This window comes from Canis lupus, chromosome 34 (genome assembly GCF_003254725.2).
Source record: "Canis lupus dingo isolate Sandy chromosome 34, ASM325472v2, whole genome shotgun sequence".
NCBI classification, from domain to species: domain Eukaryota; kingdom Metazoa; phylum Chordata; class Mammalia; order Carnivora; family Canidae; genus Canis; species Canis lupus.
This window is the reverse complement of record NC_064276.1, coordinates 12,591,083-12,735,261: the sequence shown is the minus strand read 5'-3', so window position 1 is coordinate 12,735,261 and position 144,179 is coordinate 12,591,083. Positions and strand designations below refer to the sequence as shown.

The 144,179-nt window shown below is 36.9% G+C and overlaps 2 protein-coding genes and 1 long non-coding RNA gene across 5 annotated transcripts; 1 reads left to right on the top strand and 2 right to left on the bottom strand.

Moving 5' to 3' along the window:
• Nucleotides 1-24,289: 24,289 nt before the first annotated feature.
• On the bottom strand, nt 24,290-27,948 carry LOC112662810 (uncharacterized). Its single transcript, XR_004811861.2, has 5 exons — nt 27,384-27,948; nt 26,635-26,690; nt 26,177-26,252; nt 25,141-25,199; nt 24,290-24,395 (listed from the first exon to the last, which is right to left on the bottom strand). It is a non-coding gene; the product is annotated as an uncharacterized LOC112662810 (long non-coding RNA).
• On the top strand, nt 27,416-50,545 carry KCNMB3 (potassium calcium-activated channel subfamily M regulatory beta subunit 3). 3 transcript variants are annotated; one of them, XM_025451163.3, is made up of 4 exons: nt 27,416-27,834; nt 44,439-44,630; nt 48,672-48,870; nt 50,004-50,545. In XM_025451163.3, the coding sequence occupies exons 1-4, from the start codon at nt 27,773-27,775 to the stop codon at nt 50,400-50,402; spliced, it is 852 nt and encodes a 283-aa protein (XP_025306948.1). In that variant the 5' UTR covers nt 27,416-27,772; the 3' UTR covers nt 50,403-50,545. The 3 variants fall into 3 exon arrangements, with proteins under 3 accessions (XP_025306948.1, XP_025306950.1, XP_025306949.1); XM_025451165.3 differs by lacking the exon at nt 27,416-27,834 and adding an exon at nt 42,256-42,668; XM_025451164.3 differs by lacking the exon at nt 27,416-27,834 and adding an exon at nt 42,838-42,957.
• A 5,045-nt stretch (nt 50,546-55,590) lies between these two features.
• Nucleotides 55,591-135,776, bottom strand: PIK3CA (phosphatidylinositol-4,5-bisphosphate 3-kinase catalytic subunit alpha). Its single transcript, XM_025451160.3, has 21 exons — nt 135,640-135,776; nt 87,312-87,739; nt 86,567-86,776; nt 84,944-85,194; nt 84,303-84,548; nt 83,502-83,587; nt 75,409-75,514; nt 74,588-74,740; nt 74,361-74,495; nt 72,456-72,580; nt 71,474-71,555; nt 71,018-71,182; nt 70,455-70,558; nt 69,066-69,237; nt 66,542-66,648; nt 65,896-66,017; nt 64,798-64,876; nt 61,745-61,915; nt 61,064-61,181; nt 60,800-60,951; nt 55,591-59,990 (listed from the first exon to the last, which is right to left on the bottom strand). Exons 2-21 carry the CDS (start codon nt 87,661-87,663, stop codon nt 59,720-59,722), a joined length of 3,207 nt encoding a protein of 1,068 aa, XP_025306945.1. The 5' UTR covers nt 87,664-87,739; nt 135,640-135,776; the 3' UTR covers nt 55,591-59,719.
• Nucleotides 135,777-144,179: the final 8,403 nt, after the last annotated feature.

Genomic DNA, 144,179 nt, shown 5'->3' with positions numbered 1-144,179 from the left:
TAAAATCTTTTAAAAATAAATTAAATGTGGTTCAAGAGAGAAAATTTCCAAGAGAGATTTTCTTTTAACTCAAGGAAGTATTTTAGGATAAGACTTTGAAGAACCTTACAGGGAAAAAAAGTTCCACAAGTCATAGATTATAGAGAAAAAAAGAAGTATTTGTCTTTATTTTTTTAAAAAAGATTTATTTATTTTAGGGAGATAGAGTGAGAGAGCACCAGCGGGGAAGGGGGCAGAGGGAAAATAGGAGAGAGAATCTCAAGTAGACTCTGGTGAGGCTGGAGCCTGAGGCGGAGCTTGATCCCAGGATCCTGAGATCATGACCTGAGCCTGAGATCACGAGTTGGGTACTTAACTGATTGAGCCACCCAGGTGTCCCAAGAAGAATTTGTCTTTTTTTTTTTCTTTAGGATTTTATTTATTTATTCATGAGAGAGAGAGAGAGAGGCACAGGCAGAGGGAGAAGCAGGCTCCACGCAGGGAGCCCGATGTGGGACTCGATCCCGGGTCTCCAGGATCACGCCCTGGGCTGAAGGCAGTGCTAAACCACTGAGCCACCCGGGCTGCCCAAGAATTTGTCTTTAAAACAATATCTTATGCAACTTGAAGCCAAGTAAACATAATTTCCATGTGAATGATTCAGAGAGGCAAATTAATTGTAATAAGATAAATTTTGCTCTATATCTGATCTTTGGTTCTCTGTATCCATGCAACTCAAAAGACGTGTAAAAAAAGGGCAATGATTTCTATCTGGGAACTGGCCCATTCATTGACCAAGCTACCTCACTAAAGTACGTGGACCAGATGGAAGTGAGGGAGATAGACTCACAAATTTCTTTGAGGAGTGCCTGGGAGTTGCCAAAACAACCAACTCTTTCTTGATTTTGGTTCAGGTCGTGGTTTCAGGGTAGTGAGACTGAGCCAGGCAATGGGCTCTGTGATTAGCAGCGAGTCCGCTTAAGACTCTTTCTACCTCTGCCTCTGCTCCTCCTCTCCCCTCTCCCCTCTCTCTATCTCAAATAAATAAATAAATCTTAGGAAAAAAAGAGAAATGTTTTTGAGTAGAATTTTTGAGAAGACTGTTCTAGTGCTTGACAGTACCAAATACCAGAGATACCACATGCCAGCATGCAATGTCCATTAAATAATTCGATTATTGGCCCATTGTCAGATGGCCTGGGAGAGAAAAACAGAGAAAAATGATGGCTTCAACATGTACCTGTGAACTTCAAAGTTTGAGTATGCCAGATATTCCCTTCCTGACCACCTATCTTGCAGATTTTGGATTTGCTTAGCGCCTCATAATCAAATAAGCTAATTCCTTATGATAAATCATACACACACACACAGAGTGGGTGGGTGGGGGAGGAGGGAAAGAGAGAAAAAGTGTTGGGCAGGAAACATAAAATTTGGGAGTTGTGATTATAGAGATGCTTATTTTAAACCATAGATTTCATGAAATTGGTTGGGATCACCAAAGGAGTGAATGTATAGAGAAAAAATGAGAGGAACAGTGATTGAGCCCTAAGTGGCCCAACATTTAGAGCTCCTACAGAGCAAGTGAAACCAGAAAAGAACATGGATGAGGAGTGGTCCCAAGGGTAAGAGGGAATGAGGGAGGTGTCATGTCAGAAGCCACTAGAAGACAGTGTTTCAGGAAGGGAGAAGCCAAAGGAGTCTAATGCTGATAAACTGTTGAGTAAAGATGGCCATTGAATTTGATAATAACAATGACTCAGTGTTTATGCAATACATTTTGAAGCACTTTTATGAAAACTGGAATGTCAGTTTTTTCTCACATGAGTCATTGGGAGGTCATTATGGTCATTATTATCTTTCTTTTCTTAATGAGGAAACTAGGCTCAGATTTCAGGGAATTGCTCAAGCTTAAAAATAGCTGGTTATAGCAGACCTCGGTGAGAACCAGATTTCTTCATTTAAGCTCAGTTCACTGATTCTATATCCTGGTTGGCATAGGAATCATCTGTAGAACTTTCTAAAAATGCAAATACTCCAAACCTATCACAAAAACGTCTCAACAAGGAACTGTGGGATAAGGGCTGGGGAATGAACATTAAAAAGAAAAGAAATAACTAGTAGTACAACTGCTGGGCTAAGTGGATGATGGGTGTAAAGGAGGGCACTTCTGGTGAGCACTGGGTGTTAGATGCACGCGATGAATCACTAAAGTCTACACCTGAAATCAATTTTTTTTTACCATATGTGTCAACTAATTAGAATTTAAATAAAAAGTTGAAATAAAAAGATGAGCAGTCTACAAAAAAAAAAAAAAAAAAGAGAGAGAGAGAGAAGGAAATGCAATTCAATGAGAAGTTCTAATGAGAGGACTGGGTTGAGGATGTTCTGTGTTCCGAACAACCTTTTAGTTAGACTTCCTAGGGTTAAAGTCTATGCAGGATTTGCTTAACCTAGTGCACAAAGATCAGGTGAACAGTCTTTGAGCTTTCTCAGGGTGGAAATGCTAATTAACTCAACATGTTAACGCCTGAGTTCAATCTGTTAAGGTGTTTTCTTCTAATTAGTCTCCTGCTTCTGAGTGGAGAAAGCATTTCCCAAAAGACAATTCTTTCCTATGCAATTGAACTTCCAAATTAAACTGAGTTGTCTCATCAGGTGAATTTCCGTGACCAGGTTCCCCAAGTCAAAAATCATTTGGTATAAAAAATACAACTGATGAAAGGGAATAAGGGGAAAGGAGAAAAAATAAGTGGGAAATATCAGAAAGGGAGACAGAACATGGAAGACTCCTAACTTTGGGAAACGAACTAGGGGTGGTGGAAGGGGAGGAGGGCGGGGGGTGGGGGTGACTGGGTGGCGGGCACTGAGGGGGCACTTGACGGGATGAGCACTGGGTGTTATTCTATATGTTGGCAAATTGAACACCAATAAAAAATAAATTTATTATTAAAAAATTTTTTTAAAATGCAACTGATGGGAATGGGTGGAGACAATTATCTATTATAAGTTTATGAAACAAGAATGGTATCCAAAACAGGAGTATTCTTATCTATTACAAAAGGGAAAAGTGTGCTTTATAGGTAATTCATTTTATTTTTTACAGGTAATTTAAAATAAGAACTCAAATTGATTAAATTCTGAGGTACTTTTTCTAAAATTCTAGCAAACTTCTGGTCACTGGGATTTCCAGTCCTTCTGTAAGAGGTACTGCTGTACCTCTTATTTTTCCTGGGAGTAGTCAGTCCACTGTAGAGCAACCTCTGACCTAATCCTGCTTAGACCTGGCTCCTTCGAAGGACCCTATTGCATTTGCCTTTCACTCATTATTCTGCAATGTCTTTCCCCATTTTTTATTCTAAGGGTTTATTGCACATTAGAATCACCTGGGAATTTTTTAAAAAATTGATGACTATGCCCCTACCTTCACGAGTTTCATTTCCTCAACTACTGCTTCTATTACCATGTTTGGACTTGTACAGTAGCTTCCCCGCTTTTAGTCTCTTAGCAAGTTAATCCACCTCCCATATTCCTGACAGGTTAATCTTTCTAAAACTCAACTTGGTGCATTTAAAAGATTAGGGATAAAAAATGACCTTCTGCCTCTCCTTACCATCCAAAAACTTAACTCAAAATGGATCAAAGACTGAAATGTAGGCGCCAGAGCTATAAATTTCTTAGAGGAAAAACCTAAATATAAACTTGTGACCTTGGATTAGGCAATGATTTCTTAGATATGACACTAAAAGCACGAGGAGTAAAAGAAAAAAAGTAGATAAATTAGGCATCATTAAAATTAAAAACTCCTGTGCCCCTAGTGATTGGACACTAGAGATTGGAAGGAAAATTTTGCAAATACATGTCTGATAAGAGACTTGTATCTAGATATTTAAAGAGTTATCACAACTTAATAAAAAGATAACTCAATTTAAAATAGGCAAAGGAAGAGGCATTTCCCCAAAGAAGATAGACCATGGCCAAATAAGCACATGAAAAGATGCTCAACATCATTAGTCATCAGGAAAATACAAATCAAAACCACAATGAAATATCACTTACACACACTAGGATGGTTATAATAATAAAAGACAGATGATGACAAGTGGTGATAATATGGAGAAATTGGAACCCCCTACATTGTTGGTTGGAATATACAATAGTGCCATGGCTTTGGAAAATGGCCTGGCAGTTCTTCAACAAGTTAAACATGAAACCATATGACCCAGCAATTCCACTCCTAGGTATTTATACCCAAGAGAATTGAAGACTTGCATCCACACAAAAACTTGTACCCAAAGGTTCAGAGCAGAATTAAAGCATTTTCAGAAAGAAAATTTGAAGTATGTCAATTGTGCAATTTTAAGATCCCTGATTTTTACAAAAACTTGAGAATTCAAGAATTGTTTTGGTTGAATTTATCTTTCCATTCTAAGTGTTCCTAAATTAAGAATTTGGAAAGTTAGGGACACCTGGGTGGCTCAGCAGTTGAGCGTCTGTCTTCAGTTCAGGGCATGATCCTGGAGTTCTGGGATGGAGTCCCACATCAGCCTCCCTGCATGGAGCCTGCTTCTCCCTCTGCCTATGTCTCTGCCTCTCTCTCTCTGTGTTTCTCATGAGTAAATAAATAAAAATCTTAAAAAAAAAAAGAATTTGGAAAGTTATATAAGTCTCAGGTTAAGGTAATCTAAACTGAAATTTCCCCTACATTCCAAAGCATTATACTTCTTTCTCATTAAACATTATTCAGGTAATACATGGTATAGTAAGAAATTCCACCAGTAAGGAAGCAAACATCCTTCAATATCTGGTTTCTACATATAGCATTTAGCTTATCCTGTCTTGTGTTCTGTAAATGGAGACGCACTATACCATGTGTAAAAAGCATGGGCTATGGGGTCAGACAAGTCTAAGCTCTAGCCTACTGGGTGTTTTCCCTGGGGTAAATTGCCTAATCTCTCTGAGTCTGTTTCTATATCTGCCAGCCTCCTGAAAGGATTGTTTATGAAGATTAAATGAGATAATGATAATTAATGATTTAGCAAACAGTGTTTGGCACTTGGTTAAGTCTCAACAATTGGGAGTTAACTAGAGAAGGGCATACACATGTTCTTTTTTACTCAATTATAAGCCCTTTCAGGACAGCAGCCAGGTTTTATTCCCACAATGCCTATTGAGTTGAGACTCTAATAAAGTTTGTTGAATGGATGAGTGGGTGAGCAGAGTGATCTTTATAGGGGTCCCTAATATAAATAAGCAATACAACTTTCAGTAGTGATATTTTATCTTGCAATTTTTTTCCCTGAATGGTTTTCTTTTTTCTGAAGTCAGTCTGCTTTTTAAAAAAGTTTAAAAAAGTAATCGTTAGGGACACCTGGGTGGCTCAGTGGTTGAGCATCTGCCTTCGGCTCAGGTCCTGATCCCGGAGTCCTGGGATCCAGTCCCACATCAGCTCCCTGCATGGAGCCTGCTTCTCCCTCTGCCTGTGATTCTGCCCCTCTCTCTCTCTCTGAATAAATAAATAAAATCTTAAAAAAAAAGAAAAATAAATAGAATCTTTAAAAAAGAGTAATCTCTACATCCAATGTAGGGCTTGAACTCAGAGGCCGAGATTAAGAGTTGCAAGCTCTTCGAATTGAACAAGCCAGGTGTCTCTGCTTGTTTGAATGGTTTCTTTTTTCTTTTTTAAGATTTTTATTTATTCGTGAGAGACACAGAGAGGGGGGTGCAGAGACACAGGCAGAGTGAGAAGCAGGTTCCATGCAGGAAGCCTATGTGGAACTCGGTCCCAGGTCTCCAGGATCAGGGCCTGGGCTGAAGGCGGCGCTAAACTGCTGAGCCACCCGGGCTGCCCTTTTTTTTTTTCTTGAATGAAATTTTATATGTTCTGAATATTTCACTTGGAAGTGTTCTTTCCTCACTATATTCCCTTACTGTGGAGTGATGGAGATTTAGAGAACATAGGGATTTATGTCACAGACTTCACAGTGAAATTAGCACTAAAATATTTAGGCTTCACAGTCATGGAATTAATTATTTTTTTATTCTGCTAAATTCTCTTTTCTTCTGCTTTTCTATTATGTATAGGTGATCTATTAGACAATAGAAATCTGTTTTCTATTATGTATAGGTAATCTATAGAACAACTCTACAGTTCTGATTTCTTCTCAGAGAAAGCACTTCCCAGGTGAGAAATTGTATTCCGGATAAGAAACAGTATAAATAAATAAACCATCCAGGTGAAAGGTGAGGGAGATGATTGATGGTGCTATTTAGCTTGGCACCCCCTCTCTCCTTTTAAAACACTTTTATGACAAAATATTGCACATTTTTTCCAGAAACATGTAGCAATTTATTTGTACAGCTTAACAAGTATTTATAAAGCAAACACCCATGTAAGTGGTAGTCAGGTTAAGAAACTGAACGTTACGAGCACTTCCTCCCATTCCATGTATCCATTTCTGACCTGAACCCCTATTCTCTCCCCAGAGGTTACTGTTATCCTCCTTTTATGTCAGTCATTTCTTGCTCTTCTTTATAGTCATACTGCATAGGTGGGCAATATCCTTCAACAATACTGTGCTGTTTTTGCCTGTTTTAATACTGTATATATTATTTTGTATCTTGCTTTTTGTTCAACATTATGTTGTGAGTTACCCATATCGTTGCATGTAGTTGAAATTCATTAATTTTGTTGCTGATTGATATTCCTGCATGAATATACTATATTATACATATATATATTTATCCATTCCTTTGAAAATAGATTGCTTCCTATGTACATTTTCAAGTATGTGTACATTTCATAGGTATTCTGGTTTATATGTAAATGTTTTCTCTAGAATATATATCTTGGAACATAATTGCTACATCACTGGGGATGTAGCATCTACCTCCCATCACTATATAGATCTTCAACTTTACTAGATACTACCAAGTTGTTTTCCAAAGTGATTGTACCAATGTACAACCTCCCTAGCAATGTATGAATAGAGTTCCATTGCCTCTGCCTCTTTATCAGCATTTGGTATTTCTTGTCCCTTTTCTTTTTTTCTTTTTCTTTTGTAGTAATTCTAGTGCCACTACAGTTTGTGTTATTGTGGTTGGAATTTGCATTTCCATGATGACGAATGAAATTGAGTACCTTTTCTTTAGCAATTTGGACTTCCTGTTTTGTGAAGCATCTGTTTAAGTCTTACTCATTTTATTTATTGGATCACATGCTTTTTTTCCTCAGTAGATTTGGCCTGTCCTTCCTTTCATGAGTAATATAGGTGGATGTTGACAGAGTGGAATATTGTGGTCATAGCCAACCTTTTTAAGTTATTGGGGAAGAGGTTGTAATCGGTCAGTTCTCCTTTTCAGATGTTACTTCCAGGTGGTACATGAGTTTTCTGCCCTTGAGCCTAAGCAAGTGACTCTTGGTAAGATTTGATTAAATGCCATCAAGGGAAGGCACAGGAAGGAAACTTTGCTACTGTTGCCATCAGGGGATCATTTAATGGCATACATCAAAGGATGTCCATTGCTTGGGGAAGGCCTCCAGTTAAATATTACCCTGAAACTGAAAGCAGAGCATGGTCTGATCAATCCCTAAACTGGTGAGTCCCCTTTAATCAGTGTTTTGAAAATATTTAAATTCCCATCAGACTAATTAGTTCATCTGGAAACTAATGTTTACTCGGAAATGAGCCAAATGAGAAGGGGATTCTCTGAAACAATTTCCTGGAGGAATGTCTTCCCTCGCCTTAAATAAAGATAAAGTGGAGGTTAGAGAGGAAAGTAGGAGAGACTTAACTGCAGTTTCTAACCAATAAGCTGCTGGAGCATTTCTGCATATTTCTCAATATTGTTTTAACAGCACTGATGCACTGAATCCACATTATAATGATTGGTAGTTTCTACATGTGAACATTTTTTTTTTCTATCCAGAGGGTTAATCTTATTAACAGTTGTTTGTTTGTTAATGATGCTTGAGCTGGTTGGAATTTTGCAAATCGTTATTTCTCAGACAAAAATGGAGTTACAGCTTTTGATAAGCTCCACAAGGGCAGGGATTTAGTTCTCTTGTATTCACCGCTGTTTTTCCAGAGCCCAGAGGAGTGCCTGTATATGACAGACACTCAAATATTCATTGAATAAATGAATAAACAAATGATTTTTCTGGCACTAGAGGTGTATTAAAAGCTAATAGTCCTAGTAACAGAAGGAAATAAAAATGATGCTTATCAGTATGTGAACATATGCAGGTATACACGCTCCCTGCTTTGATTTGACCATGTTTATGACTTGGCAGGGAAAGAGATGCAAAATTTCTGCCCTTCTGAGGATAGGGTATATACATAATGAACATGAAAATAGTTTTATAGTCATAAAATACAAGCAATAAACTTGAAGATAAGGTCTTAGTTCTTGAGGGCAAAAGCTAAGGATCCTCTGACTTAGAAAGGCTCTGTTCATAAGAGATGCTCAAAAAAAGTGTGCATAGAATAAACATTATTTCAACACAGTTTACCAGGAATTGCAGTTTAATTTATTGCAAATCAACACATTCTTTGCAGCATTTTTTTTTTGGCTGTTAGAAACAAGCCCTGAGGCAGAAAGTATATGAGTGGGGCAGCATCATACTCATCTTTGTGTCCTTACTGTATATTATTGTCACCAGGTATAGAATAGGACTCAGACACATTGGTTGAATGTAGGAATCAGTCCCATAAAGAAGAGTTGAGGAATGGAGGATGAATCACTTGGAGAAGGAGAAGTCTTGGGGAGGAGACAAGATCCCTATCTTTGGATATCTGAAAGCCCAATCTATGGCAGAAGGAGAGCCAAATGAGGACACTATGTGGATGCTTCTAATAGGCAGATTTTTATTTGTCACATGTCAGTAGAGGGTTAGCTTGACCTTCAAAACCTGGAAGAGAAAGTGGTACCTCGGTGGCTCGGTGGGTTAAGAGTCTGCCTTCAGCTCAGGTCCTGATCCCAGGGTCCTGGGATTGAGCCCTGTATCGGGTTCCCTGCTTAGCAGGAGCCTGCTTCTGCCTCTGCCTGCCAGTCCCCCTACTTGTGCTCTCTCTCTCTCTCAATCTGTCAAAACAAATAAAATCTTAAGAAAAAAAAAACTGGAACAGAAAAAAAATTATTTTTTGGTCTTAATTTTTTCCCAGGCATTTTTATGAGGCATCTCATTTCCCCCTATTATTCATTCCCTTATTTTTTCTAGGTTCACTGTATGGGTTTCTTGACTCAGCATATCTATAGCTTCCTGGGGAATGATGATTCTCTCAGGGTTATTACACACAAATTTCAAGGCTTAGGATTCCATGACTACAATCAGCTGAGAACAATGCAGTTTTACCCTTGTCTATAAAAATGAGATCTAAGATATGTGGTGAGACATAAATCAATTTCAGGACTAACTAGACTTCCATATTGCTCCCAATGAGTATCATATTGCTAAGGACTCCTCTCAAATCAATATAAAAAATTAATCTCTGTAGACAGTGTTGTGTCTGTTGCTCTTGGTATTATTTGTGCATTACTTTATACTTTACTTTATAATTAATATGCATGGCATCTCGAATTCAATATACTAGTTTTACCTTGATTTTGTCTGGGTGATAAAAGTCTCAACTTTGAGCTATTCCACATCAGTCTCTTATGCCTGAAATTCAAACCTCATTCCCTGTTTGAAAAGTACACATTGTTTAAGAGAAACGCTATGACTTAGAATGATAGACCCAGAGAAGAAATAGAAAGTGTTGCACCCTGAAATCTGCTTCTGAGTCCTTGTATAATCTTAGGTAAATTTCCCAACTTCTTAGCATCACATTCTTCTGTTCACAAAGTAATGTTAATAAGAGAAATTTACTAATTTAGTGTTGAAAGATGGAAGTATGCTTGAAAATTTTTGACAGGTAATATTAAATTGTCCTTTAAGATAGTATTAAAATTACTAACTTTGAAGGCATTAAGTCATATATTAAAAAAAAACTTTATTCATACTTCTACTTTTCTTTACCAACAGGGGTTCATGAGACCTGACTTTGGGGCACTCTGGCTGAGGTTTACAGAGTGAATCATGGTGAGGAAGCAGAATCACCTTGGTGAACTTACCAAGGAAGGAGAGGGCTGGGATAGGAATGTGGTTAATTTGAGGAATCACCCAAAAAATGCATGCTAATCAACCACAGCAAACCATCAATTCAATAGTGCCTCATGACCCATGGTGTGGTAAAAAGATCAGTTTTAGGAAGCTTGGGTTAGTTCTGGCTCAGCTACCAACTGGCAACAATCCTAAGCAAGTCATTTAACCTCTTTGGGCTTCAGTCTTTTGGGCTAGATCTACACTGTCCAATACAGTAGCCACCAGCCATGTGTGTGGCTATTGGACACTTGATATGTGGTTGATGGGATTGAGAACAACTGAATTTTTAATTTAATTTTAATGAATTTGAATTTAAATTAAACAACTAAAGCATTGTAGCAATTTTTTCTTTTAAATGCAACTTTATAACATTGGTAGGACATTTCACATTAACTGTTGAAAATTTAGCATCCTTATTAAAGTGCATCACAAATGTAAAATATACACTGTATTTCAAAATATGCAGGGGATAGTAAAATATCTCATTAATAGTTTTTCTTTTTTGTATTGGTTACATGTTTAAATGATAATATTTTGGATATATTGGGTTAAATGCAATATATTATTAAGATTATTTTCACCCTATCTCTTTTCTACTTTTTAAAATGTGGCTACTAGAAAAAATCTGAACTACCTATATGGCTCACATTAGATAGTGATGGGTTAGATAATTTCAATCATATCTCCCAAAAATATAGCCTCTTGTTCTAGGTAGCTACTGTAAAGGTTTAGCTCTAAGTGGCTTTGAGCATGAATTTCAAAGACCTTGATTAGAGAGTGTGAGTTCTAAGCCCCGCTTGCTAGCTGTGTGATTTGCGGTAGCTATTAACCTCACTGGGCCTCTGTGTCCTCATTTGAGGAATAAACACACCTACCTCCTATAGAGTCGTAAGGGTTAAATGAAATAGTATATGTGAGGTGACAAACCAAGGGCCCGTGGCCATGTTGAAATAAATTTCCCCCATCTTCTCATCTCTCTGATTATGACTTTTAATACCCATGTGGACCAAAAGAGAAAACCAGGACACGAGGGTTTCAGCACAAGCTCCAAACCTTTTATTTATTTTAAAAAAGATTTTATTTATTTACTCACAAGAGATGCAGAGAGAGAGAGAGAGAGAGGCAGAGACACAGGCAGAGGGAGAAGCAGGCTCCATGCAGGGAGCCCGATGTGGGAATCCATCCCGGGTCTCCAGGATCACGCCCTGGGCTGAAGGCGGCGCTAAACCACTGAGCCACCCGGGCTGCCCTCCAGCCCTTTTAAAGAGCCAATATGTGAGAGGTTTAGGTAGTCATGGGAAATGGGTGGTTTTGGGAATGGGAATCTGCTATCCTCAGGTTTGAACCTTGACATGACCCACGTGCTCAGTTTCTAATTGTGCATACTCATGTCTCTCTCTCTCTTTACTCTTACCCTGATGGTCTTTCTAGTTAGTTATAGTCCAAGCTTTTGAAGCGTCCTGACCTCAAGATGTAGGAATATTGAAAGACATAATAAGGCAGTTTGGGAAAGAAGCCATGCCCCCTCCTTTCCTGGGTATCACCGTGAGTCATGGAAGTTTCCTAAGAAGCAGTTGAGAGAAAGCACTGTAGCAGGTGCAGGGTCATTTTACTTTGTATGGGTCCTCATGTCCTCCCCACAACCCTAATTGCCAACAGTTCCCCAAGCAGAATGAAGAAAAATATAAAAGTCAAGGAATCTACACATTTACTTTATGAAATGGGCCAATCTGAAGTGTTCAGAATAATAGATTTATGCCATACTCTAGTTTTATTTTATCAATATTTATTCATCACAGGTTTTTATTTTATCAATATGAATTATTCATAGTGATGAGGAAAATAAACCCTGGGGTCATAAAAACCTGGATTTGGTTGTTAGTCACAATACTTCTTACTGCATATTCTTGGAAAGTGACCTACTTACTCTGAGTCTCAATTTCCTTATGTAATGGTGAGGGCTTCCACTTATGGTGAACACTCAAGAAATTGTGGTTATTATTTTTCATTCTGTAATATTTACTTAAGATAATTATTCAGTTATTATTTAGTAAACATGAAACTAGTCTTTTTTGGAGCAGGTTTTCATCTCTTGCCTGATTTCTGTTAGGGTTGCTTTATTTGTTTTCTGTGTAATCTATTTACTTTGATGTGTAGAGCAAAGAATTATAATATAAATCAGGAAAGAAAATATTCTCACTTGTGATTTGTAACTCTGATTATTACCTTGTCTCAGAGGGTGCTTGTTTCAGTTACAGCTTCCCCTGGAGGTGGTTGAAGGGGGATTCTTCTGTGTGTCCCTGAGTCAACTAAGGCAACTGACATTATTTCATGTTCCCAGTCTGCTCCCCACAGCCCCCCAGCAGTAGAGATGCTCCAAAGGCTCTGATAAACTTGGCACTAAAGTTTCCCTTCTAGAAAATGGGGAGAAGTCACCAAAGGCATTAAATAAAAAAATGTTTAATCACCTGTTGGTTTTACTCTTTGACACCAGCCTATGCATAGCAGAATCTTGGGAAGAAAAGACAAAAGGAGTAATCAGCATTTTGAATTCTTGAGTCATCTGCTCTGTGGGCTCTGGAGCATCTAAGGTCAGCCCCACGCCTCATTACTGCCCAGGATAGCTGCTTTGGGATTGGGTCTGGAAGCTAAGAAATCTTCCTTTCATCTGGTATGAGTTATTTTCTAGAAGCTCTTCCTGGATGCTCAAGAATGGACCATGTAAGGATGCCTAGAGGCATCCAAACCCTGGGCCTGCTGCTCCTTAACTTGGGGAAGGCTGTGGATGTCAAGCAGGATGGATACAGCCACTTCATTACATGAGCAGGTTCCCATGACCCCTCACACATACCTCTACTTTAACACTTGTCACATATAATTTTTTTTATAGCGTTGTCCTCAGCAGGAATATGAATACCTCTGGAAATGATGTAAACTCCCAGGGTACCATTCACATGGTGGCTAGTGTGAATGGTGTCCCCTGAAGGTGCACAGCCTGGGCAGTCCTGCAGCGGCTCTGTCTGGGGATGGGTTGGAGTGGATAGTTAGTAGATTGGCCTTGTACGTACATCCTTTATGCTGTGTTCTGGTACATGGCACATATTTGCACAACAAATACTTTTTGAATGAATGACACTGGCCCTACCTTTTATTTTAAGTTGATTTGACCCATTTTCCTATTCCTATTATCCTATTATGAGCTCCCCTTCACCCCATCCCAAAAGATTGATGTTATTGTTTTTTGTTTTTTTGTTTTTGTTTTTTTGTTTTTTTTGTGCACAGAGAGGTGAGCCCACACCTGGAGGAAGCTGGGGGTATTCAGGCTGCTTGATGTCTTTGGGCTCTCGCCTGCTGAGGTAAATGAATCTGGAGGGCTAGTTTGGTTGATTCTTGACCCATTTTTGATGCTGAGAAACAACTCAGTGACCTTCTGGCCTTATTTTCAATGTCACAGATGTGGCCCTGGAAGAGGACCAAGTTTATATCTTCAGAATATAATAGCACAGAGTTTGGGTCACAGCTGCAGGAAAATCAGCCTGAAACAGACACACAGGATGTAAACAAAGTGGGAATGAATTCCGACCATTTTCCAAATTTGGAGTTTCAAGCTGAGGAGTGAGATTGTGGGTGGATGATCTGTTTTGGATTTTTCTGACTTCCTGAATTCATACTTCAATGAGGAGAAATTTAGCCCAGAATGCTAGAAATTTAGCCCAGAATGCCCAGAGTCACCAGGATGGGAAAGCCCTCCGACTGTGCTCTCACCGGGATTGTCTGCAGGTCAGGTGGGTAAGAAGTTACCAAGCACTCACCAGGGCCCCAGGCTTGGGGTGGCCTGTGGGATTTTCACTTCCTCCGCTCCTCTCACCTCACACAGCCAGCCTCGTGTTCTCAGGGAAAAGAAGTCACATCTTCCTACAGTTTTGAAGAAATTCAGCTCCTGAGTTCACCTGACCTGCTTCATTTTTGTTGAAAAGGAACATAAAGGCATTTAGGAAATCCTTTTGTCCTCACAAAACCTGGCTTTCAAAATCTATTGTGCTGCTGTTGATCCCAAATCATGTAATTGGATGTCAGAGACTGAATACTGACTCTTTCCTCTTGACGTTCCTGTTGGAAAAACCTTGTCTCTCCTCCTCTCTGCTGAGATGCCCCGGATGCCTGGAGAGAGCGCACAGGTGAAGATGCAAAGAGGAGCTTCCCTTACTGTGTGTTCAAAACGTTTCCCGTAAGAACACAATCCACGTCAAGACAAGGGGCTCAAGAAATCCTCAGCTTCTTAGAGGACAGAAAACGTTTCATGAAGGAAATGGAAAGAGATCCAGTGTCATGTGTCAGGATATGAGAATCTGGTTTTCCTTCAAATTTCTCAGGCAATCTGTGCTGTTGTTCTACACCTGACCCCTTATCCGATGCATCTCAGTTACCTCACCGGAAATGGAAGCAGAGCCACATACAGGTTTGTGAAATTCAGCTTCTATAGTTCTCTTCCTGAGGAGCAAATGGAAATTCATTTGGTTTGTTAATAAAGTGTTAGTAAGAATTGACAGGCCAGTCTACAAAACACAGTTTGGAGGGACGCCTGGGTGACTCAGCGGTTGAGCATCTGCCTTCGGCTCAGGTCATGATTCTGGGGTCTTGGGATCGAGTCCTGCATCAGGCTGCCTGCAGGGAGCCTGCTTCTCCCTCTGCTTGTATCTCTGTGTCTCTCATGAATAAATAAATTATATCTTTAAAACACACACACACACACACACACACACACACACACATACAGAGTTTGGAAAAGGGCAAATAGATCTTTGCATTTGGTGCTTGGGACCCTGTCCAGGATTACGACTTACGGAGTTTCCTTTGCAGGTCCTTCCACTTTGTTTTTAACTTGGCGGAGAAATATGACCTAGATTTGTCAGCTTGGGTGAATCAGATAGGGCAATCCGTGAAGTTACTGATTGTTTTTGCCTCTGTGGCTACAAAGCCAGGCACCCAGTTGTGCACTCTGGGAAATAACCATGGTGTAATATGTCCTTAAAGGGGAGGCCTGTTTCCTTATTGCCAAAATCACAAATGTCTGATAATTTAACTTTGTCAATATTGGTAGGTAGTTATGGGCTTCAATTTATAATTAATAATTGGCACAAAGAGCCAACTCCTTTGTCTAGTCTATTTGCTCCTTTGTAGATCATTATGCATTTAAAGTGGGTAAGCTGACTTGCTCTCTTCATCATCTTAACAAGTTTGTGAATGAGTCAGGTCTTCTGTAAAGGAAAGCAGAAAATAGGAACACTTACTTCAATATGGCTTTCTAAGTGGCTTTGAAATTGGCAGAAACTCAACTCTATCTAGCTTCAGCAGAAAGTGAATTCATTGACTCATATACCAGGGAAATGGATAGCCAGGAGTGGATAGCTTCAGGCACAGCTGGATCTGGGGGTTCAAACCCTATCATCCAGCCAACCTTCCTCTATTGTTTTACCCTGTTTTACAGACAGGTTAGATGGGTGACAATAGCTCAAGATCCACATTCTCTGGCTTAGCAACCCTGAGTGAGTATAGAAGGTTTCTCTTCCACTGTCCTGACATTATTCTCAGAGAAAACACTCATTTGCTCTGGTTTGGGCATTGTGTTCATCTTTGAATTAGCCCTGTGATCGCAGAGATGGTACATGTGAACTGGACAGTCTGGGCCAAACACCCATCCCTGTGGTGGAAATGGCAGGTACTAACCCCAGAAAAAGTTCCTTGATATCTAATTGGCTCTAACTTAGACACATGCCCACTCCTAATTACACACATGACCAAAGAGTGTGATATTCTGTTCGGCCAAGCCTGAGTCACCTGTGTCACCTCTGGAGGCAGAGATAGAGGATAAGAACTAAGAGTGAAGGAGGGGTGGTACCACAAGAAAACTGGAGCACTGGCCGGAGGGAGAAGAGGAGTTGGCTGGCTAAAACCAGAAATATTAAGAGACTTCAATAAAAGGTTGCATTTTTACCCCCCCCCCAAAAAAAATTAAAATTAAGCTCTACACCCAGTGTGGGGCTTGAACTCATGACCCTGGTATCAAGAGTCCCATGCTCTACCGACTGAGCTGACAGGGTGCTCCAGAAGCCTTTTATTGTTTAAAACTTTTGAGGTTGGATTTATTTTCTTTTCTTTGTGACACTATATTGAGGTCTAAGGAAGCATGTTTACCCTGATTACAAATATCTATATTAGTAGTGTTCTTTTTTTTTATTTTACACAGTTCTTCCACTAACCCTTATAACAACCTCATGAAGTTTGTAACTGTTTTCATTCTACAGGTGTGAAAATGAAGATACAAACATTAAACAACTAACCCCACTGCACTACTCTAACCAGAGGGGCCAGTGCTCAAACCCAGGCTGTCTGACTCTACCTCTGCCTTTTCCACTTTCTCCCTGCGAGAGAGAAAGAAGACTCGACGAAAGCAGGTCCACTGTGAATGGGAGCAGGGCACAGCTTCAAGAGCTCATTCAGAGGAGTTAGCAGCAGACTGTAGTGAGTCACTGATGGTGGGTGGAGGTGGAGGTGGAGGTGGTGGTGAGGAGAAGAGATGACTCAGCCTTCCAGCTTGGATGACTGATGGGGTGGATGCTGCTGCCATTAATTCAGATAGAACCCCCAGGTGGAGATGATCCTCAGCCTCTCAGGTACATCCCTCTCTCACGTCAGTTCTTGAGCCACTACCGATGAGACCTGGGCAATAACTATCCCCCTTTTTCCTATGTCCGCTCTTGTCTGGTGGGGCTCCTTCTACTGGCCCTGCGATCCAGTGATCTGGCTGGATCTAGCTTTTATGGTGGTCTAGTGGTCTAGCCTTTATGTCTTCTCTCAGAGTGCCTCCGGGACTCAGGTTCCTTTGCTGCCAGTTTGGACCTAGGGCCTGATGACCCTGGCAGTGAGTCCTGGGGCTTGAGTGGCCCGAGTTTCAGAACATAGTAAGCTGCCTCAACTTCTCCTCTTTAGTCCTAATACTCTAGTGCTGCTTCAAGAACTGGTCTAATGGCTGGGCCCTAGTGTCCTGCTCAACTTTTGCAATCCCCTTCTGTCTGTCATGCTGATTAGAACCATACTCACATGATGAGCTATCCCTCTATGATGAGCTATCATCTTGATTCCTGATTATTGGCCACAGCTGGGATGTCCCAGAGAGTTGCTTTGCTTGACTATTGGCATGGCCAGGAACCAGTAGGTTTGCCTTTTACAAAATTCTTGGATCCTGCTTCCCCAACTTGGGTGTCCTGACCATAGTCATCAGGTTTATTCTTGTTCCTGTGGCTGACCAAACTTTCTCCCACCTCAGAGCCTTTGCACTGACTGTGCCTCTGCCTTGGTGCTCTCCTCCCCGGCTTCAGGTCCCAGTTTAAATGCCATTTTCCCATTCAGTGTTGCCTGCCCTCTTCTCATATTTTTCTACATCATCATCTCATTTCTCTTTCCTCATCACATTGATATATTTGGAATTCTTTCATTTGAGTCCTTGTTTCTTATCTGTTTCTGCAGAAAATGAATGAACGAATGAAAAGCTCCTGGAAGTCAGGGACCTCCCCTCTTATGCTCACTGTTATATTGGAAGGCCTAGAGCGGTGCCTGCTACACAGTAGATGTTCAATAAACTATTTATGGAATGTAATTGAATGATTCTTAATTGTTGAGACCACATAATGTCTGGTCTACACCAGGGAAGAAGATGCAATGGATTGTGCTGAACTGTGCTGGCTGAATTGGAGGGCTGTCTACTTGGAGCAGTCCAACTCCTTCTGCCAAAACTGCCTACCTGGTCTGTCAAGCAGACTCCTAGATTCAGCTCAGAACTGTCCTCTCAAGAACCTTCCCTTGCCCTGACCTCCAAAGTGGTGCTAGTCATTCCTCTTCCTTGTTCTGGGAGCACTTCTTTCCAATCTTTAATTATGCACCTAGCATTGTGTACTTCTTTGCTTACCTGTCTTTCTCCCCAGTTAGACTGTGAGCCTTTTGTCAGTAGGAACTCTGCAGGGATTGTTTCTGGATCCCTGTACGTCTTACACAGACGTACAATTCAATCCCACAATAATTTGTGTGGAATATATGAGTTGATAAGTGCATTAGTAAACTGGTTGTGCGAATCTGATATGCAGGAGATAAGTCAGGTTAGGAGATAAAGTCAGGGCTAGTGATGCAATAATTAAATTAACTAATAGCCATTTATCCAAAAACCATGTTGCTAAAGATAAAAGACTTTGAAACTTGGGCCAGTCAGTTGCAAAAGAGCTCATGTCATCATTATTGTGTAAGTTATCTGAGCCATCCTCTCATTCACATCCTATTCACATGCTCCTATTCACATGCCTGGGATAGAAGTGGCCCTCCTGGGATAACTCCAGAGTCATGGTTCTGACGTTCTTAGCTCTTCAATGACTCTATTTTCATCTAACCTGAGTTACAGTCACTAGCTTTTGTGAGACCAGCCTCATTAATCATAGTGGTTTCTGTGCAGGGGAGGATGCCTACCTCATCCCGCCCACATGGAGATTTAATGACGCATAACTTGAGGGTTAGCTCAGGCTCATTCTATTCACTTTTGGTTCATTCACCCTTTGGTCTACCGTGTTATTCCAGATTTGAGATCCAAAACCATAATTCAGTTGGTAATTTTATGTAATGCCATCCTGAGATGGAATTTTCATTGTGAGAGAAAATTAGTTGTTTATTCACTAATCATTTACAATTTGTGGATTACACGGCAGACCTTGTGCAAGGGGCTGAGGACAAGGATGGGTAAGATCAAGTCCTCATCTATGAGGAGCTGACAGGCTAAAAGGCAATTCAGAACTAGAGGGCAGATACTTTCAGTCTGATCAGTGAGGGCCATGGTAGGGTGAAGTCTTGGGGGATGAACACAAACTGGTCAGACAAAGGATAGGGGCAGGGAGACAACAGCAAAAACAAAAACCAGGAAAGCGTGGATGGGGAGTGGCATGAGACCAAAGCAGAGCAGTCTCTAGGCCAGGTAAGGCTCTTAAATTTTAATCAAAATTTTCCAAAATACATTTTAAAGATACTTGTTTTGTGTGATAATAATTGCTTTTGCATGGTAAAAGGGTTTTATGAAGAGCTGTTTTTCCTGAGTGCTGTGCAATCATCCTGTGATAGGCAGAGAGGGACACAGCAGGGAACAATACACACTGTCCCATGCTCATGGGGCTTGCAGGCCAACAAGGAAAGTAGATATTAAGCAAATAGCTACAAATGATGTGTTAAGTATTTACATGTGACGGAAGTCCCAGAAAGGGGACTGTGTTATAGAATATAGGAGAAAGTGGTTAATAAGAACAAGAAGTGACTTTTTCAAAGATTTTATTTATTCATTCATGAGAGACAGAGAGAGAGGCAGAGACATAGGCAGAGGGAGAAGTAGGCTCCCTGTGGTGAGCCTGAATGCGGGACTCGATCCCAGGACCCTGGGATCACACCCTGAGCCGAAGGCAGACTCAACCGCTGAGCTACCCAGGTGCCCTGACATTCTTTTAGCCCACGCCATGAACCAGACATTGGGTTAAGGGCTTCACAAGCATTAATATGTTTAAACAAAGCCAAGTGGGACAATACGCTAATGTGCTTTTTGCACAGATGCTAGATGTAGTTAATAGGCATTTCCCAAGTGGAGTTGACCATGGGATGTTTTTTTTTTTTTTTTTCCCCAGAACAGCCATTCAATTGTATGGCAGTTTTGGCATAGGGAGCCACTGAGGGGTTCTCAACCAGGGAGAGAGATGATCAGGTTTAATTTTCCAAATGGTAGAAAACCTGTACTTTGTGGTCTTGGTGACTTAGAAGTGGCCAGAAATTTTAGAAAAAGTTTAGGAATTATCAACCTTGCCAGTAAAATAGAATTACCTCCACTTTTCAAACTACTGACCTATTAAATCTGAGTTTCCTATAGCAATCTGTATTTTGTAAAAGCTCCTGAGTACACAGGGAACTGGTAACATTGCTTGCTTCTGGGGAAAGGTCCTGGGTGGCTGGATGGCAAGGACAGGAGAAGACTCTTTATTGTAAAGTAGTGAGCCACGGTTACATATTACCTATTAAAGAATACATGTGTGCATTAAAGCAATCTTTATGGGTGATCTAGATGTAGATGGGATGGAGAACCAACCACCGGCGGGTGGAATTAATTAGTGAGTTAAAAACAAAATAATGTGAAACAAGTGATTAAAATTTCCTATTACAAGTAAGATGTACTAGATAGATTTGATCATTAATCGTTAATGACACAAGAAAGCAACTTTCTAGAAATGGGGAAGGGAAGTAAGACCATGAGAGGTTAAAGAGACAGAAAAAGTGTGGGGAGAGGCCAAAATCTAAAATTCTCTGGTGGGCAGCAACAGGTGGGCTGTTGGAATCCTTACCCCTCTACTCACTAACTGGCGGGCCATGGGACTTGGGGGTGTTTCTCAGTCCCTCTCCCCCTCATTCCTCACTGTAACATAGGAATAATATTAGCCACCTTAGAGGCTGCTTGGAAAATCAAGGAAACGATGAGCAAAGGTTTTTACACACACACACACACACACACACACACACACACACACACCACTTAGCATAGTGCCTAGTGCAAAGTGAGAAGATAGGGTAGACCTGGACATTTTTGTAGAGAGAGCAGAAGATGGAAGTTATAAAAGTGGAGACAGATCCAGATCCTGCAGGGGGTAGAAAAAGGGATGGGGGGCGAACAAGAGCGCAGACTGGGAGGGTTTCTTAGAAACGGGTAGAACCCTTTTCCTCTGGGAGAAAAAGGAAGGAGAGGGTGGGCAGGGAAAGAGGTGACAACAGACATTTCAAGGAGGGAGGAGGGCAGATGAAAGAGATGAGATAAAAAACACCTTATTCTTCATCTCTGCAAAGAAAGAGGCAAGGTGGAAATTCCATAAAATCTTTCAAATATAATATTTGATGCACAAAAGCCAGGTTTTTTGTTTAAAATAAATTGGTGCCATTGTGAGTAGCTAATGAAAATATAGGCAGCCTCTGTACTGTGTCACCTCCCTGCTGCTTATTTTAATTAATTAATTAAATTTTGCTTCTTCTTTTTCAATGCATTACCTCTGGTACAAATACCTTCAAGAGGCCATTAATGCAAACCTTTTATTTTGAGCCTACTGCATGGCAGGTCCTAGAAGACCAGGGAAATCAACACACTGAGAATGGTGCCGGGGGGTGGGGTGGGGGGTTAGGGGTGAGGAGGGGTGGGAAAGAAAAGCGCAGCTTAGCTCTTCTTATGTATGGTGTGTGAGCTAGAAACTCAGAGAAGGCTGCATGTTTTCAGTGCAGGAATTGTGTGGGGTTCTCTTTGTATAGCACACTGAAACTAACTTATTTCCCCAAAACGAACCGATTAATATGGGATATGAATCCACTTGAGTAGATGTATTCCATGTTCTATGGCCCAAGAAAGATGCTGGCACACTGTATTGAAAAGCATGGAAAAGAATATGTTGAGTCAAACTTAAAGGAAAATTTCTGCAACATAATTGTCCACCTTCTTAAGAAGAACAACAGTAGGGTTCAGTCCCTTCAGACCCAATGCCTCCTTCATAGCAGATAACTTTGCTATTCTGAGATGAGATTCACAGATGGCATAACCTACCAATACATTTTAAAAATAACATAATGGGGATCCCTGGGTGGCGCAGGGGTTTGGCGCCTGCCTTTGGCCCAGGGCGCGATCCTGGAGACCCGGGATCGAATCCCACATCGGGCTTCCGGTGCATGGAGCCTGCTTCTCCCTCTGCCTGTGTCTCTGCCCCTCTCTCTTTCTCTCTCTGTGACTATCATAAATAAATAAACATTTAAAAAAAAATAACATAATGTACAAAATTGGTTATATAGGAAAATTAAAGTTAAATAAGTTACCATCAAGTATGTAATTCTCCATGCAAATACTTGAGCATGGCTACATCACTAGTACAATGAAGGACACAGATAGTGACAATCTACATGGACAATCACCGTGGATGTCACAGCTGAAAATAGAGGCCAGTTTAGGTGTCTTATTGCCTTGGTAACTCGAACACCAACTCAGACAGCTTTGCTAATGGTGATACGATTTTCTAAAATGTGAAGAACTTTTTTTTAAAAAAAGATTTATTTATTTACTTTACAGAGAAAGAGAGAGTATGTGAGCAGGGGGAAGGGCAGAGGGAGAGGTAGAGAGAGAATCTTGAGCAGACTCCCTGCTGATTCCAGAGCCTGGCGTGGGGCTCAATCTCACAACCCTGAGATTGAGACCCTGAGATCATGACCTGACCTGACCTGAATCAAGAGTTGGACACTCAACCAACTGAGCCACTCAGGCACCCCTAAGATGTGAAGAACTTGTAATGAAATTCTGAACAAAGCAAGTACATATTTCTCTTAATTTTTACAAAAGATGCTTTGTTGGAAAATTCAGTGGGTATTGAAAAAAAAGCAAAATATACTCAAACACAGATATTTTGTGTTTATATGTAAAACGAAATATGTTTTAGTTCAGACCAGGCTTTTCATCTACATGAACGTCCAGTGGAACATGGAAAGTTCTATGGCACTCAGGGCAATTCCTTGTTGTGTGGGACTGTCCTGCAGAGTACAGAACATCTGCCACATCTGGCTGTCCACTCCAATCATGAGGACAACCAAGAAACCCTCCACAGACTTCCAAAATGCCCACCAGAAAGTGGCACTATCCCCTTTGTGAACCGCTGCTGTAGCGTACGTGACCTTAATTGAACTCTGCACTTGGAGAAGCTAAGTGCTTGTTGAATAGAATGAACCTTGCAGATCTTCACAACCATCATTTCGAACTCTAATTCACGCTGTGGAGGGCTATATATATAAATGGAAGATCTAAAAATAAATAAATAAATAAATAAATAAATAAACAAACAAACAAATAAATAAATAAATGGAAGATCTAGACAGGGATAGCCAAATGTTCTCATCTTTCAAGCCTATCCCAATTGGTTGAAAGTAGTTGCCCTTAATATCATATACAGAATAATTTTGGGGGTGGTGTTCAGCTTATTCAATAATTCCAGCACTATTTACTGAGCATCTATACCAGGCACTGTTTGAGTAGCTGGAGATACAATAATAAATAAAACAGACACAGATTTGGGCCCTCATGGAGCTAACATTTTGAGCTCAGGAGGAACTGACATTAAAGGTGTCTGCCACGAGATCAGGAACCCACTAGCCACAAATGTGTCTTACCTGAAACAGAAGAGTTTCCTGAATCACCACTAAACCAGGAACTGTCCTGGAGTTTTATTTTTAAAAAATCAATTTCTTTTTTTTAAAAATTTATTTATTTATTTTTTTTTTTATTTATGATAGTCACACAGAGAGAGAGAGAGGCAGAGACACAGGCAGAGGGAGAAGCAGGCTCCATGCACCGGGAGCCTGACGTGGGATTCGATCCCGGGTCTCCAGGATCGTGCCCTGGGCCAAAGGCAGGCGCCAAACCGCTGCGCCACCCAGGGATCCCTAAAAAATCAATTTCTGATATTGGTTCATTTTCCTATCATTTGTCTTTTTCTCCTCAGAAATAAAAATAGCAAAAAACAAAACAAACAACTTCTAGTTAATTGATAATTCTAATTGAGTTCTTGTGAACAAAGTTATTCTATGATTTGTAAGGTTGTATTAGAATTAATGAAGAGATATCGCTTGCCAAGAAATGGAGACTTGGTCAAGTCAGGAACGAGAATTTAACTGAAAGTCATTAGGACACTCCCAATACCTAGCAAAAGCAATGAACATCCTATCTGTGTGAATATCTGGCCACCAACATTCCTGGGCAAACATTAGAAACAAGACACATATCCCTAGCCACTAACTGGGGACCTTTTCCCTTATTGTTGTGGTTTTGTGATTTGGGGCAAGTTACGTGGCCTCTCTAGGCCTGTGGCCTCACCTGCAGGGATATGTGAAGGTGCTCTTCAGGTCATGTGACTGAGCAAATGATGTTTCCAAAGTCCTGAGCACAATGCCTAGTGCAGGGTTACTCAGGGGCCTGTTATTATTATTTCCAGGATATGTGGGGGTAAGGGTGGGTGGTTGGTTCTCTTCTTTCTAGGTGAATGGGGCCACTCAGGAGTTCATGTGGAGTATTCTTACCTTATTGTAACTCCAGGAGAGGAGATCACATTTTCTTGCAAACAAAGTTACGGTTTCATAGATTTTATTGGATCTCAAAAATGGAAAGTACATTGAATCATCTGCTCCAATCCTGTATTGAAGAATAAGCTGTGATTTGGGACTAGAAACAGTGTTTAATTTTCTAAAGTAGGCCTCCAAGACCTATTTAACCCATCATTTGACCTGGGGTTTTCCAAAGCATGAAAGTAGGACCACTTGTATTAGAATCTTACAAGGAGCTTTTTAAAATGCAGGTTCCTGGGTCCTACACCTAAACTGTTTTATCAGAATCTCTAGAGATTGGGCCTGGGAACCTGCATTTCACAGCAGGCCACACTTGAAATCAAGTACCACTCATGTAATGATCAGTACCTTGATTGACAATATTATAAAGTATGCCCAAACCCAGTATCACCCGAAGACTTGGTCATGGTAGATCTGAAATAGGACCATACATCCAGGGCTATTGAACTATCTGACAGTTTTGGCTACTGTTTCTGTTAATTTCTGCTTCAATTATCCAATGAGTTGTCTCTATGCCAGGATAAGCTCAGTCCTGTGGCTCTTGTGAAATTGCATAAGTCAGTGTGGCTCTCTGCTCTTGCAAAAGACCAAGAAATGAATGAATACATGTAAAACTTTAGAACAGAACTGAGCTCATACTAAGTGTTCAAAAAAATGTTAGTCATTAGTATTATCTCTCATTAGAGCAGCAAGAGCATCTGCAGAGAAGTGATGCTGGTTTCTTAGACATGAACTTAAATCTTAGGATCAGTGTCCATTTGATAGCAAAAATAGTTGGAGACAGTCATTAAGATAAAGGAAATGGAACATACCATTAAGACTCCCTAAGTGCATGGCACAGATCGTACTCCCTTGTTTTTGTTGTTTTTACCTGTGAAGAGAACGTAAGATCAGATATGGTTTTACTTTACAGTTTAAATTGTTCTTTGCATCAGCAGAAACGACTCATTTTGGGATGATAGTTCAGTTGGGGATTTATTTATTCTCCTACTCACAAATACACAAGAACACACAAGTACATAGGTTATTGTGAATACTTTTTAGGTTATGGTAAATTATTTGTGCCATATCTGAATTTGAAAAGAGAGATACAGTGTTCATGAACATGGAGAATTTCAGCCACAAAAGAATTCTTAGCTGAAATAGGTAGTGTGTAATTGAGAGAATGTGAAAAAGAATGAGGAAGTAGTTTCTCCAGCATGATGAAAGGGGAAGGTGGTTCTTTTTCCCTTGAGCAAAGCATTCATTAAATGCAAAAGAAAATTACTATGGACTTTTGAGCCAGGAATCCATGATGCCAGCATTTTGCAACAACATCCCCTTTCATCTACAGATCTCACAACAGTTATGGACACTAATTAAGTCTCACCATACTCATACAATTCACTCTGAGTTTTCTTTACTTCCTTTTTACTGAGGAATACCAGGGCAGCAAATGCTTAAAGGGTTTTTAAAAGTTACAAAGCTGGGATTTGAATCCAGTACCCAAAGCTTTTGACCCAGAGAGGAAGGGGACCCATGTGGTGGGTTTGACAGTTGACTCATAGTTGATTTTTTTGGGAGCAGGAAGTGATCTCCAGCAACTCTGAGAGGAAGGAGTAAGCCAGGAGCTCAGGGAGGGCCTAGAGGATCAAGAGTGGGGACCAGAGATCCTGATGTACAGCGAAGGCACATGTACCTGGTGTCTCTGACCATCACACCCCTTCTGCCTCACTTGCCATGTTCCTGAACAGACACATTGGGATTGCAATTCATACTGACTAGTCTAGATTTTTGAGACTGTGAGTGAAGCATGTGTGTGCCAGAGGGGAGTGGTCTGGTATTGGTGGGCAGAGGTGAGTCACTTACCAAGGGAAGCAGCAGTAGGAGGGAAATCAAAGGGCAACAGGTTATGTTACTCCCTCTCACTTGTCATCTTGGCCCTCTTTAAAAAGGAAGAGAAAACAAAGCACAGACTAAGTCTGAGATCAATCTCACATGGCCAATTATGACATATTCAGGTCCTGACTTGTCCAGGACCCAAAATAAATATCTGGGTCTATCAGAACTGTTGAATGGAGGCCAAGAGTAATTTGAAATAACTTACCTTCTCTCTCTCTCTCCTTCCCCTCTCAATATGAGTGTTTAAAGTTCAGGAATGAGTAGTTTCACTTAAGTGGAATAAGAATCAGAAAGGGAGGATGACCAGAAAGCCCCAGGAAAGGCAGATGCAAGTCCTAGGAGCCAAGTAGGAATCTCACAGGCTCAAACAGTATTATATTTCTGAGACTGAATCAAATGTGTAAAAATAGTAGCAAATTACTTACCTCTTCAAAGAAAGCTACACACGAAATTGTAGGGGAATTTATTAGCACATCTAAATCTGAAACAGAAAGGTTATATATTTACAAGGCTAAGTTGCAAATAGGCAGAAGAGAGAAAAAAAGTTTAGTTGCTTTAGTTTTTATTCCAAATCATATCAGTTCATTAGAAACAAATAGTTTATAAAAGGCTTAGTCTATAACTCTAAGAGAAAAATAATACAAGTCAGGAGTATATCCATGTAGATATATATATCTTTCTTCAAGTAATATTAAAATAGTTACAAGTAGCAGTTAACCTGGCTATATTACAGACAAGCTCATGCTTGCATTCTTTCTCACACTGATCTTTTGGAAAAGGGTAAGATAATATTACCTTCACCAAGAACATATGGCAAAAGTGGTCTCTTTGACATTCTCTAATCCACATTATGACAGAAACTGATATTCGTGTTTTGAGAGTACTGAAAGATCTCCAAATGTCTTTTGGGTTATCAAAGAAAGATAAAATGATACTTGATACAGTCCTTTAAAACTGTGATCTAGTTTTAATGGCGAGTTATTTAATGGCCCTTGAAATTTTGGGAAATCCCATATGGTATAAAAACGAATTCTCTTGATCGGAACATGCAATTAACTGGAAAATCCATTCTCTTAAGCTTGCACTGCAACAGACGATTTGCAAAAAAAAGGAAACATGGTCAGGGCAAAACATTTCCTCTTTTTAGAAACGTTGAACTGAGAATGTCCCTCACCAATTACATAGGGTCCCCTGGGCCTCCGCGTTGCACCAGCGGTGAGGTCTCTATGGCAATGCCCCCGGCTGCTGAAGCGGAACACAGGTGACGAGGCGAAGGCGGACGCAGGTGCGAGGACTCCGAGGGGAGAAGGCCCCGCAGGCTCTTCTTGAGCGTCCGGGACCCACGGCCTGCGGGGCCCGCCGGCCTCGCCCTCCCGCCTGTCCCGGGTCCCGGGTCCCGGGTCCCGCCCTGCACCTCCCGAGGCTGCCCCGGCGCCAGGGTGCTGCGCCGGGACTGGGGCTCCTCTGGGGCCCCGCTTCCGTCGCTGCGTCAGCTCCCCTCTCGCGCCCTCAGAGGCGAGGACTCAGGTGAAAGGAGCCCGTTTTGTCCAGCCCCCTGGTCTCATGCAGCCGTTCAGCGTCCCCGTTCAGATTACACTCCAGGGTGGCCGGCGGCGCCAGGGGAGGTAAGTCCCCGGCACACTCTGCCGTGCGCAGGCAGGGGCTGGAAGAGCGGCCTCGCAGGGTGCCCACCTGCCGCGCCCCGGGGGACCCTGCGCGGCCTCCCCGGGGGCGCGGACGTCGGGGGTTGGAGCCTTCCTTGCTGGCTTCCTCCTCCATTTGGCTTGCAAATTCTCGAAAGCAGGAACCGCTTTTTTTTTTTTTAAGACTCACCGGTGGTTCCAGGCACTAGAACACGGCCCAGAACGTGTTCGGTGCTCAGTCGCTCTCTCTTGGTTGAACGAAGGGTCGAGGAAATTACCACCGGCATTTGACACACACCCCCCCCCCCCCCCCCCCCCCGGTGAAGCACGCTTGGGTCTTGGAGTCACAGGCCTGGATTCGAGTCTCAGTTCCACCCCGAAACTAGCTGCGTGACTCTGGGCAAGTCAGATAACCTGTCTGCCTCCTCCCCCCCCCCCTTTTTTTTATTTTAAAGATTTTATTTATTCATCATGGGGGGGGGGCAGAGACACAGGAGGAGGGAGAAGCAGGCTCCATGCAGGGAGCCCGACGCGGGACTCGATCCTGGGTCTCCAGGACCACGCCCTGGGCCAAAGGCAGGCGCCAACCCGCTGAGCCACCCAGGGATCTCCTGCCTCCTCCCTTTGTCCATAAAGAGGGAATAGGAAACGGTATCTATGTGCCTTAGCGGACTTTCTACGTACTACTGTCCATGCTATGCCATCCTCCCCCCCCCCCCCCCCCATTTTAACCATTGTTATTAACCATCCACTGTACTCCTTAAGGGAGGAAGTGAGACAGGCTATCTTTTTTTTTTTATTTTTTTTTTTTTAGAGTTCAATTTGCCAACATATCACATAACACCCAGTGCTCATCCCGCCAAGTGCCCCCCTCAGTGCCCATCACCCAGTCACCCCCGCCCACCTCCCCTTCCACTACCCCTTGTTCATTTCCCAGAGTTAGGTGAGACAGGCTACATTAAGGACCCTTTTTTCTCTCTAGAGGAATAAAACACAGTGGGGCTGAGAGCCTTAAGTGAAGCCCCAGTCCTTCTGTCTGCTTCTGGGTTTGGGTTGGCGGGGTGCTCAGAACTGGGCAGCAAAACTGAGAAAAGAGAAATGCCTAAGGGTGTTTGAGGAATAGAATATTAAAAGCTGGCCAGGGGTACATTTCTCAGCCAAGTTCACACACTCTATCTGGAAATGTGGGTGGTTTGTTAGTGGCTTCCGTGGAGTTGGGAGCTAAGTGAAGGCAGTAAAGACCGCCGTGGTCACCGCGTTATCCACCTCCATCATCCTGTACCGACACACCTGGCACCTGAGAGAGAAGGAAGGAATGTGAGACAGAGGGGTTCGGCGGGGGTGAGGGTCAGAGGAGGAAGACGCAGACCGAGGGGGAAGAGAGGCAAAAACACTTCTCTCCTAGAAATGCACTGATGCTTTTGTGAAAAGACAATTAAAGCAGAATTACTCTCTGGCAGAAGGTCAAATGACGAACATGCGAGGGAACACGTTTAATTAACTAGATAGGAGAGCAGTTGTTCCCCCCAAAGCCACACAGTCTCCCATTTTCATTGCTGAGACGCACAGTTGGATTATTGCTCTTGCCTCTTGCTGAACTCGATGAACCATGCTGACTTTACTCAACCTCATTTGCTGTTTCAAAAGAAGTTGTTAAATAATTTTGTAATTAAAAAATAGAAGGCTGGAAATAATTACCCAAATCTCCTTCTGTAACACAAACAAATTACAGGGAAATACTAATTCAACATGCCAGTGAGACGAGTGTCAGGTGAATCGCCAAGCTTTGATGAACAGCAGCATCTTTCTAAGGAGCGCTTCTTGACGAGTTGCAGTGTTGGCGGGAGAGGCTGCCGGCATCTGCAGGGATCACAGCCAGATGAGCTCGTTCAAGCTCTTTGAAATCAAGTTTGCCTGAGGCTAAGCCAGAAGGTGTCTGTAGCAATGTGTGCGAGAAGGCTGGTGGGAAAGTCAATTCTATCTGCAGGGAAGCAACAGAAGGGGGTGGGTACTGCCTCCACTATGAATAAAACATCTCCAGGTAACACACTGGTCGGAAGTGAAAATATATTGCTGGCAAAAAGGAATAAAAATGCTGTTCACTCATCTCACTGGCTAGAGAGCAAAATTAGATCATTCGGAAATGCTTTGAGGTCCCGGGATAAAAGGCGCTTATAAATACCACAAAGTTAATTACAGGGACCTTTATGGTCTCAGAAAACTGGAAAAAACCCAATATTCAACAATAAGGAAATAGGTAAGGATTTTATGGCATATCCAATGGATGGAATATTATTATGTGGCCAAAAGAAGGGTTACTCACGACCTAAGAATTGCTCACGACATAAGAAAGGGCTTATTACGTTAGGTGAAAAGAAGATTAAAAAAAAAAACCCTCTATATCCAGAATGAGCTCATCCTATTTAAAATAATACAGAGGAGGGGAATAACTCAGCAAGTGAACAGAAATGATCTCTTAAGTGTTAGAATTGTGGGTGATTTTTGTTCTCTTCTGTAGACTTTTCCACATTTTTTGAGTTTCATAATCTGAGCATTAAAAAAGTACATTACTTTAACAAATCCCTTGGACATTTGTTGAGGCCTTCTTTATGGCTTGGTTTGTGGGTAGGTCTCACAACTGTTCCTTATATGTTTGAGAAGAATATACACTCTGTAGGGGACAATATTCTACATTATCATTTAGATAAAAAGCCTGTTACTGTGCTCAAATCTATTTCAAATCAAATTATCTGGTTGAGCTAATCAGTTACTGAGGGAGGATGCAAAAATATCTCCTCAGTTTTTGATGGATTTTGTCTATTTCTTCCTATAGTTCTGTCAGTGAGGCAATGCTATTAGGTATGTATATTGCTAGCTCTTCTAGATGATTCTTTAATCAATATTAGCACCTTCTTTATTTCTAAAATACTTTTTTAAAAATTTTTATTTATTTATGATAGTCACACACACACACACACACACACACACACACACACACACACAGAGGCAGAGACATAGGCAGAGGGAGAAGCAGGCTCCATGCACCGGGAACCCGACGTGGGATTCGATCCCGGGTCTCCAGGATCACGCCCTGGGCCAAAGGCAGGCGCCAAACCGCTGCGCCACCCAGGGATCCCCTAAAATACTTTTTGACCTGAAGGTGCATATCAGCTTGCTTTTCATTAGACTTTCCTGACAAACTTCAGCCTTTTACATCTGCATGTTTCATGTGATTTCTCTCAGCACATAGACAACTCTAATTTCTTACTATTGTGGTCGGAAAAGATACTTAATATGATCTCAATCTTTTTGAATTTATTGACACTTGTTTTGTGGCCTAATGTATGATTCATCCTGGAGAATGTTCCACGTGCACTTGAGAAGAATGTGTATTCTACTGCTTTTGGATGTATGTTCTAAATATATCTATTAAGTCCATTTGGTCTAATGTGTTATTTAAGGCCAATGTTCCCCTACTGATTTTCTGTCTGAATGATCTAGCCATTGATGTAAGTGGGGTGTCAAAGTCTTCTACTACTATTTTATTGCTGCCATTTTTTTTCCTTTTTAGGTCTATTAATATTCACCTTATTTTAGTGCTCCTATGTTGGATGCATATATATATTTATAAATGTTCTATCTTCTTACTGCATTGACCCCTTTATCATTATGTAGTGCTCCTTTTTGTCTGTCATTACAATCTTTGTTTTAAAGTTTACTTTGTCTGATATGAATATAGCTACAACAGCTTTCTTTTTATTCCTATTTGCATAGAATGTCTTTTTCTGCCCCCTACTTTCAGTCTGTGTGTCCTTACTTTTGAAGTGAGTCTCTTGGAGGCAGTATATAGATGGATCTTGCTTTTTTTTCCTTCCCCATACAGGCACTCAGTATTGATTAGAGAATTTAGTATGTTTCCACTTAAATTAATTATTGATAAGTGTGTACTTATTGCCATGCTATTTTTTGTCTTGTTTTATTTTTAAATATGATGATTCATTCTCTGAGCACTTCGTGGGCACCTTAATGATACAAGTAAAATGATCACATGATCCAACAATTCCCCCATTAGTGCAAATCCAAGAAAAATTCTCATGTGGACAATGTTACCTCTCATCCTCTAGGGGTTCCTTCCCCAAACTGGGGAGGTTTCGCACGTGTATATACTGAATCCTTGGAAGCGATATGGGGCACATCTGCAGGGTTTTCTCTCTGCAAAACTCTCCCATCGGATATTCTGTCCTGTGAGCTCCAGCCATCGTGATTTTCCTGGACTCTCAGGTCTGTCTTCTCAACTCAGGGAGTCACTAGGCTCTGCTGGGTTGCCCCTCACCACCCCATACCATAGCCTGGAAACTCTCTCAAGGCAAGAAGATGGGCAGGTACTGATTTACTATCTCACAGGATCACTATCCTTTCACTGACTGATGTCCAGTGTCTTGAAAAATCATCATTCCACATCATTCCACAAACATCCACTACATCATTCCACACATGGTGTACTTTTTGGTTGTTTCAGATAGAAAGGCAAATCCAATCCCTATTATGCCATCTTCACAGAGCAAGCTCATTTGATGAAATGCAATGTTGCCATTTTAATAAATGAACTAGATTAATAATTACATTTTACAGATTGCCTTCCATCTTGAAACAATCTTGATTGAGACTTTTAAATTTGGAGAATAATATATTCTGTCTGGAACTTTTAGCATAGTTGGGAAATACACTTATTATATATATATATATATATATATATACTGAAATATATACTATATATATACTATATATATTATATATATACTAAAAAAAAAATATATATATATATTTTTTTTTGAGAGAGAGTGAGGAGGGAAGAGGACAGGGAGAGAGAGAATCATGGGCAGGCTCCATACTTAGTGCAGAGCTGACTGTGGCGATCAGTCTCATGACCCAAGATTATGACTTGAGCTGAAATCAAGAGTCAGACAATTAACTGACTGAACCACACAGGTGTTCCTCCTGTATATTGATGTTACATACTGAAGACATGAAAGTATGGCTAGGAAAAGCCCAAATCAGTGTGAGGTTGGTGGTGTCTGAATGGGAAGAGACTTAGGGTTCAGGACCAGGAGGAAGTAAAATAAGGGCTTGAACTTTATCTACAATGTCTTATTTTTTTAAATAGAAAATATAAAACAAATATGTAAAAATGCCAGTGTACTAGCATTACTTAAATTCTTTTTTTACATTTGTTTTTATTGAAGTTCGATTTGCCAACACATAACACCCAGTGGTCATTCCATCAAGTGCCCTCCTCTGTGCCTGTCACCTAGTTACCCCAGCCCCCCGCCCACCTCCCCTTCCACAACCCTTTGTTCATTTCCCAGAGTTAGGAGTCTCCCATGGTTTGTCTCCCTCTCTAATTTTTCCCACTCAGTTCCCATCCTTTCCCTTATAATCCCTTTCAGTACATCTGTATCTTTGGGGTAAATACCCAGTAGTGCAATTGCTGGGTCATATGGTAGCTCTCTTTTTTAGCTCTTTTATTTTTTATTTATTTTTATTTTTATTTTTTTCTTTTTTAGCTCTTTGAGGAACCTCCACACAGTTTTCCAGAGTGGCTGCACCAGTTTGCATTCCTATCAACAGTGCAATAGGGTTACCCCGTCTCTACATCCTCACCAACATTTGTTGTTTCCTGTCTTGCTAATTTTCAACATTCTCTTTGGTGGGAGGTGGTATCTCATTATGGTTTCGATTTGTATGTCCCTGATGGTAAATGGTGTGGAGCATTTTCTCACGTGCTTATTGGCCATGTGTGGGTCTTCTTTGGAAATTTTGTGTTCATGTCCTTTGCCCATTTCATGATTGGATTGTTTGTTTCTTGGGTGTTGAGCTTGATAAGTTCTTTATAGATCTTGGATACTAGCTCTTTATCTGATATGTCATTTGCAAATATCTTCTCCCATTCTGCAGTCTGTCTTTTAGTTTTGTTGACTGTTTCTTTTGCTGTGAAGAAGCTTTTTATCCTGATTAAGTCCTAATAGTTCATTTTTGCTTTTGTTTCCTTTGCCTTCATAGATATTTCTTGCAAGAAGTTACTGTGGCCAAGTTCAAAAAGGTTGTTGCTTGTGTTCTCTAGGATTTTGAAGGATATTGTCTCACATTTAGATCTTTCAACCGTTTTGAGTGTAAGAGTCTGGTGTAAGGGAATGGCCTAGTTTTATTCTTCTGCACGTGGCTGTCTAATTTTCCCAACACCAATGATTGAAGAGACTGTCCTTTGCCCAGTGGATATTCTTTCCTGCTTTGTTGAATATTAGTTGACAGAGATGCAAGAGTGGTTCATTGAGGGGCCATTTCTGTGTTCTCTATTCTGTTCCCTTGATCTGTGTGTCTGTGTTTGTGCCAGAACGACACTGTCTTGATGATCACAGCTTTGTAGTACAGCTTGAAATCTGGCATTGTGATGCCCCCGGCATTGGTTTTCTTTTTCAATATTTCTCTGGCTATTCGAGGTCTTTTCTGATTCCACACAAATCTTAAGATTATTTGTAACAATTCTGTGAAGAAAGTCCATCATATTTTGATAGGGATTGCACTGAATGTGTAAATTGTCCTGGTTAACAGACATTTTCGCAATATTAATTCTTCCAATCCATGAGGATGGAATGTTTTTCCATCTCGTTAAGTCTTCCTCAATTACTTTCAGAAGTGTTCTGTAATTTTTAGGGTATAGATTCTTTCTTCTTTGGTTAGGTTTATTCATAGGTATATTAAGGTTTTGGGTGCAATTGTAAATGGGATTGACTCCTTAATTTCTCTTTCTTCAGTCTCATTGTTAGTGTATAGAAATGCCACTGATTTCTGTGCATTGATTTTGTATCCTGCCACATTGCTGAATTGCTGTATGAGTTCTAGGAATCTTGGGGTGGAGTCTTTTGGGTTTTCTATATATAGTATCATGTCATCTGCGAAGAGGGAGAGTTTGACTTCTTCTTTGCCAATTTGAATGCGTTTTGTTCCCTTTTGTTGTCTGATTGCTGAGGCTAGGACTTCTAGTACTATGTTGAATAGCAGTGGTGAGAGTGGACATCCCTGTCCTGTTCCTGATCTTAGGGGAAGGGCTCTCAGCTTTTCCCCATTGAGAATGATATTTGCTGTGGGCTTTTAATAAATGGCTTTAAAGATGCTGAGGAATGTTCCCTCTATTCCTAACTCCGAAGAGTTTTGATCAGGAATGGATGCTGTATTTTCTCAAATGCTTTCTCTGTATTTATTGAGAAGATCATATGGTTTTTCTCTTGTTTTTTCTCTTGTTGATATAATCTATCATGTTGATTGTTTTATGAGTGTTGAACCACCCTTGCATCCTGGGGATAAATCCCACTTGGTCATGGTGAATTCTCTTCTTAATGTACTATTGGATCCTATTGGCTAGATCTTGGTGAGAATTTTTGCATTTGTGTTCATCAGGGATATTGGTCTATGATTTTCCTTTTTGGTGGGGTCTATGTCTGGTTTTGGGATCAAGGTAATGCTGGCCTCATAAAATGAGTTTGGAAGTATTCTGTCCATTTCTATCCTTCGGAACAGCTTTAGTAGAATAGGAATTGTTTCTTCTCCTTTTTTTTTAAAGATTTTATTTATTTATTTATTCATGAGAGACAGAGAGAGAGAGAGAGAGAGAGAGAGGCAGAGACAAAGGCAGAGGGAGAAGTAGGCTCCATGCAGGGAGCCCGATGTGGGTCTTGATCCCGGGTCTCCAGGATCATGCCCTGGGCTGAAGGCGACGCTAAACTGCTGAGCCAACCGGGCTGCCCAAATTGTTTCTTCTTTAAACATTTGATAGAATTCCTCTAGGAAGCCATCTGGCCCTGGACTTTTGTGTCTTGGGAGGTGTTGGATGACTGCCTTAATTTCCTTGCTGGTTATTGGCCTGTTCAGGTTTTCTATTTCTTCCTGTTCCAGTTTTGGTAATTTGTGGTTTTCCAGAAATGCATCTATTTCTTTTAGATTGCTTAATTTATTGGCATATAGCTGCTCATAATACGTTTTTTAAATGGTTTGTATTTCCTTGGTATTGGTTGTGATCTCTCCTCTTTCATTCATAATTTTATTAACTTGAGTCTTTTTTCTTTTTAATAAGGCTGGCTAGGGGTTTATCTATCTTATTAGTTTTTTCAAAGAAGCAACTCCTGGTTTTGTTGATCTGTTCTACAGTTCTCCTGATCTCTATCTATATCATTAAGTTCTGCTTGAGTCTAGTATCTCTCTTCTGCTTTGTTTAGCCTTTACTTGCTGTTCTTTCTCCAATTCCTTTAGGTGTGAGCTTAGCTTGTGTATTTAAGTTTTTCCAATTTTTTGAGGGAGACTTGTATTGTGATGTATTTCCCTCCTAGGACCCCTTTTGCTGTATCTCAAAGATTTTGAATGGTTGTATCTTCATTTTCATTAGTTTCCATGAATCTTTTTAATTTTTCTCTAATTTCCTGGTTGACCCATTCATCTTTTAGTAGGATGCTCTTTAACTGCCATGTGTTTGAGTTTCTTCCAAATGTTTTCTTGTGATTGAGTTCTAGTTTCAAACCATTGTAGTCTGAAAATATGCAGGGGACAATCTCAATCTTTTGGGATCAGTTGAGACCTGATTTGTGACCCAGTATGTGGTCTATTCTGGAGTAAGTTCCATGTGCACTTAAGAAGAATGTGTATTCAGTTGCATTCGGATGGAAAGTTGGGTATATATTTGTGAAATTTATTTGACCCAGTGTATAATTTAAGGCCCTTGTTTCTTTGGTGATGTTCTGCTTAGAAAATCTGTCATTTGCTGAAAGGGCCGTGTTGAAGTCTCCTGCTATTAGTGTATGATTATCCAAGTATGTCTTTACTTTGGTTATTAATTGATTGATATACTTGGTAGCTCCCACATTATGGACATCAATATTCATGATTGTTAGGCCTTCTTGTTGGATAGACCCTTTAAGTATGATATACTGCCCCTCTTCATTTCTTACTACAGTCTTTGGTATAAACTTTAATTTACATGATATGATGATTGCTACCCCAGCTTTCTTTTGAGGACCATTTGAATGGTAAATGAGTCTCGACCTCTTCATTTTCAGGCTGGAGGTGTCCTTAGGTCTAAAATGAGTCTTGTAGACAGCAAATGGATGGGTCTTGCTTTTTTACCCAGTCTGATACCCTGTATCTTTTGATGGGATCATTTAGCCCATTCACATTCAGAGTAACTGTTGAAAGATATAAATTTAGTGTCATCGTATTACCTAATCAGTCTCTGGTTTTGTGGATTGTTTCTTTGGGCTCCCTTTTTCTTTTACAGGGTCCCCCTTAATATTTCTTGTAGAGCCAGTTTGGTGGTCACATATTCTTTCCGTTTCTGCCTATCCTGGAAGGTCTTTATCTCTCCTTCTATTCTGAATGACAGCCTTGCTGGATAAAATATTCTTGGCTGCATGTTCTTCTCATTTATGACCCTGTATATATCATGCCAGCCCTTTCTGGCCTGCCAGGTCTCTGTGGAGAGGCCTGCTGTTAATCTGAGATTTCTCCCTATATAAGTTAAGAATCACTTGTCTCATGCTACTTTAAGAATTTTCTCTTTATCTTTGAAATTTGCTTGTTTCACTATTAAATGTCGAGGTATGAAACAGATTTTATTGATTTTCAGGGGTGGTCCTGTCTATCTCTTGGTTTGAATGCCTGTTTCCTTCCCCAGATTTGGGAAGTTCTCAGCTATGATTTGTTCAAATATACTTTGGAGTCCTTTCTCCCTCTCAGCCTTTTCTGGAATCCCAATTAGATGTATATTCTTCCTTCTCAGGCTATCATTTATTTCCCTAGGCCTTTCCTCATGGGCTCTTAATTGTTTTCCTCTTTTTCCTCACCTTCCTTCCTACCATCAGCTTGTCTTCTATGTCACCCACTCTCTCCTCCCCCTCATTAACCCTAGCAGTTAGGACATCCAGTTTGGATTGCATCTCATTTAATATATTTTTAATTTTGGCCTGATTAGATCTCAATTCTGCAGTAATAATGTCTCTGGCATCATTTACACTTTTTTTCAGAGCCACCAGTAGCTGTGTAATTGTCCTTCTGAATTGAATTTCTGACATTGTATTTAAATCCAAATTCTGTAACTCTGTGGCAGAGAGTATTGCTTCTGGTTCTTTCTTTTGTGGCGAATTCTTCCTCCTAGCCATTTTGTCCAGTGCAGAGTAGCTGTATGAGTGGGCTGAGTCAAAAATATCAACCATGACCTAAGTAAAATACACCCTAGAGGATTCTGAAGAGGTCAGAGACCAGAAAATAAAAGAAAAAGAGAAACAGAAGAAAATAAAACAAAAGGACCAGTAAAGTGAAAAACAAATTTTAAAACAAAATAGTAAAAAGAAGAAGCCAAAAACCAAAAACAAAGAAGAAGAAAAAAGAAAAGAAAGTAAAGAAAAGAGAAAGAAAAATAAAGGGGAGATGGTGGTGGTGAGGAAGTGGTAGTGGAGAAAGAATATAGTCTACCTGAGGGGTTCTAGAGGGTGATCCTCTTGGTTCTGAGTGTATTTTGTCCTGTATGTTAGAAGATGCTCAATCCCAAATTTATACAAACCAGCAATACTTATATAAAGCCCCAACATTGACCACAAAAAAGATGGGGGTGGAATGGGAAGGAAGAGAGAATATAATCTCACAAAATGAACCGGTAGGGTATTCCACTTGGTTCTGATTGTATGTTGGTCATGTTTTAGAAGGTACCAGCTCCACCATTGTAAAACAAAATGAGGCAGAAGAAACAAAAAACAAATACCTGTATCTCATATATCTACCAAAATTAAATTGAATACGTTGAAGGGAATCCAGAAGTAAAAAAATAAATCTAAGACATGTAATTGTAGAAGTATGAAAGTCAAAAAAGAAAAAACTTCAAAATGAAGGGTTGGTAAAATATTGTAGTTAAGGTGGGAAAAGAGAAAAAATATTGGAAATTTTTAGTCTGATATAAAAATGAGCCATAATGGAGAAAGAAAGAAAGAAGGAAGGAAAGAAAGAAAGAAAGAAAGAAAGAAAGAAAGAAAGAAAGAAAGAAAGAAGAAAGAAAGAAAAAAAGAAAAAAAGAAAGGACCCTCTAGTTCTTTTATACTATTTTCCCTCAGTTCTGGAGCTTTCCAGTGCTGCTTGGTCAAAAACTTGCTCTTCCTCTGCTATTCCAGCTGGTCTTCTGGGGGAGGCGGTGCTGTGCTGATTCTCAGGTGTGTGCCTGGGTGGAGATGCCCCACCCCTTGCTGGGTGCTGGGCTCAGTGTGACCTGTTTACCCCGTGAGGCCTCTGTTCCCTGGTGGGCCCACCCCTCCCAGGCATGAGGTGAAACAAGGTGGAATGACAACAATGGTGGCAGCCATATTTCCAGCTCTGGAGTCAGCTCCCTGAGTGTGACTACCCACAGGCCCCAGTCCGTACTGGTCTAAATGCTCCCAGCAGCTGGCACTGTTCCCAGGGGTGCTGCTCTGCACAGCTTGGGGGTGCCCATGGCAGGAGAGTTACCACTGTCCTATGCTCCCCCCCACTTCCTTTTGTCCCAGGGGACAGGATTGCCGGCTGTGTCTGATTGGTCCCCTGGGATCCAGGGCCCTGTCCCACTGGACCCACGCTCCCAGGGGCCATGACTCTGGAAGGGAACGGAGCACAGTTACCTCCATCAGGAGCTGCTGTCTGACTGACTGGCTTCTCCCAATTGCCTCCAGGGGACTGCGGTGCTCCAACCCTTTACCGAGATCGACCTGTGGTTTGTGGTGAGCTTTCCCTTGAGTGCCCTTCCTGTTATAGTGACTCTGGGAATCTTGAGGCTTCACTGCCCCTCCTGCGGTTCTGCCCGATTTCCCTGCTGAGCTGTTTTCCATCCCGGAACACTCCTTTGCAGATTTTTAAAGTTCCTGCTTCTCTAGGGTGGGCCTTTCCTCTCGCAGCTTGGCTTTAGCCGGGCTCCTTGCAGTGCCCCTCCCCCACTTTATTCTTTTTTATTTTTTTCCCACCTTCCTACCTTGTTAGAAGCCAAAACTTTTCTCTCTGTAGCGTTCCAGCTGGTCTCTCTTTAAATCTCAGGTCAAATTCATAGGTGTTCAGGATGTTCTGAAAATTATCTAGGTAAGTGTGTGGGGCCAGAGGAGTTGAGGACCCTACTCTTCTGCCATCTTGCCCCTCCCTCCCTCCCTCCCTCCCTCCCTATTGCCATGTTGTTAATTGTTTCCTGGCCGTTTTTGTAGTTCTTCTCTTTTTCTCATCCCTTGTATTTTGATGACTTTCTTTAGTGTTGTGTTTAGATTCCTTTCTCATTTGTATGTGTGTGTATTTACCATCTGTTTTTGCTTTGTGGTTGCTATGTGGTTCACATATATCATCTTATGTATATAACAGTTGATTTTAAGCAACTTAAATTTGAACACATTCCAAAACTACATTTTTTACTCCCTTCTCTGGAGCTATTTTATGTTTTCCATGTCACATTTTCCATGTTTTATTTTATGTATCTCAACTAATTATTATAGATTTAGTTAATTTTACTACTTTATAAGTGGCTAATTCACTACCTTTACTATATATTTACCTGTTCTAGTGAGAGTTTTTATTTTCTATGTTTTCTTATCAATTAGTGCCATTTCTTTTCAGCTGAAAGAAATCTCTTTAACATTTTTTGTAAGGTCAGTTTAGGATTGATGTACTTCTTTAGCTTTTGATTATGTGGCAAACTTTTTATATCTCCTTCAGTCCTGAATGATAACCTTGCTGGATAGTGTATTCATGTTTTTTTTTTTTTTCTTTCAACATTTTGAAAATGTCAGGCCACTCTCTTCTGGCCTGCAAAGTTTCTGCTGAGAAATCTACTGTTAGCCTTATGGGGTTTCCTCTGTACAAAACAATTTGTTTTTCTCTTGCTGCTTTAAGATTCACTCTTTACTTTGACCTTCTGACATTTTAATTATAATGTGTCTTATTGTGGATTTCTTTGGATTTATCTTTTATGGAACTCTCTGGGCTTCCTAGAGTTGGAGGTCTGTTTCCGTCCCTAGGTTACAGAGGTTTTCAGAAATTATTTCTTCAGATAACTTTTCTGCCACATTTTCTCTTCTCATTTTGGGACCCCCTATAATGTGAATGCTATTTTACTTGATGTTGGTCCCTTAAGTTGTCTTAATTTTTAAAAATTCCTTTTTCTGGGGATGCCTGGGTGGCTCAGCAGTTTAGTGCCTGCCTTTGGCCCAGGTCGTGATCCTGGAGTTCTGATCCGGTCCCACATCTGGCTCCCTGCATGGAGCCTGCTTCTCCCTCTGCCTGTGTCTCTGCCTCTGTGCCTCTCATGAATAAATAAATAAAATCTTTTAAAAATTAAAATAAAATTCCTTTTCCTGTTTTGCTGCTCTGTCAGAGTGAGTTTTATTGTTTTGTCTTCCAGTTTGCTGATGTCTTCTGTTTTATTCAGTTTGCTATTGAACTCCTTACTGTGTATTCTGCAGTTCAGTTATTATGTTCTTCAGTTCTGTGATATCTGCTTAGTGCTTCCTTGTAATTTCTCTCTCTTTGTTGAATTCTCACCATGTTCATTCATCCTTCTCCTGAGTTTGATGAACATCTTTATAACCACTATTTTGAATTCTTTATTAGGTAGATTACTTATATATTTTTCTGAGGTTTTGTCCTGTTTTTTTCATTTGGAACATATTTCTTTTTTCCCTCATTTTGCTTGACTCTTTTTCTATGTATTGGGCAAAATAGCTCCTTCTCTCAGTCTTGAAGGAATGGCCTTGGGTAGGAAAGGAATCTTCTAATTCACCCTTTTTCCTAACTCTTGGTTGTCACTCAAAGCTTTATAGTTGTCTAAACTGCTTGACTTTTTCTGTATGTGTCCCAGCTGCTGAGGGTATGTCAAGACCTGTCAGTATTCCAAGGGGGAGGAATTTCATTTAGTCCCTAGTTTAAGGTTGATTGGAAGCCAGACCCTCAGGCAACAACTGTAAAAGTATGCAAATATATACAGTCTTCTGGGGCTGCAATTGGAAACCTAGCTGGCCTTTATACCAGGTGATCTAAAGGTGTTTTCTGGATGAGAATTGCAAAAACGGGCTCCAGACAAGTGTAAGGCTCCTTCTGGGAGGTCTTATTGAGCTGAAGCAGGACCAAGAGGGTGTGTAACGATTGTGTATCCCTGCTTATGTTCTCTGGGAGTGCTTCCTTAGCCTCTAGATGTATGGCAAATCTGAAGCCTGTACTTCGGGCTGAAGCTCCAGGCTAAGTAAATAGGCCTTTTTCAGAGGCAGATTGTGTGTTTCAGTCTGCTATCTGTGCATTGCTCTGGAGGTGGTGGCCTGCTAAGAACTGTCTTTCCAATTGTTACATTCCGTGGAACTCAGGAACACCAGTGTCTTTGCCACCAGGGTCAGGTGATCAAAGGTTGTCTCCTGTGTGGATGCTGTCCATGCACACTGAAATTGTGCCCATTGTATATCAACAAGTATAATCGGATCTATTAAATCAATCTTTTGAAAGTGCCAGAGAGACATCATAATAAGCTTCTTCATGCACTGATTCCATGGACATCTTACACTCGACCTCCAGGATGACTTACAATATGAAGCAACTAAAGTCCAGTTTCAGAACATAAGGGAAAAGACAGTGTATTGGGTATTGGAAACTTACAAAATATCCAAATCTTACTTTATGGCTAAAATCTTAGTCTCTCATATTTGTTGACAAATTATAAAATGTACTGCCTCAAATTTCATTAACAAAGTTTTCTCCCTGCCCATTCTCTGAGGGTGGGATCATAGCAGGTGAGTGAAATATCAAATGAGATTAAAAATCTCCAAACCAGGTTCTTGATTCCTGGTATAATAAAGTAGTACTAATGAGGGAATGTTGCCATCCTCTGAGGCCAGTGCTTCCCAGTAGGGTTCCTAGAAAATCCTAGATTCCTTGACATTCCCCTCATTGTCTTTGAATTCTGAAGATGTTGCCAGGGAGAAAAGGAGAGAAAGGAGAAGGATGTGGGATAAATAATATATACTTTTGAAAAAATATATATACTTTTGGAAGAAAACAACTAGCAATTCCCTTGACAAGGTTTTTGTTTAGTTTTAAATTTTAGTAAGCCTTATATGCAGTTTGATGGTGTTTGAGTTTCTACAATTATAACTGCATTTGTTTGTCTTAAGATTTTGTTAAGACTCTTAAAGCAGAAATTCCTCTGCGACCCAAATGCCTACTGAGCAAGGAACAGCAAATCAATGACATTGACTACAGGAAGTGGTGGGACTATGTCAAGTTGGAGAATGCATGCTGGTCCATAGGGGCAGCCTCTGCTTGGCTTGGCCAGCTGTTCATAGGCAGGAGTGTGGGCCTTATGATTTTTTCAAAAGTCAGAAATCAGCACTTTAATGAGAAACTTCATGATTTTTAAAGTGTTAGAAATTAATCCCACATTAAAAAAACACAGAGAAGGTCAAATTAAACAGGTCTGTGGGCTGGATGCTGTCCATAGGTCACCAGTTAGCAACATTTGTTTTGGACTTTACTGTTCACTGGACCCTCATCGTGAGATAAGTTATCATATCCTTTGCTGGTACAGAGCAGAGAGAAGAAGAAAAATGTAGGGCGATTTACACAGAGCTGTGAGTGAACAGAGAGGAAGAGAAGAGGGGTGAGAGAAGAGAAGACAGCAGTGAAGTCTTCATTATTCTGAATGGATTGGCTATGGGGCACCAAGTCCCCTGGTAAATACGCTGCCTTTCCATGCAAAGAATAATATAAAGAACAAATCAAATCCTATTTCCGGATGCTGTTAATTCTGCTTTACAAGTGTTGAACCACCCTTGCATCCCGGGGATAAATCCCACTTGGTCATGGTGAATAATCTTCTTAATGTACTGTTGGATTCTATTGACTAGATCTTGGTGAGAATTTTTGCATCTGTGTTCATCAGGGATATTGGTCTATAATTGGATGCTGTTAATTCTGAATCTGAACTTTCTGAGTCATTCTTTACATATGGAACTCATTAAAGAATGTAAAAATTGGGCAGCCCGGGTGGCTCAGTGGTTTAGCGCTGCCTTCGGCCCAGGGCGTGATCCTGGAGACCCGGGATCGGGTCCCACGTCGGGCACCCTGCATGGAGCCTGCTTCTCTCTCTGCCTGTGTCTCTCATGAATAGATAAAATCTTAAAAAAAAAAGAATATAAAAATTATTTTTAGGGGGAATATGTAATATCTCTGACAGATAAGCAAGTTCATAACACCTATTTACATAACAAATGAAAACTACTTATAGGTAATTCTTTTCTAGTCCTCAAACAGATCTCTAAAGACTTCCTATTGTTATATGTAAAAAATATTATGTTATAATATTTAATAACACATAATTTTAGCTTGTTTAGGTGGACTTTTTACCAAGCCCTGAACATGGGATTTCATTGTGTTGCTCTGAACCTGTTCACTATCCTCAGGTGGATGGCAAATGGGATCATCCCTCCACCCACCATGGGTTGGTAAATATTTCCATTTCTTTATTAGCTTATTGAAATATCTTCTTCCTACTTCCTCCAAAGGACAGCCTTCACTGCCTCAGGGAAGAATAGGAATATAGACCACCATGATGGAGACCTACCAGATGTGCACAAAAAGCTGCCGCCCAGTGCTGGAGAGGACCGAGCCATGCTGCTAGGGTTCGCAATGATGGGCTTCTCAGTCCTCATGTTCTTTTTGCTTGGAATAACTATCCTAAAGCCTTTCTTGCTCAGGTAAGAAACAGAAAAAGGAGACCCAGAATTTTCAATTCAGATCAAGCACAATGGTAGAGAAGAGGAGACTGGCTTTGGCTTCTTCAGCTCTCCTGATCATTGTCTAAAGAAAGCTGAATCACCTGTTTGTCTCTCAGTGCTGGGAGGCAGTTGGGTGTGGAGGACGGGATGGTAAGAAAATAGGAGATATTTCTTTGCCACTACCCCTCTTCATTCTGAAAAATACTTTCAACAACTAATCCATAAATTAGATATGCATTTAGGTAAGAAATTCTTCCTTTAACAAGCAGATACCACAGGGAATGGTTAATTTAAGTCTTTTACATGAGCACAATAAAAGTTATTTAAGTCTGAGTTTTTTGAGTTTGACAATGTCTATCTAGCACATAGTAGTTGCTCAATAAATATTAGTTTCCTCCTTCTGTTTTCATTGGTTTCCTTATTAAATACATCTAATAACCATTATCATTTATTAAACATATACTATATGCCAAAATAGACTATGTTTTATCCTATTTAAGTCTATAGCAAAACTGATGGTAGCATTATTTTATCATTTAAATTTTCCTTTTATAAATGAGAAAGCTGAGACTCAGAAAAGCCAAGTAACTTGCCCAAGGTCACTTAGCAGTAAAGAACCTGCCTATCATTTTGATAGAAGACTCCTTGCCTCCTAATACTTAAATGAAGTTAGCAGCATTTGAGGGGGGCAGGAATGAGAGATCTCATTAGGGCAGGGGAAGAGCTCTTTAATTTTGGAGGTGGCTTATACAATATGGGTTACTTTGAGGGAGGGCAGTACTGAGTAGGGGAAAAGCAAGGGACACAAAAGTAATAGATGGCCAGGGGACTGGGCAGAGGGAGGCCTAGGAGTTCAGTGAAGAGAAAGGGTCATAGGATGGGCAGTAGGTGACCTGTTTTGTTATTTATCGGATTCTTCTCTTGCCATTCCTAAGTTACCATTATTAGGGCAATAATGTGGCAGTCACCATTGCTACAGCACACAGTGCCACTATTAGAAGGGCCCAGGAGAACTGTCCCCCTACGTATTAGTCCCAGGAGAATATGTTCTGCTTCTGATCAACCAGTCTTTTGTTCTTTTTTTTTTATAAATTTATTTTTATTGGTGTTCAATTTGCCAACATGTAGAATAACACCCAGTGCTCATCCTATCAAGTGCCCACCTCAGTGTCCGTCACCCAGTCACCCCCACCCCCCACCCATCTCCTCTTCCACCACCCCTACTTCATTTCCCAGAGTTAGGAGTCTTTCAGGTTCTGTCTCCCTTTCTGATATTTACCACTCATTTTTTCTCCTTTCCCCTTTATTCCCTTTCACTATTTTTTATATTCCCCAAATGAATGAGACCATATAATGTTTGTCCTTCTCTGATTGACTTATTTCACTCAGCATAATACCTTCCAGTTCCATCCACGTTGAAGCAAATGGCTGAGTAATATTCCATTGTATACATCCAGCCTTTTATTCTTGGACACCAAAAATCCTATATGTGGTTGTATTTCCTTACAACCAATTGCTTTGGCTACTAGGAAGATCAGAGCCAAATTTGTGGCCCAGTTCTCACAATTGTAAGGGATCTTATGGTCTTCAGGTTACATGATTGTACCTTACTCTTGACTTCTAGCTCTCTCTCTCTCTATATATATATGTATATATAGACTTAGACTTGTCCTTATATATATATATTTACTATATATATAATTACTCCATTATATAATTACTATATATAATTACTATAAATATATATAACTACTCCATTTTATATAGATAATATAACATATAATATACATATATATATATATATATATATATATATATATATATATTTCTGTATATCTATCTACCTAGCTAGTTAGCTGCATTACACATATCTATGTAAGCTGAATAAATTGTGTGTATGTGTGTGTGCACGTGTGTGCAGGTCCAGGTCAGATTATTTTTTAAATGTGATAATTTGGGAAGTGGTTTGAGGATACATTCTGCAACCTGACATGAAACTGTTGCTTGTATTTAAATTTCACTTTCCTAAGCATTTCCTAAGCATTTCTGCAAATTGTTTGCTTAAAGTAATTAAGTGAATGCTGAAGAGTGGTGCATTCTCATCTGTCTCTTGCCTTGTGATCTTGTGCCACTTCAGGGAGTGGTTTTGCTCCATTGAAGGTGGCCTGAATAGCTCATACCTGTCCCCACTCCCTTAGATTCTCATCAAATGAGGTATTTTGCCTATTTGTAGACAAATAGACAAACAGTGTGTGTCTATTGAAAGAACATGCTAATGTTTTCAGCTCTAAATGCATCCCTGGTTCTACTTGAGAGGCCTGGTCCGGTCCTTGTGCATAGGAAAAAACGTTCTGTTCTCCATATTGGAACTTTCTGAAATCTTCAAGGAAAGTTCAACCATATTCAGTTCAGCCCTCAGTTAGGATTCAGAGAGCTTAAGTTTTAACACAGGCAAACAAGCAACTCTAAAGTATCATTTTAAGATGCTTAGTGTAAATAAGTACAGAATTTAATTTTGTGAAAAAGCAGGCTAGTGTTAAACCTGTGGAAGGAACCTTATTTTCCATGTTTGTATTTTCACTTGTCCAACATTTTATCATATTTAGGCTGCATCCAGTGATTTTTTTTAATGCCCTGGCCTTGAGATTATTTTAAACTGTACTGTGTCCCAAGTTTATTATGTTAATAAAGAAAAATGCTTACCTATGGCCAATGATCCTAATGGGAGTGCAATGTGAACCTAGTTTCAATGAGGCTTTTCAAACATTGACTTTAGAATTTGCTGATCTCATTTGTGTTTAAGTCACCAGGAGATCAATACAAGGATCCACCTAGGTGTGTGAGGGTACCTGAGGAGCTGGCTGTATGTTCAATCAAGCATTTCCTCTCACCTTCATTTACTTTATCTTAGACTTGTCCTCTAATACTTTCCTATATATTTGTTTTTTCAACACTACCACAAAAATCTTCATGGGCAGGAATTTTGTCTACCACTTCTCATAGCACCTAGAACATTCTGTGTATGTAGTACATGTGCAAATTCTTAAGAAATGTTTTCCAAGTAAAACTTAATTCAGTGTAACACTTATTGAGCCTCTACTATGTGGGAGGCATGGTGTTTCATGCTTTGAGGAACATAAAGATGAATGTAGCTCCTGACTTTAAGGAACTTGATAGCAAAAACAGTAAGTTTTCTAATGAGAATTCCTTCTTTGATTTGTATTTGGCTCTTTGGAAGTAGAGTGAGTAAATGGAACTGTACCTTGTTACTAGAATTATGGAGGCTATATTGACTAAGGGCCACATTGACTGTGGTTGGACCTCTTCGAAAGGGACATTTTTGTCAGGACAGGCCAACGGGTACATCTTGAGATGACGAGGCATGAAAGAGGATGAGATTCCTGAGTATGTGGTTACAGTAATATTTGTCAAAGCATGGTTTACAAATACCTGCATCTTAAATACTGCTAAATATAGATTCTTGGGTTTGAACTCAGATCAACTGAGCCCAAATCTCTGGGAGTTAAGCCATAGAATTCACAAATTCTTCACTCTAACAAACTTGGGCGAGTGATTCTGAAGTTTGAAAACCATTGATCTAAGGGTTGGTGTGGCAAGAAATATGTGCGGAGGATAATAATTGAAATGAAACTTAGCAATTTGCTATTTATCCCCTTTCTCAATGTTCTCCATGTTCCCTAATCATTATGTACCTTCTGTAATGGTTCTACATTACCTTGAAATAAACAAATGCCTTAGGTTATCACATTAGAAATATAAAACTATGGGCACCTGAGTGGCTCAGTCAATTGAGCATTTGATTCTTTCATTTGATCATGGTTCAGGTCATGATCTTGGGGTTGTGAGATCGAACCCTGTATCAGGTTCCACACTGGGCAGGGAGTCGGCTTGAGATTCTCTCTCCCTTTCCCTCTGCCCTTCTCTCTCTCTTAGAAAAAGAAAGAAATATTAAAACTAAATTTGTAGAGAGTGAAGATCATTATTTTTTTCCAATTAAAGCACTCAGAGAGAAGAATCAAACTGTACCGTCATCCGCACTCATATCATGGATGACTGGATGGACTGTGCTTTTATCTGTGGTGTGGATTGCCGGGGCGAGGGGAAATACCCATGTCTTCAGGTGTTTGTGAACCTCACCCATTCAGGTCAGAAAGCTCTCCTACACTATAATGAAGAGGCTGTCCAGATAAATTCCAAGGTAATGTAAAGTTCATGTAGTTAAAGAGTTCTAATTATAGCCCCCTTTCCATGCCAGACTGTCTCCAGCAGAGTGCAGTACCTGGGACCATCTCTGGGGATAAATCTGTTTCCCTCCAGTGAATGCCTCTATAGTGGTCTAATCAGGATAAATAAAGCTAAAAACATTCTTGGAGGTAAAATCAGGGTACATAGAATGGAAAGGAATGATTCCAATTTCACAAACTAGTGTCTGACATTTATAGGCTGAGCCAGTGAACAGTCATTTGGGGGCAGTCTTACTTTTAGAGGTCCCACTCCCTATCATATCAAAAATGTTAAAATATACTTACAATCCATCTTAAATCAAGTAAACAATTTTTCTTATCAAAGAAATTAAAGGAATATTATAATTCTGAGTTTAATAGGTTGCTTGATTGGTTCATATGATGTATAGTATACATTTACACCTAACTATGAAAGTTAGGTTGCATTAGATTAGTTGACATGCTATACTTTGTTGTCTTTACTTAGGTACTAATCAGTCTTATGATTTGTTTTGTTTTGGATGCAATAATTTTTAAAGTCTCAAACGTTTCTGTAGGACCTAAGCACAGTGCTCTCAGTGCCTAGTGGATATGCTTTAAAAAAAAAAAAATCACCAGCTGACAGATCCCTTCTTCACTGGTTCTGTCTGCCAGGAACCAAAGCCTATGTAGGATCCCTCTCTGTGGGCCTAGGGCAAAGCCTCAACATGCTATCTTTTAGGGGAAGATTTTACTATGGGAAATCAAGATAAATATGCTAGAGGCATTAATAGGTGTTGAAAGCATATAGTGATCTCAATAGACATTTGTTGAATGGATAGAGACTGAGTGCCTGTATGTGGAGGGAGCGTGGTCCTTATGAGGCTGGTCACTGCATCTTCTGCAATGTCTGTATTCTAAGAATTTTTCCCCACATTTCTGCTTTATGCCTGGAAATGGCTCTTTCACTCTGTGCCCTCCTGCCCACTCTTCATGAGCTCTGCAACAGGTTTCATCATTGAAACTCTCCAGTAATAGCTTCAGTTTTAAGGTCTTTCTGAATTAAAGCTGTTGTTTAAATGTGTGGTCTTTCAGTGTCCTCATCTTCCTTCCTCTTCCATATTCCTAGTGCTTTTACACACCCAAGTGCCACCGAGACAGGAATGATTTGCTCACCAGCGCTCTGGACATAAAGGAGTTCTTCGATCACAAAAATGGGACCCCCTTTACATGCTTCTACAGCCCAGACAACCAATCTGAAGATGTCATTCTCATAAAAAAGTATGACCAAATGGTTCTCTTCCACTGTTTATTTTGGCCTACGCTGACTCTGCTAGGTGGTGCCCTGATTGTTGGCATGGTGAGATTAACACAGTACCTGTCCCTACTGTGTGAAAAATATAGTGCTGCACACAGAGATGAGGTGGGTGGCAAAGTACCTTATGTGGAACAGCATCAATTCAAACTGTGGAGTGTGGGGAGGAGCAAAGCAAGGAGCAGAGAGATCTTAAGATGGTGGCCAGATTAAAGTCTTGGCCTATGGATGCTTGGTGCTTTTTGCCTCTGAGGACCTAATGACGCCACTTGCAGACTAACCATGTTAGAGGCAATTCAAACATTTAAAAAGTCTCATTATGTATTCTAGTTTTTCTATAAATACATACAAACTCACTCTCTTTTCTAGCCTAAATTTCTTTCCACGTGCATCAAGGCAGCGCTTTTTGTTCCTACATGACAACATGAGCTCCAGGTAGCTATGCTTTATCTTATTTTGGCTTTAGTGGAACTCACTGGTGTGGGATAAATGATGAGGGTATCTACCTATTGAGTACTGAACAAGCAGCCTAGTTCTCTGCAGCAGAGTTTACATCAAAACATTTTTCAAAAAAAATTAGTAACGAGCAAGTCATTCACTGTTAGGAAGATTGTAATCTGGTAATTCCAAAAAATGTGGACCTACCATTTTTTGGAATGGTGGACCTCACCATTCATGATAAAGGAGGAAAGCCCCTGCCTAGCAAATTCACTAAGTTTAGAGCTATTCATACTTAACCTTGCCATGTACGATGTAATTTTGCTTTCAGCAACATTTTTCTAGTTAATTATGCTTTCCATAGCTAATCTTATTCTTTGTGCACATCCTGGTGGGAGTGGGAGAGATGGCCAGAAATGTGAAGCAGGGAGAAGCTGTACTGAATGGAATTTAAGATTCATGTCAGATGATTCGCATTGTAGAGAAGTCCCACGTGGATAGTCAGCAAATGTCCGTACCTTAATTAATGACTCAACCATGGTTATTAACTAATGAATGTCAAAAGGCTCTCCCAATAAGGGCTTTCCAGAGTAAGCTGAATTACGAGTTGAAGACAGGGTTTGCTGTGAAAACCAATATGCCTTAAAGTCTTTAAAATTTTACTAAAAAGTCTTAGATCCTAGATAATAGAAAGATGAGACTTTTGAAGCAACTTTTATATGCAGATGTAACCAAAACAGGAATTTTGTTTCTAAGTTAATATTATGCCTTTTAGCAGTAAATTTCAAGTCACAAATGACTAAGTAGACTGGATAATTAGGGCAATATTGACTTGACAAGGAATGAACAATTTTGGTGCTTTCTCCTCTTTCTAGTGTGTAGTAGTAGAGAAAACGTGTCTCAGCGGATTTATCTGAATACTAGGCCATAATTACAACTTTTCAGATATGTATCCTTGGGCAATTCAGCTGAACTGAAATGAAGGTTCTAACCTCTCTCTTCTCATTTATAAAATGAGGATAATCTCTTCCTCATGTGGTTAAGGGATAAACAAGGTAGAGTATGTAAAACACCTTGCTCAGTTTCTGGCACCTAGTAAAAGTGCTTAAAAATGTTAGTAGACAAAATTTTTTTTGCTAAGTTTCTTTCTTCTTCTTCTTCTTTTTTTTTTTTTTTAAGAGAGGAGTATTTAATTTTTTTAATTTTTAATTTTTTAAAGATTTTATTTATTAATGAGAGACACAGAGAGGCAGAGGGAGAAGCAGGCTCCTCACAGGGAGCCCGATGTGGGACTCAATCATGCCCTGAGCCAAAGGCAGATGCTCAACCACTGAGCCACCCAGGTGTCCCTTTTGCTAAGTTTCAATATTCGGTCAGCCTTATCCTTCCTTTGAGTGTATGCCCAAAGGAAATGAAATCAGTACCTCCAAGAGATATCTGCATTCCCCAGTTCATTGGAGCATTACTGATAATAGCCAAGATATGGAAACAACCTGCGTCCATCAACAGATGAATGAACTGTGATCTTACACATACACACAATGGAATATTATTCAGACTTAAAAAAGGAGATCCTGCCATTTGCAACGACATGGATAAACCCAGGTCTTTATGCTAATAAGTAAAATAAGCCAGACACAGAAAGGAAAAAAATTGCATTTCACTTGTATGCGGAATCCAAAAATGTCAAACATATAGAAGCAGAGTAGGATACGTAGAGTAGGATGGTGATTTTTGGGGGTAGTCGGGTGGGAGAAATGGGGAGATGTTAATTAAAGTGTACAATCCTTGTTATGAGTAGTAAGTCCAGAGATCTCTCATCCAGCATGATGGCAATAATACTATATTTGGAATACTGGAATATTGAATTTTGAATACTGGAAATTTGCTAAGAAAGTAGATTTTAGGTGTTCTCATCACACAGACACCCATACACAAAAGGTAACTATGTGAGGAGACAATACACTGATTAGCTTGACTGTAAGCATTCGCTATATATCAATATCAAATCATACTATACCTTAAATACATACATTCTTATTAAAAAATAAGATAAAATTCAGTCAGCCTTGGTACCTTTCTTTTTTTTTATTTTTTCAAATTTTTTTTTAGCCTTGGTACCTTTCATTGGACAGTTGGTTAGAAGGGCTAGTATATGGAGCTGTAGGGGAGGATTCCTTTCCACTTCCTCTTAGCTAAATATAATATGCATTTAAGGTCCAGGACATGCTGTTTAAGAGGTTGTGGTAAATTATTTTGTATACCAAAGACTTTCCCAAAATAAAACGATGTATGCACACACATTTTCAATCATTTTGTAAATTGAGATCCTATAGATTTCTTAAGGACATATCTCTAGTCCATTTCTTAGTTTCACATGCATCTAACAACATTCAATTCGTGTAATTTTTCTAATACATTCAAAACCACTGATTGAAAACCTAAAAAGTTTTTGAAGTGTATAACCTGAAGTGTTTCAATTACTAGTTTTCCACTCACCTAGAGTGTAGCTACTTGGTTCCTCTCATAATCTCATCTCAGGAAAAGGGAGACATTATGCTTGGAGAACAAAGTCAATTGAGAACAATGTTAATTCAAAGTCACAGCAAACCATTTGGCAAAGAAACAAAGTTTAAGCAATTATTTGCCGTTAACTGCTTAGAAGTACAAAGTATCAATGCCCACATGTATTATTGGTTTGAGAAAAGCCCAGACTCACCTTTTGCAAGGTTTACAGTAACTGATAGTGAAACCAGTTTGCTTCTAGCCTAACCTCACTTTTGGGTTCTGGTCTTTAACAGACTTAAAAAAACTCTTGTCTACATATACAAACACATTCATACATGTATGTGTATACATGTATTTCTGCTTGAAATACAAACAGGTAATTCTTCATGCTTAAAGGAAGTAAATGTTCAAACAGATATTTCTTTAATAGTCATCATTTTACTGGGGCAAAAAAATTGGCTTTTAAGGCATAATAGTTTCAGGTTTTCAATCAACTATTCTTAGTCATTATTGGTAAGAACTCAAGTTTAGCTAAATTTTGATTATTGGCAACATTGGTTGGCTTTTAAGTGTTCAAAAAAAGCAAAATATAATTATCACAGTTTTTTTTTGTTTAAGATACAGAGTACACTAAGGACCGTTTGGACACAAGTCAGTTTTTCTTTTTTTTAATAAACAGCGTGATGTTACAGACTGCAAAGTTAAAAGAAAAGCAGACATTGACAGTTTTTGATGAGCACAAACAGTAAGTGCAGTCACAGGCCAAAGTTCTTGCTAGGAACAGCAAGACTGGGAAGAGGTCTTAAATTTAGTGACACTGTATTATTCTATATTCTCAGTACAAAAACACATGCATCTTGCTGTGTCAAATCCTTTTTGGGCCATCATTAAAAGAACATTTAAAAACATTTTTCTCCTAATGAATGCATTATACCACAGGACTTCAATTCATTGAATGACAAAATATAGAGAAATAGATTTGCTACAATAAAAGGGGCCAAAAAGGGTGGCAGGGGGTTCTTCTTGAAGCTTCCAAAGTCAACATTTGATGTGCTAGTAGTCTTCTTTTGGTAGTGCCACATTCCCCATGATATTAAAGTGTTATGTTCCAAAAGGATAGATTCTTTTAGGTTTTATTTAACCCCATCAAGCCAGAAGACTAAGTCACATTGAAACTATTAATTGTATTTGAAACTTAGGTTCCATAGCCAAAAAACATTTCTAGAAACCACATGAAGTCCAAGCTCTCCAACCACTCTTTGGAACAAAAATTAAAACTGATACGAGGCTTGTTCTTATGAAACCAAGGGGTCATGACTACATTTGGAAATTCATACTAGAATTAAGGTTTAGTCTTATTAAAGATATTTTGAGAAAATATAAAACAATGAAAGTTTTCTGCCTCCTTGCTTACCTAGAAGGAGATAACAAAAATAAGAATCACCTAAAAATATACATGGCTCTTAGCATAACCACAAAATTATTGTAGTGACAGATTAAATAAGGTTTCAGATCGATGTGTAGACTTAACTGGCTTACAAAATGCTTTAAAAAAAAAAAAAACCTTTCCATACTTACCAACATGAAGAATGGAGTCTACTTACTGTTGGTAGTGAAAATCAGTTACCTAAACTACACTAAACGTACAATGGACTGATTCCCACCCCACCCCCAAACACCCCCCACCCCCCACTAAAACTCATATGTAGTTGTGTAAAACTTAAGTCAGAAAATTTCCGTGTGGCTCATAACTGTCACTTTATGCTAACTAGCATGGTTGTAATATTAACATGTCTAAAACTAAGGAGAAGGAATGGTGCTTTATGGATAAAAAGGAAGTGTGAAACCTTCATCAAGTGGAATACTCGGATGAAATAAGCTTATTTAAAACCTAACATCCCAACTTGGGAAACTCCTAATAAATTCTAAACACTTCGGAGCTTTAGAGCCTGATGTTTACATCTTTTATAAAAGATGCCTCTTGACTAGGGCTAGCAAGCAGTGTGTACACAAATAAAAATGTGTGCAAATACACACACACACTAATTTCACTAATAATAAAGAAAAGAGAACAAACTGATTTCGAATGCCGAATTCAAGAACCTAGTACCATAAGCCTCTTGGCGCTAGAGCCTTTTCCATGGCTGGAGCAATGATTAAAATTTTTTTATTTTTAAATTTATTCATGATTAAATTTTAACCAAAAATTGTTCTCAAGTCTCCAATGTCATTAAAAACAAGGCATGCCAACTCTGACTTTTTATAAATCTAAACTATGGTGCTCTGGAAATTTCTGTAACATCAGAGCCTAAAGTACTGAATTGTGACTTTTTTTTTCCTTATTAACCTTCTGAGGTAGAGTTACCAATTCAATTTTATTAGGACCATAGTTAACTTGAACTAAACCCCATGACCTTTGAAAGAAAAGAAAAAAGGCTTCCCAGGCCGTGGCACATAAGATACACTTATACTTTTAATGTAATAATCAAAAAATAAAAATGGTTTGTGTTTATATTTTTAAAAAACAGCCCAGCTGTATTACTCTGTCACCAAGAATTGTTATCTGAGGATCCTGTCACTGCTGAGTTTTATAGTTCAGCCTTCACAATCCTATCTTGATGAAGAGTTCATTCCCTCATGATACACACAATATACTCACAACTTCCTGCCTTCTCTTAGAAGGCTCCATCTAAGGCTCCCCTTGGAAGTGCCCCCTCTGAACAGAACAGACATGAAGACTGTAACTCATTCAAACAACTCCTCCCTGTTCTGCCTCCTCCTCTACATTCCCCTCTTCTCAAAAACATCTGAAGTATGAAAGTTGTTTTTAAATAGTAGAAGCACCACAGTCCATTAACACCACATATGGTCTTTAAACTGAAATATTTTAGTGATGTCTTGGACATCAAAATTTATTTTTAAGGTGGATTCTGAGTGTGTGGGTCCAGCCCAGGTCTGCAGTTTGTGCAGACATAGAAACAAAAGAAAGTTAAAACATTAAGAAAAAAGTTAACCTGCTGGCCTTAAAATAATGCCGGAAATCAATTTTTTTCAAAGAGTTGGCAAGCATGGGCTATTGGTCAGAATATGAATTAGGTGAATTTACAAAATCATTAAGAAACAAATCCAAGTTTATGTGCTGTGAAATTTCCATGGTTCCTTTAAAGTAGATAGGCTGCTCATAATTTTTTTTGTAATGCTAAATCACTCAATTTTTGATGGAAAAAGAATACAGATGGACTGTGTTTTACCTATGTGAAAACCACCAATCCATTTAAAATAAAATCCAAGAGGGTATATACATTCTAATCAAGTCATTGATTATTTTCCTGATTAATAAGAACTACACTTTACACAAAATACTTTATCAGCAGCTGTTTTCATCAAAAAACCAATATTCATAGTTTCACAGTTGAAAAAATTACACATTAAAATATTTTACAATTCATTGTATATTCACCACGTTCCCATTTCCTAAAGGGCTTGTAATATAAAGCAGATTAAAAGGGAAAACCTCAAAGTAGATTACTTTGACACTGAATTTTACAGAGGACACTGAGAACCACAAAAAGCTTAGGTTCTATCATAAAATAGTGACCAAATTCCATTCTTCTTTAAAAAATCCAATTAGAAACATCTTTTTTTTAAAAACCAAATTCTACAATATGATTAACAGATTTCAAATTAACAGCAGTCTAAAAATCTTCAAAATAAATGATTCTGTATAGCTGAGAATATGATTAAAAAGTTAAAACATGATTTTCAGAGTCTATCTTACTAGAATGTGTTTAAAATTAGGTTTTATTTTCCTTAAACCTGCTTGGTTTTTTCCCCCTACAAAATACCTTGAAGGAACTATTTCTCAAGTGACTACATGAAACCGTAGAGTCAATAATCAGTTATACAATGTTCAATGACAAGGATGGTTGGCCACAGGAACGGACCAATCCATGAAAGTGGTCTGACACCGAAGTACCTGGAAACAGCTTACCCCTGACTTGACATCCTAGTCACCCCATGTAGCATTCAGTTCAATTTTTGGCTTTGCCTTCTGAGCACGACTTGACCCTTTTTTCTTATTTTTAATGTTGTTTGCTTAAACTCTGCTTGGATTTGTTTAAAATTTACTTTGTTTTCAGCGAGATTGTTTAATCATTCTTTGTAAAATTTGTCTACACTTCTTCCAACAGAATAGACTTGGTTGTAATAACTATTGAAAATAAATGTAAATGATGAAATAAGCTATGTGGCTTGTGTTTTAATGGTAGAGAGGTCTCAGGGGAAGGGGACTAGCTGGACTGATGTGAGACATGCAAAGATCATATAAATTTTGTGCAAGGAAGCTCAAAGCTTTTTTGGCACTCAGGTAAAAACGCTGTTCTCTGTTAAGTCTTCAGTCTCCACCATCAGAGTTCCAGATTTGTACCATTTCATTGAGTTTTCCTGTAATTAATCCCTGATATAGAAAAGGCTGGGATGTTAGTATGTATTAACTGAATATATCTAAAAGGCACAAAATGTTAAAGAAGCTTTAAGAAGTTATGAAATCTATATCTGCAAAAGAATCTATTTGGCTTCCTGCTTAAAATGGGAGTTTAAATTCTTCTTAACTATTCCAAGACAGTTTACAGAAATAAGTTCCCCTAATCTTCAAATTTATTTTTCTTGTTGGCAATATTATATACATGCTTTAGTGAAGTACCTAAGTCTCCAATAATTAGGCCCTTTAAGGGCTCTAAAATAGCCAAATATTAAGAGTATTTGTATTAGAGTCCCTTATTCACTATTCAAGACTTCTATTATAGGTAACTGATTTCATAAATGAATATTGTTTTAGTGATGCTGTTTTACTAGAGTATATAATGTGCACTTTTTATAAAGTTGTATTCCAATAATATGCCTAATCTAGAAAACTGTCAGTAAATTATTGCACTTTTTCTGGTGTGGCACCTGGACATTTGCTAAAGCTATTTCCTAGGGCATTAATCATTCATTTCAAATACTGAGTAAAATATCAGAGTCTAGAGAGATGATTAGCATTAGCCCCTACACCTTGGGTCAATGTTTTCCAAAGTGTTTAAGAATGTATCCTGTACTCAAATGCAATTTAATAAAGTTGGACAGTGAGCCCTAATTGCTTGGAAATGGGACATGACCTTAAAATGGTTTAAAATCCTACTTTTATTATCCAGATATTGCATAAATAGCCTAAAAAGGTAAAAAGTTTGTGGTTTCTATTCCCCCATATTATAAAGTATTATTCATGAGCATACCTCAGCAGAGGGGTTGAAGCAATCAGGAAGATACTCTATATTGTGTTAATTTTGGTAACTGGTTTCATGACTGAGGCATTATCAACTATAAGAGATGGAAAATGGGGGAGTTACATGAAAACAAAGAAATAAAAAGAAAGAGGATGAACTTTAATCTGTTTTCCTTATGCAATTATACACTAGTCATTGGTATAAATGGGATAGTGCCTGAGCCTCACCCACAAACCAAGAGGAAAGCTGACCATGCTGCTACGAACAATAAAAAATTTGGGGTGCAAAACAATGCATGACTATGGGACAGATCATGTAAATAAAGAATATATATTAATGATAGTTTCTATAATATAAATAGCCTTTAATAAAAAAAATAATCTTTTTAATAACATTAATACTCACTTCTATTTTCTGGAAACATGCATGAAAAATGTATTCAATTCAATTGCAAAAGGAGAAAAAAAAATCAACCTAAGGTGAATACTGTACAATTCTGGAGCAAGAACTAGTCCTGCTCATTCTTTCTCTATAATGATTATTTTACTTTGTGGGAGCCCAGAATTTCCCTGGGAAGTAAGAATCAGATTCTTGTAAATACTGTCCAGAAAAAAAAAACCCAAAAACACCACCTTATAACAGGTCTCATTTGTGACTGCTTCCAAAACTTTGCAGATAAGACCTCAAATCATCAAAAGGTTTGATTTATTAAAAAGGAAGTCTCTGGTGAAATCTCAAGAGTCCCTTCCACCCCAAGCATTTTTCTTCATTAAACAAGGAGTCAAAAAAACCCACTTCAAACTATAAATTGAACAGCAATGGAAAAATAAGAAATCTTCATTATTTTTCTAATCTCAATGTAATTTAACACCAAACTTCAGTTTCCTTGGACCTAATGCAATAATAGACTTCGCTGTGTCCACAATTTCAAAACATAGAACATTTGCAAGACAAAAAAAGAACATCATTCTTTTTCCTTCTCCATAATTTCTATATATTTTGGGGTTTTTTTGTTTTGTTTTCTTTTTTAAAAAAAGATACAAACAATCTTCAAAGTTTACCTTTTTGGACTTTAAGGCATAACATGAAATTGCGCATTATTCTAAAGCTTAATTTTGAAATGAACTAGTTTAGTGCTCTCAAACCCTGTTTGCGTTTACATTATTTAAATTATATAGTATTTTATTTCTGTTCTTGTGTAAATTCTAATGCTGTTCATGGATTGTGCAATTCCTATGCAATCAGTCTTTGCCTGTTGACAGTTATTAACAGTGCAGTATAGAATCCAGATAATGAGCTTTCGGTTTCTCAGTTATCATTTCAGTTCAAAGCATGCTGCTTAATGGTGTGGAAGATCCAATCCATTTTTGTTGTCCAGCCACCATGATGTGCATCATTCATTTGTTTCATGAAATATTCCAAAGCCTCTTGTTCAGTTTTATCTAAAGCTAGGGTCTTTCGAATGTATGCAATATCATCAAAAGATTGTAGTTCTGGCATTCCAGAGCCAAGCATCATTGAGAAAAGATTTATGAAGAGATTGGCATGCTGCCGAATAGCTAGGTAAGCCTTGTAACACATCTCCTGAAACCTATAAGTAATAAGAACAGTTTGATCAGTATGGAGCAAATGGGATTAATACCTTCAGGTCTCTGCTCAAATGTCACATCCATTAGAGAGGCCTTCTGGGGCAAACCTATAAAAAATACCACTCCTCTCCCGACTCCCCTTATCAACACTTTCTGTCCTCTTTACCCCACACTAGAATATAAACTTTGAGAGTCCATAAGGATTCTGTTTACTGCTTTATCACCAGCACCTAGCATGGCACCTCAGTAGTTTACTAGGGATTTATTAAATGTAAGAATTGGTCCATACTGAAGGCTTTAGGATTTAGGCTAGGGCCAGGACAGAGTTACAGATAAAGTGGAATTTTATAGAAAGTTTTAGAAAGCAATTTAAGGTTTAAGATAGACTGATGATCTACCAGAAGGCAGTCAGAAAAATTAAGAATAAACCTGATAATTATAGTTGACTGATTTCCTTAAATCATAGGATGAAGAAATGCTGTCTTAAGCACTATACATTATTTAACAGTATAGAGAAGACATAGTCCAATTACTTACACAGCAGTAAATAAAAACCTTTATTATAGTTAGAAGTTTGAGAATCACTTTCTTAGGTCTTAATTAACTAAGTAAATCATGTCAGGCCTTGATTAACTTAATACATTGATTTTTTCTTTCCATTTTTCTTCATAGCATTGCACAATAAATAAATACATTAAGATACTCAGTTATGCTAAAATGTTAATAAAACATTTTATATTGAAAAATATCAATGATTTTTGATAGAGCAGCAAGAATTCTGTATTTTGTATTTTTGATTTCTTGAACTTACCTCTCAAATTCTCTTGTTTTTGTGCATTCCTGGGCTCCTTTACTAATCACTATTAAGAAATCCTGTGTCAAAACAAATGGCACACGTTCCCGTTTATAACCAAATTTTTTCTTCTTATGGTCCAAAAAGTGTCCAAAATCTATATGAAACAGCTTTCAAAAATAAAGAATTACATTATAGCTTGACAAATGCAGAAGTACAATATCCTGAATTAATAAATTTAAGAATGAATGCTGAAACATTTTAAAAAGAGAAAGCTATTACTTGTCCATCATCTTTAACCATGATGTTACTATTGTGACGATCTCCAATTCCCAAAATGAAGGTAGCAACACAATATCCAGCACATGAACGTGTGAACAGGTCAATGGCTGCATCATATCTACAAAGAAGAAATAAACACCTGATGAGAGTAGTGTGGAAATATAGAGTAATCCAGTCCAAATTGAGAAAAGATGGTCAAATCTGTATTGAAGAATGAAAACAATCATTGACATGAAGAAGAGGAAGTAATTATGTCCAAAGATTTGAGATAGAAAGGACATTTCTAGATATCCTCTGACTAAAGCATAATTCTTCTTATGGTGAATAAATACTGAACGTATCATGAAAAAAATTTTTTTCTAACCATTTTAACAATGAACTAGAAAGTAAATTTTGAAATGTTCAATGTTGACCTTTAAAAAAAGAATAAGCAATAAAGAAAAACCCATTTTAGATACCTAAAATTGGATGTATAAAGTTGGGTATATAGGGTTTCCCCACAATCATAAGTAATTCTGATCATTCAAACATAAAATCTCAAATATTTCAAAAGGTGAGCATATTTCTTTTCAAAGTAAGTACAAATGTTTTCTCTGGTCTCAAAGAAATGTACAGAATTGTTAAAAGACTCGTCTAACCAAACCTTAGATTGACATAGGAAGAGAAGAATAATAAACTCACATTTCTCCTTTGTTCTTGTCTTTGAGCCACTGGTGTAGTGTGTGGCTGTTGAACTGCAGTGCACCTTTCAGGCCACCTTTGCACTGAATCTGCATAATAGTGTGAGAATTTCGCACCACCTCAATAAGTCCCACACAGTCACCGATTGACAGACAACCATAAGGTAACATTCTGAAAAAAGATGAAAACATTTGCAATTAAATGATGGAATTTTAAATTAGCAAATATCCTAGTAGGCTAATACAGGAATATTCTTTTTGCAAATTTTCACACACAACCTTTACTCCTTTAGTTTTCTTTTAAAATTAGAAAAATAAAATAAAATAAAATAAAATTAGAAAAATACTAGAAAAATTCTCAAAATTATCTGCCATCATTTGTTATAATCTTCAAGTAAGAAAGCATTTAATTGTATAAGAGAAAAGCATTAAGAAGATTACTGTGGCAATTAAAATTTTATAAACATTTTTAACTTTAAAAATATGGGTGAATTTCAGTTTAACTGACATCTAAATAATACTTCAGGGCAGTAGTTCTCAAATTTTTGGTCTCAAGACTCACTTTATACTCTTAAAAATTACTGAGATCCCAAGGAGCTTTTATTTATGTGGATTATATTTAATGATATTAGCAATCAAAATAGAGAAAATTTAAAAATTAAGCATCAATTCATTTAAAAATAAAAAAATATTATTGATCATATAAATAATATCTTTTATGAAACAAAAATATTATATTAAAAAACTCTTAGTAATAAGAGTGACACTTTCCCATATTTTCTAATTTTTTTAAGTATGGCTTCACATGTGACTTTATATCCTACGTCGGTCATTTGGAAGATATTAGTTCACTGAGTTATAAAGTATCACCTTTCAGATGGTGATACTTTCATTATACCAACTAAAAAAAAAATCACAATTGTTAATATTGCCTCTGATCTCATCAGAAAAATCTTTACTTTGGGGAAGCTCTTATGCTTCTGGTGGTGCATACAAGTTTTTCCAAATTTTAATTTTTGCTTGAAAGCTCAAAGACATCCTATCATTCATTCATTTTCTAGAAAATGTCAGGCAAATACCCGTGTTTCAATAACCAAAGCTTGCCTATTAGTTATTTAAGTAAAAATAGCGTCCCATGGAAAAAGCAGCTAGTTTGGCTTGCAACTGTAATCACCCACAAATGCCTTTTCTTGATAAAACCATATTTGGGTCTGCAGCAGAACTGCTATATGGGTACCTCCCATTCATCACAGGGTATTAAAAAGGACATGTAGTCAAGGGAGATGTGAGCATTTAAAGAGAATATGAAAAAAAATCCCAATTGGAAACATCCCAATTGGCACATAAGTACGAAAGAACTCTGTTGTTCTCATAAGCTACTACTGTCCATGCTTTCTTTCTTTTACTTAAGTTCCTAAAAGGAATAGTCTACACTTATTTTCATTTTCTCAATTCCATGTAACGTAACTTCTATGCCTACCATTCTACTGACTCAACTTTTCTTATAGTTAACCATGAATCATCCAATCTAAGGGCTTTTTCATAGTCCTTAGGCTCTTACATCCCCTGAAGCACCCGATCACTGTAAACTGTGAATCTCTCCCCTCTTTTGGGTTCTGTGAAATACTTATTCTGATCTAGCTATCCCTTTGACTATTTCTTTTATGGAATCTTTCCTTCTATCTGCCCTGGTAAATACAGGAATTTCTAAAGGTTGGAATCCTGTTCATTCTCTCTTACTTTACTTTTCAATTTTATTACTGTTGAGCATGCTCATAGTTTAAAGAGTCACACAGTCCTATAAGGGTTGTTATATAAAGAACAACAACAAAACAGAGAATCCAAGTTTTAGATAAAAATGCTCTGACATTTTTTAAATAAATTTTTTATTTAAAATCAAACTTCAAATAAAAAATTTTAAGTTATTTATGTTAAAAGAATTTAGAAAATATCCTAAGATTTAAAAATATTTTGAAGATCTAACTTACATTCCAATGATCTAGCTTAACTTTAAATGCTTTTTAGCACAGTCATTTATTTACAATTAAATACAGTAATTACCAGAGTTATATAGTTAAATCCTTTACTCTGTCCAGTTCTGCATTCTCTTTTGTTTTGTACTTCCTTGGGGGCAGTGGTAGTAATGACATGTGTATCTCTCAGACACAGAAAATTATACCAAAAGAAGAAACTTGATTCATTCAACATTGTTTTTTGGAAAGCCGAAGGGATTAAGCAAAGAATCATGAGTTAAAAATTTGAAGTTGATGACTTAATTTTGTGCTTTAGCAAGTTATTTGACACGTCCATTTTTCTTCTTTGCAACAAGAGGGTTCTACTATGTGTCATTGATGTATTTTTATATACTAGTTACCCTCAATCTTTAAGAGTCATACAAATAAACCCTAACCTGCTCTGCTGCTACAGCTAGAGTTGACTCCTATGTCCACTTATGGACAAAAATGCTTTTGGAGAGAGCTGCCTTTGCTGGAATGACTCTACATTTGCAAAGAGATGAGAAAGAGAAGGAAACACTGTGAGAAACAAATAATAAGGACAAGATGAAGCATGACAGAAAACTTAGATATAACTGTAGAAGGTTGGGCAGAAACGAACAGAATGGGAAAACTTTAAGAGGAGTTCTTTTCATAAATTTTCCTTGTCAAACTGATTTAAGATTAGAGGCCTTATAATGTTTTAAAATTAGAAAATGTATATTATGAAAGAAACTTTGTTTTAACCTCTTAACTCCTGAAAGAAAATAGGGGGCATTTGTGTCTCCTATGTCCTGTCCTAAACAGTCACATCCCAGACACAGCTGCAGAGTCTTTGCCAGTTTATTAGAGATAGTTCTTGCCTAGCTGAATCTCTTAGCTATTCTATGCCAAGAAAGAGGAAGACAAATGAAAGCAGTTGTAATCAACTAGTATTAATTACTACTCCCTACATTTCTTCACAAATACATGCTCCTTTATGCTTTATAACTGATATTTACTAATAGTTCACTTTTTCAGGATAACTTTCAACATATATGTTGCCTTACTGGTTACCTACCGAAGATCAAGACCTTGATTTTGCCAGATATTTTCCATAATGCGAATTATTTGAAGTGTTAGCATATCTTGTCGTAAATCTGCAATTCAAATAATATGTATCACCACTTAATGCCATAAATGCAAATCTGGTGTCATGTCATCATGTTGCTTTCAAACAGAATATAAAGATAGCTGAATTTACTTTTCAAATTAATCTAAAAGGAAGCAATATTTTGATTCTTTAAACCATTTTTTAAAAAGATTTATTTATTTATTTATGATAGACACAGAGAGAGAGAGAGGCAGAGACACAGGCAGAGGGAGAAGCAGGCTCCATGCCGGGAGCCCGATGTGGGACTCGATCCCGGGACTCCAGGCTGGCACCCTGGGCCAAAGGCAGGCGCCAAACTGCTGAGCCACCCAGGGATCCCCTTTTAAACCATTTCTAAATATCTGCACAAATCCATCTATATATGTAGGATAAGCTAGCATGTATTTCACAAAAATTTTAAATTAAAATATTTAAAGTACCTATGTTTTTAATCCTTAAATTTGAACCTGTTTATAAATATTGGGGTTAACAGAATTCAGGGCCGAAAAGTCATTTATCAATAGAAACCCATCAATGATATGCCTACTGCTTCCTGCCACAGCCTGTTTCCAAGTACATTAGGACCTTCTTTTATATGATTTCTTAGTAGACTATACTTTTCTTTTGTACCATATTGTAATTTTATTTTTGTAATTATTTGTTTAATGTCTCTCTTCTCTCTGCTGGACTGTAAACTTTAAGAGGGCAGGGATTCTGTTTTGTTTATTCTTACAATTTGATGGCCCAGCACATCAAATATTTATGGAATGAATGGATACACACACAGCTAAGTAAATAATAGTTAGAAACTTATTTCAGGCCTTTCAATTCTAAATTTAGTACTTCTTTTTAAAGGATTAACATAGTCCAAAGGTTAAGACATCTGTTTAATATTATAATGTTATATATTTTACCACATGCATATTCCTTAAATGGCTTTCAGTAGTTTTCATGGTTCATAAATATCCTGTGTATAAAAAGATAGCTAAATTCATGCATCATAAGTTCATTAATACTCTTTCTTACCATCCCCATTTTTAAAGATGATCTCATTGTTCTGAAAGAGTAACTCTGACATGATGTCTGGGTTCTCCCAATTCAACCACAGTGGCCTTTTTGCAGAGGACATAATTCGACACTCTTCAAGCCTTTAAAATAGTTAAAAACTTTACTAGGCACCTTACTTTTTAAATTTTTTCTACCCTCAAATTTCTTTTAAAATACAGACAGTATAGTTTCTTGAAGTGTTATAAAAATTTAAAACCTTCTCCTCAATTTCATTTATGAATTCAATTCTAAGGGAGTACAAGGAAAAAAATAAATATTAAGCTTAAAACTTTCTTATATAATAGCATATGAATTTTCAACAAATATAGGGATATGCCATTCATTTTACAGATATTATATTTCATTTTTTTATCCTATGAAACCAGAAATTCTGGCCAGAGAAAGTTTTAAACTCTATTATTAAAGTAATAAAAACTCATTCTGACTAAATGCAGTTCTGAACTTAAGAAACCTGAACAACTCTTATTTTGCAGGGTAGGATAATGGGAGAGGGAAGCATATAATTGAATATTCTGATTAAAATGGACTTATTTTTTCTCAAGATTTTCTCCAGGAAGTGTACTTGTTTAAATATATCAATAAAACTTCCAATAAGGTACATTACCTGAGATTTCCTAGTTGATGAGCAGGATTTAGAGGAGATAGAAAACCTTGTAGAGCATCCATGAAATCTGGTCGCCGCATTTGCTCAACTAAAAACTTCATCTGTACCTGATAAATGGGCACACTCATGTTTAGAAACTGATTTCCTGAAAAGTAAAACTAATTGCTAATCTCTTTTATATGTTGGAACCTCAGTATTGTATAGACTATGAATTAATATCCTGTATTCAGATTAGAAAGGTTTCTATCACACAGAGTAACACAACTCAGGGAGAGGCAGGAAGGACAGCATGGCCTACTCTCCCGTAAGAGCCCCGCTGACACAGCCCATGTTTTGGCTCTAGAGCAGGACTTGGTCAACTATGCCAGTTTTTGTAAATCAGATTGCACTGGATATAGCCATGCCCATTCATTTAGATATTGGTGGCTTTCACACTAGAAGAGCAGAGATGAGTAGTTACATCAGAGATTGCATGGCCTGCAAAGTCTAAAATATTTACTATCTGGCCTTTCCAGAAAAAGTTTGCTGATCTTTGTTCTAGAGGAAAAACTACGGAGATCTTGTGTTAGCTTAGTAACTTTACTTTTATGTGTTGCAGAAAACATACTCATTTTCTCTCTTGAGTAGAAAAGGTCTAGTGAGGCTAAAGGAAACTGGAAAAGGACTTATAAAAACATTTGTTAAACTGAGTCTCACACTATACTCAGGTTCCCGTATGTATGCAGAAACATCTCTTTTTAATCAACTGAAATCAGAGCCCAGACTGCTGAGTTATATTATGCAACAACTGCCATTTCATGTTTTTTTTTTTTAATTTTTTAAAAAAGATTTTATTTGTGTGAGAGAGAGAATGAGTGAGAGAGAGAGGGAGCAGGGGGAGGACAGAGGGAGAGGCTGACTTTTCACTGAGCGGGAAGCCTAATATAGGGCTTGATCCTGAGACTTCAGGATCATGACCTGAGCCAAAGGCAGATGCTTTACCAACTGAGCCATCCAGGTACCCAAACTGCCATTATTTTAGGAAATCTTCATCTATCATAAATATAAAAGGTGAGTGGGGGGCAAAAGAGGTTAAGAGCTAGGAATTCATAATAAATTAATTTTCATGCTATAATTTTAGTAATAACTTTTTTTTTTTTCTTTTTCACTATGGATAAGTGAGTAGCTAGAAAATCTAGTTTTCACTGACTACGGCAGCTCTTGCTGACATAAAGGCATTTCTTTTTCTATCCCTATCAATCCTAATGTTAGCACACTGCTTCCTATGCTTTATCATTTTTAGGATAAAGCATGGAACCACTCAAAGAAACTGCTTTTGTTCATCACGATCCCATTTAAGCCAATACTAATGTAATGACTTTGACATTTCTGATTAGTCCACTGTATCAGAGCCAACCTTTGAAATGAAAATTCCAGCTTAAAGAAATGCCTATATTTGCAAATTTAACTAATATTTAGTTTCCTTTTTCTTACCTGTTACAATATAAATATAATAAAATTTATTCCTTCAAAGCAGTTTAGTCCCCTCTAGCTCATGATTTTAGCATCAGAAACAGCACTATTATTATATTTTATTTATTTTATTTTATTTTATTTTATTTTTTTATTTTATTTTATTTTATTATTTTTTTAGAGACAGAGCATGAGCAAGGTGGAGAGGGGCAGAGGAAGAGAGAGTATCTTAAGCAGGCTCCATGCCTATTGTGGAGTCTGACTCAGGGCTTGATTTCATTACCCTGAGAACATGAGCTGAGCCGAAATCAAGAGTCAGATGCTTAACTGACTGGGCTACCCCACAATTATTTTCTAGTAACATTTATTTGAGCTTATATTCCACGAGTTTAATAAAATCAACTAAGTCACACTATGACATTTATATTAATATAGTAACTTTCTTTAAAATTTTTTTTCATGCAGTATTAATGAAGATGTTAGGAAATTCATCAGTACTGCTAATTTACATTCTTCATGCGTGGGGGCTCTTTATTTAAGATTTTATTTATTTATTCACGAGAGACACAGAGAGAGAGAGGCAGAAACACAGGCAGAGAGAGACGCGGGTTCATGCAGGGAGCCTGATGTGGGACTCTATCCCGGGACTCCAGGATCATGCCCTGGGCCAAAGGCAGGTGCTCAAGTGCTGAGCCACCCAGGTGTCCCAGAAAAACTTATTTTAAAAGTTAGGACTGTGAAAAGACAAGGAAGTGAAAGAAGAAAGAACTAACATTTACTGGGCACTGCTTGCATTCTGGGGACTGTAGTATGTGCTTCAGCGCATCTCCTGTAATTTAATTCTCACAACTATACTATGTAGAAAGTATCATTACCATTTATAAATGAGGAAAATGGGTCTCAAAGACTAAATAATGTGTCTAACATTACACAGCTGAGAGGCGGTGGCACCTGGATCCAAATCCTGATATGCTTGATTCTAACGCCTACTATCTGCATCTACCTCAGGCTCTCAGATTACCCTGCCCCACTGCAATGAAGAGTCCCAAAAACAAACTAAAGAGTTACATACCTTTTGTGTTTCATCCTTCTTCTCTTGTTTGAGAATGTCAGTTAAGTTAATGAGCTTTTCCATAGCCTCAACTTGCCTATTTAGGTGCTTCAAATACATCCCACAAGCACGGCAATAGGACTCCAAAAGCAGGCCAAACCTCTGACTAACCGTTTTATTGTGCATCTCAGATCTAAAAGAGCAGTATAAGATTAGTAAAAAAAAGAAGAATCCCCCCAACACTCATGATATATATGGCCTAAAATAAGTATATGTATATATGTATATAATCTTAAGAAAATAATAAAACCCATTTTTGAAATCTAATAAATGTTATAACATTTCAATGTTATAACATGATTTAAAATTTATCATTTGAAGGCAAAATAATCAAGAATTTAAGATAGCTCCTGGAACTGTAAATTTAATAAACTAGTTTTTAGGCCTATTTTAACTACTTTTCATTTACTAATCTTAGCACAAGATATATTAACCACATAAAACAAACTGATGGTTACCGGAGGGGAGGTGGTTGGTGGGTGGGTGAAATAGGTGATGGGGATTAAGGAGTGCACTTGCTTTAATGATGAGCACCAGAAGTGAGTTCTATAGAAGTGTTTAATCACCATATTGTACATATTATAATACTAATAACATTACACTGCATGTTAACTGGAATTTAAATAAGAGCTTAAAAATAAAGATATATAAACATGAAACAAATCAGCACAAAAGTAATAAAATGGACAGGGAGGGAGTGACAAGCTCAGTGAGTACTATTTGACCCTGTGGCATACATGTCCCTTTTTCATACTGTCTTTGAATTTAAGTTATTTTAAACCTAGCTTCAAGATTCCATTTTGATTCATTTTTAACATTTAAAAGACCAAGTTAATTATAAAAAAAAATCAAGTTAATTATAAATCTTTCTAAATTTAGAAAACAGTATATGGCTTATGATCTCACCTTGAGTATAAGATAGATCATATTATTCTCCAAAATACTTTTTATTCTTAATTAGCTTGTTTCCTAGTTAAAAAACTTGGGATTTCAGTCACTATTGTTCTGAATTCCAAGTTAGGATTATTTTCCTTTATTTTGGGTATTTTAATCCACACATACAGTAAAATCAACTGCAGTATTAACCAATATTAATCTAGCAAATTTTTCTTTGCTTAAAGTAATATCAAAGTCTTTAAAAACATTTCAGCTCTCATTTCTATATAAAATTCAAAACTGAATTTAATATTAAAGAGAAAAAGCTGAAAGAAAGCTTACCACTGGTACAACTAACTTTCATTATGGAAAACTCAGACAAACAAAAACAGTATGTACATAATATTTATAGATCTATTAAGAAAGCAAGTAATATATATCTAAAGAATTTAATGGGAAAATAACGTGACTTACTTTAAATGCCAAAAGAAAAAATGCCCAATCCTTTGATTAGTCAATGCTTTCTTGAGTAAAAATCTCACAAGCAGGTTATCCAAATATTGTTCGTATTTTAGGACCTATGTGATTAAACACAAACAAAGACAACGTTGTATTGATCAGGGTCAGTTTTTGCAGGGTTGGACTTAAAGAAACATTTTAAGAAAGTAGGTAATACTGGTAATAAAACTGACTTTTATTTATTTTTATTATTTTATGTTTTAAAAGATTTTATTTACTTATTTGACAGAGAGAGAGCGGGAGAGTGCAGGAGACAAGCAGGGGGAGCAGCAAGCAGAGGGAGAGGGAAAAAGAGAAGCAGGCTCCCTACTGAGCAAGGAGTCCAATGCGGGGCTCAATCCCAGGACCCTGGGATCATGACCTAAGCCTAAGGCAGATGCTTAACTGACTGAGCCACCAGGAACCCTTAGAACCGATTTTTTAAAAAGTGTAAAACCAGTATAGATAAAGATCCACAGTTTGGATAAAGTTGCACAGATTAGAATAAAACATTATATTTTTGTTTTACAATATTTTACCTGTACTAGCTGAATTAGGTACTGAGAAAGCTTGTCATCTGTTAAGTATTTTTCCAAGCACCGAACAGCAAAACCTCGAACCATAGGATCTGGGTAATTACAGTCCAGAAGCTCCATAGCTTGTTCAGGTTTGATTGGAGGCCAATCTTTTACTAAGCAGTACATCTGTTATGAGAAAGACAATAAATCTATTTAAAAAGCAAAGATAGTTGTGAAGGACCCTCTAAGACATTTTCTTACTTTCTTATTTTAAAATTCGTTAAGAGCCCTCCTTATGAATTCGGTGCTTAAAATGTTCAATTCTAATTAACTTCATCAGTGGAAGTGGTGTGAATAGTATTTTTCTCTATTAACATAAAACATAATATTTAATATTATTGTTTCTGAGAGAAAACAATTTGAGTGACACACCAATTTTATATGACAGTTATTCTGTAATCTCAAACATGCATTTACCTGAGCTACTTCATCTCTAGAATTCCATTTAACGGACAGAAGCAGTTTGGGTAGAATTTCAGGGATAGTTACACAATAGTGTCTGTGTGGAAAAGACAAAACAAAACAAAAAACATTCTTGCATGTTATTCAAAAGGCCTAGATATCTAAATTTTCAACTATGTAATCTTTCCAAACACTTTTAAAACTTACTATTACTAGCCTTTTCTAAAATCAAAAGAAATCAGCATTTAACACTATAGTTATGTATATATAAAAGTATACATAAATATATACTTAGACACAGTTATAATGGCAAGGAAGACATAAGAAAAATCCAAATGGAAGACAGATATTTCAAAAAAATTATGAATTTATTTCATAATACTATATAGCTCCTTTTATTAACCTACTTATGCAATAGAAACCATGAGAAGAGTCATTACTTCTACTGTAGTCACTGTACAAAATTTATGGTTCAGTGGACTTTCTGCAGAAATGCACTATAACTGCTTTATTTAAATAAACCAGCGTATACTTCCCAAGTGGTGGGATAGTTTCTTCATAAGTGAAAAATAAAGTACTGCACTATTACTTTGAGGAAGTATAAGAAGGAAAATGGAAGGAACATCTAAAAATTGAAATATCTAGACCAACTATAACTAAATTGATCTAAATCTACAGGGTTATTTAATTATTTATATCTTGAATTTCATTTAAAAGAATCCCCCAAAATCAAATCCTAAAAAAAGTCGTAACAGGGATTTAGAATTTTAAAAAAGCCTTCACCACTTGAAGGTGGAAGGTTAGTACCAATGCAGCGTGACTTTCTAGAAATACTGATCTTTATCACAGTCTGAAAAAGAACAATGTTTACAATTAAAAAGTCACGTAAATTATGCTTTATACACTTTAACAGGTATGGTAAAACCTGCAAGATAAGTCAAAATCAGTTCTTTCTTATGTAACAGAAGAAACAGGGAATCTCCATCTTAACATTTACCTGTGGCTCCACAGAAAATCTTTCTCTTGCTCAGTGATTTCAGAGAGAGGATCTCGGGTACAAATTGCTCGGAGCTGTTCTTTATCATTTTCTCTTAATTCGTTGTCTCTAGCCAGTCTGTTACTCTGTAAAATAAAGGAATATCTTATATGATTTCCTTTGCCACATTTTTCCCTGGATTCACAAGTGATCTACAAAAAGAGAAAATGGCGAATAACTTTATGTTGCATATTAACTGTTGTGAAAGTTTCTTCTCATCACAAGCCTTTATTTTCAGGGATAGAGGAGAATCAACTTAAGGTAGTATTTGTGGAACAAATCTAGTAATCTTAGTTAACATTACCACGAGCCTCAGAACGGTCTCGACCAAAGTGAGTCAGGGACCAAAGTATCTCAGACTGAGATATTAGGGGGTAGAAGCGAATAATTTACTTCTCTTCTTGATGAGGCTCCTTCCTACAATTCTATTAACTAATCTGTTCATGTTTCTGGAATAATAAGAAATAGTAAAATAATAAAATAAAAATGCAAATTCTTTCATAATCTTTGCCCGAATATATCTGAATAATCACTGCAAGGCTTTCAAATTTAAAAAGTAAAAATAAATAAGAGAAAAAAGGAAAAGAAACACCCTCTTTAAAACACTGGACATTAAATGATTGGAAACTAAAGTGAAAATACTATAACTTTTGGTAAAATTCCAAGATTGCAAGTAATGTATTTATTCCCTTGAAATACAGATATATATTGACTGCACAATGAGTAATTATGAATGTATCTTAATATACTACGAAAACAAGTATACATCCCTTGGAATGGGTTACACATATTCCCAATGGCTAAAAATGAAAGCAGGTATCCATGTCACTTGATTTTTATTAACATTTTATTAACATTTAAATATTATTAATTTATCCAATAGCATAAAGGAATATTACTGGCACATGTCCATCAACAAATACTTATTAAAATGCCCTGTGCCTTTTTTTCTTACTGCTGGGGATCTTAAATAGGAAAAGAACCTGCACTAACAGGGTCCTCATTATAGTCAAAAATTAAATGAATAAAAAAAAAAAAGAAAAGGTAATATAAATAAATACTTTGGGTGATGTAATGGAGAATGACCAAGGGGCTACTTTACACTGGGTGTTTGGATACAGCCTCTGAGAAGGGAGTGTTTAATTTGTGCTCCAAATGACAAGAAAAAACCACCCACACTAAGATCAGGGAAAAGACCACTGTAGATGGAGGAAACAGTGACAGTGACCGAAGGAGAGAATGAGTTTGATGTGAGGGAGGAACAGGAAGACCTGTGAGCCTGAAGCCCAGTGGACGAAGAAAGCCCTCCTCTGCTTCCAAGCTCAACTAACAACATACACTTTCATTTTAACTTTAATGTTACCATCTTAGAGAAGTAAAAAGTTCTTTCTTGAACCCAATATATATTAGCTTTTCAACCCAGCCCTCTGTAGTCATTTTTGGCACACTACTGGTTATTCCATCATAGCACTTACCATGATTAATAACGTTATTTTATTTTATTTTATTTTATTTTTTACCACTTTAATGTCTATTTTCACCATTAGACTGTATCTGCAATGGAGATCTCTTTAGGTCACAACTTTATTACCCAGTACCTCTCATACAATAAATTTAAACATACAGTTAGCATTCAATACCTATTTGTTAACTGAAGGCAGGCTAGGGCTCTGAATAAAGAAGAGGCAGAGCTGCAGTAACGATATTAGCATATGGAGAATGTGATTATATCATTATACTGTCCTAGAGCTCAGAGGAGCTATGCCAGTGTAACTAAAACACACGAACCCTTCTCTACACAAAGAGGATAAACCCAAATCCACTGATTATGACTGATATTTAAGAAAACTCAGTGATCTTTCTTACCAGTCCTGCATGGGAATAACTAAATCCTGCTTCCCGAGACACCGACCAGTTGGCATGCTCTTCAATCACTGACATATCTGGGAACTTTACCACACTGCTGAACCAGTCAAACTCCAACTCTAAGCATGGAGTTTCCTAAGAGATGGAATAAAGGTTATAATATATCAAGTTGTGCTTGACTGTATAAAAAAAAAGAAAAAATTCTAATTTGATAATAAAAAGCTTACTTTATTTGGATTTGACCCAGTAACACCAATAGGGTTCAGCAAATCTTCTAATCCATGAGGTACTGGCCAAAGATTCAGAGCCATTTTTCCAGATACTAGAGTATCTGTGTAATCAAACAAGTTTATATTTCCCCAGGCCAATGGACAGTGTTCCTTCAAAAACAAACAAAAATATTCACTACTCTGTGGATTAAATTATAAATACATTTCAAACACTTTTCTTTCCCAGAAAGAATTCAATAACTATTGCTACAATGATATCTATAATAAGCCACATCAATTTTTTAAAAATACAAGTGCTTTCTGTTTTCCTACATAAATTTTTCTTTAATTATAAATAGGAGATATGAACCTATCTCTGTAAGACAGGCAGAAACTGGCATCTAGTCACCTAACAGACAGTTGCATGCTTAAAAAATTGTATCAAGGTGAATTCAGGACATATTCATCATAAATAAACTCAGGAAGCTCTCCTAAGGTTGTCTTCTATGACACATTTATTAAAATTTTACAAATATCTAATTTTTTTAGATAAAGAAAAAAATCCTTTTCTTTTTTTAAGATTTCATTTATTTATTTATGAGACTGAGAGAGGCAGGCAGAGACATAGGCAGAGGGAGAAGCAGGCTCCCTGTGGTGAGCCTGATGTGGAACTCGATCCCACGACCCTGGGATCATGACCTGAGCCAAAACAGATGCTCAACCATTGAGCCACAAAGGAATCCTGAAAAAAAAAAATCAGTTTCTTGATAAAAATTCAAATCAGTAGTATAACTAGGAGTTTTTTAGAGGTAAATATTATTCCTTTTGAAGTACTTTACCTCTTTAGCACCCTTTCGGCCTTTAACAGAACAAATGGAAAGGCAAAGTCGAGCAGCACGAGGAAGATCAGGAATGTATATATCGTAATTTAGCCATTCATTCCACCTATGTAAAGTTTTAAAGAAAAAAATAATTTACCAAAAAAGGGCTTTATCCATAGTATATAAACAACTACAAATCATCAAGAAATCAAGTGAAAAATAGGCCAGAGATCAAGTGGAATGAACATACTTCACAAGATCATATCCAAATGGCCAATAAACATAAGAAAATAGTGAATATTATTTGTCATCCAGAAAACACAAAATAAATCTCATGGAGATACCAGTATACAAGAGATTGGCTAAAACTATAAAGGCTGATGATACCGATGATACCAAGGAAGGGTAAGGATGTGCAGTAACAGGAAATCTCTCTCTTTTTTTGGGGGGGGGGTTATTTATTTATTTTTTTAGTAATAAATTTATTTTTTATTGGTGTTCAATTGCCAACATACAGAATAACACCCAGTGCTCATCCTGTCAAGTGCCCACCTCAGTGCCTGCCACCCAGTCACCCCCAGCCCCCGCCCTCCTCCCCTTCCACCACCCCTAGTTTGTTTCCCAGAATTAGGAGTGTAGCAGTAACAGGAAATCTCATACACTGCTATTGTTCTATTTCTTGACCAGCATAGTGGTTATATGGGTATTAAGTGTGATAATTCACTGAACTTTATGATTTGTATACTTTTATGCACTTGTGCTATACTTCAGTAAAAAAAATAATTAAAAACAAAATAGCTTATATAAAAAGCACATGGAAGAGGGAAACTCAAAGAAGAGTGAAATTTCCTATTAAAATGACAATATATTTACTTTTACATATGGTGTAGTTTTATTCAGAAAAACTCATTAAATAAGTCAGTACATAAATAAAATGAAGGATATGTAAGCAGAACATATTTGAGGATGAGTATAACTACTTCACAAGAAGCAACAGTTAACATTCATAATAAGAAAATAATAAAAAGTGGCTATAGAATGTGATGACAAAAATTCTTCAAATATTTATGATAAATTCACTTCAATTTACTGGATTTTACATGTGAAATTATGTCTATAATGGGTGGACATTTTGTAAATAGCCAAGTAACAGCACACTGTTTTGTTTTGTTTTCAAATATTATAGCAACAGTTACCAGTATAAACTCAGAAGTCAGACTACGGAGAGTAGAATCCTATTCCAACATTTTATTAAATGTGTGACCCTTGCTTTTGCCTGTTTCTCATTTGTGAAGGACTAATAATAGTACTTACTCCATAAGGTTGTTGTGAGTTAACACTAGTAAAGGAGTTTCTGGCTGGAACGGTCAGATAACACAAGTAAAGTGATTGGAATAGTAATTGGTCCACGATAAAAGCTCAAGTGCTAGACATTAATCTAGACAATTTTTCAAAAGGGTGTTTCCTAATTCTATTTTTTATTATAAATAAAATAAGACTTAACAATAAAATGGTATAAAAATTCTATTTTTAATTAGCCAAACTAAGATATAAACTTTATTACTAAAGTTTTATGGACAAAGATTTAAAAAAATATGGCTCTCTGATGCAAAGAAGGCTTACAGTTAAATGGGAGAACTTAGTAAAAGGAATTCTAAAGGGAAAAGAAACAATAAATACAGATAGAAGAAATGTAGGTAGTAGGGATTTGGTAAGTCCACACTAATTTAAGAAAATTAAAGATACATGTACTTAAATGTACCTAGGAGTTTTCATTACTTCTAAATCTTTAGAATTGCTCATAATTAATGAAAAATACTCTACGCACTTTCTAAGAGAGCTATGTCCTATGAATGTAGTTGCTCAATACTATGCTAATTGACTAAAACATGTTTCTCTCTTCCTCTAAAGTTCATACAGACACGTGAGTGCACACATACCAATTAAGTTCATTTTTTTATGTTTTTAAAAAAGATTTCATTTATTTATTAGAGAGAGAGAGAGAGAGAGAGAGCATACGCACACAAGCAGGAGGAGTAGCAGAAGGAGAGGGAGAAGCAGGCTCCCCACTGAGCAGGGAGCCCAATGTGGGTGATCCCAGGACCCTGAGGTCATGACCTGACCTGAAGGCAGATGCTTAACCAAGCGAGCCACCCAGGTGCCCAAGTTCTTTATTTTTAGGGTATATATATATATATATATATATATATATATATTCCAAATTCATTTTGATTTTGATTTTGGGAGAGGACTGGTAACGTCTATGAAGAAATCATTAAGTATCTATTTTATTTAGCATATGGGAAGCCCAAATTTGGAATGATCACTTAATCTCAGTAAGAGATTTTTTTTTTAAAACTTCTTTTCTACTTAATAATTTCATATTCTTTTATTCTTGATTTTAACTTTGTGAATACAGAAAAGTTAAAAGATCTACTTAAATCCTCATACTACCATCATAAGGATTTTACCCTTTAACTAGAGAATTCTTCATTATTAAGGATTTTAATTTTAATTTCAATATAGTTAAATGTATACTGTTATACTAGTTTCAGGTGCACAACATAGTGATTCAACAATTCTATACAGAACTCATCATGGTTAAGTGTACTCTTAATCCCCATCACTTATTTTTCCCATCCTCCCATAACCTCCCCTCTGGTAACTCTCTGTTCTCTGTAGTTAAGAGTCCGTTTCTTGGTTGGTCTCTTCTTTTCCCCCTTTGTTCATTTGTTTTGTTTCTTAAATTCCACATGACTGAAATCACATGGTATTTGTTTCTCTGAGTCATTTCACTTAACTATACTCTCTAGCTCCATCCATGTTGCTACAAATGGCAAGATTATTTTTATGACTGAATAATATTCCATTACATATAATGGAATAATAATAGTCCATTACATATAATTACATACATATATATAAATAAATCCCCTCTTCTTTAGCCATTCATCTATCAATGGACACTTGGGCTGCTTCCATAATTTGGCTACTGTAAATAATGCTGCTATAAACCTAGGAGTGCATAATATATCATTTCAAATTAGTGTTTTCATATTCTTTGGGTAAATACCTAGTAGTGGGATTGCCGGATCATAGGGTAGTTCTCTTTATAACTTTTTGAGGAAACTCCTTACTGTTTTCCAGAGTGGCTGCACCAGTTTACATTCCCAGCAACAATGCACGAGGGTTCCATTTTCTCCATATCTTCACCAACACTTGTTTTTTGTAGTTTTGATTTGCACTTTCCTGATGAGTGATGCTGAGCATATTTTCATGAGTTTGTTGGCAATCTATATGTCTGTCTTCTTTGGAGATGTCTGTTCATGTTTTCTGCCCATGCTTTAAATGGGTTATTTGGTTTTGGGGTGTTGAGTTTTATGAGTTCTTTATATATTTTGGATACTAACCCTTTATCGGAAATGTCATTTGCAAATATCTTCTCTTATTCAGTAGGTTGTCGTTTAGTTTTGTTGATTATTTCCTTTCTGTATAGAAGTTTTTTATTTTGATGTAGTCCCAATGGCTTATTTTTACATTTGTTTACATCAGGAAACATACCTAGAAAAATGTTGCTACAGCTGACATCAGAGAAATTACTGCCTGTGCTCTCTTCCAAGATTTCTTTAATTTCAGGTCTCTCATTCAGGACTTTAACCCATTTTAAGTTTATTTTTGTGTATTCTGTAAAAAAGTGGTCCAGTTTCATTCTTTTGCATGTAGCTGTCCAGTTTTCTCAACATCATTTGTTGAAGAGATTGTTTTTTTCCCCATTACATATTTTTGCCTCTTGTTGAAAATTAATTAACCATATAATTGTGGGTTTCTGGGTTTTCTATCTTCTTCCATTAATTTATGTGTCTATTTTTGTGCCAGTACCATACTGTTTTGATAACTGCAGCTTTGTTTTTTTTTAATTTTTTAAATTTTAAAATTTTTTTATTGGAGTTCAATTTGCCAACATATAGCATAACACCCAGTGCCCATTACCCAGTCATCCCAACCCCCCCCCCCCACCTCCCTTTCCACTACCCCTGTTCATTTCCCAGAGTTAGGTGGATGACTGCAGCTTTGTAACATAACTTAAAAGTCTGGAATTGTGATTACCTCCCCCCCCAGCTTTGTGTTTTTCAAGTTTGTTTGGACTATTCAGGGTCTTTTGTGGTTCCATACAGATTTCAGGATTATTTGTTCTAATTCTGTGAGAAGAATGCTGTTGGCATTTGACAAGGATTGCATTAAATCTGTAGGTTGCTTTGGCTAGTATCACATTTTAATAATACTTGTCTTCTAATCCAAGAGCATATAGAATATCTTTCCATTTGTTTGTATCATCTTCAATTTCTTTCAATAATGTTTTGTAGTTTTCAGAGTACAGGTCTTTCACCTCTTTGGTTAAGTTTATTCTTCAGTATTTTATTATTTTGTGCAACTGTAAATGGGATTATGTTCTTTCCCTTTCTGTTGCTTCATTATTGGTGTACAGAAATACAACAGATCTTTTTGGGGATCCCTGGGTGGCTCAGCAGTTTAGTCCCTGCCTTCGGCCCAGGGCGTGATCCTGGAGTCCCGGGATCGAGTCCCACATCAGGCTCCCTGCATGGAGCCTGCTTCTCCCTCTGCCTGTGTCTCTGTCTCTCTCTGTCTCTCATGAATAAAGAAATAAGATCTTTAAAAAAAATAAAAAATAAATTAAATAAACCACAACAAAACAGAAATACAACAGATTTTTTAAGTTGGTTTTGTGTCTTGTGACCTTACTGAATTCATTTATCAGTTTTAGCAGTTTTTTGATAAAGAGTCTTTAGGCTTTTCTTTTTAAAAATTTATTTAATTTCAATGTAATTAACATATAGTGTATTATTAATCTCAGAGGTAGAATTTAGTGATTCATCAGTTGCATATAACACCCAATGCTCATTTACATCAAGTGCCCTTCTTAATGCCTATCACCCAGTTATCCCATTCCCCCACCCACTTCCCCTCAGCAATTCTCAGTTGTTTCCTAGAGTTAAGAGTCTCTTATGGTTTGTGTTCCTCTTTTTGTCTTATTTTACTTTTCCTTCCCTTCCCTTCCCCTGTTCATCCATTTCTTAAATTCCATATGAATGAAATCAGATGGTATTTGTCTTTCTCTGACTTATTTTGCTTAGCATAATACCCTCTAGTTCCACCCATGTCATTGCAAATGGTAAGATTTCATTCTTTTTGATGGCTGAGTAATACTCCACTGCGCGCGCGCGCACACACACACACACAAACACACACATACGCACTCTTCTTTATTCATTCACCTGTCGATGGGTATCTGGGCTCTTTCCATAATTTGGCTATTATGGACATTGCTGCTACAAACATAGGGGTACATATGTCCCTTTGAATCAGTATAATTGTTGGGTTGTAGGGTAGCTCTACTTTTAGCTTTTTGAGGAAGCTCCATACTATTTTCCAGAATGGCCACACCCTTGCATTCCTACAAAAGTGTACAAGGGTTCCCTTTTTCTGCATCCTTGCCAACGTCTGTTGTTTCCTGGCTTGTTAATTTTAGCCATTCTGACTGGTGTAAGGTGGTATCTCACTGTGGTTTTGATTTGTATTTCTCCAATGTCGAGTGATGTGCATTTTTTCATGTGTCTGATGGCCATTTGTATGTCTTCTTTGGAGAAATGTCTGTTTATGTCTTCTGCCCATTTCTTGACTGTATTTTTTGTTTTTTTGGGTATTGAGTTTGACAAATTTTTTATAGATTTTGGATACTAGTTCTTTATCTGATAAGACATTTGCAAATATCTTCTATTCCATAGGCTGTCTTTTAGTTTTGTTGACTGTTTCCTTTGTTGTGTAAAAGCTTTTCATCTTGATGAAGTCCCAATAGTTCATTTTTGCTTTAATTTCCCTTGCCTTTGAAGATGTGACTAGCAAGGTGCTGCAGTTGAGGTCAAAGAGGTTGCTGCTTGTGTTCTTTTCTAGGATTTTGATGGACTCCTGTCTCCTATTTAGGTCTTCCATCCATTTTGAATTTATTTTTGTGTATGGTGTAAGAAAGTGGTCCAGTTTCATTTGTTGAGGAGATATTTTTTCCTGCTTTGTCGAAAATTATTTGACCATAGAGTTAAGGGTCCATTTCTGGGTTCTCTATTCTGTTCCACTGATCTATGTGTTTGTTTTTGTACCACTATCATACTGTTTTGATGATTACAGCTTTGTAATACAGCCTAAGGTCTGGATTGTGATGCCTCCAGCTTTGGTTTTCTTTTTCAACATTGAATCTTTAGGATTTTCTATATAGAGTAACATGTCATCTGCAAATAGTGGAAGTTTTACTTCTTCTTTACCAATCTAGATGCCTTTTATTCCTTTTTCTTGACTTCTGTGGCTAGGACTGCCAGTACCATGTTGAATAAAAGTGGTGAGAGTAGACATACTTGTCTTGTTCCTGATCTTAAGGGGAAAGACCTTAATTTTTTACCACCGACTATGATATTAGCTGTGGGTTTTTCATAGACAGCCTTTATTATGTTGAGGTACATTCCCTCTAAAAACCTACTTTGTTGAGAGTTTTTAGCATGAATGGATGCTGTACTTTGTCAAATGATTTTTCTGCATCTATTGAAATGATCATATGGTTTTTATCCTTTCTCTTACTGATGTGAGGTACCATGTTGATTAATGTGCAATTATTGAACCACTCATGCATCCCAAGAATAAATTTTGATTGTGCTGAATGATTTTTTTAATGTATTGTTAGATTTGGTTTGTCAATATTTTGTTGGAGACTTTTGCATTCATGTTCATCAGAGACACTGGCCTGTAGTTCTAGAGAATTCTTGAAGAAAAGAAATCAAATGTAAGTTCTAACTAGATAGCTCACTGACTAAAAATTTGAGCTTTTAATGTTTTATTATTAAACAAATTTACCTTTTACTTTTATAAAACTAGTTTACTTTAGGTACATGATATATCTACCCAATATTATTTTAGGGTATTCGATTGGGGCTTGTTGAACTTCCTAGAATGTTTATAGTTTTCAGTAAATTTGGAAAACCTTTTGGCCAGTATTTCCTCAAATATTGCTTCTCTATTCCTCACACAACCACTCCACCCAACCTGTGACAGACATGTAGTATGGGCAGGAAATAAACTTTTGCTGTACAACAAAAATTTAAAAAGATCCTGTAGTTGTTGTTTCATTCACAGGGTAACTTCTAATTTAAATATGTACCTTCTGACTGACAATAGTTCAGGTAGAGTGAGGAACTATTTCACTTCCTTCTGGTAGAGAAGGCTATCACCTTTTTGAATTTAGGCTCTAGAATGGTGGCCACATCTAGCAACTTAATTATAAGACCAGAACTTTTTCTTGACTCTCCTAGAATGCAGTCTAAATTCATTATAAAATTTACTTCTGGAGGTTTTACTAGTTGTCTCTATTGCTAGTCTACAAAATCCATCTTTAATCTTCAATAACAATCTGAGTACTCTTAAAATATTTCTATTATATTCAGGGTAGACTCCTAATTCCCAAATGATTCTATAAAGAGCCAAAGAAATAGCAGGAAGACAAACTGTTGGATTATACTACCTTTTATTTCTTCAATTTATTTCTAGGCAGTAATCATTTAAAATGCTCCCCCAAATTCTCCCTCCATCTATGAATCTGATTTGTTCCCAAGACTCTTTATTTGAATGTATAAATATCTACTCTTATGAGTTATGTGAGTGCCTCAGAGTAGTCTGGCTCTGAGGTTGTTTACCAACTCTCATTTCTTTTTAATGGAAATGGAAATGGAGGTAAGAATAAAATACTAGGTTTATGGATCTAATGTGGCGGATCATCAGCACAAAATGTAACCATATTCTGCTCTCTACCTGATATAATGGAAAGAGAGAATCAGAAAAACCCTTTGGATAAAATTTTACAGAGAGTCGACAAAATGATCCTGTGATTGATACTCATTTGACTGAAAGTCCTTATGTTTTATATGTAAATGCCTGGTGAATTTGTATGACTTGTATAAAACTAAAGATGCCAAAAAAATTTACTGCTTTTATTGATTATATTGCTAAATACTAACAAGGCTTTTAGAAAATAAATCCATACACTTCCTTACCTGGGATTAGAACAAGGTACTCTTTGAGTGTTAACATTATCACATAAGGGTTCTCCTCCATGATAGATACCTGTTCGAACATAAATCTTAAAAAGAGAAAAAAAAGTATGTGCATATAAATATACACAAACAATACATGAAGGCACACAGACTACAGAACCAATATTAAATGATATTAAAATATTGTAACTTATATGAATGAGAGAGAATCTATTAACAGTTTCTATTAAAATGTTGCTTTTCTCTTCTCCCTTTCTTCACATATATACTAAGTTAATACTGATGCAGATTCTTCACCAAACAAAATGTGTTGTTGCCTCTAAGGTGACATCAGACCATAAAAAAAAAATCAACATAGACTCACAATCCCTTTAGGCCAGGTATGTAATTCCGACTTTTTCATATTTTAGAAAGATAAATTGGTATATATATTAAATATTACTTCATATTCTTAGCAGTTCGAACAACACTCCATAAAGACATTAATATTTCTGCAACAAAACACATGAATATTTACACTAAATGGGATATATAAAGACTATAAAAAGTCTTGCTTCAGTTAGGTCAGGTTTTGCTGCCGAATGAATTCTGTAAAACTCATGGTTTTAAGAAAGATTTATGGAAGTTAGAATTATTAGAATTATGGATATTAACATTATAGACAAAGGACTGTAAACTATGCAACAGCTGAGGGAGAAGTGGTTTTCTAGATATCTGAAAACAGTGCAGGTCAACAGATTATTATACATAGTTCAATTAAAAAGTTTATATAAAATAGTAAGCATCAACACTTGACTTTACCTTGTCAATGTCTCGAATATTTACATTTACATAGGTTGCACAAAGGATTTTTATTCTGAGTGCGCTATTTATAACCCAAAGGGATTTTGTAGATGTTTCTCCATTCATATATGGTGTAGCTGTGGAGATGCGTCTGGAATAAGATGGCATTGTGAAACAGTCCATTGGCAATTGGGAGTAAAGGCTTTCTTTAGCCATCAACATCAAATTGGGCATCCTTCCAAGCATTATACAGCTTCTTATGTACTGTAAAAGATTAAGAAGGGAGGGGAAAAGCCATTTCTTATAAGGTGTTTTATTTTAAAAGCAACAGATAAGCAAAAAAAATGAAAAAAGGAATTAAAAACAATGATTAGAGGATACTCATCATGAAAACACTGTTTATATCTGAACAATGTTAACCAGCTTATCCATATCTAGAATCAGACCCCAAATATTAAATATATAAATCTAAAGGAAAAAAAAATCTGTTCGCTCTAGTTCATCAATTTCTCAGATTAAAAATTGGTAGTATTAAAAACAAACTTATGAACGCTATTCACCAATTTTAACCACTAAACTTTCAAAGAGTATGTCCTAAAAATAGATACTTGTCTCAACTTTTACATTTCATATTAATATTTTTGAAGCTTGTTACTCACCTTATACTGACTTAGAGGATATTTTTCAAGGAAGTATTCATCACATCCACATACTTTTAAAATATACTTGCCCTGATATTCTAAAACACAGAGTTTTAGTTGTTCAGATGATAGCAACATACTTCTAGTTTTTTTTCTGATTGCTTCAGCAATTACTTGTTCTGGAACACAGTCATGGTTGATTTTCAGAGTATACTTCTGTTTGTCATTATTTGGAGAAACTATTACCCAAATCACCACTATTATTTGCCCTATAACAGGAAAACATTATTAGATGCAATCACCATATATATTTCATTTTTCAAGAGACAAATTTCAAAAAGCATATACTATACCATTTTTTTCTAACTATAATCAGAAATGACTTATAAACAAACTAATTAAATACAGATATCAGGTAGAAATCACAAATCTTCAAATATGATAGAGCTGCCAGGCCATGCCCAAATCTTATGTTTTATGGCAAGCACACAAAACTGTTACTAGTGGGTCACAAGTACCTGAGGCCAAGCTAATTTTCATTCTAAACTGCATGAATACTTCATGAGTATGACCCCTGTGAAGAGTGACTCTTGATCGTATCAAAGGATCAACAGTACCTAAAGTAGAAGAGTTTCTGGTAACTATGGGAAAGAATCATGGAGACCTAAAAAAAATGCTGAATCCGAAGGAGAGAAAAGATGGCGGAAGAAAGGAAAGAATAGGAATTTTTAAATGCTTTCCTTTTAAGATCAATTAAGCTGGGAGGAGGGGGTAAGATGATGAAAATGAAAAGATTAAAACTATGGTAGAGTGGTCCAGGTGTTCACCGTACAATTCTTTCAACTTTTCTGTAGCATAATTTTTATAAAGAATGTTGAGGGAAAATTAAGAGACCTTCATTTTAAAAGGTATGCTCAAGTAGAAAAGAATTTCAAATGAAGATAGTATGTTATACTGCATTAAACTACTTTAAACAATATAAGCGAAATAGCAATAACAGGTCTCAACTTGTCTACCAACAGAATTTTATATTTAATAATATGTAAGAACTTATTCTATCTATAACTTCAAGATGAAACCTTCACCTTGTTATTTTAAAAAATAGATATCTATCTGATACAATATTTTCATTTCCCAAACGTGTATAAATTTCCATGTTCACTTAATTCTAGAAATTGATATGTTAAGTGTCAAAAGTCAACCTATATTATCACTCATGCTCAGATTTAATTATTGCATTTAACATTAAGAAATCTATTGCTCTTTGTATATATGATAATAATAACAAAAAGGTGCAAAGTTTTCCCAAAATTTCATGAAGTATTTCTACTTATACTTTTTTATTTGTAAAAAGATAACTGACTATAACTGTATTAATAATAAATTTCAAACTCGAATTTCTTCAGTTTTATTTTAAAATACACAGCTAACCAAGAGATCAGCACCATATGTGCACAATTCATTCAATCAATAAATATTTATTACACACATACATTTGGCACTCAGCTATATCTTGTCAGTGTAAGTACTCCCTGTCATCAAGAAGCTTATCATCTAGCTGGGATAAAAAGACTGTACAAAAAATATAGCCACAGATAGAAATTTTTACTATGTAGTAAACACGGCAGACTATTTTCTTACCTTTATCTAATTTATTATATATGTGCTTTGGCAGTTCTGGTGAAGATTCTACATTTGGAGGATAGACATACATTGCTCTACTATGAGGTGAATTAAGATCCCGAAGATCCACAGCTTCTTTACAAACATTCAGAATATTTCTTCGGAAGTCCTGTACTTCTGGATCTTTAACCATATCAAATTCACACACTGGCATGCCAATAGCAAAACCTTAAAAAATTATATAAAGAATATAACATTCTATTAAACATATAGTACAAACATGTTTCTTACAAATGGGGAACTTGATAGATTTGGAAGATCATAACAAAGAGGTCTCTCTAGGTTTAAAGAAATTTTGATGAATACATATAGTAAAGCAAGAATTGACAAAGACTCAAATATTTTTAATATATAATATATGATATATTCAGCAATTTGGAACAAAGGCAGCAAGCATCCGTGTAATATTTTTAAAAGAGTAACAAAACAAAACTGGGATATAACAAATCTAAGTCGACCCTACAAGATACTTCCTAAAGAAAAATTTATAGGACACCACCAACGTGTTAAAAATAGTTCCTTAGCCAAGTAGGCAAAAAGTACTTTCGATTTGTAATGGTTTTTAATCTCAAAATCTATTTAAGGTTACAAAGGAATTAACTGATTCAGACAGAAATATTTTAGTAATGAGAAAATAGTTAAGTTTCATAGTTATTTGCTTTTAGAAAAGGACAATGCCATTTAGTAAAAAACTGTGTCATACCAATTTCTCGATTGAGGATCTTTTCTTCTCGGTTGCCTACTGGCTCAATTACTTTTAAAAAGGGTTGAAAAAGCCGAAGGTCACAAAGCCGTCTTGTTTCATCAAAAAATTCTTCCCTTTCTGCTTCTTGGGTAACACTTACGAAAATGTAAGAAGATTCATCTTGAAGAAGTTGATGGAGAGGGTACTTTCTTGCTTCTTTAAATAATTCATGCTTTATAGTTATTAATGTAGCCTCACGGAGGCATTCTAACGTCACTATCATTCCATTTGGTAGTAAACATTCTACTAGGATTCTTGGGGGCATCAAGTGGATGCCCCACAGTTCACCTGATGATGGTCTTGGAGGCATTGTTCTGATCCTTTACAAGTTTTACATATAAAACTATTTTAAGGAATTATATGTGTGGCTGTCCCAAAGCAGAAATCTAAACCAAAGGGAAAAAAAAAAAAACAGATGTTAAAAGAAAAACTATAGAAGAATATATTTATGGCATTACTAAATATAAAAGTTCATTTCCTGTATTTTGAATTGATTAGGGTATAAATAATTTATCTTAAATATTTTGATGGAGACTCCTGCCTCAAATTAGGCTGAAATAATTGATTCCAAAGCAGGAATTAGAAAAAACACTTGTATTTAATTATGTTTAATAAAATGATTTAATTAAAAACATTTTATTCTAATAGATTTTTTAAAGTCAGGTCTTATCAAGACAGAGCCAAGGCTACAGGGAAGAATGGACAGTTTAAGTTGTAATTAAAGCTAAAATTCCCATCACATATCACCTCTATCATTCTCTTCTATTTTATGGAGCAACAGAATTTGGACTGGAAAAGATCTTTTAGATCATTGGTCCATTTCTCTCATTTTAAAGATGAATAAAGGTGAGAGAAGTCAAATCTTCCTTTTCACTCCCTACCTCTACCCTGTGGTAATGAGAAATTACATGGCTTTGTCTTTTTTCTTAAATTAATCTTTGTGATTTCCTTCTTCCTACTGATTATTGTCTAAGTGGCATCTTAGACCATTTTGCTTTTAAAGTATAATTTACATATATATATTCAACTCAACCACTGAGCCACCCAGGCATCCCATGATGATGAATTTAAATGATCCAACTAGTTTATCAAATAACCCAGGTCTAATTATTCTGACTGAAATGAATTGATCTACACAAATGAGACTCACTGACTCTGTTAGTACATGTTAGTACAATGTTCCAACAGTGTTACTTGTAATATTTTTAAAAAACAAAGTATTATGATTTGAACCCCTCATTTTTTAAAGATGTCAACAATCTTGGGGATTCTTTTTTTTTTTTTTTTTTTTTTTAATTGAAGTTCGAGGGCAGCCCGGGTGGCTCAGCAGTTTAGCATTGACCTTCAGCCCAGGGTGTGATCCTGGAGACCCAGGATCGAGTTCCACGTTGGGCTCCCTGCATGGAGCCTGCTTCTCCCTCTGCCTGTATCTCTGCCTCTTTCTGTGTGTGTCTCTCATGAACAAATAAATAAAATCTTAAAAAAAAAAATAACTGAAGTTTGATTTGCCAACATATAGTAGAACACCCAGTACTTATTATCTTGGGGATTCTTTAGAAGATACTGCAAAACCCATGGAGCCACAAATTTATTTTTTGCTGCTTATGTTTATATTTTCTTCTATTCAGCAAGCTACACTGTAAAGGCATTAAAAAAGGAAAATGAGGGACACTGAAAAAATAAGAAATGAAAGTTAAGCTAGAGAAATGAATCAAAAAGGCCCAGATAACTTATTATATTCGATTATTTTATTAGGCATTGTGGACAACAGTCATAAATGGCACTGTTTATTAACTAAAAATGCACTGGGGCTGTTCTTCAGGACCATGTTAGGTCCTGGGTATATGATAATGAAGACGACAGACATGGCCCTTGCCCTTATAAGGCAAAGTCAAGAGTGTGAAGATTATGGGTTTGTTTGGTACAGGATAATTAAATTCACAGGTAATTAAATCCAGAAACCCGTCTTCTCTGACTCCTGTTTGTCATATCTATTAACATCTAATCCATCAAAAACTTTGTCAATTCTATGTCTTGAATCTGTATACTTCACTACCACTCTTAGTACCTTGAGCCAGGCCCCTACTATTTCGTGTCTGGACCAGTGCTACAGCCTACATGGTCTCCGTGGATCTAGGTTTGCCCCCTACAATCCATCTTTCACCTTACAGTCAGTGTGAGCTAGACAGGGCAATAGGGTCTACTTTGAGCAGACATTTTTACTGTCTCAGTTGCAAACAAGTACTGACAGTATGCTTCAGAGTTCTAATATATGAAGGAGGTGAAAAATAGAAATAGCAAAAATTTCAAGCCTTCCCCCATCTGTAGAAGTATAGAAATCAGTTGGAAGACAATAGAGAATGTAAAACTATTTTTAATAGTTGAAAATGTTTCTTCAAATTTATAAAAGAGACCCACTGAAGTTATAGGATGCAAAATATAATTATTCTTTTTCCAACACTTCTAAATGAAAATTCATTGGTTAGTAAAAGGACCAGATGGATCAATCTGTGTGCATAATTATAGAAGTGACTTAAGCTAAGCTTTTAAAAACATACCAAAAAATTTGAAGAATGCAGGGGAAATGCCAAATGACTACTTTTAAATGATGATCTGACTGCATAAAAAAGTTCAAATAAAAACAAAACCAAACCACAAGGCACACCAAAACAGCAGCTGTGTTTATAGTTTTCTTTGTTGAATGGCCCTAACAGGTCCATGTTATGGAATCATAGGGGCAACTATTTTATATAATAAGTAACATCTAAGAGTCTCATATGCTCCCTAAGAATTAGCAAAAGAGAAGTCTAGTACAGCAGAGAGATCACAGCTTCTAATCTTCATCCTACTATAGTGTATTTATGGTTAACAAACAAGTATTAAATACTGGAGGGTATTATGCTGAGTGAAGTAAGTCAGTCGGAGAAGGACAAACATTATATGTTCTCATTCATGTGGGGAATATAAATAATAGTGAAAGGGAATATAAGGGAAGAGAGAAGAAATGTGTGGGAAATATCAGAAAGGGAGACAGAACGTAAAGACTGCTAACTCTGGGAAACGAACTAGGGGTGGTGGAAGGGGAGGAGGGCGGGGGGTGGGAGTGAATGGGTGACGGGCACTGGGGGTTATTCTGTATGTTAGTAAATTGAACACCAATAAAAAATTAAAAAAAAAAAGAACAAAATATAAACTATACTTTGAATATCAAAAAAAAAAAAAAAAAGAAACAAAGCTAATGGCAGATGTGTTTGTGTTTGGTGGCGAGTCTCTGCATTTAAGCAGGTGTGGGAAGGAACAGCATTTGCTAACTATAAAACCAAGAAAATTCATACAGAATAGTAAATAGAATTATCCACTTTTTTAAAAAATAAATTTATTTTTTATTGGTGTTCAACTTACCAACATACAGAATAACACCCAGTGCTTTTATTTCTCTGCAACCTAATGCTTTTTGAGAATGCCCACAACTATTGAAAGGAAAATATTAACCAGAATAACCAGCAGCCATCATACATTCAATAACACTTCCAGGCAAATTTCAGGGGACATTTAGGATCATTCCCTTAGGACTTGTGTCCAAACCAGAGTTCGGAAATTCATTTTGGGGAAAATGGCTTTGAAATAATTGAGCACCATAATGTGGCAAAGCTGCATAATTCAGGTTGGTAAAATAACTGTTTAGAAAGACACACAGCTTAATAAATGGAAAATAAAAGCACGTGGGTGAAATACTTTGAGGATAAACTAAAGGCAAAGAGAAAAAAACAGAAAAATTGGTTACGCCGGAAAATGATCAGGAAACTATGGTTTGGCTTGCTGGATCGTGAACATCAACACTTAAACTACATTGTCTGTTAAACTCCTGTCTAGGAATAAAGAAGTATGTGTGTACGCTGAAATATAAAAAAATAAAAAAATAAATAAATAAAATAAATAAATAAATAAATAAATACTCGAGACACACCCTTCTCATTTATTAAGATAATAAATCTGATCATAGCCATAAAACATTTGGAGATCCTGGAAGGCAGGCACCAGTTGGCACCGTGGTAATACTAAATAGAAGACAGAGGATGCTAACTTTTTTACTTATCTTCTTATGTCAGGATTTATTCTGTACAAACCATTAGTTAGAGCTCACATGAACAGAAGCATAGAAGAGGCAAATGGAGCTAACGTTACTAGTCAGTATAAATCATGCACTCAGGTGGCAATAATCCTTTCAGGGTAGGTATGATCATTTCACATATGAAGAAACTGAAGGTCAGAGAAGTGAAGTTATTTGCCACCAGTAAATGCTAGATACAGATTTTGAATCCAGGTCTAAATGACTTCAAAGTATAAATATACTATAACCATGGGGCTATTTGGGCTTCAGTTATGGCCAGGTAATACTCACTGGTGGTGAATAAGGAAATGGGCTCTAAGGTTAGACTGGATTAAAATTCTCGCTGCCTTAGTAAACAGCTGTCTTGTGCAGTTTAATTCATCTCACTGAACTTCATTCTCCCCACCCGTTTTGTTAAGTTGGGATAATGGCAGAAAATTCTTCAGACTGTTGTATTAGATGAGATAATATACGAAAAACATGTACATAGCAAAGAGATTGGCATACGGTAAGGATTCAATAAATGTTAAATATTACTAGTACACCCTCACTACCTTTTCAAGTTATTACAAATTATCTTGGGCTAGTACCAGACAGGGATGGGAAAAAGAGGTTTGAGTTCTTTTACAGAGGGAGGCAAGTAAATAAGGAGCCTTATAAAGCTGTGCTAGTTTCAAGAACTGAACTTTGAACGTAGTACTGGAAATGCAAGGCTCACTTCCAAGTCTGGAATATTGGACTGAGTGGCTCAGAGGCTGGTACTTTTGCAGCTGTGTCTAGTTCCCTGAACTCCTAATATTCCTATCTAAATGGTACATCCGTGTACACCTTACATAAGGAATCCTTTGCTAACCCCTCTGCCTTTTTTGGAGAAACATCTACTTGTGCGGGGCTCTAAGCTAAAAATGCTATGAAAACTAAGGTAAATAGGTAAAATCTAGTTTATTGGGGGAATGAAAGACAAGAACAACTTTGACAGTGGAAAATCATTATACGACAGAATGTACTTTGAAAAGTCACAGGAAATCTCCAACTGCTTGAGGTTAGGGAAGGCACAGAGAGGTAAAATTTAAGTAGAATATTATAGATTAGTAGGGATCTTGTGGGGAAGGTAGGGGTAGCTTGGACATGGGGGAACTGGATGAGGAAAGCGTTTTAGATTGCCACAAGAGTATACGTGCAAAGTCACAGACCATGAAAGAACACAGCCTGTTACCAGCCATAGAAGTTGTTTTTCATTACTTGAGGAAGTGCATGGGAATAGGTAAAGTATGTGGCAAGGAGGGAGAGGGGAGAAGTAGGCAGGGGCCAGAAAGATAGGTGGATTCCTTGTTAAGGAGTATGAATTTTACGTAGTATGCTGTAAGGAAAGAGAATCTTCTGAAGTATTTTGAGGAAAAGAATGACAACATTTTTTTCATGATTTTAAATTTCAGATTTTTAAAAAGTATTTCTCTTCAAATACAGGATATAGTTAAGTTAGCATTAAACCAAGGTGTTAAAATGGTATCTTCCCAATTCCCCTAATTTGGAAAAAAAAAATCCCTAAGTCAGCAAATATACATATGTAACATTTTAAATAAAAGGGCCTTTACACGATAGAAGAAATTAAATGCTGATAACGAAGGTGGAATTATCCAAATGTAAGTGCATAATTTATTTACAAAGAGAAGGAATTTATTTGAAAAGCAATAGAGGGGAATAAATCTATAAGATTAATATTTAAATATTAATCTATAAGATTAATATTTAAAATAAGAATCTCTGCCATTGACAGTTTGAAGTCACAAAAATGTATTTACTAAAAATAAAATACTTTAGGATTAAGTACTACTCTATTGGCTTTTTTTCTTTTCTTTTCTTTACAAACCCTTGTGTTGAGGGCTGACTTTCCATAAATTGCAGCAAGGAAGCTGCTCTGCTACATGGAAAACCCTGACCCAGAAGCAGAGTCTACCAATGGTTTAGCACTAGATTCCCCATAAATGTGTACTGAGTAACCTGTGAGGGGCAGCCCCCTTTCTGACCATGCCCCATTTCCTGGGATGAGCGGTTCTGCTGCATATGAGGTCCCAAACTTGACACTCCTGGGCTTTGGAGTTCAGAATGCCAGAAATATTCATATACTGAAAAATTACAACTATTCAGGCAGGACTCTTAGGAAATAAATTGGTTTTGCTTATTCTAAGTTTTTATATATCTAAACATAAAGTATTTCAACCGGGGTGGTCCTGCTTTCTTAAAAGAGTATATATAACTCACAATTTACCTTTTTCTTGATGAGTTAACAGTCCTCATTATAAAACCAATTACTGTGCTATTCTGAAACACAATACAGCAAAGCACTTCAGTACTATTGAAGAGTCTGAGTGTATTTTCGGCCCTATCCTCAATGACCCCAGGACGGAGATAGTGCTTTTTAAAATGTTCCCATTGGGGAGTGCCTGGGTGGCTCAGTTAAGCATCTGCCTTCGGCTCACGTCAAGATCCCAGGGTTCTGGGATGGAGTCCTGCAGCAGTCTCCTTGCTCAGCAGGGAGTCTGCTTCTCCCTCTGCCCCTCCCCCCACTTGTGCTGATTTCATAAATAAATAAATAAATAAAATCTTTAAAAAAAATAAAGTAAAATGTCCCTATCTCCTTGTTTTCCAGTAGTCAACGGTCACTTCTCAGCTGTGGCCAGTTGGCCTCCTTTTCTTCAGTTACTCATTTCTAGTCAGCATCAACACCGACTACCATTTTATAACAGTCTCTAGACTAGAGAACAACAGACCAAATTATGATATCAAAGCCTCTGCTGTAAAAACTTAGGAGCACAACATATGTAACAGATACCTTGCTGGTCACAGATTTTGTTTACTTCCTTGTTCTGGTGTTAACATGACTGTTAAAAAAATTACTGTGTTTGGGCAGGAGGCACTGAAAGTCTTTGGTTCTTAGAAGGCCTGAACCCACATTCATTTCCTCTTTAGGGGTAGGTCTGCATTAGCAGTCCCAGTGAGGGCAATAGTACTGGTCAGCTGGAGTAAAGACAACTTTAAGCAAAATAAGCAGCAGAAATGAACAGTAAAAAAATAGTCTCAGAATCTTCATTGTCACTTGACTTTTACAAGTTGAGGGTTTCTTAATTCACTGGACAATTTAACTTAAACATCTAATGTGTACTCTTTCAGTTCAAGACGACAATGACATTTTAATAATTTGTTAAGTCCTAAATTCAAAGTCTTTCCCCGCTTATGATAATAGAACAGTATTTTCAGATTTCACTGTTTAGGGCAAAAATTGGCAAACTATGGCCCACATGCCAAATCCAGCTCACCACCTGTTTTTGTAAATATATTTAAATGGGAACCCAGCCAATAAATTGTGTTCACATATTGTCAATGATGCTTTCTCACTACAACAGTAGAGTTGAGCAGATGCTAGAGACACCATGTGGCTTAGAACATTTAATATCTGGTCTTTTACAGAAAAAGTTTATTGGCTTTTGGTAAGGTATCAGAATTACCCAATATATCAACCTGCGAATTTTCTTACTTTTTTTAAGATTTATTTATTTATTCATGAGAGAGAGAGAGAGAGAGGCAGAGACACAGGAGGAGGGAGAAGCAGGCTCCATGCACCGGGAGCCCGACGTGGGACTCAATCCCGGGACTCCAGGACTGCGCCCTAGGCCAAAGGCAGGCGCTAAACCGCTGAGCCACCCAGGGATCCCCTTACTTTTTTTAAAAAAGATTTATTTGGGAAAGAGTATACATGAACGTGAGCAGGAGGAGGGGCAGAGGGAGACGGAAAGGGAGAATCTCAAGCAGACTCTCTGCTGAGCACAGAGCCCTACATGGGTGTCAATCTCAGGACCCTAAGATCACGATCTGAGCTGAAACCAAGAGTCCGATGCTTAATGATTGAGCCACCCAGGCAACCTCAACTGGAGAATTTTCTAAGTGCACATGGCTTAATAAGCCAAAATTTGTTAAAATAAGCAGCTTGTGTTTTTTAGATATCTATATACCACAAATACAGAGGCTTTTATAAGTATTTACTGAATGAACAAAAGTCTTACAAATGCTTATTTCTTATTTAACTGATACATTTAACTAAAGTTATTTGATTTAATGGACATATTTACAAATGAGTATATTTAGATATATGTTGACAAGATATTTTCCACCCTCTTTCTCCGAGAGGTCAACTGGAAAACATTAACATGTAGTTTGTTGATAACTCAGTTGTATCTGTTTGCTCATTAACTAGAAAATATGCTTTCCTGGTTATTTTTAAATTACCAAATGAATCCTTACTTTAGTCTAATTTAGAACAAAATAAAAAACTTGCCTCTGTACTTGCTACAGAAATAACATGATTAAAATCTTGATTAATAATTCTATGATCTGGGGCACCTGGGTGGCTCAATGGTTGAGTGTCTGCCTTAGGCTCAGGGCGTGATACCGGGGTCCTGCTCCTTTTCTCTATGTCTCCGCTTCTCTCTCTGTGTCTCTCATGAATAAATAAAAATAAAATCTCTAAAAAAAATAATTCTATGATCTGATTACTCTCCTTAAAAGTTATTTTAAATCCTTCCAGTTAATTACTCCCTTTCTTAATGTTACTAGCCTCTTACATATATATGATAGTACCTTAATACATTCTTAATATCTATTATGTACTATCTATTATCTATTATCCTTGTTTGACTTACTACTAACTTTTCCAGGATGGAGTCTCTTTTGGCACACTTACAGTCCTAGAGCATAAGAAGTAAGTAGGAAAACTAAATTGTTGAAGTTATCCCAGGGAAAAACCCAGGCCTGAAACAAGTAATAGAAGAAAGAGATGGAAGAAGACACTTTATAAATGGAAATCAAAAGCACTGAGAGACTAACTGGATTTGAAGGATAAGAAGCATAATTTTAAAATATTTCACTGCAGTGGAAATGCATGGAAGGCAAGCGTTTTTTTTTTTGGTACAATTTTTCATGAGCCCCAGTTTGGGCCTCTAAAATTCTCTTCTTCCAAGAGTCACTGAGCTGTTGTTGGAGTGAGTCCAAAGGGACAGCTGTAATATACACTAGTGCTGGAAGGATGCATTTTATCCACTTTCTTTCAAAATGCTGTCCTTCACTGACCTTTACAAGCCAACCATGAAAAAACAGATTTAACTCATTCTCTTAGTTATTCAGAGAGAGACCTTAACAAGTTTAGGGTGGAAAAATAGTTCTCATGATCAGTATGTAGAAAATTCAAATTCCTTTAGGAGGAGATAGAATTCGTTTTCACTATTAAATTCATAGTGCTGTGAAATACACTTCAGAGATTTAAAAATACATTTTAGAGATGTAATGATTTATTTAAAATAAGGGTTCCCAAATATGAGATTCATTGATGGGCTTAGAAAGGGCCTGTGCTAATGGATTTTTTTTTTTTTTTTTTTTTTTTTTTTTTATGATAGTCACAGAGAGAGAGAGAGAGAGGCAGAGACACAGGCAGAGGGAGAAGGAGACTCCATGCACCGGGAGCCCGACGTAGGACTCAATCCCGGGTCTCCAGGATTGTGCCCTGGGCCAAAGGCAGGCGCTAAACCGCTGCGCCATCCAGGGATGCCCTAATGGATCTTTTTTTTTTTAATGACAAACAATTAAGGACCAAGTTAGTAACATCTACATCAGCGCAGACTGTTTTAGAAAATATTTTATTTCTTTATTTTGAGAGAGAAAGAGAGAGAGAGAGAGAGCACAGGTACGTGCTCGCATTAGCTGGGGGCGGGGTGGAGCAAGCCACACTCTTCACTGGGTAGGGAGTCCAATGCAGGGCTCCATCCCAGGACTCTGAGATCATGACCTGCCAAAGGCAGACACTTAACTCACTGAACCACCCAGGTGCCCTGGTAGACTTTTGATTATCAATAAATGTGAACAAGTACTTTATTAATAAGGTGGGTTAAAACAATCCAGTGTGACTAGCAGAATCGAATAGGGTAAACAAGCATAAGATGCATTACTGAAGTATAGATTAAAATATACTTGATCTTAGATTATTAACTAATGAATTTAAATTCCATATTTTATATAGATAGGTAAAGAAACATTACCAAATCTCAAAATACACAGTCACTAATTTTCTCAATTTGAACTTTAAAAATTCAAATTTTAGTGTGATAAAATTTCTTAAAATTTAAACTCAAAAGGAGACTAAATAGATAGAGGTGATGGTTAGAGAGGATTATGAGGAAGAGTAAACGTAGTTAAGGTAGAAAATACAACAAAAGATATTTCACAATATCATACAATTTAATAAGACAAATGACTCCACAGTGATGTAGAGTTTTCCAGGAAATACTTCTTTTCTCTTTGTGAGAGAGTCAAGGCAGGGTATTATAGCGTCACGTAAAATAAGGAGCAGGCAGTCAAACAAAAGTCAATGGTAAATTAGGCAATTCTAGAAACTCCATTTAGATCAAGATGGCAGTATTTGGTAAGTTATGATTTCAAAATACAGAACTGAAAGAACGACTAGTACTTCAAATGAAAAATACATTAATATTTTGCTTTATTCAGTAGAATACTTTTGCTCTACTTCCTTGATTCTTCCTTATTAATCAGCCCACCCTATGACTGATGGCATATATTGATAAGACAGGGGGATAGAATTAAGGGTACCTCCTTCTGTCTCAAAAAAGGGACAAAGCTAATGATTCCATAAAGAGAATCTAACGAGTGACTTGAGCTTTAACATCTTAATACCTGGAACAAATAATCAATGGACCTGAAAACATTTTGAAACCTCGACATTTTTTCAACTATGGTATTATTCAGTGTTTAGTAGCAAAGAAAACAACATATGAGCCCAGTCTAGTTCTATGGGTAGAGCAGAAATGATCTAACCAGTGTTTCTGCTTTGGTTCAGATCACTACTCCATCATCCTCAGCTCTACCAACTCTATGGAGAACAATGCAATTCTCTCTCTCTCTTTTTTTAAGATTTTATTTATTTGAGCGAGAGTGGGGTGGTAGGAGTGGAGGGAGGGATAGTGAGAAAGAGTCCTAAGCAGACTTTGCACTGAGTGTGGAGCTTGACACAGGGCTCGATCTCACAACCCTGAAATCATGTCCCAAGCCGAAACCAAGAGTCCATTGCCTAACCAACTGCACCCACTGAGGTGTCCCAAGAGAACTCTGCAATTCTTCTTTTTTTCTTTTTAAAGATTTTATTTATTCATGAGCGACACAGAGAGAGAGAGAGAGAGAGAGACAGAGACAGAGACAGAGACACAGGTAGAGGGAGACACAAGCTCCACTCAGGGAGCCTGACGTGGGACTCGATCCTGGGATCCCAGAATCACGCCCTGGGCCGAAGGCAGGCGCTTAACCGCTGAGCCACCCAGGGATCCCCGAACTCTGCAATTCTTTAGACTTCTCTAGGAGTTACGTTATTTGCATAAAGTGAATAAAAACAGTTACTACCTCACAGTGATTGATGAGTTAAATGAAATAATACATGTTAAATCCTAGCATAATGCCTGGAGCATGGAAATTCAATAAAGGTTCCCTCTCATCTAGGGGACCCATGCTATCTAGATCCATGGGTCCAGAAAGGAGCCAGAACTTTATTGTTTCAGGCTTATTTTATTTTAGTTTTAAATTTTATTTATTTATTCATGAGAGACAAAGAAAGAGAGGCAGAGACACAGGCAGAGGGAGGACCAGGCTCCATTCAGGGAGCCTGATACGGGACTCGATCCCAAAACTCCAGGATCACACCCTGAGTTGAAGGCAGACACTCAACCACTGAGACACCCAGGCATCCCATCAGGCTTATTTTATAATTATTTTTTTTTTTTTTTTTTTTTTTAATTTTTTTTTTTTTAATTTTATTTATTTATGATAGTCACATAGAGAGAGAGAGAGAGGCAGAGACATAGGCAGAGGGAGAAGCAGGCTCCATGCACCGGGAGCCTGACGTGGGATTCGATCCCGGGTCTCCAGGATCGCGCCCTGGGCCAAAGGCAGGCGCCAAACCGCTGCGCCACCCAGGGATTTTATAATTATTAAAAAAAAAAAATTTTATGCAGAATACTTTACTTATGTATTTGAAATCTGTATAAATGTCTTTGTCCTCATCTTTATATTTGTCTCTGTATTCTTACTGAACTTCAAAATCCCTAAAGGATGAGGCCTGTACCTATTTCTTTTTTTTTTAAGATTTTATTAATTTATTTAAGAGAGCAGGCACATGAGCATGGAGAGAGGTAGAGGGAGAGGAGAAGCAGACTCCCTGCTGAGTGTGGAGTCCTATGGGGCTTGATCCTAGGACACTGAGACCATGACCAGAACCCAAGTCAGATGTTTAACTGACTGAGCCACCCCAGTGCCCCTGAGGTCTGTATCTGTTTAACTCAGTTTATATTCTCAGCAGAGCATAAGCATCAAATGGACATCTGATATATTTCAATAATGATAAAACATTAAAATAATCAAATATAAGTCAACAAGACATAAGAAAATGGCAGAAATATGTACAAAAATTCTTATTCTAGAATTATGCTATTTATTATTTGTAAAATCTACTTCTTTGTATGTATACGTAAGATTATACTGGCTTTCTTATCTAAAGAAAAAGAGAGGAAATGCAATGAGTGAAAGAAATAAAAATGCAAAGTCATAGTAACAAATATTTTGGCCCTTGAACTGAAAAAAATAATGATCAGTTAGGAAAAGAGAGAAGTGAAAGGGTATTACATAGACCATACCACTGATTTTTCTCTTCATTAAAAAAAAAAGTCTTTTAATCATATTTGGTTTGATTGCAAATAAGAAGAAATGGTCTTTTTGGGCTAAAAACCAACAACACAGCTCATCTCCTACATTAAGTAATATAATATTTGGTTCACTGAAGCAATACTTAAAGAAAGGAAACTTGGTATGATATGGAGAGTAACTTTTTAATGAGGAAAAAAAAACTTCCCTTGTAAATTGTTACAAACTAGTATCTTTTATGTAAAGAGAGAAATAACCCTAATGTCTTTAAATTTTATAGCTGTATCTACATCTTGGAGGGCCAAGAAAATACTTCAACAAGACAGGGAAAACAGAACCCCAATTATACACCTGGTTGCTTCCATGAAAATTTAACCAATATGAGACCAATGAAGGGATAGGCAAACTCAGCATGGAAGAAAGGAAATGCAAAATACAGAGGAGTTTTTGAAGTGTTACTCCAATTTTCTCCTAAGCAAACATTTTAGCTCCCAGGGAACATAAAGAGAAGAGTTGCTGAAAGCTTAAACTTTTACAAATAAGGTTATAAGCTTACTTAAGTTTATAATCAAACTTATTACTGATGATAACCAAAATGTGGGGCTCATAGTCCTTTGTAATTTCCCTTTACAAATGAGACTCACATCCCATATACTTCAGGAACAAAAGCAATTTATTATATGGTATTGCATAGATCTTGTCAACCACACAGTTTCTTTCTTGATTGGCAGGTTAAGGAAAAAAGTATAAAAGGGTTCCACTTTCAGTTTAAAATCAGGATGAAAACTAACTTTCCCGTTTTTCTTTCAAAAGCCGGTGGGCGGGGGATCCCTGAGTGGCTCAGCGGTTTGGCGCCTGCCTTTGGCCCAGGGCGCGATCCTGGAGTCCCGGGATCGAGTCCCGCGTCGGGCTCCCAGCATGGAGCCTGCTTCTGTCTCTGCCTCTCTCTCTCTCTCTCTCATAAATAAATAAATAAATAAATCTTAAAAAACAAACAAACAAACAAAAAAAAAAAAAAAAAAAAAAACAAAAGCCGGTGGGCTTCACCAAAAATAACTTCACTCTTTCTTGACTTAAAGAAGCTAAAAATCAACCATCCTGGACTTGGTAGATTTGTAAAATTGTTATTTCCTGGCTGCTAGTGATTCATGGAGAAAGAAGAAAAAAAAAAAAGAGTAGATCATCCAGGTCCTAGCTAGATAAATTCATTGAAAAGTTTAAGAATATCTAAATTAGACATCTTAAATAAGAATATCTAGAGAAAGGTAACTATAGTAATGTGTCTTCCAGCTCACTTGACTTTATTCTTTTAAAGACCTGTAATAAACTGAAGGCAAGATGTTTCCATAAGCCACCAGGAATGAGAATGTCGTTCCCTTAAGTTTATCAAATGACTTTTTCTTTTTGATTTTTTCTGGTACAGTGTAATGCCTTTATAAGCCTTTCTTTGTCTTTGAATACCTTAACAATCTCCTTCCAAGTCTGCCTGCCACTATGGGTGAGGGTGGATGAACTTCTGGAAACACCTGTTTCATACTATTCCATTCTCTCTATTCAGCAAGAATGAACAGCTACATTATTTCCTTATATAATGGGATGAAGACACAGTTTAATTACTATGGGGACTTCTAATCAAGTACTATTCCTTCTGCTGGTAGCTCTCTAGTGTCTAGATGCATTAAAACTTGTTTGCACTCCACTGATTAACCGTGTGGTCTTTCTTGACAATGATGAAAAGATGAGTCTTATACTGCCATTATAAAGTGAAACTTGAGTTAGCTATAGATTTCTCAGTAGATTCAATTGTTCTCTCTTCCTTGTACAGAACAGGTAGTTTGTGTCCAGAATGAGAAAACAATCCCCAAATGATAAAATAGTAAATGTTCAGTCTACTCCAGTCCAATAGGGAGAGCTACCTTTGACTGGAGGTACTAGCAGACACAGTATATTCACCTAATTGAATCCAGACATATTTCTTTTTTTTTTTTCCAGACATATTTCATAGAAGGTCTCCTTGCTTTGGAGTATTATTTTCACTTTTGACCAACTCAACATTCTAAATTCAAAATCTGCCATCTGCTCCATTTTCTGGCAATAACAGAATAGTTTAGTATTCAATAGTAACGGTGAAAAAACTCCACTGCAAGTAATTATGACCAACTTTAATAGTGATTTATCATCATTCAATATTTGATCTCTGATAAAAGGGCTATTTCATTAAAGTGAAATTTGAAGTAATGTCCAATAGTTGTTTGGAAAGCAAAGGAACACATATCTCTCAGAAGTGCAATCAGAGAGAGAGGAGCTTAATCTCAGCACAAGCATCACCTAGCCAAGATGTGAACAGGAGAGTTCTATGAGTGATAGCAACAACAATGTAGAGGCATGTAAGTACAAATAATTTATAAATCAATTTTTTGGGATCCCTGGGTGGCGCAGCGGTTTAGCGCCTGCCTTTGGCCCAGGGTGCGATCCTGGAGACCCGGGATCGAATCCCACATCGGGCTCCCGGTGCATGGAGCCTGCTTCTCCCTCTGCCTATGTCTCTGCCTCTCTCTCTCTCTCTGTGTGTGTGACTATCATAAATTAAAAAATAAAAAAAAAATTAAAAAAAATTAAAAATAAATAAATAAATAAATTTTTTAAAAGCCAGTACAATATGGGCATGGTACTTCAGAATCCACTTAATGATGAGAGAGAAATATTAGTAGATGGTCTTTACTTTGCCTTTTTAAACATTTACTGTTCACTTACACTTAATACGATACAATGTGCCTTTATCTGGGATGCTATAGTTACTAGACCTTAAAATGAGAGCAATGAGAATGACAAACTGAAATGGGTGTAATTGTGTAAAAATAGTAACATAAGTGTTCAATAGATAGAATATTTCTATTTTATTCATTGATGTTCAATATGTCATCTGTTGACCACATTTATTGTAAACCATAAATTACCTTGTAATAATTCAGTAAGTTAAAGTGCTTCCTTAGAAAATGTATCAACTGACAAGAACTTGTAAATCAGTTATTTAACCTAAGTTATTAAATTGTCTATTATCCCAACAACTGCTTCACACATTACAGTTTATTAGGTAATCTTGCTGAAATTAAAATCAAGGCACAGACTGAGTTGTAAGAAAGTTTGAAACAGAGAACTTAAAGGAACTAAAATTCTAAATCTTCACTAGGGAGTAACAAGTCAAGAAAGGGAATGAATGCAAAGATTAAAGTGAAGAGAGAAAAAAACATTCCAGGGTTGGAGAGAAATATTGTAGGGGATGATAACAGAGATCTTTGAGTCTGTGCTCAGTAATGGTTATTACAGAGATGGATACATGATGGAGAATGCTGATGTGAAAATCTGGAAAGCCATCTATTATGGTACAGTACATAAAGAGCACATTCAAACGTTTATTTCTTAAATTGGAAGATTAAGGTTAAACTAAAACTAGACCATAAACTTTTAACTTCATCTAGTCAATACTAATAATTTCCATTATTTGATAGTTGCCTAATGGTCTAAGTGATCACAGTTTGATAGCCTCATCAATTTGGTGGGGCATAAGAAAAAAAGGCTCAGAAAAAATTCTTTAAAGTAGTCTCACTGTCAGAATACTGCAAGTCAGAAATTCACCTTTTGTCACAAAGCCCCCCAAAAGATAAAGCTTTCTTCAAAGATAAAAGTATGGGTTCTATTTTTATAACATAATTAACAAAACCACAATAATTATTTTATTAATCTAAAAAAAATCTACTTTCACATCTCTAGGAATCAGCTAATTAAAACCTGTGCTTGGTTCCTTTGTTCCAATTGGCTTTACAATACTAGTGTTCTTACCCATCACTAGTCTACTCACAATGGTATCATTAGCACTAAGATCCAAATAACAGTGCTGTATTTATGACTGCACTTTAGTTTACACAAAAGCAAAATTCTGAGAAGAGCATGAGTCATTATCCCCAGGGTAAAAAAATAATGTTTCTTTGGTCAGAATATGAAACTTATTACTGAAACCAGTAATTTAGCCTAGAAATTCCTTTTCTGAATAAATGGAACAGAATGTTTCTTTTCTCTATTCGAACACTCCAAAACTAGCAGAACTGTCCATCTGTCTGCTTTTACTACTCTACATATCTGGTGTGTGGTGACAGAAAAACAACCTTTAGTCTAACTATTTTCAGTACTGCTCTTTTGTTCTGTCCTGTCAGAATGTCATCTCCCCAGGACAAAATACAGACAGAGAGACAGACAGACAAAGAAACACACACACACGCATGCACGCACACACCCCTCTTCCTATTTGGGTAATCTATTACAAAGTCACTGTAAAATATGTAGAGAACATTCTAAAAAGTGGATATTTATTTCCATAATGTTAAATATTAGTTCTTAGGTTCATATTTTATATCTCATCTTAAAACATATTCATAATTAAAATGTTAAAGTTACAAAAATAAGGAACTATTGGGGCGCCTGGGTGGCTCAGGTCATGATCCCTCCGTCCTGGGATTGAGCCCCCAGTTGGACCGCCATGCTCAGGAGGGAGTTTGCTTCTCCCTCTCTCTGTGCCCCTCCCCCAAGCTTGTGTGCGCACGCGCGCGCACACACTCACACACACTCTGTCTCTCACATAAAGTCTTTTTAAAAAAACATAAGAGACTAATGATGTTTTAAATGATTAAAAAGTTTTCCCCCAAATTTTCCCAGTAACAAGTCATAATCTTTCTAGGATATTTTTCTAGCCTCCTTTAATTATTCCTTTTGTTGGTACCTCTTACTCTGTTTATTCGTGATCTCACCACTCTCTCAATCCCGAAGGTTGGATCCTTTGGAGTTCTCAACTCCTCTTGCATGATACCACTTCCATTCATTAAATCACCTACAAATTCATCACTTTTTTGGGAGAGCATATTCTCTATCAGTACTAAACCCTAAAGAATTCTCATATGGAACAGTGACAGGTGTCTAATTCAACAAGCATTCATAAAGCCATTGCTATCTTACAAGACACTGGCAATTAAAGTGAAGGGGGGAAAATCATTCATATGTGTACATAAGTGAAGGTGAAAAGGACAGAGTTCTACCCTTTATTACCTTACAATCTATAAGGCAGAATATAGTAATTATAGCACAAAGTGTATATTATGTGCTTGTTTAAGGGAAAGGTGCTTAATGAATTGTAGAATTTCTGATAGATAATGAGGTGTAGGAGATAAGTGAGGAGTAGGTTAAGTGTTCAGTATGAACTAAGGCAAAAAGCCCCAAGAGCACAGTATTCAATTCCCATCCCCACCCCCTGCAATTTGTTATCCAGTGTCACTAAAACTGGCTACCTAAAACACATATCTAATCACATGGCTACTCAATTAAAATAATGTGGTGAAATTCTGTTATCTACAGAATACACTTCAAACTCAAAGTCTCAAAATCATTACAACTATGCTCTGCAACTTCGTTCTTTTTTTCCCCACACTCCAAGCTCTAATCTTTCTAGATCAATTTTTTTCCTTTACAGTTTTCTTTGCTTTTGTAAAGAGTCCATGATCTTTCTTCTACCTCTGTCCTTGTTCATTGCCATTTCAATCATGCTTTTCCTTGACATTCAGCCTAATGCTTTCCCTTCTGTCCCTTCAGTCTCATTAAATTTGATTTATAATTCCAGATTAACTTTAGAATCATTTTGTGAAATTCAAAAACAAAGATCAAAGCAAAACTTGTATTTTGATTAACCTTGATTCATAATAATTTAGGGAGAACTGATATTTTTACAAGATATCCTTCCTATCCAAGGGTGTACTTACACACTTACCTGTTTTACAATGTTCCTTAGCAGTTACTTTTTAATTGTACTATAATTAACATACAGTGAACTGCACATATCTTAAGAGTTAAGTTTGATGACTTTTAACAATTTCTGTATCCATGTAGCCACCATACAAAACAAGATAAAGAACATCTATTAACCTAGAACATTACCTCACGCTCTTTTCCAATTCATTTCTCTCTCTGCCCCTATATGATCACATTTTGATTTCTATAATCATAGGTTACTTTTGCAGGTTCTTGACTTCATATAAATTAAATCATACAGTATATTTACTCTTTTGTGTTTGGCTTCTTTTGCTTAACATATTGTATTTGAGATTTATCCATGTTGTTAATGTATCAGTAATTAATTCTTTTAAATTGCCAAGTAGCAGTCCAAAATATATTTCAACTTGTTTAGCTATTCTCCAGTTGTTGAATATATGGGCTGTTTCGGCTTTGACCATGAACATCCTTATGTTAGTTTTTTCGTTTTTGTTTTAGTGGACATATACTTTTTTTTTCTTTTGGTAAGGAAGGAGTACTCTTGGTACCTAGGAGTAAAATGCTGGATTATATGGTATGCAGACCAACTACTTATCCTCAAGAACGCCTGCTTGCAAAGTTGACCCTTGATTGGTGTTTGGGAACCTGGATCAGGGATTTTGAGAGAGTTTCCATTAAGTGATAAAAGTGGTTCACTGTACCTAAATTGTTTATGAAAACAACATGTATTATGTTGAATACCTGCACTTTCTGGAATTTGGGTATGTGCTGGGCAGATGGATCAGCCTCAAAATATTTATGTACTGAATTTAATAAGTTTTCCTGGTTGTCTACATTTCATACAGGTTGTCTCAACTTCTAGCTGGGGAAATTAAGTGTATTTTGTGTGACTTATAAGTACTGAGACTATTTCTTTCCATTCTGTGGCATACCTAGTCATTTTAATGTTGTCTTTTGGTGAGCAAAAATTTTTTATTTTGATAAGGTCTTATTTATTTCATTTTCCTTTATGATCAGCATTTCTTGTGTCTTTTCCAAGAAATCTTTGCCTTCTTAGTAGTCTTAAAAGATTTCTTCATGTAAATTCTGCTATGGCTTACTAAGTTTATTTCTAGATAACTGAACTTTTTGTTAATTTTATAAATGAGCTCTTCTCTTCCATTATATAATTTCTTATTGTTAATATAAAGGAAAACTATGGTTTATTTATATATTAATGTTACAATACCAAGAAGACATACAGAAAAAGGTAGATAAATATGACTAAGTAAAAGTCAAAAATTTGGTTTGGCAAAAGTACCACAAGCCAAATGGAAAGACCATTGGCAAACTGGCAAGGATATATTTGTAATATATAAGACAAGAGGCTTTTTTTTTTTTTTTTTTTGGGTAACTTACAAATAACTCAGACAAGACAGTAAGAAAAAGATGAATAAGAGTCCATTACAAATACAGTTTGCAGAAAAGGAAACTTCTACAAGATAAGCTTATGAAAATAATTTAAAATGCAAATAAAACAATGATATATTTCCATATTTTACCTATCAAATAGGAAAACATTTAAGCATGGGATGCCTGGGTAGCTTGGTTAAGTGTCCACCTTTGGCTCAGATCATGATTCCAGGGTCCTGGAAGGGAATCCTGTATCAGGCTCTCTGCTCAGTGAGGAGCCTGCTTTACCCTTCCCCTCAGCCCCTCCTGCCCTGCTCATGCTCTCTTTCTCTCTCATTCTCTCAAATAAATAAATAAAATCTTAAAAAAAAAAGAAAAGAAAAACATCTGAGCTTGATGAAACCCATTACAACAAAGACAGCACTCTTAGAAAGGTGGTGGATTGTTAAAAAAATAAAGAAAAAAGAAAGGTAGTGGAAATATAAGCTTTGTAGAAAAAAAAAAAAAGAAAGGTGGTGGAAATATAAGCTTTGTAGAAGACAATTCGGACAATATGATTCAAAATTTTATATGTACATATTCTTAGACTAGGCAATCCCACGACTAGTAATTCATTATATGGGTATATTTGAAAAAATTCACCAAAAAGTAGGTTAAAGAATATTTATGAGGCAATGTTCATGAAAGCAAAAACTAGAAACAATCTCATATCAACAGGGGAATGATTATTAAATTATAGTAGTGCATCTTATGAAATATTACACAGCTATTAAGATGAATGATAAAGAACTGTATGTACTGATATGAAAATATCACCAAAATACAGTAAGAAGGTCAAGGAAGAGTCGTAGAACAGTGCGTTTAAAAAAAGGGAGGGAACAGATTTCTCATTTCAAAATATAACCAGCACACAAGAGTTCTGCCCTAAAATTCCACTTCCACCGGCTTTTAAGGACATTTAAATATAAATGATAGTGAAAGATTTTTATGTATTTCAGGAAAGTCTCCAATATTAAGGACAGAGACTAAGAAACAGAGTGCTAAGAAACAGAATGATGGAACAGAAAAAAAAAATCAAGGAAACTAATTAAAATATTCTAAGAGAAAATACTGTATATCATTAACTAGATGAAGAACCAATAAGAAAAGAATAATTAGACAATAGAAAAAGAAATCCAGGAAGTTTAATACCTGATTTGTAGGAATTCCAGAAAGAACAATGAAAACAGAGGTGAGAAAATATTTATAAAGTAAGGCAAGAAAATTTCCAAGAATTGAAGGATGTTAAGTCTGCAGAAAGCAAGGGCCCACAAGGTCCTTCCAAAGAGAAAAATAAGTAACTAAAAGATCAGGAACCAGAATGGGACTGGGCCACTATATAGCACAGCTGGAAGCTAGAAGACAGTAGAGCAATGCTACAAAAATTCTGAGTAAAAATGACTTTCAATCTAGAATTCTACACTCACCTAAAATATCACATAATTGTAGGAGTAGAAAATGACACATTCAGGCATGTAAAATCTCAAAAAATTTACCTCTCAGTTACCCCTTTTCAAGAAGCCACTAGAGGATATGTTCCCATAAATGAGGGAATAAACCATGAAGGTATGGGGCACAGGAAATCAAGGAGCCGACAAAGGAAGCAGGTGTAGGGAATTTCCAGGATGAGAGCAAAGAGAGGTCTTATGACAACAGCTGTGAAACAGAACTAGGGAGCAGTCAAGATTAAATCAGAAAAACTGAAGGCTCTAGGAAAGGTATCTTAGGAAAATAACCAAGCTAATTATCTCATAGGTGAAAGATATTACAAAGATGGATTGAAGTGTGTGGAAACTCAGATAACAATGGTAACTAAGCAAAAGTTTTAAATGAGGTAATTATTTAATTAAAACAATAAAAACAAAAATTTTGTACCAGTAAAGATATAACCACATACGCTATTTGCTCCAATACTGAACAATATTTATACAGTCATAATAATGAAAACACTAAGTATATATTTAATCAGTAATAAATATATTAGGATGTGCTATAAGGCAAGGTAAGGCATAAAAAGAGTTCAAGTCATGTTATAAGAGGAAATAAATGGATGTCAAATATTGGTGGACCAAGAGATAGCACTATACCCCATTATTGTAAGCTGGAAAATATGGGTAGCTGAAATAGTTGAAAGTAGCTTTCCTAAAAAATTACATAAAGGTAAGACAAGTTCAGGGGAGAGGATGGGAGGAAGGAAGAGTAGTAAACTTTTTTTTTTTTAAGATTTGATTTATTTATTCAGAGAGACACAGATAGAGAGAGGCAGAGACCCAGGCAGAGGGAGAAGCAGGCTCCATGCAGGGAGCCCGACCTGGGACTTGATCTCACGTCCTCAGGATCAGGCCCTGGGCTGAAGGTGGCGCTAAACCGCTGAGCCACCCAAGCTGCCCAGAGTAGTAAACTTTTTAATTTATCTTTCAGTAATAATTTAAAATCACATGATTGTATTTTTATTTCAGTTTATCTGAGGTAATTTAAAATTCGGGTCAATGTGTCTTGGTAAATGCATAACAGTTGTGAAAATTACCACCATAATCAAGTTCAAAACAATCCAATTACCTACTCCTAAAATGTTCTTCCTTTGTAGTCAGTCCTCAATTTCTACTCTTACCCCAGATTTTAGGTAACTTACTAATCTGGTTTCTGTCACTCTATGTTTTTCTAATTCTGGAGTTTCGTATAACTGAAATCATTCAGTACTTAATCTTTTGTGTCTAGCTTCTTTCACTTAGCCTGCTATTTTTAGCATTTACGTTTAGGTCTAGGATCCATTTTGAATCAATTTTGGGGTTTGGCGTGAAGACCATATTAAGGATCTTTTTAAAAGTTCCTCCAAATAGACATCTAGTTTATTTTAGAACCATTTTTTGAAAAGATTTTTCTTTCCCCCTTGAATTACATTAGCACCTTCATAAAAAATCATTATCCTATTAAGTATGGTTCTATTTCTAGACTCCAAATTTCTTCCATTCATCTATATATTTATCCTTATGCTAATAACGGAACCATTTTGACTACTGTAGCTTCATAGCAAGTCTAAAAATCAGATATTTTAAGTCTTCAGATTTTGTGGTTAAATTTTTTTTGTGGTTAAATTTTTTTGTTACTCTATATCTCTGCATTTCCATATAAATTTTAGAATCATATTGTCAATTTCTTTTTTTTTTAATTTTTTTTATTAGGAGTTCAATTTGCCAACATATTGCATAACACCCAGTGCTCATTCCGCCAAGTACCCCTCTCAAGTGCCCATCACCCACTCACCTCAACCCCCCACCAACTTCCCCTTCCACTACCCCTTGTTCATTTCCCAGAGTTAGGTGTCTCTCATGTTTTGTCACCCTCACTGATATTTTCACTCATTTTCTCTCCTTTCTCTTTATTTCCTTTCACTAATTTTTATATTCTCCAAATGAATAAGACCATATAATGTTTTCCCTCTTCCGATTGACTTATTTCACTCAGCATAATACCCTCCAGGTCCATGCATGTCGAAGCAAATAGTGGGTATTTGTCGTTTCTAATGGCTGAGTAATATTCCATTGTATACATAGACCACATCTTCTTTATCCATTCATCTTTTGATGGACACCGAGGCTCCTTCCACAGTTCGGCTATTGTGGACATTGCTGCTATAAACATTTCTATGAAGACTGACAAGATTTGGGCAGCCTGGGTGGCTCAGCGTTTTAGGGCGGCCTTCAGCCCAGGGCCTGATCCTGGAGATCTGGGATTGAGTCCCACATGTCGGGCTCCCTGCATGGAGCCTGCTTCTCCCTCTGCCTGTGTCTCTGCCCCTCTCTGTCTCTGTGTCTTTCATAAATAAATGAATAAAATCTTAAAAAAAAAAAAAGACTCACAAAATTCTTATTGGGATTGTACTGGCTCTATAGATCAAATTTTATGAGAACTGCCATCCTAAAAGCATTTAGTCTTCCAATGTGTAGACTAAAACACAGTGTATCTCTCAATTAATATAGGTCTTCTTTAATTTCTGTCAGCAATACTTAGTTTTCAGTGTACAGGTTTTGCATATCTTTTGTTGAATTCATTTTTAAGTAATTATACAATGTTATTGCGCTTTTTATAAATTTCATTTCTGGATAGTTCATTGCACTATAGTATCCAGAAATACAATTAATTCTTATTTATTATCTTGTATTTACAGCCTTGCTAATAAATTCACATCTTCAGTTCCATTTCTTTTTCTTATCTTAAAGCTCTAGCTAGGACGTCCAGTGTAATGGTGAATAAAAGTGGTGAGAGTAAACACCCTTGCCTTGGTCTTGAGCTTAAGCTAAAATGCATAAAATCATTCACCATGAAGTATTTATTTATTTTAAGAGACAGAGAAAAAAAAAAGAGAGAGAGAGAGAGAGACAGAGAGAGTGTGTGTGAGCCAGTGGGGAGGGAGGCAGAGGGGGAGATTTTTTTTTTTTAATTTACTTATTTTAGAGGAAAAGAGAGCAAGTAAGCACATGCATGAGTCAGGGAGGGGCAGAAAGAGAGGGGGAAAGAGAATCTCAAGCAGACTGCCCACTGGGCACAGAGTCCTACTTGGGACTTGATCTCACAACCCCATGATCATGACGTGAGATGAAATGAACAGTCAGACACTTAACTGACTGAGCCATCCAAGCACCCCAGTATATTGTTTTTTTTCATAAACATCCTTTATCAGGTTAAGGAAGTTGCCTTCAATTCCTATTTCCCTGAGAGTTTTTGAGTTTGTACTGAATTTTGTCAAATACTTTCCTCCCATCTACTTAGATGGTCATATGCTTTTTCAACTTTATCTTAGTAGTGCAGTATAGTACATTGAATTGACTTTGGAAGTTAAACCAGCCTTGCATTGCTAGGATAAATCCCATGTGGCTGGATGTATCATCCTCTTTACATATTGCTAGATTTAATATGTTAATATTTTGTTAAGGATTTTTTTGGTATCTATTTCATGAGGAATATTGGCTACTAGGTTTTTTTTTTTTTAAAGATTTTATTCATTTATTTTATGATAGACACAGAGAGAGAGAGAGAGAGGCAGAGACACAGGCAGAGGGAGAAGCAAGCTCCATGCCAGGAGCCTGACGCAGGACTTTATCCCGGGATTCAAGGATCGCGCCCTGGGCCAAAGGCAGGTGCCAAAACACTGAGCCACCCAGGGATTCCCGGCTACTAGTTTTTTGTCTTGAAATGTCCTTATTTGGCTGTGGTATCTGGGTAATACTAGCCTCATAAAATGAGCGGTGACATTTTCTACTCCTGTATTTTCTGAAAATCTGGGTAGGACTCATATTTTTAATTCCTTCATTGTTTGCCAGAATTACCAGCTATGCTTTTGGGGTCTGGATTTTTGTTGTTGTTGGAAGGTTTTAAATTAATAATTGAATTTCTTTATATAAGTCTGTTTAGATTTTCTGTTTTTTCTTCCTTTCTAAAAAGACCTATCAATTTTAGAGAGAGAGCATTAGTGAGCATGAAGGAGAGGAACAGAGATAGAAGAGAATCCCAAGCAGACTCCATGTTGAGCAAGGAGTCCAATGTTGGGCTGTATCCCAGAACCCCAGATCACGACCTGAGCCAAAACCAAGAGCTGCATGCTTAACCAACTGTGCCACCCAGGCACCCCAGCTTTTCTAGTTCTTCTTGAGTCCATTTTGGTCGTTTGTATTTTTCAAGGAATTCCCCCACTTCATCTAAGTTGTCAAATTGGTTAAAGTTGTTCATGACATTCCTTTATTACATTTTTATGTATCTATAGTATCTTTGATACTTTCCATTCTTATTAATTTGCATCTCCCTTTTCCTTGATCATTATTTAAAGCGGTTATCAATTTTATTGAACTTTTTTAAGGAACCAGGTTTTCTTCTTTTCTTTTTTTTTTTTTTTTTAAAGATTTTATTTATTCATTCATGACAGACAGAGAGAGAGAGGCAGAGACACAGGCAGAGGGAGAAGCAGGCTCCATGCAGGGAGCCTGATGTGGGACTCAATCCTGGGTCCCCAGGATTGCACCCCGGGGCCAAAGGCAGCGCCAAACAGCTGGGCCATCAGGGCTGCCCAAGAACCAGCTTTTCATTTCACTGATTTTCCTTCTATGTTCTATTTCCTTGATTTCTACTCTGATCTTTATTATTTCTTTTATATACTTTGGGTTTAATTTACTTTTTCTTTTCTAGCTTCTTAAACCAGCAGCTTATATATTGATTTTAGGCCTTTCTTCTTTTCTAGTATGTCTTTAAAGCTATAAATTTCTTCCTTAGACTGCTTTACCTATATGCTGAACATTTTCATATGTTGTATTATTTTCATTCAGTTAAAGTATTTTTTAATTTCTCCTGTGAATTCTTTCACCTATGGGTTACTTTAGAAATACATTATTTTCTACTATTTGAGGATTTTCCTTATTTCTTTCTGTATTTTTTTTAAGATTTATTTATTCATGAGAGACACGGAGAGAGACAGAGAGGCAGAGACAGAGAGAGAGAGAGGCAGAGACACAGGCATAGGGAGAAGCAGGCCCCATGCAGGGAGCCTGACATGGGACATGATCCTGGGTCTTCAGGATCAAGCCCTGGGCTGAAGGCAGTGCTAAACCGCCGAGACACCCAGGCTGCCCTATTTCTTTCTGTATTGATATTTTTGGCATTGATATTTAATTCCTTGTGGTTGCAGAATAATTTCTGCATAATTTCAATTTTCTCATATTTAGTTTATAGGTCAATATATGGCTCATCTTGATAAATATTTTAAGTCCACTTTGAATGTGTTGTTTAGTGTAGTTTATTGTAGATGTCAATTAGGTCAACTTGCCTTACTCAAGTCTTCTTTATCTTGTTTTCTGCCTACTTATTCTATCAACTGTTGAGAGAAGGGTACTAAAATCTCCGACTCTAAATGCTGAACAGACTATTTCTCCTTCCAGTTTTACTACCTTTTGTTCATATATTTTGCGTCTCTGTTACGTCCATATATACTTAGAATTTTATACTTTCCTGCTGCACTCATTCTTTTATAATTATTAAATGTCTTTCTGTGTCTCTAGTATCACTCTTTATTTTACAATATATCTTCACTGATATTATTATAGTTACTCTAACATTCTTGTACCTGTTTTCTATGGAGGAAAATCACCCAACTTTATCATGCTGTCATTACTAGAAGATGCAATTATTTTAATGATGAAAATTAAATATAAATTTAAAAGGGGAATATAATGATAGACTTGAAAATGACTGTAATTCTATACTAAGAAAATAAAAATATGGATTAAAAATATATGTAAATATACATTCCTTTATCCTCTTCTATTTTTCCCTCTAGAATTAATCACATGCTATTAACACTGGCTACACTTTTGAAGGGCAGGATATGATTGGGAATTTAGGAGACAAAAATGATATACAAAATGGAAACAAAAATTTGCAAATAAAATACTTTGTCTCCTCCTGTATTATACTCATTTTCTTTCCCTTGTCTAACTGTATTAGTATTGACACCAACACAAATGAGAAGTTATTGATTGTTCCTTATTATTCATAACATGAATAGAGCATGAATCTTTTATTATCAAGCCTGACTAAAGCTTCTGGTTTGGGATATTTATTATTTAATATGTCAAGGTGGGCAACCCCGGTGGCGCAGTGGTTTAGCGCTGCCTGCAGCCCGGGGTTTGATCCTGGGGACCCTGGATCGAGTCCCATATCAGGCTCCCTGCATGGAGCCTGCTTCTCCCTCTGCCTGTGCCTCTGCCCCCCCCCTCTGTCTCTATGAATAAATAAATAAAATCTTTAAAAAAATATGTCAAGGAATAGCTTTCTATTCATATTTTACTAAAGTATGTTTTTGTGTGAGTGATTGAATTTATATATGTGTGTTACAGATATCCTAAAGTTAAAATGACCAATGGTATTTCTATCATTAATGCCATGTGACTGCGGAGTGTGCATGTGTATGTTTTCACAAACTACTGACTCCCTTAGCTAATACTTTATTTAAGATAACTAATACCTGAAGTGAGGCAGGTCTGTGTGAGAGAAAGTTTTTATACAGTGTAAGAAGTTTTATAATAGTTTTTAGTTTATTGAATGTTTGAAAAAAGAATAATGAGGGGACACTAGCCTTAACAGACATTAAAGCTTCAATTAAAAAAATTATATATATAGTATTGGCTGATGCAGATCTAGGGAACAGAACTGAGTAAAGAAATGAAACCAAGTAGTTGCTGCGGTTTGTATAGGAAAAAAAAAAAATCAGAATCTCTATGTCAGGTAATAGGATGTATTATTTAATAGACAATCCCGGTAGAAGTAACTAGCCACTTGGAGGGGAAGAAAAGTTTAATTTTTACTGATTAATTTTAAAATGTCGTTGCGTAACATAAATGACTTGAAGGAATAGAAAAACATATTCTTGGATAGGAAGACTCAAGTTCATAAAGATGTCAATTCTCCTTGAAATAATCTATACATTTAACATAACAGAAATTAATACTAGCATGATTTGTATGTGTAGAATTTATTATGCTGATTCTTATGTTCAAAAAGAAAAATAGAAAGAAAAGCAGAAAACCCAGGAGGAGTTAGGAGAGGAGGGAAAAGAAGGGAGAGAAAGGGCCTAGTCCTACCAGATATTAAAATATATTATAAAAGCACAATAATTACAATGGTAAGATATAGCTCATGGTGTCAGATAAATAAAACAAAATATTTAAAATAGACACAATGTATTATATAAAAAGGATGTCATTTCCAATCAATACAGAAAAGACCATTTGGAACAACTGGCTGGACGCTCGAAAAAAAAAAAAAAAGAGTGGGTTCCCTATTTACACCTTACATTCAAAGAAATTCTATTTAGAATAACAATCACAATGTAAAAAAAAAACATAGCAGTACTATAAAAAAACATGAGATGATCTTTTCTCATATATGTGAGGAAGTCTTTTCTTAGTGAAATCAAGATGCCATAAATAGATTAATAAATCCAACTACAGAAAAATAAAAAATTCCTTTATGTAGGAGAAAACCTTGGGCAAATTCAAAAGATAAACTAGTAAAAATTACTTGCTACTCATATAACTGAAAATGGGAGAAATCCCTATGGTATATACAGGATGACCCAGTAAAAAATGGATAAAAAAAGAAGTGAACTCAGAGTTCATAGAAAAAGAAATGTAAGTGACCAAAAAAACATATGATAATTACTCATCTTTATTTATAATAAAAAGCAAAGTAAATGATATATTTCACCTATTGGATTTTCAAAATAAAAAAAAAAAACCCTGCTAAAACACAGAGTAAAAAGTAGCATATTGAAAATAAGGGGTAAACAGATATAGAAGATGAATCAATGAGATCCAACCAAATATTTGTTAATCCAGAAGAAATAAGAGGAAAATGGAGAAAGAAATTAAAGAAATAAAAAGCATCTGAGCTGGAGAGGCTTACATGTTTAGACTAAAAGAGACAACTGAGCAGAATAAATATTTAAAAACCCCTCCATACTAGACAATAAAAGATAAAAGCCTAAAAGCTTTCATAGGGGGAAGAATCAGTAATATGTAAAGGAACAATTAACTGACTGGCAACAGTCTTCTCCTCAATAATAACAGTAGTGAAGGTTGCATACCTGAAATTATAAAATACTGTATGTTAACTACACTGGAATTAAACTAAAAAATAATTAGTAGTGAAAAACTATGCAGCAATTAAAATATGTTGGAAAACAATTTGATCAGGATTTCTATACTCAGCAAGTTATCATGTGTGAAGAAAAAATAAAGATATTTCCATGGGTTTTACTTCCATGAACCAATTCTGAGGCACCTGATTTATTACTCTACCCAACCAAAGATGGAGGTCAAGAAGGAGGAAGATTACTACACTAGACATGGTAGAACTGACCCAGTGGCCAAACAGCATAAATAACAAGAAAAAGCAATCCTAGAGTAAAGTTTTATCAAGTGTAAGAAGTAATAAACCCAAGCTAGTAGATGAACTCTGTATAGCCCAAGTAAAAAATATTCAGGACAAAGAACACAACTGGCTCTGAGCAACAGATAAAAGGAATTGAGGACTTTAGGAAAAACAAAACAAAACAAAACAAAACCCTCAAATATACAATAAAATCATGCTCAAAATATGAAACAGCACAATTTGAGCAATTTGTAAAGTGTATGAAAAGAGGAACCATGTGACTGAAATGCTAAAAATATTCTTTGCATGGTTCATGATGTTGAACACAGAGAAAGAAATCTAATCCTATCGTTCTATTTAGTTGTGGAATGAAACATTTTACATAATCATATTAATGTAAATAGTATCAGTTTCAACTATTTTTTTTTTTTTTTTTTTTTTTTAGTTTCAACTATTAAAATCTACCTATAGTCAAAACATAAGCAGGTTTCAGTATGGTTACAGTATCAAATATCAGCGTTACCATTACTTGACAATGTAAAAATCACATAATTTATGGTGAAAGGGTAGAAGACTTGAAAGGAAAACGGGAGTAATATTATCATTGTCTAACATCGTGGGGAATCAGGACTATTACTGAAAGTTGATGTGACAGAAAATGGAGATTTGAGTATGTTGAAAGTAGAAAGATGACAAAAGCTAAAAAGGGAGAATGGAAGGATAGTGAGATGCTGATTAAACATGGTAACAAAATTAAGAAACAATATTTCAAAATGAAATTAAAATTCTCAAATTTACTTTAATAGTCTTCAAGTTCACTGGCTGTTCATAGAGGCAAATTCTTCAAATTCTCAAATGCTCCTCTTATTTACCAATGCATATATTTCAGCTTAATATTGGTGTTATTATAGATATTTGCTTTTTATAAATATCTTTGCGACACTAACTGAGGAACTCTATTTGGAAATCTTTATAAGATATAACAGTTTTTCAAGTGTTTAATGTATTTCAAAGTATGGTACCCTAATTTCCATTTTCTTGATTTCAGTTCCAGAAATATTGGCAGAAAAAGTAAAAAGCTGACAGCTGGGTATAAGGGTATTACAAGATGACTCTAATTATCTAAAATGTTTCTTTTAAAAGAACAGTTGCTACTAAATATTTCATTGCTAACATTTGGTTCAAGCCATAGCTACATGTATTCTATGGCATACTGGATCTGAACTTTGCAGCTGGTGGTTGATTTCCATCAACACCTTAAGACTGAAGTCTTAAGTCTTAGTCTATAGTCAGGCTAAACACATTTAAACTATGAAAATGGAGCTTTAAAAAATATGATGGAAACCTACTTGAATATTTAATACATACATAGCTTTTTGTCTTTGTTGTTGCAGGATAAAATGTTACATATGTAAATGTCAGCTGAATTTAATTAAAGCAGCATTTGTGGAAACCCATTAGGTACTATAATATGGTTTTGTTTTGTTGTTTTTTTTTTATAATATGCAGAACACGTTTCTGCAAGGCATACAAATAAGCATCACAAAGTAGAGCATAGGAGGTTGGATGTGAAACTGAGAGACAAACAGTTTAATATCTAGTAATCCGTTCTTGCTCTGGAGGAATAGGTTTTATTTTACAAAGACTGAATGTGATGAGAAAGTTTATGAAACACCTTCCGCCCCAAACATGATCAACTGATAAGTGAGATGCTTAAAAAGGTGTGTTTGTGTGTAATTTTACTGTGACAGTCTACCTGTGAGGACCAAAACCAGAAAAGAAGCCACGTGTGTGAATCTTGGGTGTGTGAATCTCAAGTCTATACTCACAAGTTGGGTAACTGTAAGCAAATATGTAACTTCTTAAGACCTTCTTTTCCTTACTGAAAAATGGGACTAATCACTCATTTCCAGTCTTCTTTATTGGACTGTTAATTATATGACACACATTTGTTAAGCGATTATTATGGGCCAGGCTTATGCTAGGGGTACAAGATAAATAAATCCCTGACCTCAAAAGGCTTATAACCTACTGAGGAAGACAGATGTGTAAAGAAGTAAACAAAATTAGTGCATATGTATGTGCTGTATAAGCAGAGGCTACAGAAAACAGAGGAGGGAGGGATTGACTTTGGTCTTGAAGAGTGACTCCAGGAATACTTAATACAGAAGCTCAAGATAGTGTGTCAGGTCAACAAGTTATTGGGTAGGAGCAGCAGAAACAGAACACGCATGATGAGCACAGAGGTCCAGAAAGGCCTAGGTTAGTTTGAGGGAGTTCACAATGGCTAGATTACAAGGTGTTCAGTGAGGGAAAGTACAGAAACTCCATATAGAAAAGTAGGCTGAAAAAAAAAAAAAAGAAAAAGAAAAGTAGGCTGGTGCCAAATTATGAGAATGATAGTAAAGTAATGATATTCCAAGGTTACCGTTCCTTAAAATCTCATCCTGGGATCATATGTACAGGACCAAGAGTAGGAAGCCTTGTTAAAAATGCATGTTCCCAGGCCTGTAGATGCACTGAATATGATTTTCTAGAGTCTGAGTAATTTACATTTGGGGGGATAATTTACATTGTAACAAATTTCCCCTGATGATTCTTACATACTCAAAGCTTGAGAAGCAAAATGTAGGCCACAAGGAGTTACTGAGCTTTAAGCAGATCAATTTTGTATTTTAGGATGAGTGATATTTTGGCAACAGTGTGGAAGCAGTGTCAATCTCTCCCCTGTTCTCTTCCACAGAATCTATTTATTATAGCACATTCATGAAATTCTGCTAGTTATTTACATGTCTGGTAATGTTGGCAGCAGCATGGAAAGTAAAAGAGAGAAAAGTGGAGAGACTAGTCAGGGTAGGAAAGAACTAAAATAAGGCAGTGACTATGAGAAAAGGTGAAAATGAAATCAAAAGACATTTCCAAAAAGAAATACCTAAGACTTAGTGATTGGTTGAATTTGGTAGGTCAAGTAGGATATAGTAAAGGTTACAGAAATTCTTAACTTAGCAAGTAATGATATTATTAACAGAAAAGGATCTTATAAGATAGAACTGTGAAAACTGGAAATCTAAGTGTAAGATATTATTAATCACGTTCCTTTCTAGGGCACTTCCCACACTTCTCCTTCTCTTAACTTAGATGTGGATTGTATTCATATTTCTTTCAATGTAAAAGTAATTCATGCTTACTGTAGAAATTCATTCACTTAAATATTGACTGAAGTGTCTATTAAGATCTAATAAGACTGTGCTCTGTACCTACTTAAAATGCAATGGTGTACAGATGAATAAAGAAAACAAACCAGTGAAAAAACGCATCTGACTTAACCATTATTACCATTTTTTGAGATGTTCTCTCTTATGGCTTTTTTTTTCTATGAATATTTTAGTTTATTTCTTTGGTTTATATAGTTGTGCTCATACAGTATAATGATTTTTATGTTGCTTTTTCACTTCAAAAACATTTCCTCAAATTATTGTAAATTCTTCATAAACAATAGTGTTTGTTGTATGACCACCTATTTCTATGGGAGATATATATAGTGGTTTACTTACAGAATACTTAAGCTGTTTTAAAATTTCCATATATAATACAGCAAATGAAATTATGGCATCAAAATGTTAATTTTAAAGGCACAAAAACTGCTGACCTAATTCAGCAATCAGTTCAATCAGTTTAGACTGCCAATAGAAATATATGAACAAGCCCATTTCATGGCACTTTCATCAGCAGCAAAACCATTTCTTGCTAACTCAAAAAGTAAAAATATATCACTGCATCTTAAAGTTTCACTTTTTTTGATGATCTGTCAGGGAGAAACATTTTCCCATTTGCTTTTATTTTCACTTTAGAAAATAAACCTGTTTTCTCAAGTTCTTTACTCATTCATTGAATTTGGTACTTTTGAAAGCATTTGCAGAAATACTTCAAAATTTAAAGATAAACATTTGACTTTCTGTAACTGTGAAGTTGGGGAGATCCTGGCTGGGCCAAGGGCGTTGAATCTCAATGGACTCCCAGCCCTTTAACCCTTCCATGAAGCCCACCAATAAAATGCTTTGATCCAAATACATAGAGATAAACATCTGTCTGTTACATATTTGCACATTTCTAATCCTGCTCTCCATATCTTTAATTTGTTCATTAGAACTGGGGAGATTGGGGGTGGGAGAAAAGGACAGAATAAATGTCAATGTTCTGAGTCAAATGTATGAGTCCTTCATGAGTCCTTCCAGTTCTTTAAAGTTTGGATGGTATTTCCCCATCCACATAAATATCTTTCGTAAATGAGACTAGCATAAGGATATTTACTCTATTTCATTTAACTCCTCAATTTACCTGGAATTTATTTTGGTATATAAGATTAAATAAAAATTCAAATTTATTTTGAATACTATTTAATACTCTCCAAAAAACAAAAAAAACAAAACAAAACAAAAAAAAACAAAAAAAACGCACTATCTTCCCTTTTCTACTGGTTTCCAAGGATTCCTTCATTATATTTAGAATATCTATTTTTGGGATCTCGATTCCCTTTTATCAATTTTACTATCAATGCTATGCCAGTATCCAACTCTTTCATTTATTATGGTTTTATAGTATGTTTTGATATCTAATAGGGTTATAGTGGTTAGCTCTTTGTCACTCTTCTTGGTTTTTCACTTTTTTCTCTTTACCTGTTTAAGCCTCTTGGACAAAACTAAGAATTATCTTGTTAATTCCTCAAACACATTTTTTAAAAATCAGAATTATGATAAACCTGTAAGTTAACTTGAGAAAAATGGATATTTGTAATAGCTGGGACTTTCCACGCAGGCACATGATATTCTTCCCCCTGTACCACCCTCCCTACCCTACCCTGCCTTTATCCCAGAATTTTTCAGTTTTCAGGTTTCCTTACATGGAAATGACTCCCACATTTCTTATTAACATAATTTTTTATTTTCCATCATCATTGTTATGATTTTTCTACCATATTTTCTAAATAACTACTTCTGTTATAAAGGCAAACTACTAAATTTATTTTATTTTTAAAGATTTATTTATTAGTGGGAGATATAGAGGGAGAGGCAGAGACATAGACAGAAGGAGAAGCAGGCTCCATGCAGGAAGCCTGTTGCGGGACTCGATCCAGGACCCCAGGATCATACCCTGAGCCGAAAGCAGGCGCTCAACCACTGAGCCACCCAGGCATCCCCAAACTACTGAATTTAAAGTATTTGTCTTAAATCTACCTACTCTACATTCTTACTAGTTCTAATAAACTTCTCAGTTGATTCTTGGTTTTCCCAGGAATGCAATCATACCATACCAAAAATGGGATTATGCAGTTTTTTTTCATATTTATTCCTCTTGGTTCTAATTCATGTCTTAACTATATTGGTCAGAACTTCCTGAAGAATGTTATATAATAATGTAGTGATAATGGGTTTCTGAGTTTCTAATAGTCATTGTTTCTCTAGCATTTCACTGTCAATTATTATTTTAGCTTTTAGTTTGATATGTTTTGTTAAGGAAATTTTTCTTCATTCCTGGCTTTTAAATTGATAAAAGGAAATTATTAATGTCTTTTCCATGTTTGCTGATATGTTTATTTTCCTTATCAGATGCATTGACCTATGCATTATAAAATTTCATATTTAGCCATCTTTGTATTCTTAGATACTTGATAATCATAAAGCAGACTTAATGTACTACTGAATTATTATTATTTCTATTTTATTCACAGCTGCTATTTGAGTCCTACATTCTTAAAGTTTGCACAAGCTCATTTCTGGAACACAGCATCCTGGAAATATCTCTTTTAGTTACTAGCCATCTAGTGATCTTTTCGGGCTCATAAAACCTAAGTGGCTTCTTCAGTGTCACGTGGTTAGCAGGCAGGTTAGATATTTTTATTCTGATCTGGAATTATAACCAAATGTCCCATTTCACTGAGCCAATTCTTTCTTCTCTCCCAGTGTGAGAGAGATCATGTCTTCTTGGCCCAGTAGTCTTTCTTTTCTAGGCTAGCTAGAAAGACTGGCACAGGGAAACTCTAGGGGGAAGTTCTACCTCCCTGCACAGATTAGATAGGATATTTAAAAAGTGGGTGTTTGTACAAAGGGAATGAATATTACATAGGGAGGTAAGAGTAATATGTAGATCTGTCACCTTATTTAAATGTCCTATCCTAGTTTTTTCATTTCTCTAGTTGCAAGAGTTAGCGAATCTAATCCAAGTTTTCATAAAATAAATTCTGCATAGTATGGTTGAGTTCCCTTTAGCAAATCCATCCATATACATATAAAAGAAGAGATGGGACAAAGGAAAGAAACATAAGTAATGCTAAGTCCAGTAATTATATCAGGACCAGATGTTGTGAGATAGCTGTAATTTCCAATATTCTATTTCCATACTGTTCTAAAATGACTTAAAACTAATTCATCTGGGGTATGAAGCAAATTTTTCAAAGGCTTCTTAATCTGAGCTGCGAAAATATGATCACTGCATATATATTTATATTTTAAAAATAAGTAGTTAAGTATTAAACATTTTTTCCCCTGTGATGCAATAAACTTTGTGCTTAGCAATGTGCGACACCCTGGGTATATAGTGGCAAACAACACACAGTCTGTGGGTGTGTAGACATTTTCCTTGAAAAATCTCTTAGATCATCCATAAACAACACAATGTACACATTTTTCGTATAACACCTTGTATAGAAAAATTTTGCATAAAGATACACTTACAGCAATCTAGAACACACAATAAAATTTTATGTGCAATACATAAAATATATATTTAAAAGGGTGTGGGTTTACGCATGTACATGTATGTTTCAGAGAGGATGCACATGTAGAGACGGTGGTTTCTTGTGGCCATATCTGCAGGCCACTTTGGAAATCAACACAATTGCTCAGCTAGTCTGAAACACCAGTTCTCTTCCAGCACTGGAAAAAATTGTTGTTTCTTTGGTTAAGCACTACAGGTTTGGCATTAGAAGCTATGCTGTATGAACATTATATATGATTGACTAACAGAATCACACTCAACACTTTGAGTTGTTCATGCCTACACAATGAGATCAATTGAGGTGATAGAGATTCACATCTTTAATATCATGTCTATTTTGAAACAAAAGCTCAGTAGTGAGATGTGACCGCAATACTTAAATGATTACTTTTGTCATGATTTTACTTTTGGCTGGGTATATATACCTGAATTCACGTAAATTGTGATGAGACTCCACTGTACTGATTAGACGTGGAACTTTAGTTTCCTAATGTGTGAACTGCTACTGTGAGGACTAAAGGAGATAACATTTACAAAGTCCATAATATTCCTCTTTCCCAGATTCATGATATTAAAGTTTGGGTTTGAGGTAACTCAAAGTATACATACTTATGTGTACATTTAGAAAAATCAAGGAAATTTTTCTCACACAGGTTGTTAGCTATAACTCTCCATGATGCCATTTTAAAATAAGTAGTTAATTCTTAACTTCAATGCCTAGGTTAATCGCAACCAGATACTAAGGCAATAAACTCTTGGTCAGTACTAGAACAGTCCATTGTCATGTTTTGTTTAGTTTTTGTTTCTTTTCACTGCACATACCACCCCCTTAAAGAAATGAAATTCTATATAGTTTCACATGGATAAAAAAATGTTTAGAAGTATGCTCAATTCTTTAAAAGTAATAATGAAAATTTTGCATAACTGTCCTAAAATTATAGATCCTTTCTAAAGAAATATCCATATAAATTAATAATAATGATATATTATAGTTTTAAAAAGTATATAGATTTTATTGTTACTATCAATTGGTATATGAGAGATACAGGTGATGGGATCACCAACTTGAGAAGAATAAGTTATGGTGTGTGACCATCAAGAGCAGGCTAAATGGCTAACAAGTAGGAGGTGAGAAAAGATAAACATAAATATTTACCAAACACTTAAATATGAACTAACAGTCTCATTTATGTAAGGTGCCAACAAGATGATACCACAAATATTTGTATCAATGATGCTGTGTAGGTAAGTTAGTAATTAAAGGCTCAGTGGTTGGGCATCTGCCTTTGGCTCAGGGTGTCATCCTAGAGACCAGGGATCGAGTTCCACATCGGGCTCCCTGCATGGAGCCTGCTTCTCCCTCTGCCTATGTCTCTGCCTCTCTCTGTCTCTCATGAATAAATAAAATCTTAAAAAAAAAAAAAAAAGCAAAGAATTAGAGATAACTCACTGAAAAATCAGAATGCATGGTTGCTTTCCTTATTTTCACATAAATGACTTGTAAGTTTTACACAACGTCCAATGAGTGTAAACTGGGCAACAAAATGATATACAAAAGAGTAAATATGGTATTTAATAAAGGCTTCATAACAAGTATAATGTGTGAGATATAAGCAGCTTTAAAACATGACATGAGAATTCTATAAAAGCCATGTAATACAGGGATTATGCAACAATATGACACAACCATAGTCTTTAGCACATGGAGGACAGGGAAAAGAAATGCCTAGTAGCTTGAAACAAGTATTGCTTCAATGGCCGAGTGATATTAAGATATCTGCCAGGGATTTTGAGATTCCAGGAATTGACAGGGAAAAATCGATCCAAGGAAGATCAGATTAGACATGAAAAATGTACATCCATTTACCTAGTATCTTCCATCCATCAATCTCTCATTTCTATCAAGCTAAATCTCCATATGCTAACCTCTCTTAGGAGTAGGTATGAAACAGAATTCAGTTTCCTAGAGCTAGAAAGAAATTTTAAAAGTTATAACAGAACAAAAAGCAAGCAGTAATCAAGAAACTTGTTAGAAGGCAATCTTATTGTTCACTGTCCAGAGACTGGATCCATTAGTAAACCCTCAGAATGGACAAAATTCAATTCACTACATAATGTTAAAGCCCCCAAATAAATTGATGAATATGACGCAGTTTGTGCTCTCAAGGAGCCTAATTTTTTTTTAAGATTTCATTTATTTATTCATGAAAGACACAGAGAGAGAGGCAGAAACATAGGCAGAAGGAGAAGCAGGCTCCCTGTGGGGAGCCTGATGCAAACTGGATCCTGGGACTCTGGGATCACGCCCTGAGTCGAAGGTAGACGCTCAACCACTGAGCCACCCAGGTGTCCTGGAGTTGAGTGCTTACTACATGCTAAGCACTGTTCTAAATGCTTTAATGTATTAGTCATTTAATCCTCATTACAATATTATGATGTAGGTACTGTTATCATCCTTCTTTTACAAACAAGGAAATGTCTATTAACCCGGAGAGTGTTTAACCCAGACAGGTTAAATAACTTGCCCTAAGCTACAAAACTACTAATCTCAATAGTCTGGCTCCAGAGCACATGCTCTTAGCCATTATGACGTATATTTTGGAGAAAGAAAATTAAAGACGCCTAAGTACACTGACTGTATTTTTCAACAAGCTAAGCACACTTCTTGGCTTATTTTAAGACTGTACTAACTTCAAATATTCTGTCCTACTGTCAAATAACTTACCTTCATTTTAGTTGCTAAAAAAAAATTTGTAGGAGAAATATACTAATTTATATGCATGATATTTATACTCAACAAAGAAGACCATAGCATGATATATTTAGCAATGCTCTTTAGTAGTTGTACATTAGTAGATACATTTAGCTATACATTAGTAGTGCCGTGAATATAACATGGCTATAAAAAAGGTTGCTTTTTATTGTACAGAATTAGTCAAAATTATTCAGTGATTTTGAAGAAATCTGGAGCCCCATAATATCACTAAGAGAACTGAAAGTTGGCCATTTCTAGTGAAGAGAAAACAATCAGTCTCCACACTATAAAATTACTAATATTCCAAAGTACTTTGAGTACTTACTATTATAAAGACAAGTACAGAAGCTGCTTTGAAAAAGTCATGTTCAACCTTTACAACTCCCATATAGAGAAAAAGAATATCTCTTTCATAAATACATTAAGATGCTGCCTATGGGAGTCTCAAAAGCAAATAATAATAGCCATTAGATTTTAAGGAAATAATTCAAATGGACAACAACTTCAAAATGATATTACTATTAATATTTATAAATTTAAAAAGTGAAGTATAAAACACAGTTTTTCCTTTCCCTACTGTCAAGTATGGTTTGATTTCAGATTGGACGTTAGTAGTCCTAATTTCAGACTCCTCCCCACACACAATTTTTCCCGTTAGTGATTTAGTGATGCTTTATACTTGATGATGTACTCTATAAATTCATATTCATAGAATAGTAGCTTATTTAGCAAAAAAACTTCAAGATTTTTGCTCTTTCCAAGAAGTTAATCTCCTAAGGAAAACACACACACACAGTCCACTCACTTTTATGCTAGAAGCAGTCAATTGTTTCTAAATGCAATAGTACTTTTAGGTCTAGGCCTGCAATAAGTCCATCAGAGAAGTACTTGCAAAAAAATGACCTCCCAAAGAAAAATAAGCCACAGAAATATGCTTAGCTTGTTTAAAAATGAGTATATACTCAAAATAACTCTAAATAGGGGCACCTGGATGGCTCAGTCGGTTAAACATCTGCCCTGGACTCAGGTCATGATCTTGAGGTCCCAAGATCGAGCCCCACGTCAGACTCCCTTCTCAGCCGATAGTCTGCTTCTCCCTCTGCCCCTCTTCCCACTGCTCATGCTCTCTCTCTTTCTCAAATAAATTTTAAAAAAATCTCAAAAAAAAAAAAAAACCCTAAATTTTTGGACAGTTTCCTGGTTAAAAAATATTCAAACCACATAGGTGAGTAATTTGAACACTTATAGAAACAACAAATCAGTGGCATAAATACCAATGCTTTCTAATCAAGAACGATGATTTTTGTTATCTTTCCTTATATCTGCGCAAAAAGGATGTATCTGGAAAAAAGAGGCTTACTGTGTCTCTGGAATTATATTCCTAAAATTAGAACACAGTTTCTGAAAACCATCTCATGGGGTGGGTCACCAAAGGAAACTGTGGAACATACTTTCCTAGAAGTCTTTAACAAGTAAGGATGGTCACCAGTGGCTATTAAGGGTGCTGTGACAGGTTTGCTGGCCTTCACAACCCTGGCAACTGGTGTGCAATGGATGACCTACTCTCCATGCCTGTCATTCAACTGCCTGAGTGCCAGTAACTAAAATGGCCATGCCTGAAGTTAGTTTGATTTCCAAAGTCACTGATGGTCAGAAAGAAAAGAATCTTTTCTAGCCCATTCTTTTCTGATGCCAGTTTGTCCATGCCACAGATTTTCATACAAGGGCCTTCAAATATGTGCACATTTATAAACAAGCAGATAAGAAGATTTTAGCTTCTGAAAACAAAACAAACTGGCATAGACTGCCTTCCCTTTTTAGGGAGTGGCTTACTTTTTCTTGAAATCAGAAATAGACTTGAAAATACTAGGAATCTCACAGAATTTTGGAACTGTAAAGAACATTAGAAATTGTGTAGGTAAAAGGAACAAGCGGCAAAAGATTAAGATTTAAAACTAAACAGTTGGTTAATAGTTCAACGTAGAACCCAGATTTTAGGGCAGCCTGGGTGGCTCAGCGGTTTAGCGCCGCCTTCAGCCAAGGGCGTGATCCTGGAGACCCAGGATGGAGTCCCGTGTCAGGCTCCCTGCATGGGGCCTGCTTCTCCCTCTGCCTGTCTCTCTACCTCTCTTTCTCTCTGTGTGTCTCTCATGAATAAATAAATAAAATCTTAAAAAAAAAAAAAAAAAAAAAAGAACCCAGGTTTTAGATTCCTAATTCAGTGTTCTTTTCACCATAGCACACAGTCTCTCCTTAACCTCCTCTGTTAAAAATATCCCCCAAAGCAAGAGAAATATGCAACTTGTTAACAACTTACAGAAAAGTGTTTCTGCTATACTTCAAGTTTATATTCAATAAATGATCAACTAAGACTGGCACAGAGCAACTTACCTACTTTTCAGGTAGTTTAAAGTATATAGCTACAAACTGATAAAAGATAAGAAAAATATTTTGATTCTCAATTATGATTTTGCTGCAAAAATATCAATGCTTATTGGCCACTTACTTTTAGGCACTATGCTAAGTGCTGAAGATAACAAGAATGAACATGATTTCTTCCTGCTAAAAAATTTATGCTTAAAATTATCTTCATAATATTGTTTTAACTTTCTATAGTACTTTGTAAGATGCATCTCTCCACTCTGTCTTTCTAACTCTTGAGTAGGTATTGAGGTTGGCAAGAGAATTATGATCAGAATAGATGTTCTATTCTGTTGCAGCTTTTTTTCAAATCACAACATTGACTTTTTTGGCTTCCACTATACAAATATTTAAAATCTGAAGTATACCAGATAGGTATGATCTGTAAGGATTCTTACTATTTTTTAATCTCACCTTTATTTTAAATGCTAATGCTGGTTTTGATACAAAGACTCCATAACAATTGCAATTATATGCCAAATGTCACTAAAACTTAATTTCTACTACATGACAACAATTTTGATAAACTATCAAGGTAACTACTAAGTAATACAGAAGAAATGACTACTTAGTTATTGAGCTAAATATGAAATTCTTTTATTAGATATAAACTTAGAATAATGATTAGTATGTGTATTCTTCCTTAATAATTTTATATAATTTGAGATCACTTAAATTATCTCATTATACGAGTTACTTAGCAAGCAACATAATACAATTCCTATCAATGCAGGAAAAGAGGTAAAAATTTGATATAAACTTCCTCTTCTTCCCCATACACAAATACAAAGTAGCATTTTGGGACTGGAATTTAGTCCCTTAGCCCTCTAGATCAGAGCTCTATAATCCACACTTAAAAACAGCTTCAACTTAATATTAAACTTGAAAAAGCTCTAAGTTACCAAATTTATTACAAACTTGTAAATTCTTTATTGGAAGATTTTAACTTTAACTTTAAACTCCTCAAACTATGTATTTGGGAAGAGGGAGAAAGAACACTTAAAAGTTCCTTAACCAAGATCAATCAGTTCACAGAATAAAGGATTAAATGTGAGTAAGACACATATAGCTATAAAACACTACTGATATATTTAAAATTTAATAACCTTTTTCAGTGATGGAAATCACAAGCCTTCAAGTTGAATTCTCAGATTTTACTATGTGTTGCTTCACATTTCTTTTTTATGCCCTAATATTTCAGTTTCTCCTCCCCACAGTTTTTAAGTTTTATTATAGTACTTTTTTTTCCCAAAATGACTGGTAGTAAAATTCACTTTAAATATAAACTTAAGGGAAAACTCAGGCACACCAATTTGGTTTATATAAAAATAAGATTGGTATCAAGGAACTCTAGCAAAGAGGTACTATTTACACTACACGTAAGGTTACTCTCTACTACCAAATAAAGGCTAACTATATATTTAAACACATGGCTCCCAAATAAAGAAAAATATCAATAATTTCAGTCTGTTGATATCTGAAATTGCTAATCTGACATCAAGAACAATCTTACCTTTTGAATTTGGTCCTCACCAGAGGTATATTTTCTGTATCTCCCAGAAATTACTAAATAATGATCGCTGAATTTTAAGCTTTGGTGAACTGAGGTTTTATCAAAATTTTGAGTCTTCTTTTATAAATCACCTATAGTTTTAATTTGTCCTCTTCTTTTGGAATGGTCAAGTCTGATATCACTTGTCTTTGGAGATGCTGTAAGGTCACCAGATTCTTTCCTCCTTCATATTATGTATTATAGGTATATCGATATCGTGTCATGGTTGAAACTCCTAGGCACAATTACTTCCCAAACAGGCTAACACCTGGGTGTCTGACAGTGCAATGGGATTCTAAGAAAATGAAACTAAAAGTCACAGTGATTTTGGTCCCTAGTCACATCTGTAGTGCTAGCAGTTAGCAAAGTGGAAAATAGGATTATATAAACTATGTTTTTCTGTTATCTAAGTCCACTCACGAGATCTAACACCTCCTAGGGGGAAAGGAAATGAACATTTATTAAGTGCCTGATACAAGGACAAAAACTCTCTTAAATCTAGATTTCATTCAAAATTTCAACAAGAGTCTATTGAATAGTAATTACTCCCATTATGCAGATTAGGAAATCAATCCAAAGTAATCCTGTCAGTAACTGAAAGAGCCAAGTACTCAACCAAGGCGCTTCAGATTCCAAAGCTGTATTATTACTCATAAGATTTAAGGCTACATGGGTACCATGCAGAACACCTGGTACAATCTCTCTGTGTTACAGATGAGGAAACAGAGGCCCAGAAAAGACTGAGACTTGCCCAAGGATGCAATGTTTGTGGTGAAACTGATATTTGAATTCAAGTCTCCTGATTTCCAGTGCAGTTCTGTGCATAATAATCCTTATTTTTGCTTGTGTGTGTGTCTTTGGGGTTGAGTCATGCTTGGTATAATTTATACATAATTTATAATGTCTTGACTGTCTCCAAATGAAATTATATGTGTGGCAACTTCAGGGATATACATTTTTTAGTGACCAAAGATATTAAATGTATTTGGCAGAAATAAAAACTTGATTGGTGTTTGTAAATTATTACATGTTGTAAAGAAATCTTTTGCCAATATACTTATTTATTCAGTTAATAAGGCCTATTATGTACTGGCTACTGTTCTTGCCAATAAGAAGAATACAACTATATATAAAATAGAAAGATTCCCTATCCTTCTCATGGAATTTATATCCTGGTGGAGGATACAGACAAATAGGCAATTATAATGCAGTGAGTCAATGCTATGACAGTGGGAATACAAGATGCTATGGGAACAGGAAGTAGTGATACCTACCCAGACTAGACTTTTTGAAGGAGGTGATGTGAAAGACGAGTAGGAGTCAGTGAGTTAAGGAAGAGGTATAGAGAGTGCAAATATTTCAGGAAGAGCATTTGCACAAGAGATCAGGGAAAGGCCAAAGAAGCTGTGGGAGGAGAAATGAATCTAGAGAGACAAGCAAGGACCAAACCATGCATGTCCTTGAAAGAAAGGGCTTTATAATCTTGTCTATTACTATTACCTGAGGAACTTTAAAACAAATGAAGAAATCACAGATGTCTGGGCCCCATCTCAGACCAATTAAATCACAATCTCTGGTCCTGGTACTTCTTTTTTTTTTTTTTTTTTTTTTTTTTTTAAGATTTTTATGTATTTATTCATGAGAGACACACAGAAAGAAGCAGAGACATAGGCAGAGGGAGAAGCAGGCTCCCTGTGGGGAACCTGAGGACCCCGGGATCATGACCTGAGCCAAAGGCAGACGCTCAACCACTGAACCACCCATGTGTCCTGGTCCTGGTACTTTTAAAAAGATAACTAGATGATTCTAATATGTAGCCTGTATTGAAAACTACTGTTCAAGCTATATAGGGAATTAAAAACATATACTTATTATTGGAAATAAAGGAAAAGGTGATCTTAAGTAATTAACTTCTCCAGGCCTTAGTTTCTTTATCTATTAAAAAGCAGGATGAAGCAGGTTAGAGGTAGCTTGATATACTGAAAGGAATCAGAAAACACTGGTTTTGTCAATGAGTCTGTCACCTGATGCCTGTATGACCTTAGATTAAAATGTCATTTCTCGGAGATAGTAATACTGCCTGGCTACAGGATTGCTGTAATTCAAGACCGCACTTAAGAAAACAGCTTGATAACTGTGCTAATGAATATAAACCACAATATTCCATGATTTATGTAGCTAAAACTGCGCAATTTTAAAGATCATACATATTTTTATCAAAGACGAAATCTTTATGATGCTTAAGGAACACATTTTACTTAAAGAATCACACCTACCCTAGAATTCAAGATATTAAAATAATAAAATAGAGAACTGATCCTTTTAATGCTACTCCAGTTGCTAAAGAGATCAACTGGGATTAAGTTAGCTCTTTTCAAATAAACAGATCAACAGAGCAAATGCCCTTTAATGGTAACAACAAATGTTAAAACTCTGTTCAGTAAAGGGCTCCAAACAAGAAAGCTACACACAAAGTAAACTGTTTTAGGAAAAACATTATTATGATCTACCTTCTTATACAAGTATTTCATTTATAAATGTAGGTGGTTGGTTTTTGTTGTTGTTGTTTTTTAGGGAATACTTATTTGAGATGGAGAGGATCTTATCCTGAGAGGAAGGAAGCTCTGCCTCCAGAAGGACTGTTCCATACACAGAGCCAGGCAGTCACTGTTCTTTTAGTCTCCCTTTTACATATGTCCAGCCCCATGAGAATACACACACTGATGCAGTAATCTTTCAGTTCAAGTACAGTGCTGTACGGAGCGACATCTCTTTCATACTAAATCCAATTTACTTAAAACTTAAAAACTTTAATTATATAAAAACACTGTTCTGCATTTACATGTGGCTCATTTTTAATTCTCCAACTAAAACTGACAGAAATGCCTTCAAACTTTATACTCACAGTCAACAGAATATTAATATTCATTTGCTTTCTATTTTGTCCATGGAGGTATTACTATTATGATGTGCTATCATTTCTTTCAATTACTTATTTTGCAAAGAAAAGCATTCCATTTTACAGAGATGGAAAATGCACAAGAAACTTTTGAAAAAAGTTATGGATGACATTTTATTTAATTTTATCCCAAAACACCACATGAGAAAACTTAAAAAAAAAAAAAAAAAAAAACAAGCGCGCGCGCGCGCGCACACACACACACACACACACACACACACACACACAGGGCCCTCTTCAGATAATTTTGGTTGATGACACTGCAGAACAGTTAATCTGATAATCAAAAATTTCCATAATATGTGATGTTTAGCTAAAAATCTATGCTGTCAACCAGAATTCAACACTTTAGTTTAAAAAAAAAATCTTAAAACTTGAATACACGTAGTAACAAACTCTTACACTGCAGTTGCTTTGAGGGCCTCTTAACAGAGACAGAGAGTATTCTGATTTATCCAAACTAAACTAGCAACATGGTATCTTAAGTATTTGTCAGGTCGTTTCTCAACCCCATCACACAAGCCTGTATAAAAGCAAATTTGAAAGCAAATACGCTTGAGAATCTATTTTCTAAGGAGGAAAACATGCGACCAATACTGTCTGCAGTGGTTCAAATGTGGCCACTGAAATCACCCGACTTGGCTTACTCGTCTATCTACCCAAGTTTTCGAGGGGTTATCCCAGACCTCACAAACTGGATTCAAAATATCATCTCGCAAACCCATGTCCCACGCGTGCACAAAGGCGCTGGAATGAGGAAGCTTTTCTAAAACGAAATCACAACTCTAATTCATTAAAGACTATACGGGCTGTCCTCTACAAAGCCCCCTCTTGTTGCGCTCCCTTACCCCTTCATGCAACTACGTAAACAGTCCCCCAGTTACTGACATCTAAGAAAACAGCTTTCGATTCCCGAGTCTGGGAACTAGCCACCATCACCGCTCTTCCTTTAGCATCCTAAAATAAACCCCCCTCAAGCCGCGGTCAAAACACAGGCTGAACGGCTGGTGTTTACACAGTCCGATCCTGGGCGTACCCTACCTTTCTGAACCACTTAGGAGCGAGGAAAAAGGCATCGCATAATAGACTTAGTAAAGACACAAATCACCAGACAACGTCTCACTCAGGTCTATGAATGAAAGATCCAATACGTCCGATTGTCTCGGTTAAAAGCAAAAAAAAAAAAAAAAAAAAAAAAAAAAAAAACAAGCTCGAGAGGAAGGGTGGGAGGAGAACCGCGGGGTGGGGGGAGCGGTTTTCCTTCCCTGCCCCAGCCGGGCGATTTAAACTCAGCGTGAGGCAAAGGCAGGGTAGGGTCGCCCGGCTGGCGGGGCCGAGTCCCGGGGCATGACAGCCCCTCCCGAGCAGCTCGCGGCTCCACCGGGGTCCCTCGTGCCGCGCCGCCCGCGGCAGCCCGGCTCCCCGCGGGCCCGGGGGGCGTGCAAGGGCGCGGGGGGCCGAGATACCGCGACCGGGGCGGCGGCCCTGGGTGCACTTCCTCGGATTCCAGACCGCCCCATCCCCAAAAAAATGAGAAAAGGAAGGAAACCCGAAGCGTGGCGGCGGCCAGGGGGAAAAGGAGAGTAAGCGGCGAGCCCTCGCCTCTGCATCTGGGTGAGGCCAGCGGCAGGCGGGGGAGAGGGAGCGGCGATCGCAGGCGAACTCCGCGGCGGGCCGACGCCGGGAGACGACCCGAGGGTGGCCCCCGCCCAACACCGCGGGCGCGCCGGGGAGGCCCCCACACCCACCCGGTCCGCAGCCCCGCCGCGCCCGCTCCCGGCCGCTCGGCGCTGTACTCACGCTCGGGGCTGCTCCAGGCTCCGCGGCTCTAACCACATCGGGTCCCAGCCCCGCGGGCGGCTGCGGCGGCGGCGGCGGCGGCGGCGGCGGCGGCGCCGAGGGAGAGGAGAGCGGGCGGCGCGGCCCCCGCCTCCCGGCCCCTCTCCCCCGCCGCTCCGGAGCTGCCCGGCCGGGCCCGAGCCCTGCCTCGCCGGCGGCCCCAGCCCCGGCGGCCGCGGCAGCAGCAGCCCAAGACCTCAGCGGCCGCAGCGGCGGCACCGGAACTGCCGCTTTCTCCTTCTAGCTCCCTCTCCTTTCTAGCCCCCGCCACACGCCCCCGCCCCCGTCTCCTTTCTCTGTCACCCTGTTTTTTTTTTCCTTTTGTTTCCAGAATAAACTTTATTGGTCTCTTTTTCCGCTCACATCGTGTAAACAAACAACGAACTCTTCCCCACCCCCTCGGCTCCCCCCCTCCTCCGGCAGAGGAGGGTAAGAGCTGAGGAGGGGCCGAGCCTACAATACCCCGGAAGCAGATGCGCAGAGGACAGGAAGTGAAATTGCCGAGAGTGGGAGGGGCAAGTGGGCACTCGGGTAACAGTGCGCCAGTGCGCCTGCGCCTCGCTTTTCCGCCCGAAGTCCGGGCGGTGGAGGATCGCGTGTGTTTGTGCTCCTGCTTTTGCAGCAGTGAGAATGTTGTGTCATCCTAGGACCGCCTGTGTGTTTATGTGTCTGCTTCGGCGGGCACTAAGCAGGCTAGGGTAGACATAGGGGCATATTGGGATCGAGTGAGTTCCTTTGCTTTTACGCTCGTAGAGGAAATCTCATTTCCTGGAGGCGAGAGAAGGGGGCCCCGTGGCTAGCCCCAAGTGGCTACAAAGAAGGCGTTTTAGGAAGCGCTGCTGCGCGTCCTTCTGCCAACGTAAAGTTAAGTTATAGCCAGATCGGAAGAGGAATACACTGCCAGTGCCCTCCGCAATCCTTCCACTCACTCCGGGGGGACCTTCTGCAATGCTCTTTTAATTCAGAGTGAATCAGCTTGTAGGATCCAATTCCGACTGGAGCAGAAGAGCTCTTTTCGCGCAGTGCCCACGGAGACTTCAGGAAAGCCATCTTATCTATAGACTTAGAGTCCAGCCTTGCTGCTGCGAGCCAGAGAAGCCCGCTTCCCACCCCTTTCTTTGAGAGTAGTGGAATCTGTTGCCTTCTGAGGTCGCTGCTCGTAAGGGTCCCGAGTTCCCCTGTTTCTCCCCCTGGTGGTCTTTCATTGTATTGAATGAATACCGTGTACCGCGCGGGAGCGTGATTCAAGTCTGCAACGCAAGTCCTCGAACATCCGCTCTCTTGAATTTTTAGGTAGAAGACTTGGGAGTGACACACCCTAGAATGCTGCAGTCTTATTTGTCATCCAAGAGCAAAAACCCGACCAATAACCAGTTTTTTTTTGCTTGAATACCACGGGGCCGTACGCAATTGTAAATGAGATTCCTTCCTTTATGTTGTCATAGTTTCATTTGACCATATTTCTTGTTTTCTTTCTTAAGCTCTGGTTTTCATCTCACATTCCAGGGGTCTATGTTTCTAAATATTTTTCTTGAACCAGGTTTTGTTTTGCGCCCCCCCCCCCCCAGCAGTTTCAGAACGCTTATGTAACTTACTCCAGAGCAGGGGATTGGGGGGGCGGGGGGCGCGGAGGGGGGTGAAAGGGAGCAAATAACATTGAATCACGAGTCAAAGTAAACCCTAAGGCAGCATCTCCAAAACAATGTTTCCAGGCACAGAGTTTTGTGAAGTATTAGTAGGTCGTCTTTGCTAGGTGTATTTTTCCTTCTAAAATTTATTTTTAAATAAGAAAAAGCTAATTACATTGTATATTTTTTGTTACGTGATGATAGACATTTAAGAAAACATGTATCGTAGCAGAAAATGCCATACCTGGTAATTGAATGCATGATTATTCACTGTGCAGGAGTAGCATTTATTGCCCAACTTTCAGTTGGTGCATTTGGTTTATTTGGTGAGCATTTGTCGTGTGTTTTATCTTGCTTTTTTCAAAGGTGTTTTATTCAGTGTATACAGTATGTTAGACATCTATATGACAAAACTTACTTCTCAAGTGTCCTGTGGCTGTAGGAAGAATATTTTATTTTTAAAAAGATTTTATTTACTTATTCATAAGAGACACGAAGAGAGGCAGAGACACAGGCAGAGGGAGAAGCAGGCTCCCTGCAGGGAGCCTGAGGTGGGACTATATCCCAGGCCCCGGGGATCAAGACCTGAGCCAAAAGCAGATGCTCAACCCCTGAGGCACCCGCATGCCCCTGTAGGAAGAATATATAAATTTTTAAGATTTTTATTCATATATTCATGAGAGAGAGAGAGAGTCAGGGAGACACAGGCAGACACAGGGAGACACAGACACAGGCTCCCATGGGGAGCCCGATGCGGGACTCATCTGGGACTGGATCCAGGACTCTGGGATCACACCCTGAGCCAAAGGCAGACTCTGAACCGCTGAGCCACCCGGGCGTCCCATGTAGGAAGAATATTTTAAAGGAAAAGTTGAAATAGCAGTTCTCAGACTGTCAGTGAGACAAAAAAATGTAATACTTCAGAATTTAAGAATTGCATTCTAAGTTTTTCAAAGTTACTATTATTCTATTCTAACACATTGAAAATATGATAACAACTATTTGCCTTTGGGATTTCTTTCTACCGAAAATAAAGATAACTGATACTCAGATGTGCATTGTGCACCAAAACATTCTCTAACAGCACGTAAGTCATTGCTGAGCTTTGAAGTCGTTGAAAACAAAAATCAGTTTAGTTATGTAGCGGTGTACTCTGGAGGTATAAAATTGCCAAGTTCAACAGTGAAAACACACCAAGGGATAACAAGTGGTACTGTATAGCACTTTTTGATTCAGTTATAGTCAGAAAACATAAAATTTCAGTTCTTTTCAATTTGTCAAGTTTATTTTGCCCCAGAATATCTTACGGAATATGCCACTTGCCCTTATAAAACATCATTTTATGTTCATTGTTGGGTGGAATGTTCTATAAATGTCAATTATATCAGATTGATTTATAATGCTGTTAGGTCTTCTATATCCTTACTGGTTTTCTCTGCAAGTTCTATCAATTTCTGGGAGAGGAACATTGATGTCTCCAGCCATAATTGTGGATTTGTGTATTTCTCCTCTCACTTCTATGTATTTCTGCATAAATTGTATATTTTGAAGCTTTGCTGTTAGGTGCACACACAGAATTAATGGTTTTTGATGGATTGATTCTTTTTAACATTATGTACTATATCTCTATGTCACTCATAATAGCCTTGTTATGAAATCTATTTTTTTCTGATATTAATATAGTCATTCCAGCTTTCTTTTGATTAGTGTTCCTATGATATATGTTTGTCTCTCTTTTTATTCATCTATGTTGTTATATTTAAAATGGGTTACTTGTAGGCAACACATAATTGGGGAATTTTTTTTCCTTCTTAAAATTTATTCCAATCTGACCATCTCTTTTTTCAATTTCTATGTTTAGATGATTTACATTTAATGTAATTGTTGATATAGTTACATTTTGGCCTACCATTTTATTATTTGTTTTCTGTCTCATGACAAATTCTCTTAGCTTCCCTTCATTGAGGATATTTTATTTTGTTTTTGTTCCTAAGGGATATGTTAGCTGGTTATAGAAATTTGGGCTAACAGAGTTATGATTTTAGAGATGCTTTTCTACTCACTTTAGGCTCCTCCTGTAGTCATTAAAATAATTTCCCCCATATGTAATTTTTCATTTTTCTCTAATTATTTCCATATTTAACATTTTTTCTTTCAATGACTTATGATGTGTTTAGGTTTTTTTTTTCTTTGAGTTTGTTCCACCTGGGTTTGCTGAGCTCTTGAATTTGAAAATTTATAAATTTGCTAAATTTGGGACGTTTTCAGGAATTATTTCTTCAAATATTTTCCTGCCCCAATTTCTTTCTCCTCTTCTGGGAATCCAGTGACAATGTCAGACATTTTGATATTGTCCTACCTATATTTAAGGCTCTGCCCATTGTTTCCTATATTATTTCTCTCTCATATTGGATAATTTCTATTGGTCTGTCTTCTAGTTCACTTACTTTTGTCTCTTTTATATCCATTTCTGCTATTGAGCCCACCAAGGAAATTTTAAAATTTCTGATATTGTATTTTTCATTCTTAATTTTCTAACTGGCTTTTAAAAAATGGTTTCTGTATCTCTGCTAAGAAACTGTATTTGCCCATTCATTTCAAATCTGTTTGTCCTTACTTCAGGGAGCACAGTTAGTAATACGCTTTGCAGATATTTTTATGAATTTCAGTGGGAGAAACAGCTCTTAAGGGAAAAACAGCCAATTTTATTGCCTCAAAAAAAATCTAGCTTTGCTGAGAAAACAAATTTTGCACCTTGACCATAACAGAGAACAATTTTCTTAATAGCTATGGTTAAAATTAATTCTGTAGATGCTAAAGATATCTGCAATGCTGTTGTATAGTCTAAGGATTTGCACACTACTCTGTTAAAATATTTCTACCTAGGAAACAAGATTAGTGTATTTGTGCTACCCTTGTAGTTAGTCAAACCAGTTGCCTGAGAAGGTAGGTTCATAAGATTCTGATGGAAGTGTCATTTCAATATCAGGTCAAACAAATCTTTTAATTTAACCACTTTAATTTATTTTTGGTGTTCCCTAACTCATGAATATTGAAAAACCAGCAGTTTATTTTCTTCTTCCCTTTGGTGAAACATTCTCATGTAAAACAAAATTTTTATATTATGTGACAACAAAACCAAACTGTGGAAATAGACTTGAGTTTGCAGTGAGTAAGAGTGTCCATTTCACTAAACATCATCCCTGGCAGTTAGTGGTTGTTACATGATAATAAGGCAGAAATTTCTGTTATTAAAATGTTGGGTTTTGACAAATGTTATTTTATAAGAACTTCCTCACTCAAGTGTTATTTTTTTTCCTTTAAAAGTAATGCAAAACAATAAAGAAATGTTTAAAGGGAAAAAAGAAAGTCTTCCTAAAAGATAAAAGATGGTTAATTTTACTTTGACGTACATCTTCCTAGTCTTTTCTCCCCAATGTATATACACAAAAATTGTTTTACAAAATAAGTAACCAAAAATTACAACCAAATTAGATGATCTTCAATAAGTGAATAGTTAAACAAACTTGAACATCCTTGCCATGAAATAGTAATCAGCAATAAAAAGGAACAAACTACTGATACATGCAACAACTTGGATGAATCTCCAGAGATTCATCTTTTGCAAATGATTTATTGTGCCTCTTTGCCATTTTTCATATTTTTATTTGAAGTACCATATTTTTCATGTAACAAATTCCTATATGCGTCTGAATCTGTTTCTGGGCTTTACTCTGTTCCATTAATCTCTGTCTACTAGCATGGCAGTATTTGAGGTATGGTAGCTTTATTATTCATTTTGATATCTGATAGGTCGATTCTGTTCTCACTATTCTCTTCAAAAATGTATTGGCTAAGCTGTTTGAGAAATTTTAAGTTTAGGAAAGTACAAAAAATAATATAACATTCATTTTCCTGCTACCCAGAATTAACAATTATTTAATAGTCTGTTATGCTTGAGTGAAATTTACTATTTTACATCAAAGAAATAAAACATTGCAATAAAGTTGAAGTACCATTTAACCCCTTAACCAAGTTCCATTCCAATTTCTCTTCCACAGAACCAAACACTATTTTTAACTTGGTATTTTTTCTTTCTTAGTTTTACCTGTGTTTTTCATACTTTTACCTACCTATATTTATGAACAAGAAATAGTATTATTATTTTAAATTACTTTTTTAAATAGTGTCATGTGGTGTGTTTACTGTTACAGCCTTTTTTATTTAACATTATCTTTTTCACATTTATCCATATTGATATATGTTGATCTAGTTTACCTATTTTAAAAATATGGTACGCTTATCTCCTCACCCCAACTACAAGGATTTTTGTTTGTATCATTAACTGCTATGTTTCCAGTTTCCAGAACAGTGCTTGATTCATAGCAGCCATTCCATAAATATTTGTTGAATGAACACATGAATTTTAGTGATATGCCAATCAATAGACAAATTATTTTCAATTTCCATATTACAAGCAATGCTGTCTTAGCTATCCTTCTATGTCTCATGTATGAATGTAAATTTCTAGGTAGCAATGTGTGCACATTTTCAATTTTACTAGATTGCTAAATTGCTTTCCACAGTCCTTACATAAATTTATTATTCTATCAGTTGTGAATCTCCTTTTATCTTTCCTTCCTTTTTTTTTTTTTTAATTTTATTTATTTATTTATGATAGTCACACACAGAGAGAGAGAGAGGCAGAGACACAGGCAGAGGGAGAAGCAGGCTCCATGCACCGGGAGCCCGATGTGGGATTCGATCCCGGCTCTCCAGGATCGCGCCCTGGGCCAAAGGCAGGCGCTAAACCGCTGCGCCACCCAGGGATCCCTATCTTTCCTTCCTAACTATGGATAATGTTAGAGTTTTAAGCTTTTGTTAATTATCAAGTAAAAACTGACATCTCATCACCAATTTGTTTTCTTTTAACATTATTGCTGTTGAGTTTCCTTGTCTTAAAAAAAATCACTTTTGATGCAGTACTACATATAATACTAAAAAGATTATATAAAAAAAGTAGTTCCCCATACCTTCTATTTTATTTTTGAAAACACACATCAAACTCTTCTGTTATTCCAGAAATTTGTACTATAGAACTATTTTGCAGCTTCTTGTTTCAGTTCCTTTAAACAGACACAAATATACTCTTCCCTTTATCCTCTACTCTCAGTATAATGATAATTTTCAGTTAAGAATTAATATTTATACTATGATTACATTATTATTGTTAACTTCATAGCTAAGTAGTACATGTTTTTCTGTTGTGATAAGCTTTTAATTTTCATGAAGGACATAACTGCATCATTTATAGTATGTATAACTTTCTGTATAGTGATTCTTACTTTTTTTCCCCATTTACACAATTATGCCATATATCTAATATTAGTTCTCTTCCTCATTGCTCAGATATATCAGATAATCCATTAATTCCACTTGTTTTTTCTGAGACTTCTTCCTGGAGCCCTTCCTCCTACTGCTCCAATATGGACTGGTTACTTTCTAAGCTCCTGCTGTCATCTGGGACTGCCCTTTGCTATTTCCTATTTTACTGTTCTTGTTTCCTGAATCCTGTGTTTTCCTCTTTCTCTCTACTTCCTCGTTTCAGAGGAGTATTTCTCTAGTAGCTTTTTGAGAAAGGACAAATGAGAAGTAAATTCTTCAAGATCTTGGATATCTAAAAAGTTTTTTACTCAATTGCAGTGGTTTTTAATCCTGGTGGAATATTGGAATTACAAGGTAGAGCCTTAAAAACAAAAACAAAAACACCTTCTCAGGCTCTGCCTCAGACCAACTAAATGAAGAGTCTGATATTAGCATTTAATAGTTTCTCAGAAGAGTCCACTGTGATACCAGAGTTAAGAAGCAGATTGCTTCACACTTGAAAACTTGGTTGGATGTGGTAGACAGGATTCTGAGATGGCCCTCAAGACTTTTTCTCCGTGATGTACATGACTCACATAATACCCTTCTATTGATTGTGGGTAATACTAGTACACATAATGGGATATTATTCCACGAATAAGTTCTAATCAGTTCACTTTGAGTGAATCAAAGAGAGATTATCCTGGTTGAGTCTACCTGATTAGGTGAGTCTTTCAAGAGAAGGAGTTTATTTATATTTTTCAAGAATCCATTGAATGCCATTTTAAGTTTTTAAACCTTTTTAAAAAAAGATTTTATTTATTTATATGAGAGAGAGGGAATGAGCTGGAGAGAGCATGAGCAGGGGGAGGGGCAGAGAGAGAAGCAGGCTCCCTGATGAGCGGGGTGCCCAACAGTATGGCAGGGGCTCCATTCCAGGATCATGACTCGAGCCAAAGGCAGCCACTTAACCAAATGAACCATCCAGGTACTCCCATTTAATGTACTTTTCAGATGAGAATTTGGAGGGAGAGGAATTAAACTTCTATAATCAATGCAACATCTGCTTCTATTTCAATATATTCTTTTACTTGATAGGAATTTATAATCAGTTTTCTATGTTACTTTAACTCACTTACCCATCCACACACATGGGAATTTACTTAGAATTGCATTAAATCTATAGATTAATATGAGAGGAACTGGTATCTTTATAATACTGAGTCTTCTGGCTGGAATTATTTATTTATTTTAATGTTGATATATTTTAGTAAATTACCACCAGGTTCTTCATGTAGCTCTTGTATATTTCCTGTATTCTTATTGATAGACATTTCATCTTTTTTTTTATTGCTCTAGGGGATAGACCCCTACTGAAACCTCCCATTACATTTTTTTAAATTGATTATAGAAAAGATTTGTATATTTATTTTTTATCTGATCACCTTGACAAACTACTACAAGTTCTAAAAAATATAGTTGTTTTATTTAAGTATGTATAAGCCTAAT

Bases quoted from the DNA above. Each gene is read 5' to 3' on its own strand.
- KCNMB3 (XM_025451163.3), top strand. From the start codon at position 27,773: ATGCAGCCGTTCAGCGTCCCCGTTCAGATTACACTCCAGGGTGGCCGG. The intron at 27,835-44,438 runs GTAAGTCCCCGG...CTTCCTCCAAAG, and splicing joins GGCCGGCGGCGCCAGGGGAG to GACAGCCTTCACTGCCTCAG. The intron at 44,631-48,671 runs GTAAGAAACAGA...TTCCAATTAAAG, and splicing joins CTAAAGCCTTTCTTGCTCAG to CACTCAGAGAGAAGAATCAA.
- PIK3CA (XM_025451160.3), bottom strand. From the start codon at position 87,663: ATGCCTCCAAGACCATCATCAGGTGAACTGTGGGGCATCCACTTGATG. The intron at 74,741-75,408 runs GTAAAGTACTTC...TTGTTTTTGAAG, and splicing joins GCCGAAAGGGTGCTAAAGAG to GAACACTGTCCATTGGCCTG. The intron at 70,559-71,017 runs GTAAAATATTGT...TTAATCACATAG, and splicing joins ACCTAATTCAGCTAGTACAG to GTCCTAAAATACGAACAATA.